At 41.2% G+C, this 142251-nt stretch overlaps 6 protein-coding genes across 12 annotated transcripts; 4 read left to right on the forward strand and 2 right to left on the reverse strand.

Annotated features, from left to right (window-relative positions):
• The first annotated feature begins 417 nt into the window (after positions 1-417).
• ACBD5 (acyl-CoA binding domain containing 5) lies at positions 418-30767 on the forward strand. 3 transcript variants are annotated; one of them, XM_068172197.1, is made up of 13 exons: positions 418-706; positions 1904-2024; positions 3468-3540; positions 7174-7285; positions 7413-7445; positions 17742-17879; positions 18608-18808; positions 19505-19611; positions 21608-21884; positions 23245-23444; positions 24997-25047; positions 25333-25442; positions 28793-30767. In XM_068172197.1, the coding sequence occupies exons 1-13, from the start codon at positions 631-633 to the stop codon at positions 28803-28805; spliced, it is 1512 nt and encodes a 503-aa protein (XP_068028298.1). In that variant the 5' UTR covers positions 418-630; the 3' UTR covers positions 28806-30767. The 3 variants fall into 3 exon arrangements, with proteins under 3 accessions (XP_068028298.1, XP_068028303.1, XP_068028312.1); XM_068172202.1 differs by lacking the exon at positions 7413-7445 and having other exon boundaries at positions 421-706; XM_068172211.1 differs by lacking the exon at positions 1904-2024 and having other exon boundaries at positions 655-706.
• A 984-nt stretch (positions 30768-31751) lies between these two features.
• Positions 31752-51738, reverse strand: MASTL (microtubule associated serine/threonine kinase like). Of its 2 annotated transcripts, none has more exons than XM_068172158.1 (12): positions 51719-51738; positions 48411-48548; positions 46732-46871; positions 45896-45984; positions 44521-44627; positions 44080-44215; positions 43324-43496; positions 40929-42164; positions 39993-40131; positions 36608-36721; positions 36415-36516; positions 31752-34963 (listed from the first exon to the last, which is right to left on the reverse strand). In XM_068172158.1, exons 2-12 carry the CDS (start codon positions 48543-48545, stop codon positions 34806-34808), a joined length of 2529 nt encoding a protein of 842 aa, XP_068028259.1. In that variant the 5' UTR covers positions 48546-48548; positions 51719-51738; the 3' UTR covers positions 31752-34805. The 2 variants fall into 2 exon arrangements, with proteins under 2 accessions (XP_068028259.1, XP_068028251.1); XM_068172150.1 differs by lacking the exon at positions 51719-51738 and adding an exon at positions 49234-49404.
• A 205-nt stretch (positions 51739-51943) lies between these two features.
• On the forward strand, positions 51944-70145 carry YME1L1 (YME1 like 1 ATPase). 2 transcript variants are annotated; one of them, XM_068172169.1, is made up of 19 exons: positions 51944-52155; positions 53718-53849; positions 54671-54836; positions 55485-55583; positions 57102-57211; positions 58235-58385; positions 58477-58584; positions 59392-59474; positions 60320-60410; positions 61188-61340; positions 62695-62827; positions 63298-63360; positions 63829-63941; positions 64288-64443; positions 65196-65347; positions 66218-66344; positions 66444-66517; positions 67161-67247; positions 68358-70145. In XM_068172169.1, the coding sequence occupies exons 1-19, from the start codon at positions 52126-52128 to the stop codon at positions 68499-68501; spliced, it is 2172 nt and encodes a 723-aa protein (XP_068028270.1). In that variant the 5' UTR covers positions 51944-52125; the 3' UTR covers positions 68502-70145. The 2 variants fall into 2 exon arrangements, with proteins under 2 accessions (XP_068028270.1, XP_068028278.1); XM_068172177.1 differs by lacking the exon at positions 58477-58584.
• A 3365-nt stretch (positions 70146-73510) lies between these two features.
• LOC137462124 (patched domain-containing protein 3) lies at positions 73511-79585 on the reverse strand. Its single transcript, XM_068172190.1, has 4 exons — positions 78655-79585; positions 78291-78412; positions 77173-77318; positions 73511-75205 (listed from the first exon to the last, which is right to left on the reverse strand). Exons 1-4 carry the CDS (start codon positions 79384-79386, stop codon positions 73617-73619), a joined length of 2589 nt encoding a protein of 862 aa, XP_068028291.1. The 5' UTR covers positions 79387-79585; the 3' UTR covers positions 73511-73616.
• A 14339-nt stretch (positions 79586-93924) lies between these two features.
• Positions 93925-112660, forward strand: LOC137462089 (phthioceranic/hydroxyphthioceranic acid synthase-like). Of its 3 annotated transcripts, none has more exons than XM_068172139.1 (8): positions 93925-94156; positions 100711-100815; positions 101875-101943; positions 102669-102822; positions 103757-103917; positions 106069-106272; positions 106375-106556; positions 106843-112660. In XM_068172139.1, the coding sequence occupies exons 3-8, from the start codon at positions 101883-101885 to the stop codon at positions 112396-112398; spliced, it is 6318 nt and encodes a 2105-aa protein (XP_068028240.1). In that variant the 5' UTR covers positions 93925-94156; positions 100711-100815; positions 101875-101882; the 3' UTR covers positions 112399-112660. The 3 variants fall into 3 exon arrangements, with proteins under 3 accessions (XP_068028240.1, XP_068028220.1, XP_068028230.1); XM_068172119.1 differs by lacking the exon at positions 93925-94156 and adding an exon at positions 97697-98081; XM_068172129.1 differs by lacking the exon at positions 93925-94156 and adding an exon at positions 97697-98039.
• Positions 112661-131282: 18622 nt separating this feature from the next.
• On the forward strand, positions 131283-141372 carry LOC137462144 (phthioceranic/hydroxyphthioceranic acid synthase-like). Its single transcript, XM_068172226.1, is given in 7 exon segments — positions 131283-131539; positions 132261-132414; positions 133348-133508; positions 134796-134938; positions 134941-135007; positions 135110-135291; positions 135578-141372. Coding segments are annotated over 7 exon segments (6381 nt in total). The 5' UTR covers positions 131283-131424; the 3' UTR covers positions 141137-141372.
• The last annotated feature ends 879 nt before the right edge of the window (positions 141373-142251 follow it).

The raw sequence follows: 142251 nt of genomic DNA on the forward strand, positions 1-142251 counted from the left end.
TTAATGTAAATAGGAGTCAGTAAAACTATTTCAAAAAATGTGTCTACGGTGGTAATTTAGGTGCATTGTGTGTGACTAGGTGCGGGTGTGAGGAGGGGAGGCAGCAGCACAGCAGGCTGCCAGGTGGTAGATGTCCTGAAGATAGCTGAGGTCCGTAAAACGGGTGGAATATGGCACGTTTTGAAATTTTCATTTTCCTGTATTGCAGCAATACAAGCAGAGGGGAGAGAGGGGAGGAAGAGGCAGGAGAGACAAAGAAACTACGTTTCCCGGCGTGCCCCCGCGGCCTCGGGGCGGTGCGGGAGGAGGGAAGGGCAGGGAGCCGCTGTGGGAGACGTAACATGGGCGCCTGAGGCCGGGGCGGAGGTCGGGCTGGGCTGAGCGCGGGGCCGGGCGGGGTTGCAGGCGAGGCCGGTCCGAGGTGCTGGGCGGGCTGTCCCGGCCCCGCCGGAGGAGGGGAGGGCGCGGGGACGGGGCCGAGGCCGGGAACGGGGCTGGGGCTGGGTACGGCCCGGCTCCTCCCGGCACCGCTCCCGTGCAGGTGGCTGCGGCGGGGGCGCTGAGCTGAGCCGAACCTGCCCCGCCGGACGCGGCCCGGCAGCCGAGCAGGAGGCGGTGAGGGCCGGGGCCATGGCCGAGACCGGCTCTCTGCACGCCACCAGGTTCGAGGCGGCCGTGAAGGTGATCCAGAGCCTGCCCAAAAATGGTGAGTGCGGCGGGGGGCTCCGGCGGCAGCGGCGCCGTCCGTGCCGGGCGGGCACCGGGAGCGGGCAGGGCCCGGCGGGGCGAGGCCGCGGCCGCGGCCGCGGGGGGGTCAGGGCAGCGGGGCCGCCCCGGCAGCGGCTGGAGAACCGCTGGAAAGCTCGGCTTTAGTGCTGCTCCCCGCCTCTCGGGGGCCTTCTGAGCCCTGCCAGGAGCTCCTCAGTCGAGCGCCTGGACCAGGGGATCTGTCAGCTCCCCGCGATTTCAGCCTCCCTGAAATCCTGAAGTTGCTTTAACAAAGCTGTTACCGTGACTTCCCCTCGGCTGAAAGAGTTAAGAAAATGGAAAAGAAACCCCAGAACTTACCTTTTAGATAAGAGTTATGATAATTTTTAAAACATTTGTTTATTACATACATCATCAAGTCTGGTAAAATCGGATGGTTTTGAGGTTCTGAGGTAAACGTCACTGTAAACTTCTAATGATTAGAATCCAGCCTCAAGCTACGTGATTTAATGGATTGGTTATGAATCTTCCCTGCTAGCTGTTAGAGTTTCATGTTTACATTTTTTACCTCTACAAAAGTGTGTTCCACAAAGGAAGAAGAGAAAACCAAATCGGGAGGTACTGTGAAACTGTTACTAAAAGTGTTGTCAAATACCTAAGGTTAACAAAAACATTGCAGAAGGACGTGTTTTGGGTTAGTTGTGTTTATTTAGGTTTTTTGGGGTTTTTTGGGTTTTTTGTTTTGTTTGTTTGTTTTGTGGTTTTTTGTTTTGTTTTGGGTTTTGGTTTTTTTTTTTTTGAGTTCTGGAGACTCGCAGTAGGTTACTGTTTGTTAACAGTAAAGTGACTTGCAAGATACTTCATTTAATGAGAGCTAAACCTGTCCCTTTAAAATGAGTGACAGGACATTGGCTTGATGTTACTTATTACCTTTTTTAATTCTAATTGTGGAGTTTGACCTTAGCAGTAGGAAAGGTTATAGTCCTTTAAACTCCATCTGAAACTTGCTGTTAGTACAGTAAATATTTTCATTGGTGCTGGTTCTCAGTAGATGAGGTGAAGATATTCTCTGTTGGCTTCTATTGTACTGCTGTAACAGGCTGCAGGCTGTTTTCTCACAGAACCATTAGGCTTGTAAAATACTCAGTAATATTCTTGATGACAATTTAATTGTATTTTAAAATGTTTTCACTAGGTTCATTCCAGCCAACGAATGAAATGATGCTCAAGTTCTATAGCTTTTATAAGCAAGCAACCCAAGGACCCTGTAACATTCCTCGACCTGGATTTTGGGATCCAATTGGTAGATACAAATGGTAACTTTTCATGAGTTGTTGTTTTGGGGATGTTTTTTTATGTTTGGAGTGGAAATGTTTAGAAGAGTAGCACTTGGAGAAAGAAACTCTCTAAAATCTTTTTTTTTTTTTAATAAAATGAACATTTATGACCTTTGATGCTTGAATTAGTTTTCTGTTATATTCTGACTTTCTAACTCGTAATTGATCACTTCTCAGAGTTGCAGGTGGAAATGTTCCCTTGGATTATGCAGGTGGGCAGGTTTTTCTTGGGCAGCCACCATCATGGTACCTCTGCTGTGTTTATCCCATGCTGTAAAATGAATTCTTAGGTGCTCTGAAGAATGAGTGATGTGGAGGAGTGTGTGGAGCTCTTCCTTGAGTTTTCGTGTGTGATGTGAGCCTGAAGTAAATAAGTGGTCACTGGCAACCACTAATACAGCTTTGAGCTCTTGGTGGGCAGGTTGGGTTTATGTCTTTCTGGTTTGTCTGCTCAGTGGCAGGTCTTCCTACTATCTATGTTTGCCTTGGCCTGGGAAGACTTCTGATTCACCAAATTCCTAAGCTGTCTTTGAAAAGCCAATGTGAATATCTTGATTATAATATTTTAATGATGATTTGTCCTGAAGAACAAATATTATTGCTGTCTTTGTGGTCATGGTGCTCTTGGGAATCTGTGAAATGATTCCTAGGACTTATTTTTTTCTTCCTTCCTTCCTCCTCGGCCTCTCCAAGCCAGAGGGCAGGGGATAGACTAGGGCTGGGAGCTTTCATCCACCTGGTTGGTTGTAGCTGGTATGTGAGCCACCAACCTTGGTGGTTTTCTATGAGTGGGACAAATACTCTGGAATGTCAAATAATGTGCAAGACTGAGGAACTGTTTTATTGCAGTCAGTGTTCTGACAGATACCTTGTGCAATACTGATAAATTTGGTTAGAGTTTTCTGTCTTGCAGAGTTGGAGAGGGGAAGACTTTATTTAGGTCATAAGTAGCTGCTGTGGTAACTATTTGCCTGCTAGACTGATGTGTTTTTCCCCAGATGCTAAACTCAAAAAGGACAGATTTTTCTTGTAGCTTATTCTACCTCAGTGACAGCTGTTTGTAAGTGCTGGCTGAAGAGTATGGTCTGTTTGTTTTATACAGCAGAGGATCTTAAACTCAACTTGGTCAAAAGGGTAATGTGTTTGTCTTTTATCTGGGCTTATTTACAACTTACTGGGTACATAATCCTAGGTAGTCAGTGAGGAACTCTTCAGTCCCCTGTCTGTTTAGTTTTTTGCTTCTTCTTCCACTGTGTGATTATCCTAGCAAATTATATATTTGTACATAAAAAATAATGTGAATCATTCTTGCATTTTACTTGTATCAGAGAAACTTTGGATATTACATAACTGACCTACTTAAGGCCAAGCTGAAAAAAATCTGAAGAAGATACTGAAGGTGTATGCAACTTTCTTTCCTAGGGATGCTTGGAGTGCCTTGGGAAACATGTCCAAAGAAGAAGCCATGATAGCCTATGTTGATGAAATGAAAAAGGTATGTTTAGTAATGAAGGGATTCTCTAGAAAAAATGTTCTAGAAATAGAGGAATGTGATGGGGGTCTTGCTCACTACTCCTGCCAAAGCCCCAAATGAGTTATCCCCTATTTGAACTGTTACATTTCAGTACTATGCTGTTTGGCCTGTAGGCAGAAGAAAATTACAAAGTTCCTTCAAAACACAGATTTTGTATTGTTTTCAGAGAAACTTGAGAGCTCTAGCTGATATGAAGCTTAAATGACAGAGCTAAAGAAAATTAAATACTGAAGTAATGGTAAAGAGGGCATTAAGGAAAAAACCTGTACAACACACTGCCTCAGTTCTTAGAGCTGAGAGAGGTAAGTGATCCTTTTCTGGAAAAGAGACTTAAACAACTTTCCAGAAGGACTTTAGGAGAAAAGGTCTTACTCTCATGACTGGAGACATTAATATAATCCAATAAGTAAACTTAATAATTTTCTGTTTTTCAGGAAGAACTCAGCAACCTAAATTTTCTGTACTTGTTACGAAAATATTCCATGAATATTATAGTTGCAGTGAAACTATTAGCATTGAGTAATGTGCTCTGTTTTCAAACAGATGTGTAACTTGTAAGCAGTCACAGTTACCATATTAAGTGGGAATTGTAGCATTAACTAAAGTAAACAGAGTTTAAAATTTCATGTCATTTCTTAACTAACCCTTTTCACTGCAGCCTTTTCACTGAAACTTTTAGAGATTACTTCTCCAGTTTAAATATTATTTGCTGTCAATCTGAATAAAAGTATAATTGTAATCTATTACTGTAATGAGGTTTGAGTTAAAGGGAAAAAGTTCTACTCCAAATAAACTTGCTTTTTTCTGAGACCACTATATTGACATCAATCTCTGAATTTGTTTAATGGGTGATACAACAAAAATTTTTACTAGGCAAGGAGCTGGAGTGTGTTTTACTGTTCTTTTTCCTATCTGGAGTTCTGGTAATTTAGTTCCTGTTGCTATTATTGTATCTGCTCTAAATTGGAAAATAAGCAGCTCCAGAAAACACAGAAGGCCAAATACTGTTTGTTTGATTAAAAATCCCACTAAATTTTAACAATTCCTTTGAATGTGTGCTACAAGGTTTTAGTGCTTCATTTCAAATCTTGAATTGAATATGTGTTGATATTTCAGTAGATTACCTTATGGGTTTTTTCAGTGCAGTAACTGGTTTGGTCAGGACACTAAAACCAAGTGAAACTGCAATGGTTGTTCTAAAAAAACTCTAGTAAGCCTCCTGTGAGGAAGTCTGCTTCCTTGACCCTAATGAACCACAAATATTCTGCTTCTGTGTAGATTATGTGTAAGGATTGGAGAGCAGATGACTTCCTGCCTTGCTCAGCTTTGAAACTGGGGAATCCGTTTACCCTGCTTTGGTGCTGTTTCAGCTCTCACATTTGGAATACTAATTCCAGCTTTTCCATCCCAGTTGATTCTACTTGCAATGTCAATGGAAGTGCATTTCAAATGGATCCGCTGGGTTGTTCTATCAGCACATGCTGCACTAATCCTCATGGACTTGCTGTGGGCAGGCTGCTGTTGCTGTGTGGGTATCCATGTCTGAGGGGGCAAAAACCCACTTGTATGCTGATATCCCAAGACTGTGTTTAAGGGTCTGTAAGACTGCCATATTCCCCCAGCCCTGGGGCATTCCCTGGCATTTGCACATTGTCTTTGGCCTACACATGCATCAGATGACCCTGTCACAAAATTCCAAATTTGTTTTAGGTTTTTTTTCACTCCTTAGTGTGGCAACCTTGAAAATCACAGTTGAGGAATGTGTCTGGGTGAGGTTTTGATATGCTGGTGAGAGATGACCAAATGTATTATTTTTAGTTAAAAGAAACAGAATGCACCTGAGCTCAGATTCAAGGTTAGTTTGTTTCAGGTAGTGTTTCTGAAATTTATTTTGCAATGTTGATTAAACTAATTTGTTTACATTTCAGATATATTGTTTTGTTATGTATTACTAATAAGTGATAGCATGAAGTGTTAACGCTATGTGGTGTTTCTAATTTAAAACATGACTATATACGAATTGTGTGACATCCAAGGAAAATAGTAAATCGGGATACATAACTTATTTTTCATTTTGAAATTTTGAGATAGCTTATTAAGCCTAGTGGCTATAATAAGCAAGCAGTTACTTTTGCTGGTGAAAGTATTTTCTCTTTTTGTGCTCACCTAAAAGCTGACAGTTAGAAAAATGTCTAAGAATTGCTATAAGTAGCACAGACTGTATTGAGGTCTATTTAGAATACATGAAGAACAGTAATGTGCAGACATCACAGAAATTCATGTATGAAACAGTTTACAAAGCTGATTATAGTAATAAATACATAACAAATACAAGTCTTATTCTAGAAAAGGCTTATTGTTTCTCTCAACGTTATTGAAGTGAAAAAATCGGCAATCACAAAGCTGTTCAATCTCTGTTTCATATCCAGCTCTTTGTATCTGAGTATTTCTCCTAACAAAGACAGAATGAATTACGTACACTGAACAGATCAGAGAAGTGGCAGTGAAAATGCAGGTTGATAGAATTGTTATCTCTTGGTATCCTTGACTGGTTTGCAAGTGCTGACTCGCTAGGTGTTAGCCAGCCTGGAGCTCCTGCTCTGTGCAATAACGCTGCATGCTCCTGCTGCATGCTGGCATGCTTGGTGCCTTTGAGCAGCATGTTCTGTGGCAGTGTGTAACTTCATCTGTTGCTTTCTTGGTGCCCTTGAGGAGGAGGAGGTGCACTGAAGCTGTTGGTTTGCTTCAGCCTGTGTTTTTACCTATAGCTATTGCCACATTCAAAGTATGGTAACTAAAACAGTAGAGGATGAAAGAGGAACAAAGCTATTGGCACAAAGCTTGTTTGAAAGGACATAAACTGGAATGGTTCAATAATATCATGTGCTTTAAAAATAGCATCCAACTATTGAATCTTTTCTGTTTAATTTATTTTAGACTTAAGATTTTGCATTCCTGTCATATGATCAAACATATTGTATTTGTAACTTAAAATTAACAAATGCTCCAAATGACTTCAAGACTTGGTTCTAGTTTGTTCTTCTTCTAAGTGTGTCTTTGTGCTGTCTCTGTTTTGCTATATTTTTTGTTTGGGCTTAGAAGGACCTAGTAGAGCACTTCTGATCTGCTCCTTACATTCTATTGAAGGTGGCAGGGTTTGACAGTACAAGGAGTCCTCTAAGATGAAAAAAGTATTTCCGTTTTATTTTCTCTGGAAATAATGATATTGACTAACAGCAGCCTGTTGAACTTTGAGATGGTTTAGTTCAAAACTGCAGAAATAATGGATTCCAAGGTCTGCTAATAAATACTGTATCAAGGCTTTGTTTTAGTGTTGGCAACTGCATTAGCTGTCTCATCTTGTCTTCACCTGAAAAAAATTAATATAATTATATAAGATTCTTATTCAATAACATAGTTTTATGTTGTTTCCCTGTAATTAAAAAAAATTTAAAAACATCAGAATAACAAGTTTAGTGACTTAGTGAAATGTTACTGAGTTTTGTAATAACCAGCAGTTTCTAAAATCAGTTGAAATGAATGAATTATTGAAATGCTGTTTCATAAAATGCTTCATGTCTTGAACTTGTGCAGATTCTTGAGAGTATGCCAATGACGGACAAAGTTGAAGAGTTACTACAAGTAATAGGCCCATTCTATGAAATAGTAGAAGATAAAAAGAACAGAGGATCTGACCTAACATCAGGTTCGGACAAATAACTTTCTTTGTACTACTAATAATCATTACTCAATGGTTTTGGGGCTTGTTTTCTGTAAATGATTTAAAAGCTAAATGTTGCATCTCTTTGTTCATTCTCTTTACTATATAGCAGTTCGAATGGAGAAAGTCTCTAAGTATTTGGAAGGTAGGAATAATAAATTATGTATAAATCCATCATTTCCATTGTTTTGGTGCTGTAGGAACTTCCTGCTAACACTTGTGACTTCTGGGCTTGCCACCTCATTAGGCTGGGTTTTTATTTATTTTACTTTTGAGGTGATTAGGTCCAGGAAGCTGCATGTTTAGTCCTTGTTGATGGGCTTTTTGAGCAGCTGAAGGAAGCGTGAAGAAAGGAGAATATTTAAAACAAAACAAAACTACTACAAAACTACTTTCCCAACCAAATCTAGCTTTTTAAATCATGGCTTCTAAAATTTTCTGAGGCTCAAGTTCATGAAGGGAATATTTAAACATTTTAAATTGATGACAGGTGGCAAACCTGGTGGTATCACAGCTGCATAAAAATCAGTGTGTTGATTTTTATTTAGCAATACCATTGTGAGAATGTTTTGATCATACCAGTTATTATGTTACGGGTAATGTGTTCATAAGACTGTTGTATAAGTCTTACGGTTGTTTAAATCTGGCTTAAAATGACATTTTAAAACCGAAATGCAGCAGAGCAAAACTTGAAACTGTTTTTAAAAACTAAATCCATTGCACAAATAAATTGGTTAATGTCTTTAAGAAGCATGAGTCAACTGGTTAAGTTGCCTTTTTTTGTGCCTTTTTTCCCCCTACCTTAAAGGAATGTGGTTCTATTATCAAGCCTCAGAGAAACAGAAATGATTTTCTATTGTTTTGGGGAAAAGTAGTGGTAGAAGTTTTTACATGGCCATTTGAAAGTGGGTGTGACTTTTTTCTCAACTGAAGTTGTGTATATTTCATGTGTGGGATGCAATAGGTTTGCCTGACAGCTGGATTGATGGGTGGGTAAGAGTATCAGTAGATTCAGGTCAGTGATCTGTGTAATAAGGATTTACTTGGACTTGGTGTCTGTGGCACAGTGCCAGAAGTCACTTCTTTAAAAAATTACTTCATAGATACACAGAGAATCGTGGAAGTTAAACTGTACGTGTTTCCATAACAAATCTAGCATACTTATTTTTGAAGAGGCAGTTTAAGTATAAGGCAGTGTAAGTTAACAGCAGATTTCAGCTTTACCTTGTTCTGTCATGGTTGCAATAATTCTGGTGATATGTCATCATTCATACCGCTTACAGGTGCAAGATCTGATTATGCCACAATAAATTAGGACAGATTTTCACAAAGCCCCTTGTATGTTACAACTTTACCATTGCATTTAAGGTTTTGAAGCCCTTTCTTTGGTTCTCTTACCACTTCCATGATTAAAAGTGAAGTTGGAAATAATTATTGTTGTTTACAGTACAGATATCAAAACATTCTGCAGAAGTACAGAAGCATGATTACCTTCAGTCTTTCAGATGCACACTAAAGAATAGAACCAAAGTCTGTCTGAGATGATGTAGACACTGGTGACAATACTGTTCAAAATTGACACATGGTTATGTTTTGATTGTGTGAGTTTATCCAGTCTTGTTTCTTTCCTCACCCCCAGACCCCTACAGTCTGTAAATTCTGTTGTGGAGGGTATGTTTTTCAGGGGCAGGCAATTGGTATGTTCTGAAAACCAGGATGCTTCTCTTGACTACCTTGTTTCATACTGTACTTCCATCTTCTGGTCCATTCTGTTTTGAGTTTGCCTTCCATTCTTCCATCAAACTTTAATCTGTATGGAGATCATTATCTAATTGTTTAGGAATTGTATGCCACTGCCCCAAAATCAACAGTTTCTTGAATTAGTGGAAGAGAACTGTCTGTAAACTCAGTGTACATCAGTTATGGCTTGTGTATTGTCTCTAGCAGATTGGCCCCAACAAAAAAAGTATAATTGCATTTCTGGTCTTTGTGGTTTCTTTGAAAATGTTAAATACAAACCATTGAAATGCTGCCTTTCTGAATCAATAAAGCCTGTGGGTCCTTAATAAAGAACACAAAAGTCTGACATGCCAGCATTGAAATAAATGACTTGTAAGATCTACTAGAAAACAAGGACAAACTTACTGGATCCATGGGTTACCCAGAATACCCAGACTTGAATGTGATGGTGAAGAAAGAAAAATAGAGCATTCACTCCAATAGGCTGAGCAAATCTAAGAGTTATTTTGAAAGCATATAAACTGGGTAGCGTTTGGAAAGGTCACCCTGCAGCTGTGTGAGAAGCTTGACTTCTCTGGAAAGCTGTGTCAGTAGTGTCTGACAGGTAGGAAGTGCTTCTTTACAGACAAAGTCATTGACAAATTATTTTTGCGTATGTGATATACCGGACATCAAAAAAGAAAGTGGGCTCTTAGCTGACATAGCACTGCAGAAGGGAAGCAGCATTATAGAAAGACTCTTGTTTGTAGCTGCTGGAAGACTAGAGGGACACATCAGATGGATAGGTGCTTTAGAAGAGTAGCATTTTAACTTTTTTGAACTTGTTAGTAAATGCACAAGAAATCTGATGTCTAAGTCGGTGTTAAATAGGCAAAGAAGCTTCAAAACACCATTGCTCAGTAAATGTGAATTTTTTTAGAATGAGCATTCAAGCTTTCTTGTTTTATAATAGCTGAAGAAGCCAAAGGTGGGCTAGCATCGGCACCTAGTGATCTGATATAGGGTGGAAAATACTGAGAGTTTCAGAACCAGTTAATTCTTCAGAATGTTTCCCTGACAATGTTTGTGGATTTTCTTTTTTCGGAATGAGAGTAAATCTAAAAGGGGGGCAAGGAAACCCTATCTGACAGACTCCCACATTAAGTTAACGAATCTGAACAACTAAGCAAAGTATCTGGAAATTGTTTACAGGTTGTTCAGTAGAATTTTTCTGTATAATCTTTCTGCTTTGTGAAATGGCATTTAATCTGTTCTAAAATCTTACCAAATAAAGATGACCCTTTGCCTGCATGCTGAGTAGTAGTGGTGTTAGTAACCTTTGTGAAAACCAAATGTTGCCTCCAGTAACAAGAAGTTAGGGACTGCAGAGGTAGTTTCAGCATTATACTCTTACGCCTTGACTTCCTAAGGACTGTTTCTCTCCCAAAAGCTTTTCTCCCAGCTGTGTTGCAGTTGCACCAGATGGAGGTCTGCTGAAGCAAGGTGCTGTGTAGTGCTGCATATGCTGGTTTGGGGCAGTGCTGATGGCAGCACAGGCTGTGAAGGAGGAACCCGTGCAGGGCATTGCTTGTGTGAATGGCAGAACTGGCCCAGCTCACAGGCAGACACAGCTGTTTAACAATTTGCTTGGTGTCTTCTTGCATTCGATATGGGAGCTAGGTTTAGAAGACAATACTCACTGAGGTCTGTGTGCTTTTAGAACAAGCAAATACATGTAAACATTTGTATTTCAAAGGCAGTAGTTAGTACAGGGGCAACTTGGAAAAAAGTGAGCCTGTTCCTAATTACTATTTTTCAGGTAGAAATACTTTTCCAACTCTTAAAATACAATATCTTTTCCAACTGAGTTTCTTTAGATGGAGTATGAGTAGTTTATCTGTTCAAATAGTTTTGTTTTCTCAAAGACCTTCTCAGGTTGTATTCAGTATCTTTGCTTTCTAGTGGGGCATTTGGTGGCTCTTTTCTGCTCATGTGTGAGCCTTTGATCTGAAAAACCCTCTGTTTCATAAGCTCACTTTTTCATGGCTCTTCGACTTCAAAGATACTTGCTTAACAGATTTCCTTCCCTTTCCTTCCACCTTTCTTCACTAGGATTTTTACAGAACTCAATGTTGGTGAATCTTCTTAGTCATTTATAAGAAGGGGGGAAAGAGCTAAAATCCGTGTTGCTCTGAACTGCAGTGCTTTCTTAGGTTCTGCTAGTGGCTGCACCACAAAGAGGAGTTGCATTGAGGCAGGAGGAGCTGCTGGGTGTGTGGACGAGTGAGGTTTTTAAAATCCCATCCTTCAAACTTTTGTCCCCTTCTATTTTCCAGTTATAAATTAACACGTATAATCAAGGTTACAAATCACGTTCAGAAAGGCTAGCATGAAACTTACTATACAAACATTTTTTGTTAAAAATCTCAGTAGTTCAGCTCTCAGAAGTGTCTAGAACATTCTCTCCAACATTTGCTGCAGGATGGGATTATTATAGAAGATTAAGGGCTGGGCCAGCAAGTGCGATGTGGAATCAGTGACTCAACAAGCCATGGCTTGTCCTATTGCAATCTATACCTGCTTCACACTTTACACACCAAATCTCAGCCTCCTTTGTGAACTCACTTCAAGCTGATGGCTTTATGTCAGTGCTGTCTAACAGTGCTGGAAACAGGGCAGAGCATCAGTGTAGCTCTAAGCCTGAGTATTCCAACAGCTCCCCTCTCATACAGAGTGATCAGAAAATATATTGCCACAGGGTGAGCAGCAAAGTATCCAAATGGGAAAATGTAAGATTAAAAATTATTTCTTTGTAAGAGGAGGGAGCTATGAGACGTTTTCTTCCATGGAAAGAAAAGCCTGTCTGTATTGTGATTCATGCCGGGTTGAGTCAACAGTTACAGTTTTGGTGCATAACTGGTTGTTGAACTTGGATTTTTTCCTTCCAGCCAGACAAGATTTCCCTACAAAAGGGAAAATAATTGCAAAAGCTCTTCAGGTTTCATAATTTAGGAGATGTACCTACTTGCTAGATAATTCTGCTGTCTTATATTTTAGCTGTCTTATTGTAGTTAAGATCTTGTGATGAAAGAACTGGAATCTGTATTTCTCAGAGTTCTGTTCTACAAAGACAAGCTACAAAGAAGCAGTGGATGGAGGTGTGGGAGGCTGGGGAAGGACAGATACAAGTAGTCATATCTTGATTGCTGACAGAAAAGTACCCAGTGGACACAGACTGGTGTTTCATGTTTAACTTTGTGTAGCAAAAATAATTAATTGTAGCCTTTAAGATGCATAGAAAAGTCATTTATTTTAGCTCTGAGGCTGTGTTTGATACGGGCTTTGTAAAAGGCAGTTCAGATGGTAGGCTTGGAGCAGACAGCAGGAGAATATGACTTTAATGTTATTTCATTTTTGTTTTTTTCTGGTACAGGGCAAAACAGTTTTTGATTGCTACAATTCAAGGCTACAATGTGCAACTCAGTTATGTGGCCTTGTGTTGTTTTCAAGCATAAATCAGTTTTCTTTATAGGGTTCTGAGTTCACTGTGCTCACATTTTATATTTTCTAGGACAAAACTCAAGAGTGTAATAATGTTCCTTCCTAGTTGTCACGCAAAGTGAAAGTTCCAAATGATGACTTTATCTCTTCTGCACAGAAAGGAGCTTAGCAAGTTTTGCTCCACCCAGAGGGAAGTAGTACCAGGCTTGGGGACATCCTAGATCCTGGAATGATGTTACTGTGCTTTCAAGTTACGTCTAAGAAGCCGCTGTTCTTCATGTTCATTCTCACACGTTGGCTGAGGTGCTGACAGCAAGCTGGCAAAGCCTGCATCCGTTGGTCTTGCTGCACACGCGCCGTGTAACCGAGCTCTGTGTGCTTGGTGGCCCTGGACACCTAGGGGCCTTTGTGGAGCTACCTGCCAGTGCTGGGAATGCCTGGGGAGCAGCTGCTGTTCTGCCTGGGCTTCTCTCTGCCAGGAAATCCCAGGCACGTTGTCTCTACTGCAGAAGGCTGAGGAGCATCAGGGAGGAGGGAAATGTATCCAAGTCAACCCCAAAACTTGGTATCCTTGTTTATATGGCACATGCTCTGAAAATCCTTGGGAAAAGGTACTGGCTAAATATGGATGGAGATGAGAAACTCTTTAGATATGGAAAAGTGTAAAGATCTGGGATGACTAGTCAGTAATCCTAAATACTGTACTTGCAAGTTAATATGAATGTCTGAGAAGTTGCTGTTTCCTGTGTTTGTTCTTATCCACAGACTATTGTTTTAATGTTTATTAATGGTAAATAAAGATGTGAGTATTGTTGATGAATTTTTTTAAGTTAAATACAGAAGCATCTCTTGGAGTGTAACAGCTTGAAAAGCACATAAGCAGAGAGAGGAATGCTGGCAAAACAAGGCTGTAGTCTTTTGGAGTATATTAAAAGAAAAATAAAAATGAGGAGAGGCTTTTTCTGTTACAGTAAAGTTTAGGAGGACTAAACCAGACTGGAAAAAAGGAAAACTATATGGAGGGAGATGTGGCTGCCCCAGTATGTGTGCTTAGGGTGTACATTTGTCAGAGAACTTGCACCTAATGCACTTAAATTTAAAAGAAATAAAACCATGGTAGTTAAAGTAAAGACTTTCAGATTTTTCAGTCTGTATTTCTGACAGACTCTTCTAAATAGAAATCTCTTTTTATTTGTGATAGCTGCTTGTTTGACTAGTGTAGAACAGATGTTACAGACCAGGATAGGCCCTCAGAAATTTTCTTTGCAAAGAAGCAAATATCTTTTTAATATAGTGATATAGATGTCTTTTTAATACAGTGTCCTGTATTTAAAAGAATGCAAGGAAATGAGGGAATAGAAACTCTTGTTCTAGTTGAAGAGCTTATTGCTCCCAGATGCTTGCATGTACCCCTCGTGTCTCATGCAGGCACCACTCCTTGCAGTATTTGGTACATCAGTTTCAAAATGAGGTGGGGATTTGTGTAACCAAGTGTATTGGAAATGGCAGAACATGGTTGCACAAACTTGGAATTGAAGTAGGGAGCCTACTTGGATCAGTAACAAGCATGAAACATCGAGGGGTGATGGCTAGAAAATAATTACTGTTACCTGATGATGAAAACAACTTTGTACAGCATATAGACTCCTTGAGACTTAACATAAACACAGGTGTGCAGGGAGATCCCTACACAAGGTGATACAAGTGTAGGTCATGGAAATAATCTTCTAGTGGTTAAGATTTTCCTGCTATTGAGCAGATAATAAAGTTATGGTATGTCATGAAAACATGTAATTTTTATTAAACAGTGAGGGTGTACACAGCTAGCTAAAAGTTTTATCATGTCTCTCATGTGCTGTTGCAGACTGGTTCCTGGTCACTGGTATTTTCAAAGCATGTGAGAGGCTGTGGAACTTGTGTGAGGATGATACTATGGTGTACTGGGCTAACCATCAGTACAGCTCCAGCAGTGCATGTTAATTTTGTATAAGAATTACACGGCTGTTCATAAAACAAAAATACAAGGCATTTGAGAAAAACCTGCTAGGCAACGTTCTCTGTCAAATGACCTTCAAGCTGGGGCAGATCTACAAAGGCATTTAAGCTCTGAACTCCCATCTGGGTAACAAATATGGCCTCAAAATATGTGAAGAATTAAAAATCACATACTTACTTTTGAGAAACTTAGACCCATTATGCAGGTCATTGAGGAGAATTGTAGTGATGCCTTTAAAGAAATATATTTAGAATGGCTTGTAGAAAATCCCTTAATAATAGAGCTGATACTAGAAAATAAACACCTGGTGAAAGCTTGTAGAGAAGCTGCATGTTTGCTCTTCACGTCCTTTCCATCTTGCTTTTTTTTTTTTTTTTTTTTTTTTGGTCAAATCTTTCTATTTCAAGTTGTTACTGTTACACAGCTCCTACTATGAGCATTAAAAACCCCAAACTCACACCCCAGGCCTTTGCAGAATAGAATTCCTTCTATGGCTAAAAAGCAGTACGGCTTTGATTTAAAAAATTGTCACAAATCTCGCAGTTTGATGTTGTATGTAGTGAGATGAAAATAATAAACCAAGAGGAATTCTACAGTATCTAAAGTAGGGCAACAGAAAAAGCTTCTAACATTTTGCATGCAGCTGAAGTGAGTAGATAAAATAAAGGGTGGAGGGGTGGCTGGGTGGGATTAGCACAAAACAAGTAAGGTTTTAAAAGCTTGCTTAACTTGTGTCATTTGCACTGAGAATGTAAGTTCCTCAGGGAACAGCCATTAACCTACTGGCAGGGGATGTAGAAGTCACTGCTAGCTGGTTCTGCTTAGTCTTTAAACCTGTCATCCCCAGGATTAAGCTGATGATTGACCATCATGTCTGGTTCCTTAGCAGATACTCAGAGCAACGAGAATGGCAGCCAACTGTGGCTTTACCCCGTAGTAAAACCAACTGGGGATGGACCTGATGAGGATAGCAGTGTAAGGGTTCTGAGGAAAAGCACAGAATTAGGCCTGGCATTTCAGGTGGCCAAACTCTATACAGAGTTGTGTTCTTAAAGTGTGCATCAAAGCAATGCCTCTTTGTGCTCTTTGGGAGCACTGTTGCTAAGAATGACTTAGTGAAAAAAATATGATCCTGACGGATTTCAGTTATTCAGGTGTCCTGTGATATGATACCATAAATCTGTAACTGTTGATACATTCTTTCAGTTCCTCCTCTTAATTTAAATACATGTTTAAGATCACTTAGAAGTTTCCCCAAATGAATAATCTTCTCACTGCAAGTAAGTGAAGAAAGAACATGCTTGAATGTTCAGAAACATTCCTTTCAAAAAGAAAGTAAGTAAATCTTAATAAAAGCCTTCTGGTGTACCTGGGGCTTTTTGCAGTATCTTTGGTAGGTAGGGTGAGGAGCTTCACAGTTTAAATTCCCCTTCACAGCTCAATGTTCCTCCTGGTCTTGTCTTTCCTGTTTACTCCCACGGCAGGGTAGGACAGGACACATGGATGATTGTGTCCCCACCCCCATGTTGTTAAAGGGAAAGGTGACGGGTGCCTTACGGTGCCAAGGGGGCTGTGTCTGTGCCTAATGCTCATGCTGGGAGGACATAACTGCTGCCTTATCCTTCTTATGCTGCTGCTTCTCAGAAAAACATCTTGAGAACTGGGATTCGCAATTCATGAAACACACTTGTGAGAAAAAAAATGGGACTATGTTGGGATTTCTCTTTTGTGAAGCAAATTTCCATGCAAATAAGTAGTGACCTTCTATGAGGAGAAAATGAGCAGGTGCTTATATTCTTGTGGTATACAAGACAGACAATTGCTTTTCCAATTCTCATTTTACAATAACGTAGGGGTTTTTTAATCTTCAGATAAAGAGATGGATTAAATCAGTCCAAAGCAGTGATGCAGGGTGCCCACAGAAACATTACCTTGCAATAAAACTAAGGTGAACTTAATATTTAACATATTCATTGTTACTATACAATTAGTTATTTTACCTTTTTTTTCTTTTTTTAAAGTGCTGTGGATAAGCTTGGAAACTAGAGAAATGTGGGAAGGCTCTTCATTGGAAGGTTAAAGTAGAAAAAAGCCTTAGCTTTAAATTACCATGCAGCAGAGAAAGTAGTGAAGCTGGTTTGGCAACTCCAGTGTAATTGGATATTATTTTGCAGTTTAATGTTAATCCTACGTATGAGAATAAATCTTTCAAGGTTCTGACAAGGGAATGTAGAAATTATGCAAATGAAATGCTGTGGTGACAATTAAAAGAGTCAGATTTCAGCCTTGGAGCCAACATGTAATCTGTGCAAGTGTCTCACAGAAACGTCCACTCTTTATACCTTTGTACCCTGTCCTAACATAGGAGGCTTAAATGAGCATCAGGATGTATTTGACCATAACTTTTTTTTACAGGAGATGGTAGAATTGTCTTTTATATACTTCATCTTTTTAATGAATCTTTACCTTTCAGTTTTTTGTATGGTTACAGTAAATTGTGATCCTTGGAGTGATCAAAGATGTGGAAAACAAGGATTTAGTAGTTACTTTGTCTATTTCAATATTTGTTTCTTTAAATATTTATGAAAAAAGTGCTTAGTGTCTATATCAATTTCATCAACTTTTTCACTGAAATCAGGGAATTTATTTTCATGTGTCATTTGTTAGGTAATGATCTGTATAAATGTGAGTCATCTTACCATATTTTGCATCTGCCTAAATTACAGCAGAAGATGTGTGGAATATTGTATTTACCTTATTCAGAATTCTGTTGTTCACATAACTGAATATAATGTTTCAAGATTTGCCTCTGAACTGTCAGTAGGTTTGAAGCATTTCAGCCCAAAAGGGAAATTCTGATAAAACAGTGATTTCTGGGTTTAAAAGAACATGGCCACATCAGTCCCAGCTGCAGCTGTAACTTAAATACAGTAATAGGCTTGGTCTGAGACTCCTCCTCTAAGTGGCTGCAGTCTCTTCCCTGGGGGCTGCCTCAGAGTCATTGAGAATATCTGCACCAGCAGTCAGGCACTCAGTGATAGGCCACAAAAGAGAAACATTAAACCAATTAATAAAAAGCTTACAGAAATAAGCTGCCATTATTTGGCACATCTTCTAATATGGACCTACTTTTGTAGAACTGTGACTGATAGTTTTGGGGGTGGTAGTGGTGGTGTATGTTGTTTCCTTTAAAATAAATCTTTTTTTCTTTGCTTTTTTTCTTAGACCTTAGTAATGTTATGAATTCCACTCCAAATATAAAAGCTGTAAATGGAAAAGCTGAAAGCAGCGATAGTGGAGCAGAATCAGAAGAAGAAGGGCTTCGTGAAGAGGAAGAAAAAGAAGTGCAGATAAATGGAAAGGGTAAGTTTTCTGGACCAGTGTGTGTCACAGAGTTGTTCTTAGCCACCTAAGTGGCAGAAAATACCGAAGTAGCATGAATGCTTTTTCAAGGGAATTAGATGGAAATACTTGTGAATGCATATGTGAAAGATGCCTGTGTTTCAACCTAGGCTGTAAGAATTAAAACTAGTACAAATTGGTGAGCTACGCCATATGATTATTGACTTGCCTAGCAAGTTCTGTCAAAAGGTTTTCTAAATATCTGTACCCTGCATTGTTTTGGGTTTTGTTGCCAGTGCTTCTTTGTAAGAGCTATGAATGACTACATGGCCTGTAAGAGTAGAATTGAAAATTACTGTTTTTTCTTCAGAGAAAATAAAACAGACCTTTAAGTAAGATTCATTTAGAGGGTCCATAAAGAACTGGATGCTGAAATAACAGCATCTAGTGAAGCCCAAATGAAATAGCATATTTAAAATTCTATACACATGTCCTCCAAGGACATTAGGCTTATTATTTAGTTTTGAAGAGACACCTACTTTATATTTACTTACTTATGTTTTAAGTATCTGCTCTTTATGCTTTTTACAAGAACAGAACAATCCATATAAATGGGGATATAGGAGCATTTTTTGTTCTGCAGATACATTACGCATACAGTCCATTAGTAAGCTAGCTGCTTGAAAAAATATGGTTGGAGCTATTAGGTATAGAGCTTTCTCTTTGCAAAGTTTTATTTTCTTTTACAGATTATAAGAATGTGAAACCTGAAACAGCAGCTGCTAAGGATTTGGAAGTTATTGTTAGTAATGGCTGTTACAAAGACAGATTTATCCCAGATATGCAGAATGGCATCCAGACCAAATCTGCCTTGAATGGCTTGAACCCAGAAGAAGAAACAAATAAAATTGAGCCAAGCCTAGAAATAGCTCAGAACGCTGCTCACCAAGGTATTGTCCTTTCAAGACCATGCTTTCATTTGCACATGTTTTTAATGAAAAATACTCTTTTCTTGAAAGCTTAATCCCAGGATTCAGAGACCAGCAATAGTGTCTTTCAGTTGCAGAAATCTGAAGACAGAATACTAAAACAAATTAATTAATTCCAGTTAAAAATAAGGCTTTCTTTTAGTATCTCTTACAGAAAGAGAGAGGAATTCAGAGACAAGAGAGGCCTAAACCCACAGAAATATAAGTGTTTTCTTGTAATATCATTATGCTACCTATGCAGATACTATTTGCCTTTGAAAGTGAATTTGTAGTTAAACAAAAATCACCTATATCTGGTTTATCATTCTGAAAAGCTAAACATTTTATAAATGCCAGTTCATTGAAACTGGGATCTGAATTTATATTTTTAATACTTTAGGGAAAACTGCTTTATACTGAGCTTAGGAAGGAAAGCATAATGAAAAAGGCAAAATTAAAATTATGAAGTATACTTTTCCTACTAGTAAAGATTTTCTAAATTCCTAAATTAATAAAACATCTTTATTCAGAATCGAAGTTTAGAATGACAGTTGTAGATAGAAGGGTCATGAATTGATGCTCACCTACACATTTTAACTCATTGCTCTAGTCTTTGCCAGGGTTGGCTCAACTGGCTCACATTTACAAACCATGTGTGCTATCCCTCTTTCCCTGCAGGTGCAAGTGAAGAGAATACTGAAGAGATCTCAGCAGCTCAGCACTTAACCAGTGATTCAGACAGTGAAGTTTATTGTGACTCTATGGAGCAGCTTGGACTAGAAGAGGTAGGGGTTTAGTATTCCTGGGTGTATTTTGAAGCTGGTATGCTGATTTTTTAATAGGTTCCTCTCAGTCAAGTGAATGTGGATATGCAGAGGTGAATGATGTGGCTCATGCATGCTGTTCTTCTGTTTGAACTAGAGGGGTTTGTTCCTTTCATTGCCAGCATTTTACAACTTGGTTACTGCTAAACTAAAAGCCTTGAAGCCCTCAAAGAAGTTATGTGTGGAGAAGGCTTCAAAAATAACAATACAAAGAAACAATTGTCAAAAAAGAAAAAACAGTATAAAGAAACTAAGGTCCGTGTCCACAAATTAATGTAGGGTCTCATAACATGTACGGACCAGAATTCAGCTATTTTTAACAAATGGGAAGTAACTTTGTTACAATTCACTTTTTGCTTGCCTTTTTTCTGGCCTGATGATTTCTGCATTTGTTTCTTAGAATAAATAAAGAATAAGTGTTAGCAAGTGGCCTGTAGGCCAGTGCCTGCAAGTGACCTAGGTCCAAAGAAGTGGGGGATTACAAGGATTTCTGTGTTCTCTTGTATTCTCTTCAGTCATAATGTACCCCTCTGACTTCCCTATAAAAGGTGAGCACCAACTGTGCTGCCATAGTTTTGACTGGATTTGTGCTCCTGCTGATTACTACTCATAACTGTAATCTTTGTTGGCTTTCTGGCCTAGATCTCCTTCAGAGGCACAGGTTAAGTGTGGGCTTTGTAGGTTGTACTCAGAAACCTCATTTCCCGATTCTAGAGAGAAATGTGTGAATGGTGCCTGAGATCAGAAAGGCCAGAAGCACTCAAATCATTCTCTTGTCTGGCTTTTTCCTGAGACTGTAGGGAATTCATTTTAACAAATCAAAATTCTACCCAGTAATGAAGCATGTTGGGAAATGTAATTTGATAGAAGTGCTGCAATGCAAACTGTCCTATCTAGCTGATTTCCCAACCTTGTGTATTGTTCAAGCTTGTTAGAGATTCTTTAATTGAAGTGGGTGGATAATTTGTCAGAGTTTCCCAACCTGCATGAGGAAAGTTCTAGTTTTGCACAAAATAACAAATGTTTAGGTATATGTAAAGAAATACACAGGTAGAACTACAGGTCAATCAGTTCAAACTAGAAGAGGTTCACTTAAAGAAATAAATACTGCTGTTTCTTGGAAAAGATGTAGCCAGCAGTCTGCCCTTCAGTTCTGATGATCCAGAACTGCTGTTTTACAAATTTGGGCAGCAGTTTCCATTTCACTGCCCCTCCTTTTGGTTATTTTGACTTCTCCATGAAGTTCTTTTTCGGCTGACTGAGGTCCCCAGTCTTCTTCAGCGTATCCTTGTGCAAGGGCCTGTCCCTGCCCTGTGCCAAGGGCTGCTTGAACCACCCACCAAGACAGCCCCAGTGCAGAACCTGAAGAGCACCTGTGTCATCCTTTTTTACTGTCTTCCTGCAGTACCACCAGTTTTGAGTGAGAAGTCGATAGAATACTCCACCTTTCCTTTGTTTGGTGTGAGGTGCAGGTGCAGCCAAGCTGTTTGGAGCAGACTGGTGATAAGCTGCATGCTGTCTTTGCTCTGAGTGCAAACACTGCCTGCCCAGGGCTGCTGACAGCATGGGCCTTCTGACATGGCTCCCAAATTCAAGGGGAGAGGCTGTTTCACTGTCTAGGAAGCAAAGCCAGTTTTACAGGGGAAAATGGAATGGTTTTAGATGTTAATGTCCTATTTTAGTAATTATTGAATATTAGTGTATGTTGGAAATGTCTAAAGAAATTCCTGTGGTATCAACTATTGTGAGATTTGCCTGAAATGTCTTCTCAATCTGGAAATAACATTTAGAAAATAATAAGTATATTCTACAGGAAAACAACTCTCCTCTTAAAAGAAGTCTTAATTCTGGGCAAAGTATTTTCTTAATGTGAAAGTAAAGATGATATTTTTTTCATTTTTAATGTTTAACTGTCATATTTTACAGAATTTACTTACTTGCTAATGTTAATTTGTAGCCCTTGGAGATGATCACATCAGCTAAAGGATCTTTAAAGCATTCATCGCATTTCTTGGATGTAGATCACAGTCCTCTGTTAGAAAATACGGATTTTCCAAGGCGCACTTGCATGACTTACGGGAATCTCCATCCTGGAAATACTGGAGAGGGAGTAGCTGAAGAACAAGGTGAAGTCAAATGTGGAGGAGAAGATGGCAAAGCCAGTAATGGGGGTCCTCACAAGGAGAAAAAAGGTGGAGAAAAAGCAGATTTCTACAGTGTCAGAAGAGGGAGAGGTACTGTGACCCTGCATTTGTGTTTCCCACTCTTTTCACTGCCATAAATTACTGCTGTCTGAGAAGCACCTGTCAGCACCGTCCATTGGGACAGTCATGTGTATAGTGCTCCTGCTCTTCACAATAAAAATAGATAACAAAATGCCTATTACAGTGGGTGACTTATACTCCAGCTGCTGCTTACGGCACTTGGGTTTTTGGAAATGTAATCCTCAAAACCAGTCTGTGTCTGAGAGGAGCTTCTTTAGAAGTTACATACTTATTGTGAAATACATATGCATTTATATCTCTGTGGTGGTTTATTTGAAACCATGGAAGGCCATGGAAAGATGCCAGTGTCATATTGTTTTGTATATAATTGGAATGTTAGCCACACCTTTGAGTGATTCTGATACTGTCCATTATGATTCTTAAAACTTAATGGTTCTTAATCACGTAATAGCCCAGATGTTCAGTTTATGTTGGACGTCTGTGCTTTTAAATTCCCTAACACTTCTAATAGCATCATCTACGAGCAACACCATAGTCCAGTGATATGATCTGTAAAGTCAAGGATAAAATCAGTTTTACCATATTCCAGTGGTATGATCTGTAAAGTCAAGGATAAAATCAGTTTTGCCATATTCCAGTGATATGATCTGTAAAGTCAAGGATAAAATCAGTTTTACCATATTCCAGTGGTATGATCTGTAAAGTCAAGGATAAAATTAGTTTTTCTTGTAAAACCAAAAAAAGGCAGAAAGTGTTTTATTTATATATAGCATCTTTTTTATGTAGCACCTATAAGTAATCAGATAGAAGAACTAAAAATATCCAAATAAAACATTTATGTTGAAAACTATTATGAAGAACATACTATAGTTAACTGTCCCTTCTCCTCTCTCTTGTTTTATTAAAGTTTGCAACTTACAGGCAGAAACAACAGGCTAGTTAATGGTAGTCATATCTAGTTTAAGGGAGTATTGTCAATTTCAAGTAATTATCTTTTCTCTTCACTGTATTCCAGTGATCTTTGTTTTCTAGCTGGAGACTTTGCCAAACTTAAAACACATACTAAGACAGATCTTACATTTTGCTAGGGCAGAATTTACTGCTGAACTTGACTGGTTTGTGCTAATAACTTTTTGTAAATGTTCTTGCAGTTCTAGGAATTTGAATGATACTGTCACACTAAGGCTGTAGGGAAACATCTCAGATGACATTTCAGTGACCTCGCAGTGCTGCTGAACTGTCTGAGTATAGCCTGTGACAAGGAGTACCACACTCCTGGGTGAAAACTGAGGAAGAAAACTGAACTGTTAAACATTTTCAGTAGAGCTGTAGCCCATTTTGTGTTTCTGTTTTTCCTCCCTCACAACAGGGCATAGACTTCAGCCTTTAGGAGATGGTTCCCAGGGTGGCCAGATGGGCAGTGGAGGGGATGGCGAGCGCTGGGGCTCCGACAGAGGCCCGCAGGGAAGCCTCAATGAGCAGATTGCAGTGGTGCTGATGCGGCTGCAGGAGGACATGCAGAATGTCCTGCAGAGGCTGCATATGCTGGAGGCTGTTGCAGCATCACAGGTACTATTCTTTGGAGTTTTTTCATCGCCTTTTATTAAATGTCCTTGGATAGTTTTGTGCTTTTTCAGGTTAAAATTTTTGACAATATTTTCTTAAACTGTAAAGACATTTCAGTCACATTCTGTACTTGAGTCCAACTTAAGATTTCCTATTGGTACCTACTCTTAGGAGCACAATTTGTAACTCTGATACTTGTAAGCAAAAACATGCATTTTTTACCTAGAAATTACCCTTCTGTTATTTCACTGATTTCTGATCAGACTGATCTTGACCATAGTTATTGATACACATTACATGGGTTATATGGAGACTCCACAGTTAATGTTATTAGTGCATGATCCCAGAGAATTCAAAGCATTTTCAAAGAAAGTGAGAAATTATCTTAATCTTTCAGATGGTAAATGTTCACAGGCAGAACTTCAGATTCCATTTTTGAGATAGCAAAAGACTTGATTGTTCATAGCTTTCTTTCCTCGTGAAGTAATCCAGCTTTATTGGAAACATACACATAATTTATATCTACATTTATTGTCATACATCATGTCCTCATCCAGCCAATAGAACTCTTAAGCAAGTGTAAATGTTATTGATACACTATGTCATTTTTCTTTCTGTTTCAGTAGAACATGTTGTGAATATAGGTGAAACAGTAACCTGAAAATGTTTGGTTTTGTTTGACTTGCTGATATATTTTGATCTGCATGAGAATGAGCAAGCTGTACAAGCAATATCCTATGGGATGCACATACTCCAAATCTAAGGCAGTCTTAGAAAAGGATTTTTTCTGCATCACAGATATTCAAGAATCTAATGTTTGGTTAAATACAGATTGATTTTCTATCTTTGCCTGAGCAATTTAAGTAGTAAAAGATTCTTCCTCAGCAGTTCATGCTGTGCGTGCTGTCCTTACCTAAGGAGAAACAGAAGCTTCTGTTTCATGTTTACCTAAATTAAGAAAGACCTAGAAAAGCAGCTACTTTGCTTTTGTGGAAGCACCACAATAGTGTATGGGAATAGTCTTGAAAAGATTCTGTTACTTCCATTTTCAGGATTGCCTGGAAGACATGGAATGGAGTATTCTCTTTCCTTTATGTTGTTAGACATGCCTGTAGCTGTAGCCCAGGGCAAACTGAAACAGTGTTTTTGACCTTAGTATATAGACTGGTGTTGAGACATGCAAGCAGGCAAATCATGCTGCGGCGATTTCTGCTCTGGGTTGGAACTGGGACTAGACCAGAGCTGAGAAAGTTGCAATGACAAGTTGAGCAGGGGAGCCTTCAAAAACTGTAATGAGGTCCAGTAAGTGACACTGATTCATTTTCTAAGACACAGAGAAGTGATAAAATTACTATAAAGAGTAGTGGAAACATGAGAGGTAAGTTAGCAGCTGTGTGGGGTCACATGGGGGTGGTTCTGTGCATTAAACTGTGATATATACAGATTGCAAAGACATCACAAGATGAAAAACCTCATATTCTTGTTTTGTGAAGAAGAAAAATTTTAATTCCAGTTTCCTTATTTTATACTTAAGAGCCTTTTTTTGTATTTAAAGGCAAAATCTGCAACACTACAGTCAAATTACCAGCACGCCTCCTCTGTCAAGGTAAAATACTGGTTTATGATGTGTAAAAAGTGTGAACTGTGAAAAAAGATTAATTTGAATATTTTATCTCTAGCTCTTGGTATATGCTTTTTGTACTGTCTCTTCCTTGACTAGGAGATAAAAAATAATCTGTCTGAGGAAATTACTTCATAGATTAATCTTTTCTTACGGTCTTACTATTATTTTCTTTGGTACTGTAGCATTTGAAGTGATGAGAAGTATACAGGTGGTATTCAATATGTGCACACAGATTGCTCACTGGAATTTTTTTCTGTTTTTCCTTAGAAACCATCATGGTGGCCCTTTGAAATTTCTCCTGGTATTCTAGCTTTTGCTATTGTATGGCCATTTATTGCCCAGTGGTTGGTACATGTGTATCACCAAAGAAAGCGAAGGTAAAGATGTGCATTCAATAGAACAAATACACTGTGTGTCACCTGTTTAAACCAATAGGTAATATTATCATGCTATTTAGACAGGACAGAAAATACTTTGCCTTGGAAGTTTGTCAGTATGAGAAAGTACTGGTTAATTTGACTTTATATGTAGTATGCTTTATATGTGGCAATTTATGTTAAATCTATGAAATATGATGCAGGATACATAATTTCGAGCATGCACAAGTGGATGAGGCTGGATAGCTTGGAAGCATCTCCATAACATTCTTTGATCCTCCCACTCCTCATATGTTCTTGAGCCATTTTCACTGCTTCTGGGCTTCCTAGTCCCCTTGTGCCATGAGATTTTTTTTTCCTATCATATCCTTTGTAAAGTGCTGTCACCTATATTTTATATCTAGTAGTACCTTACTATGATATTTTTGTAACATCTACCTTGACTTCCTTCAGCTGAAGGGCAGTTGTTCTCTTGCCTTTTCTCAGCTCTCGAAGCATCAGAAGGTCAAGTGAGTGTTCTCTACTTACTGTCTACTTCCTTCAGCCTCACACCTGGTTCTGTTAGCTTAGTATGCTCTTGACTTTTACATTTTTTTCCTCTGTCAGACTGCAGAGTTTGCATGTGTGTGGATCTTAGGAGAATTAGCTGAATTTGCTCTAGCTTTTTAATGTTTGCTAGTTTTCATGGTATAGTTTTCTCTCCTGTGGTGAATCACACAAACACAGAGTGGCTGAGGTTGAAGGAAGGCTCTGCAGGTCATCTGGTCCAACATCCTTGCTCAGCCAGGGACACTTAGAAGCTGGTTGCCCAGGACTGTGTACAGGCAGCTTTTGATGATCTCCAAGGAGGGAAACTCCACCACCTCCCTAGGCAACCTGTGCCAGCGTTTCCTCAGAAATGCTCCAGACCTTTAATCGTCTTCATGGCCCTTTGTTGGACTCTCTGCAGTTTGTCCGTGTCTCTCTTGTAACCAGAAGCAGACAGAGCACTCCTGGTGTGGCCTCTCCAGTGCTGAATAGAGAGGAAGGATCACCTTGCTCACCGTGTTGGAAGGGATAATGCAGGAAGGGATAATGTTGGAAAGGAAGCCTGTAACACCACTGGCCTTTTTTGCTGGCTCATGTTCAACGTGGTGTCCACCAGGATGCCTAGATCCTTTTCTGCCAAGCTGCCTCCCAGCAGGCACATACTGATGCCTGGAGTAGTTTCTCCAAACGGTGCCAGACTAAGTGCTTCCCCCTGTTGTATTTCATAAGGTTCCTGTCAGCCCTTTTTTCCAGCCAGCTGTAGTCCCTCTGGATGGCAGCACCACCCTCTGGCATATCAGCCACTCCCGGTTTTGTGTAATTTGCAGCTTTGCTGAGGGTGCACTCTGCCTGTCATCCAGGCCCTTGCTAAAGGTGTTAAACAGGATTGGCTCTAGAATCGACCCCTGGCATTCACCACTAATTACCGGCCTCCAAGTACACTCCTGTCATTGATCATTGCTCTTTGGGCCCAGCCCATGGCTTTGTAAACAATACAGCACCCACAAAGGCTGCAAATCTGCCAGGGAGCTCCCCTGGCTCAGAGCTGCCAGCAGCATCAGTGTTGCTGCACTGTCTGATGCAACCAGAGATTGCAGTACTAAGGCTTTCAGGCAGTTATGCACATTTTGCTAATTCTTTGCACTAGTAAATGGAAATTTCCTTGTCAGCAAGGACAAAGTTGCAGTGTTTTAAATCGAAACTATTTAAATATTTTACTTGAAGCTTCTATGAACTTCAGTGTTCTGCTAATTGCTCTTGCATGGCTGTGTTCTCTCCCTCTCTGTGAACAGTGTGCTGTTCTTGAAAATGTTTTTTGATCATCTCTTCTGACCTCTGTAGCACCCTCAATCCAGCCACAGATTCAGACAGAAATCAGTTTTTAGAAAAGCACCCTTTCCAGCAATCTTTCTAGTGTATTGTCCTAGTAATTCACTGCTTTGATGAATAAACACATGGTACATTGCTTTTAGTTTGGATTTGACCAGCTTCAGTTTGCATCCATTGGATTTTCCTGTATCTTTATGCAGTTAACAAAGAGCCTGTAATGTATTTTCTATGGTTACTTTTTTGCTATCACCAGGTCATCTCATAATCTCTTGCTTAAACCTAACAAATGGAGCTACTGGAATCTCATTTTAAAATTGTTTCCCAGTCTTGGAATGATTCTTGTGGTTCATTGCCAAATGCTTGTTTTTCAACATTCTGTTTTGAGTTTTGGACACCAGGATTTGTAGCAGTGGTAATATCAGTGTTGGTGTGAAACACCGAGATAGCATAGTCCCATGTTTTGTTTACTCCTTCATGTATTGATGACCTTCAATAACAGAAACAACTAAAGAATTTCCTGTGTTCTTGAGCTTTTCTCTCTGTTTCTGAAGTCTACTCACAGGCAGAATTTAAGGACTATGTGCTTCTGCAGCATGTTTCTATCTGGAGTGCTATCTCCTTTAACAATGCGTAGGAAGCTGATCAAGTACACTCAGTGAGAAAACGGAATTGCAAAATGAGTCCTTTTCTCCTGTCCTGTGGCCAGTTTCAGCTTGTGCTCTTAGGCAAGGTGTGTGAGTTCTTAGGCAATAGCTGTTCACAGTGCCTGCATTGACCCTGTCTGTGTACTTTTAGTTTTAAATTATGCATACTGTCCCTGCAGCAGAAACCATGAGTCTCTGCTACCATGCAGTCTCTCGTGCTGCAGCTGTGGAGCCTTGACTTCTAAGCTCTTCTGCAAGTGTAGCAAATTCCATGTAACTGGTGGAGGAACAGCCTTCTGTAACCAAGAGCTTTGTGTTTAGCTCTTGTCCCTGGGCTGAGGTAGCTCAGCTCCATCCCAGCACCTCTTAACCTGTCCCCAGTTCCTTTATGGGGAACTTAATGCTGAAAATCTGGGTACTCATACTGGAGCCTTCACCAAGAAGGCTTGAAAACCTGAATCCTAAGGGCCCTAAACACAGATAGAAATGTATTTTCATAATAGTAAAAGTTGTCTAGGTTCAGCTCATGATTTTAGAACCCTCTAATTTTAAGTTTTATGGAGTCATGGGGAAAGCAGCTCTTAAGTGTTGCTCTCCCTGAGCTAGCACACCACTGAACCAGGGTCAGGGATTTTTCTGTGGAATTCCATGTGCAGTTCCAAATTCTTAGTGAATTTTCTACTCCTTGGTGTAAGAGGGCAAATTTTCGGGTGTCTTGAAGCCCTGTTGTGTTTTATTGGAATGGAAACCTTTCACATGTAACCTTAATTGATTTGTTTGTTTAGACAAATGAAAAATCATCTCATATGTGAAGGTACATTAAACTAATTTATTTGTTTCCTCTTCTAGAAAACTGAACTGAGAACTCATGACTATGTTTAAGGACTTCTAGGAGAAGATGGCCCTGGAAATCAAAGGAAGTCTGAATTCTCATAGAATCTCAGAATTTGGGATGATCTTCCTTATGTTACAGTAATATTTTGTACTACCTTTGAGCTAAATGTTTAAGGACTAATATTATTGAAACTTGAATGAGTCAGAGCTCTGAGGTAACAAATTAATTTAATAATTCCATCCTCAGCACCATATGAACAATAATTATTTTGGAATGTGCTTGTGGATGGGCCTTCAGTAATTACTGGCCTTGCTGATGTCAGTTGATGAAGAGAATAACATCTCTGTAAAAGAATAAATGAAAAATACGTAAAACTGTCACTTTAACATTGAAATAATTTTACAGTCTCGCCCCTGCCTGTTCTTCCACAGCATTACATATTACCAGGTGAAAGCTCTAAAAAAGTATAAATTTAATACATTGTAAGCTGTTGGAAAAATATAATATAGCTCTGAGGAATTCAACTTGCTATTTTTGCTGCTAAACTAGTGTGGGGCAATTTCCATATAAATTGGTCAGAAATGAAGTTGAATCCTTCATTTATCCTGTAAAATTGTAAAGAAGATTTGGCAATCTGTATATATCCTGAAGGAGCCATTAATAACGGGGGACCGTCAAATACAAGTTTGGAAACAGCATGTGGTACAAAGGATCCTTGTAAAGAGGCTGCACCTTATCTTTTTAACTTTCATAACTGTATTCTTGTTGACAACAGATTATTTTAACTGAAATGCATAGTTTAGGCACAAGGTGCTTTAAAATGAGATGAAAACTAGCTCAGAAAGTCTAGCTTTAAGCTTTTAAAAAGCTCAGTGCACTGAAAGTTTTCTGTTGGCAGTTAAATTAAAGTAAGATTTAATGTATTGTGGATTTTCCCCAAGTCACATCATGATACATATCAATTCTGGTATGTCTTTCTTATCCTTCTACTTCCTCTCAGAAAAAAACCTTTTCAGCTAATTTTGGAGCTGATATTTTTCTTTCCCCCACAGAATATTTATTGAGCCATTTACAGATAGAGGTACAACCTTGTGAAGTTTGCTTGACAAAAGCATCCTTTGCACTTAATTTTAAAATAAATTAATATATAAGTTATCTAAATCTCTGGAAAATGCAAATGCACTAAAACTAGGTTTAACAGAAAACTTACAGTTTGCTATGAAGAGTTATATCACAACATAATCCATGGTTAAGCTCTGAATCTTCAAAAATTTCACCATTATTGATGTGCTTTAATTTTCCACCAGGACTACATCCTACAAATAATTTTTAAGGAAAGTTTTTTTGGTCCTTCCTGAAAATATTTTATAGTTTGGAAAACATTTTTCATATAAGCTACACTGTATAAAAATGTAATCGCAGAATTTAATGTTGGTTTTACCAGAGAAATTTTAATCTTGTTTTTCAGTTATGTGGAATTTTTTTTTAGTTACATTTTCCCTCTTCTGATTTTCTTATTGTAAAGCTGAATTTAAAAATAAAATAGCTGTAACCTCTTTGAAGACTGCTGTAACAAGCAGATGGTTTCATGTGCCAGACATGAGTTTTGGCATGAGACGTACTGAAAACTCAGGTTTGAACAAAACTTATCCTGGATGTTCTGCTGGGACCTGAAGCCTTTGTGCCTGAGCTTAAAATCCCTAAAGTGACTGATTTCTTATCATAAGGGATAGAAATCATACAGGGAGGACACTCAAGCTTAAAGGTCACATGAAACCCCAGCCTCCTGAAGTAGCATGTCTTCTGCCAGGACAAACCACCCTGGAGTGCCTCCCACAGCTCAGAACCATGTCACTTGTAGGGGTCGAGCTCTTAGAGATGGGACAGACATTCCCAAAGGTACTTAATTGTTAACCTCTCCCTGAAATAAATGTAGGCTTGTACTACCCTTGTTATTTATTCATATTTCAATAAATCAATCCCTTAATATTTTGTATTTTATCTTGAATTTAATATTTCCTAAATGCTGTACACCAGATGCTGTGTATACAGGAGCCTGCTGGCTGCATCATGACGAATCAGTCACAACCTGAAAGTTGTAATACAAAACAACATCACTTGATTAACAATCCACTTGTTACTTGTTGTAACTCAGAACTGAGCCTATCTCAACATACCATAATTTGAACAGGTTTCTAGTTGGCAGGTATTTCAGCTTAAAGGTAAGGAAAACTGGTTGTTTTGGTTTTTTATCATTTGCCCTGGTGCAAAGAGACACAGCTTTGATGTGGAGGCAGTAGCATAAGCAGATGGCTGGAGCTCAGACCTGGGACACATTGCTTCAGCCTGTGCTCTCTGCAGGAAGGCTGGGAGCCTCATCAGTTCTGCATAGCACTGGAAAGGGCCAGACCCAGCCCCAAACTGCACTTGAGAAGCAAACATCAGTCTGGTTTCCTGCAGCAAATCAGGCTTCACCTGAAAGGCAGAAGCTTGCTCTGAATCAAACCCGATTAGACACTCCATCCCCTCAGAGCTGCTCAGCTGAGAGCATGGAAGCAGAGCCAGGTCTAAGTGTGTGCCTGGTGCAGCTGTTCCATCCTCAGGGCTCTGCTGCTTCTGTTCTGGTGCTGTGGTAGCACAGCAGGTGCTGAGGAGATGGAGCCACCCTCCTTTCTTGGTTTGTGTGAGTTATGCAGAGGAGGAGACTCGCTCCCTGCAGGAGTTACCGCTCAGGACTTTGCTCTCCTGCCATCTCAGTACACAAACATAGCTGGTACTGAAGCTCCAAGGTAGGGCCTAGCAAGTTAGGAACTAACTGAAGGGCATACAGACCTGTACTGAAAGTAACAGGTATTTCCTTACTTAAAATCACTGCCTTTGCTGAGGTAGTGGGAAGCACTCAGGGTTTCTTAGTGTAAAAATGCATCTGGCAGACACACAAGTAACACAATAAAAGAAAAACAAGATGCAGAAGCAGCAGCACAGCTGCACTATTTTATTTTATATATTTACACAAAAGTAAAGTGAATTTTTGAAGCATGAATTTTTAAGTAAGTGCAAAGTGAACTTCTGGAGAATGAAGTAGAAAGGAAAAGAATGCATTTTATTGCCAGAGTAAGCATGTGGTAAACCCAGTCATGCTGAAACTGTTATCACTGAGCTCAACAACAAATGGCAGCACTTCAGCACCTTGGCCCCCAGACACTGCCCCATATGTAGGTGAGCCCAACAGCACATAAGGGCTGGGAATAACTGTCCAAAACTGCTGCTTCTGTGTGACCAGGTACAACACTGATCTCGCCAGTAGTTTTCAGATGGACTGTGCTAATGGCTGATAAACTGTCTCCCAAGATAACCTGGAAGCTACAGAGTTTATGTGTAGGTTACGTACATAAAGTTTAGGCCCTCAGGAAGCACCATGTAACAGCTGGAGGACTTGCAAAGTGGTATTCCACAGCTTCTAAGGATCAGAAACTTTTGCCAGCCTATACTATTATTTGTAGATCTTTACTCATAAGAAACACTAGATCTCTTCCAGCTACTACATTATACCTTTTAAACTTTTACCTGTAGTATTTCAAGTCAAGCAACAAGTGGGACAAAACCAGTGGGATTGAGTTGACAAGGAATTCCATGTTGAACAATAAAGCTAGGATTCACCTTTTTACAAAAGACAAAAGCCCCACCAACCAAAACAACCCACAAGAAACAAAACCATATCACAAATCTCAACTATCAACATCTGACATCCAACTCCATGTTTGCTATAACCAGGATAAATGCAAGATAATTAAGAGAACAGGATATTGCAATATTTTCAGGGCTAATTGTGTGAAATTTTAATTTTGGACAGCAGTGTAGTGATAATTTTATATTAAACATTCAGATTTGTCAATTGGCCAATTTACTGTTCTAGAGATTCTGTGTTTTTGTATTAATCAACTGGTTTTTTATTAATTCTATGCTTTTGCATTAATCAACTGGTAGATACTCCACAATTTTCTTTTAGGATAAGGTTTTTATAGAAGCTTACTTGGCCCTTGTAGATGATTAAGAACTATTTCAAGGGGTTAAAGAAGATTATACAAGTGCAACAAGTTTTTCCACCTTGATGGGAATGTGTTATACTGCCAAATGGGAACAGGTGTAGCCGTTTGTAAAGCACTGAAGACAAAGAGCTGTTGTGGTGTTCAGTTTCTTATCTCTTTGACATGTAATCATAGTTAATTCTTTTAAGATTTGCTTCCTTCAACTAGATTACTAGAAATGGAAGAATAAATTGCATAAAATACCAGTGATTTAGGTACCCTCCTACCCCAGTTTATATATTCTAACTGTACATAGGAAAACCACTAAAGAACTTCTCATCACTTTCAGACAATGTTGTCTATGAATACTGCTTCAGTAGTGCATTCATTTGTTTGCACCTTTTCCATCATGTAACAATTGCAGTGTGACTGAACAATTTAGAAGTTCTCTGAAACTGCAGTCCTTAGCAAAGGGAGTGAGATTCATTGTATGTTTTGCAGCTTGCCAAGATTCTGTTTAACAAAATTGAGTTATCACAACAAGAGCTGGGATTGGTCCTTCTGAGCTATTAAAAATCAGCTCTCTTTAGGTCTTCCTAGGAAGCTTCCTTTTTCTTCACCATTCCCATTCCTTTCCCAGCAACCTGAGGGGACAGCAGGAGGCCTGGCAGACTATTTGCTCAGAACTCCATCAATAAATCTTGTCTTCCAGATAGCAGGGTAATGAAGGGACAACTCACTACTGCTACAAAGAGAGTCTGTTCATGAAACCAAAAGGCACTTTGCAAAATGCTTGGCTTCTGGCACATGGCCCTTGGCTGGTAACACCATCTAGCACAAATGATCTTTATCTAACATGTATTAACCTGAAAAATTAAAATCTTCTTTAAGTTAGAGATACATATGCAAGAAAAATCCTGAAGACTATTTAAACAGAATTATCTACAAATAAACCTCTAAAACCTAGCAGACACAAGATTTGTATTGCATTTAAAGATAAATTTAAAGATAAATTTAATATACTTCCCCCTAATTAAGTTTATACAGAATATACACTTCTATCTTATATTCTAGTCAAAATCCAAGCTCTGGCTGTGAGTTTACAGAACAGTCTGTTAGCCTACAATATATTCTAGTATTTAATATTTGGCAGCTTCAGTTTGAATACTAGTTGTTAGAAATCAAAAAAATCACCTGTCACTTGTCATCTGACACAAGGGAGCCCAGACACACAGGGCATTTTCTATATAAAACCAGTAACTGCTAAAATGTACGTTCAGTCCAGCTTCCTACAGCCCAAGTGGTTACAACACAACAACTAAAGCAGAGCATTTGTTTACCAGACTTGCCCCAAGTATCCTCTCCATGCCCCATTTCTCTAGGACAGAGTAATAACCAGAGGAACTCTGCCAGTCTCATGTGCCACTTGTAGCCAAATTAACTTGGAACACCATTGCAGCTTCCCATCCCTTCTTGGGAATAGAACAAACAAGACATTTCAATGCTGCATTAAGATTTCAATTTTCCACCTTGAATAGAAATGACCACTTTTGCACAGTGGGTATATATTCACACTGCTCAGATAGGACTGCTCCCAAACCAGCTTGCCACCACACTGAACCACCAATAGGTAAGTTATTCATTAGATACAATTCCTTTATATCCTTTCCCTATTATGTTTAGCTAGGAAATAATGCCACACTTCCTAACTGGAATAAATTAATTACTATTAAAAGTCTCATTATTGCCAAGAGTTATTGGGTCCAAGAAACACAATCCTCTGGCCTCTTAGTAAGGTGCAGTGAGATAAAAAGTAGCACGAAGGCACTTGATACCAGTTTCATACAGTAGTTTCACTTTAGAATAAAGAAGGCTATAATAAAAATAGACTGGTAAGTTGAAACACACTAAATTCAGCAAGGAAACTTAGTCAAGACCAAACTAGGTTACAAGACAATCTGTAAGTGTGCAAAACCAAGAATGTTCACTTATCTTGATGCTATAAGCTAAATCCAGACACAGTCAGGTGCTGAGCATTGTTTCTAGCGTCAAAGTAAGAAGTGTCGGTCTCATCATCCGGCTGAGGTATAAATGGCATCGTTTGGTTCTGGAGATTATCCCAGTCCACCCCCTGAAAGAGGGGGTGATGCTTCAGTTCTGAAACAGAACACATAAGCATTATAAACTTCTTATGTCCAAGCCCCATAGTCACTTTGTTCCCTCATTTGTAACTGTCAGTAGATTTGCTCTATATTCCTTTTTTACAAGTTCATAAAAGTGCAAATTGCAATTGGGCTTTGATTATCCCCAACTTTAGTTGGATCAAACTGTTGGCAGGACAAGTAGCTGCCACCTCCATCCAGGAAACCTGTTCCACACAGTTCCACTGAGCCAAAAGTGGCCTCAAAGCTGCTCTTACCCAGAATGATTGAATTTAGAGAAGCACAGCACTGCAACAACATAACTGGGATTTCCCAGTACAAAAGGCTTCATGCTGTAGTGATAAAAGGGAGAGCAAAAATTTGGGAGAAGGGAGAGAAAATGACAATGATGGAAATTTAGATACAACAAGAAAACTTAATGGTTGTCCTGAAAACTACTCATCCAACTTCAATTCAGTGAACTACAAATTGGACAAAGAGGCCAAATACAGTTGTAAATCTTGACAAAGAATTAATTTCTAAGAAGCTCAGATAGGAAGAAACCATTATGTCATCTATTTTAAAATTCTGCCCTTGACAGGCAATTTAGATTTCACTCTAAAATCCAGAAATAAAGACAATAATTTGTGTTTAACTAAAACACCTTCAGATTGCTTTTTGGGAACTATCAAAGCCATGGGATTTTCTGTTGACATAATAATCTTCATTCATAATCTTGTGCCTTCTCTCTTTTAATTTGGCTTGATTTCAGCTTCTAGCATGTAGTCTCTTTATGTGTAAGGTCGTGTAAGCCTTTCCATACTAATTTCCTTCTATAGTGATTTCCTGAATAGTTCTCATAAGATTTCTTTCTCTATTTCCAAAATATCTCACTCTAAATTTCTTTCCATTATCAACATTTTTAAAAAAGCATAGTCACTGTTAACAATAGCAAATGTTTAAGCCCTTCTATGAGGAAAAAAAAAGTAGCCTTTGTGCAGTATATATTGTCCAACTTTATATTCTCCTATGCAGTCAGCTAAGACAGGCTGATTACTAAAAATGCTCTCTCTGAATTAACTGTTGTAGGAGGCTTCTCTCTCAAACTATCATCTTTTAATCAAGGTTCCCAATGTCATTTAGGTTAAAAATTCCAAATACCCATTAGATAAGAGAGAACTTTGGTACATCAGATGTCCAGTACTAAAAATGCATAGCAGAACAGCAGTAAAACAGAAGTTCAATTTAAAAAAATGAAAACCAACAAAACAATCCAGCCCCAGAATTACCTTGTTCAGAAAGCAAAACCCCCACAAGAAACACAGAAAATTCCACAACTTGTTAAGTGCTGTAGTACTATACATGGAACCTAGTGAGGCATTGAAGTTTATTAGCCTAAGTTTCAGGAGGAGGAGATCACTACTTAAAAATTTGCAATTAGCTGCAAAGAACAATTTTAATACTAACCCTTCAGTCCAGCTCTCTTAGTAGTGTCAATTGTTAGAAGATGATCTATTGCATTCTGGGCATTATCAGACAACTTTTCTTCACCCTCAGGCCAGGGAATATCTACAGACAAAGATAAGAGTTGAGTTGGTAACTCAAACTATAAAACAAATATTGGAAATACATACTTATCCTGATTACTGAAACAGATTACCTCTTTTCAAAATATTTTGGAAGACCTGTGTTGGTGTTTCATCATTAAAAGGTGGAATTCCAGTTAGAAACTCAAACAGACAAACTCCAAGGGCCCACCAGTCTACAGCAGAACCTGGTAAAATAAATCCACACAATTACACTTACAAAAATGATACTTGCAAAGACTTGAAGATTAGCAAAAGCTGAAGAGTGTTTAAATTCTACCAATTTCTTGAAAATGATGAAGAGAAAAGTTGTATTTAATATTCATGCAGATTATATTAAAAGGTTTTTTAAGCCACTCTGCTCCTTAATTCATTACAGGTAACACTGGGGTTTACTGATAAAACCAAGGGGGCTCTTAGTAACAATCCAATTATCAACTCCTATCACAGAGAATCCAGGAGCTAACTTCTCCAAGAGATTGTTTTGGGACAAAGAATATGCCTCATAACTAGAGCCTGGATGAGTGCTCCATGTTGCCATCTGTGCCCTTCTCTCAGTTCTTTAAAAAGTTTCTAAAACCTCAGACTATTGAACTTAATTTTTGTTTGTCTAAATTATGATGAACATCATGAAGACAGCTTGCAGAAACAAGCCAGCACACATGAAGCTGGCATTACCTTCCATTACACTGAAATGACTGGGGCAATGTGTAGTTACTAGCTACCTCTGCTTTGTTATTAGTTCTGGTTTTCCACATTCCAGGGTTTTGTCTTTTTGCCAATCTCTCCTGTTAATCTACATTGAAACCAGCAGGCAAAGCAATCCCAGACACCACTGCATGCACTCTAAGCTTCCTGCATCTTCATGCCATGCCCACTCCACCATATAAAGAATAGATACCACAACTGCCATCAAAAAAAAATAAAAAAAACTTTGAAAGATAATAAATCTAATTGCTCTTGGATATTTGGCATATAAAAAACCTTAGACACCTCCAAGCAAAATTAATGTTTTGAGCCATTTCACGAAGATTACTGTGAAGTTTAGAAATGCTGAAAACCAAAGTGTTTAACCAGTAATCTAGTACACTTTCAGCAGCTCCTAATAGCAGTAAGAGTGCCCACCAAGCTAAGCACATCAAAGCAGTCAGTTCACATCCACTGTTGTTAAAAGCACTTGGATGTTCAGTAAAATACTCTCAGCTCCAGCCAAAGTCTAATAAGATCACAACCTGAACAGTGTAATAACCAGGTTTCAGCAGCAATTTTTCCCACACAAAATCTAACTAAAATTAGATTAACTTCTATCATATCCCTGCTAAACAGGACCCAAGGACAGCATGAAGCTGTGCTGGGGAGGTTAAGGTGGCATATTAAGAAAAGTTTTTTCAGCCAGAGGGTGGCTGAGCCTGGAACAGGCTCTCCAGGGAAGTGGTCACAGCACCATGCCTGGCAAGGGTTCAAGAAGAGTTTGCACAGCGTTCTCAGGGACATGCTGTGACTCTTGGGGCTGAGTCAATGGTCCTTGTGGGTCCCTTCCAACTTGGGATATTCTAGGATTCTGTGATTTGAAGCCAGAAGCAGTAACACCAGGTCTTGAGCACCTGAACCTTCTTCACCTATAGGCAAAGTAAATCAGACTGTCTGCAATAAAGTGAAAGGCAGCAATGAGAAAAAGTGTCTCTGGCTTTACCTCGTGTTAAACAATTTAGGAATGCTGACTTTCCTTCTGAAGTACATGTTTACATGTGTGATTTCTGATAGCTGAGTCACACTGATATGATGTTTCCTTACTCTACAAGCACCACACATTTTTATGTGGAGGCATATTGGACACATCTTTCTATATAGAAACACTGTTCACCCAAACAGTGTTCTCAGAAACTGTGATCTGGTTATACTTTGACTGTTCAGTTATGCTGAACACTTCAATTCTGCACAGAATATAGAAAACTCACCAGAGATCAGAGTCCCTGCATATGAAAAGACAATGAAGTAAAAATATTACAATTATTGCCAAGAAAAACTGTAGCAAATACAAACATTGAATATCAAGTATGATTCTCCAAAGGCAAAGGAATGAAGATTTTTTCCCTTAAGGTAGTATTCCACAATAAGGAAAGATGGCAATGTTAAATCTAAGTTAGAAACAAAAATAAAATAGTTTTGTAACATGATTAATTTAGGATTAAAACTACATTTACAAGCAGCTCAACATGTGAAATATTTAGTGAGGGAAAATGTGAAGCTCCAAAAACCCTGGCTTCACTTAAGGTAATGGGAGATTTGTAATTTCCTGACACAAACCCCAGACTCTGCAAGTTTTCACTGAAGTCCTGAAAACCCAGTAACCACACAGAAATCACCCTGTGACCAAGTTTCACGTCATCTAAGTAGCACTGATTACATTTCCAAAATATTATCCAGTTTTAACATCTGCCAGATATCCACGAATCCTAAATGGAAGCACAAAACAACAACTGTATATGTTTAGCATTTTCAGTTTTTACCTTTAAATTGTTAAATCTCTTCATAGAGTTTTAGTTAATTTCTATTAGAATTTTATTGCTCCACAGGATTGTAATCACTACCTCTCAATTAAGGTCTCTCTCTCATGTAATCTTCCCAAGACTTGCAGCTCTACAAAATAGTAGTATAGTTTTGGGATGGAAATAAAATGCAATTGTACATCAACAACTGTATTACAGAGAGATACATTGCATTTATTTTTTGTTAATGCTTCTTGCAAGTTAGCAGAAAACTATTTCAGACTTTTTGTTAATCTCAGTGGAACTCAGAATTTGACACAAAGAAATTTATGCCCTTCAAAGTTGTGCTATTTTAGTATAGTATTTTGAAAACAAACAAACAAACCCAAAAAACCAACCTCCAAAAATTTGATGGCTATTACTGCACCCTTATACAGAAGATCCCATCAGATGTCTGGAGTGTTTCATCAGGTCACTCAACTCAATAACTGATTTTAAGGCAACTTCATAAAATTGTCTGGCTTCAAGTAACACTTAATTCAATAAACACAGAACAACATCAATAAACACAGAAGACATTCTAAAAATAATTGGAGGCTTAAGCCTCTCACTCAAGAATTTCACTAAATTCCCCCTTTCCCATCCCAGAGAATCTTTAAGGATATTCAGGATGACCAAGTTGTTACTCCTAAGCCACATACAAGTCTCAGGCTGCCAAAGCAGCTTCCAATGCTGACTGGCAGCAAGTAAGACTGTGATGGACAACCAAAACCTCTGGTTATGAGAAAGCAGTGAATGAATGGAAGGAGCAGCTGAAGCAAACACAGCCACCCATGATGGCAAAAGCTTAGCATTAACTATTTTTGAAGAATTCCAAATCTTATTGCTTGAAGTGTTTGCAGTTCTACAGACATTTAGGAATGTAAAGGTGCCACCTTTCAAGTACTGACAGATGGCTGGTTTGCCTTACCATGAGGCTGTGTCAAAAGCAGCTCAGGTGCCAGGTAGTCTGGGGTCCCCAGGATACGTTCACCTTCTATGGGGGCAGCTCCTCTTCGAACACTCTTTGGAGTCCTGTAGGGTGTGCCAGCATCCCCCACATAAGGGGTCTGAAAAGACGGAACAAGGACTTCAGATGTCAAACAAAACCAGCTCAGAAACTCCCATCTCCAGGTTTAGTCACAGATGTAATAATCGATACTTAAGTTCAAGCCAAGAACAAGTCACAAAACATTCCCTGAAAAGCATGTGTGAAATGTGCTTCTATTGCTTTATCTCAACAGTCTTGAAGAATAAAGATGCCTACTCTTTGAGGAACTTTTCCCTAAGTTCTTCCTCCAGTGTCACATCCAGCAGCTATTACTCTTTACATCAATCTTTTTAATAGGCTTGTAACTGGCACTTGACAGAATACATTACACCATAACTTTTACCAGGATAAAAAAAAGAAAGTAGCAGGTACAATGGCAGTTACCAGCAGCTGAACAGCATTCACACTTGGGAAGAGTGCAGGATAACAAAAAAGGAAAAAACAAATCAAGTACTTCCCAATATATTAGGAAACCTATAACTGCTCACAGAAAATATGACAGTGCACTAGGAACAGAATGAGACAAAATAGCACAGGCTTTTTTTAATCAGTTCACTGTAACAGCAACGATTTCTCAGAGATGGACAGTCAATGCATATTAACCAAAGGCAAACCAGTGAACATAAAGCTACTGCTAAATTCTTTCAGATGCTATAATTTTGGCCACACAAGTGCAGCAAGTGAAACACTTTCAACAGAGGTAATTTTGACAGACTACCTCAAACTACTTGAGTTTTCCCCAAATTTACCACTGAAATAATTTCAGGTCGCTAATGTCCAATGCATGTACAATGTTCTATCTGCCTTCTTACCTACCTGATAGACCTGATATGGTCTTCCTTTCTGTAATGGAGTGATAGCTGTTGGGTAAGAACCACTGCAAGCAGGTGAAAGATCCATTATATCTAAGGAAGCCATGCTGCATGGCTCAGATATATTGGATATATTGATTGGACTATTGTAACTCCGAAAAAAAACAGCATTTTTTTTTAAGAGACTCAGTGCTTCCATCATCTTTTCTGAAGGAGAAGATACTGTGTCAAGGTAAGCTTCTTCCATGTGTTTCAGGTCATTATCCTTTTTCTGATGTAATGGCTTGCAGTCCTGGCCTGTATGTGCCTCCTCTCCATACTGTGAGGCATCTCGGGACTCTGGTGATGTTATTAGCACACCTTCAGGTTTTGGTTCCTCAAAGGAGAGGTCTTTAACACTTCTGTCCAAATCTAAAAGCTGTTTTTCTAGATGGCTTTCTGTAACAAACACTTCAGGAAATAAGTCAGAATCTGCACTGAAGACATCTAAAGGTTTTTCATCATCAGTGCCTAAAAAACTTGAGTTCATGTACTCCTTTTCATCATCCTTTCCGCAATCTGCATCCAGATCACACATAAGATTTTTAGCTACAGTTGGAGTGAGCGATCTTTCTACTTTTTCCTGGTTACTAATACAACTCTTAACTTCTTCCTTGCTTTCACAGGTGCCACATTGGCATCCATCATTAGAAAGCATTAAGGACTGAATTTCTGTTGTCAAACCCGAACGTTTGTTTGCCGGAAATTCTGAGATCTGACAGCCACGTTTATATTCTGCATTGTTTTTTTTAACATAGTTCAGTTCCTGACAAGGACTAGTGTCAACTGATTCAAAGCTTCTTTTTACACCTGGCTTTTCAAAGATTACTTCCTCTTTGACAGGCTCATTCTGCCTTGAAAGTGACTGTTGTAGTCTGGAAGTCTCTGCTGTTTCATAAATCATGTCTCTTTTATTTACAAAGACTTTTTCTTTCCAAATCTTATTTTCAGAAATACACTTTCTTACTATGCCTTTCCCATCCAGAGTGCTCACGGGAGTGTCTGTTATATCCAAACGTTCACTTCTCAACTTCTGCCTACTGCCAGACTCATTGCTGCCAATGGGAGAAATGGCAGACTCGAGTTCTTTTTTCTTTAAAACTTCAATACCTTTGCTATTTGGCAACATAGCATTTGAAAGGAGAGCTGACCCACTGTTACTGGTTTTGCATGTTGTAGAATGAGGTTCATCTCCACTTTGCTGCAAAAAAGCACATTAACTTTTGAGTATCAAGAAAAATATGATTACAGCATTACAGAAACGTTTATTTTGAAGTACTTTATTACAACCTCCATAATGAAATGCAGATTTGCAAGCCTTACTCATTCTAACTACTACTAGTGAAAAACCAGACTTCAAAATAAAAAAAAAATCAAACCAAATTAAAGATAACTTGATAATTTGACTTCTTTTAAGTACATAAAATGAGCTTGCTAGAATAGAAAATGCTGTATTTTTAAATACCAAAGGATGAAAAAATAGAGTAAATGAAGCTGTATTTGTGATTTTATATTAAGAAGTTAAGCTACAGAAGTCTTTAGTTTCCATGAAAGTCCAAAGGAAAGAACCCCATTATAGTACCCTGTATTATATTACACTTCAGAGATGACAAAAGGAAAATCTGATATTACTAATATTTTCATAATACAATACCAAAACCAAGGCCTAAGAAACAGGTAGATACATAATAATAAATTGTTTTAAATGTAAGTTGTTCTGTATGCTCTAAATAGGAATCATGGCAAGGATCTACATAGCACAGCAGCATTTTCTTTTAGGTTTGTGTAGAATTTCATTAATACATTTAAATAGTATAATATATTTTTAGGATAAAATATTATCAGCTATAATTATGGGTGTTAGGTTAGTTGATACAAAACCCTTCAGTAATAAAAGCCTTAAACTTTTAACAGCTAGTAGAAATTTGAAGTGGATTCTATCTTTTTCCCAAGTTCTGTCTTTTAAAGAAATTCTTTCTCCCACAATGCTGAGGAAATAAAGCTACAGGGACAAGGTCAGCTTCCAAAAAGCCGCTGCTCCCAGCAGTGCCCACCTTGTGCAGGATAGGGCTAAACCAGTGATGGTCAGTGGAGCCTTCTCTTTCACTCCTTTGCTGCAGGCTCAATAGCATTTGCTTCTCCTGTTATATGGCAAAGGATTAATATTTGTTTGAAGGAAAAGGTTATATTGGCTTGATCCAAAATCCTACTCAACATAAATTACAACCCCTGCTCCTTCTACTGTAGGAAAGTTTCTCAACACTTGAAATAACTGAGGCAAGTAGAGTAAATAGAAGACATTTGCATACACAAGTACAAACTCATTTTAATTTAGAGTGGGAAGATGAAACAGTCCTGACCTCTACATCTTTCCTGCACCTGGGGCTGCTCCAGTTTTCTGATTCCACACTGGACAGGTGCGTGTGAGACTGACTACTGACACTGGAGGTACCAAACCTGTTTCTTGACTGAAGCAGAGTAGGAGTTAAACTCCTCGCTGGCATCACAGGTGTTAATTGAGAATTATCCAGATCTTAAGAGAAAAAAAAATTCAAATGTTGATACAAACAGGCAACATGTACTGACTGACTTCACACTATGTTAAGCTTTCACATCAAAGGAAAGCTATGTGTGACAACAATTTCTCTTGCCATCTTTCCTGTATAGTCAATTTATGCATTTTTTGAATTAGGAACTTGCCAAGAATGTAAAAGCAGTTCAAACATTAGCAGCATAGTTGCCTTCTTTCTTGTTTCAGGTTAGAAATGAGAAAGCAGCAAGATGAAACAATTTAAATGAAAACATACATTGCTATACTTAACAATTTCCACTGAAAGTATGTCATAGTATGACACTATTTCCATAAAATGTTAAAGGGTGATTTTGAATTCAGGGGTCATGATTTGACAAAACCCAATCAAACAAAACCACTTTAGAAGGTGACATAAGTAGTGTAGGTGAAAATATGTCATATGTAAAGTACTGGAGAAATGGTGGAGAGCAAGACACCAACAGAATCATACCTTTTATGAAATGGGTCAAACTACTCACATAAAATTAAAAGACCACAACCTTACAGCCAGAGGATTCCTCAGCACAAGGCCTGGTATACTTACAGGTTTTGAATAATTTAGTTGAAAGAGGGGTGTTTTCCTTTTGGGACACAGGTACAGGAGAAACCGCTCCATGCAGACTATCAGATGTTGGACTCGATTTGTGCCCTGGCACTTTCATTCCTACAGGAGGTGTATACTAACAAGCAGAAAGAAGCACAGTTAAAAGTTAATGGAGTCTGAACAAATTGTCAATCCAGAACTGAGAGTGTAACTTCACACATTGCTTATGATGTTTACATTGGAGCTTGGCCATGCCCATTAAAAAGTCAACAATTCAAAATATAGTCCAAGATAATCACATCAGAATTTCAAAGTACTCTAAACATATCATAAGTCATTCTACCAGCTGGCAGAAGAGATGCAAGAATAGCCTTAGCATGACTGAAGATAGTAAATAAAGTAGAAGGATGAAGTACTTCAAAGACAGTGAAAATTACTTACAAAGCCCAGAGAACTGATAAGAGACAACAATTGTCCTGGAGTACGTGAGTAATCCTGTTTTGGCTTTGGCATTGATGGGGTAGTAAGGATATCTATCATATTTATCTCTACAGAAGAAAAAACCCAAAATCAAATAGATCAGGTTTTCATTTTGATATTAAATAAAGGCAAAGTTGCAGACATTTACTTAAGTTTCATGAAGACGAAGAAAAAAATTTAGTCACATACTCAACAAATATACAAATGAAGCCACCAAGACCAATTGAAGACTTACCTGTACATTCTTACTTAACACAAGGTGTTTTCTCTTATGCATCCATGCATTTATACATACAGAAGTTGTAGAAGCCAAATTTATTTTCCAACTGACTATGCAAAAAGCACTACATGTTCTAATTTGAGATGAGCTTTGGTTTTTAGTCAGCAGTTCCAGCTTATGGCTTGTAGAATAGGATACTAAATTTGATTCCAAACCTGCCATCACTCCAAAAGACATCTCAAAATAGCTACACAAGAATTTTTCATAGGTGAAAATTCAACCTCAGATACCTTTTTTTTTTTGCTCACTAGCAGTAAGTAGCTTTAAAGCTTTCATATAATGTTCAACTAGGCACAACAATCTGTTGCATTAGAAGATCAGGTAAAGCAGAATATCATAAAAACATACAGAATACACAGGATTTTCCTTTATATTCTTAAAGCCATTAATCAAACTCCGTAGACAACTCTGAATTTCTGCATTCCTTTAACTATATAAAAAGGATGTTCCCTCCAGCAGCTGTCTCAAAAAACTTATGTGCAGCATAAGTTTGGATGATCTGGCTAAGGAGGTACAAACCAGTTCAGAAATTGGCTATTCACCTTAAGATCTGCAGCCCGTGCCAGGCAGTCATGACTATTCAGCTGTATTTTCTGCTTGAAAAGAGAACATTCACATGCCAAAGCACTGGGCTGATCTTCCCCTTATCCCTCAAACTAATGTCTGCAGTGTCCCAGTTATTTATTGGAAATTAATTTATACAGGACTGAGAGACATGAACTGAAGGCCAGTAGTAGTCAGAGAAACAGGAACAAGCCAGAATTATTCATTCACCCATTGAAATCCATATCCCTCCAAAGAAAGGGCTCTAGATCATATCTCATACACCCTTGTCCCAAAGAATAAATATTTTACCTTCTGAAATGCAATGCTAAGAGCAGACTGATTAGCATGTAGCTAATCAGTACGTACCTATTAGAAATCAGGTATTACTGCAACATTTGCACTTATTTCATTGAAAGGTGCCCTTTACAGGGATGTGAAGTCTTCAAGAATATGGAAATGTGATGTAGAAATACATTTTAATACAACCAAAAGGATAGAAACAACTCTTACCTCTGTTCAGAGTAACTCTGGAAAGCCCAAAGTCTGTCAATTTTATATGTCCCTGATTAGAAATGAGCATATTGTCTGGCTTCAAATCCCTGAAAATATGAATACAGCTGAAGTCAGCAAAAAGAGCACTGAGCAACACAAAGAAAGTTCACTGACCAGAAACACTCAATACAAAACATTGCTTAGAGCTGTTTAATAGTAACATCCTCCTAGCCAGCAGAAGATTCCAGTTTGAGGAACACATCAAATGAATCAAGTATATTTAGCATTAAATATGGCACAAACATCTCAGGCTTTGTAAAAAGCATGCATGCATGTCAAGAGTTGCATATTTTGTGCTTCAGCAGTCTTGACAAGTGTCCTTCACAAGTAGCACCATCGTAACATTCACTCATGTGCAGCTCCTACGGGTGTCAAGCACACCTCCATAGGAGTTTTCATGTGTGCTCTCTGTACCACTGCTGAATGTAAAAAGAACTCTCTCTATGGGGGAGCATCAGGGTAGCCAGTGTCCCTTCGTCCTACAGGCAGGTCCATGTGTGCAGTACCCAGAGGGCTCCAGAACCATCACAGCTTCTAATACAGCACTGGACTGGGAAAAAGCTGGGAGGGAAAAGCAGTGTGGGTTTGTGTGCTCAGCACACACAGACAGATTTTATTTTAGCCATTGTTTCATGGCATTGCTGCAGTGCACACGTGCAAAAAGAGCTTCCAGAAGCTCTAGCAAATGAAGTGCCTCTGGAAGTTGCCACAATGAAACTGTGATGGTTATGTGTTAGAGTGAAAAAAAAAAATCCAAACTAGCAAATACTTATTTGTAAGAAAAAAAAAATCACCTGTGGATTATTCCATGCCTATGAAGATAGTCAAGAGCCAATGCTGCTTCAGAAATATACTTAACAGCCATTTCTTCATCAAAATATCCATAAATATGGAGAAGAGATTTGACATCTCCACCAATTAGGTACTCCATCACCTGCCATTCAAGCATTTTAAATTTAAAACACATTTCAAAATTGCAAGTAAAATACAAAATAAGTTTCACCCCTAGAAAAATATTATTTCAAGGAGCAGAAGCAGATAGAAGTTTTGTTCAAACCTCGTTTCCCACACAATACCTTTCACTTGGATAAAATAATTAAAGTGTCATGTAACAGCAGACATTGAACATTTTCTTTCTGTAGACCATTTGGTTATTTTATTTGCCTAGATTACTTTTAGAAGCTAATTAAAAAGCTGACTACAGCTTTTGAGAGTTAACTACAGAAAATTTTCTATATTATGTTATATATTTCTATATCGAATATTATGTATTTTAACCTATATGTATATTCATATATTAATCTATATTTAGCTTAATATTGTATATTTCCATAGTATAGAAAATGAAGTGCAAAGCATTCCTGTGAAACTCCATGCCTGAAGCCAAAGACCACCTGTTCTATACAAATCATAGTATCTCAATACTTTATCTTGCAATCATTTATACACACTATTAAAATCACACCTGAGCTTTGTGAAATAAGTGCAAACTATCAAAAATGCAAACAGTGAGAGTTACTGTGCATTTAAGACACTTGAAAAAGAGTGCAAAAAAAATTCCCACACCCAATAGACCGTTATGCAGACACATTATGATGGCCCATGTCATATTTAAAATAAAATAGAAGTCAGCAGGGCTTCTGAAACTCACTCTTTGATGTCAAGAATGCATTTATGGGGTTTTGGTCAGGAAATCTCACCAGTACTTATATTCCAATACACAATATTCTTCCATGCACATATATATAAGCATATATATACACACATACCCAGACATGATTCTAGCATCTCCTTTACAAATCCTTCACCCTGAAGTCCTCTACTCCATCCAGCAGTTCAGAGTCTCCAGAAAAAGAAGCCTTTGTTTACACTCAAAATGCATTGTAGGAGTGCATAGCAACCTTGTCTCAGAATTTCATCAAGCTGTTCCCTGTGTGTGCTTACAACAATCCACACAAATTGTGCCAGACCCTTTGTAGACAGTCTGAATCCTTATGTGGAAGCAGTATATAAACCCGTGTACAAGTCCTGCTGTGCTCCACAGTGCTCCCGTGTGGACCAGCATCTAGTTCTGCCACTCACTTATCATCTTGTCATGTAGGCCAACAACTGTAACAAAACTTGAGCACTAGCAATAAGTAAAATAGATTTCCCTAAAGTGAGCCATGGAGCATCTTCCAGTCACTTGGCTTTTGCTTGAATAGGATGATTTCTTTTTTTCCCTAAGATCTCTACATATTCTAAGACAGAGCAGTTGTTGGAATTTCTAATTTTCTCCTGTAACAGTGGGGGACATGAGCAGAAAGAGCCCAAAGACACCAGAGGAAGAGAAATATTTTACTTGTTCAGCCATTCTGAGAAAGATGTAAAAGTGACTGAGGAACACCATTATAAAAATGCTTTGAGATATCACTACAGTTCATGCTCAATTTTCAAGACTACCATAAAATGCAACAGCCATTCTTTAACTCACTAAATAGACGTTGTTTGCTGACTGAAGTGAGTAGTATAAGTGCACAATGAAAGGACTTTTACTGAGAGCCAATGCATCCCGCTCTGCCTGCACCTGGTGAACCATGTTTTTGTTGATCATGTCTGCTTTTTTCATCACCTGAAAAACAAAACAGAGCACACAAATGATTTAACCTCAAAATGCTCATAATAAAACTGCATAGAGATATATAGCTCTGCAGAGCAACACCTATTTTGCACGACTGTTTTAATGTTTCCTATTCTTTGTGTACTATGTAGCTTGTTATAATCCTTTTAATCACAAAGTCAAGTTTGCACAAATAATTGGTAAGGGTCTTACTAACAACAAGCCTAGATTTTTGTCCAACAATACAGAAAACGTGACAGGTTTTGGCTGGGTTTTTTTAAACACTTACCCAGCAAGAACGTTTTTTTTATAATTTATTCTCGTCTTGTCTCTCAGAGGCGGTGCTTTAGCCTCCCAGCAGGCGCGGCAGCTGAGGGGGCTCAGGCAACTGTTTACAAGCGAGAAGCCAACAGCGCTCTGGCGCTTGGCAAGGCTTTGGCCGTTATTTCCCCTCATTTAAAGAACTTTTAAAAGCAGCTGTCGTCATCAGAGGTCCCCTGACCAAACCCTCCAGGACTTCAGGGAGGTGAGAGCAGGGCACGGCCGTGCGACAGCGCATCCCAGGGCACCGGGTGCGCCCGAGCAGCGGCCGCTCCCCGACGGCCCGGGGCCTCCCCGTCCCCTCGGAACGCCCCTCTGCCGCACAGGGCTGCTCGGCAGCGGAGGCGGCAGCGCCGCGACCCCGGCGACGCCTCACCTTCACGGCATAGAGCCGGCCCGCCTTGCGGCCCAGGTACACCTTCCCGAAGGCACCGCGGCTGATAGGCTTCACGATGGTGAACTCCTCGATGGAGGGGGGCCGGGGCACCTCGACGCACGTCGAGCCGGCGGCTGTGGCGGCGCTGGGGCTGGCAGCATCGCCCCGCTCCTCCCCGGGCCGCTCGGGTGCCATGGCGCGCCCGGCCCCGCGCCCGCCGCGATTCAAAGCGGCCCCCCCCCGCCCGCGCCGTCACCAGCGGCAACGGCAGCTCTCGCGAGAGCCTGCGGTGGCCGCGGGACGTGCCGGGCGTGGCGCGGCTGGCAGCGGGCGCCGCCCTCAGAACATGCCCGTGACACAGCACCGGCCCTGTGGGCTGGCTGCTCGCTCCTCGGGTGGGCAGCTGGGTTCTCCTACTTGGCTCTAGGTTGTAACTCGCTGTGAGCAGGCACTGTCGTCCCCTTTCCCATGGGGGGCTTGAAGGTGTCCTTTACAGGGACAGGAGTTGGACTGATGGGTCCCTTCCAACTCAAGGATATTCTCTTTTTCTATAATTTTCTCACACTTGCATACTTGACAGCTCCAAGACCTGTGTCCAAAATGGCGCAGCCAGGAGGGCTCGTCTGCCCGAGAACACGCGCTGTCCAGGTCTCACTACTGCCCTTCATCCCTCGCTGTCTCTTTGCATTTTCTGGGCTAGCGATGGCAAAGCGCTTCCTGGGCGGGTCTGTGCTGATCAGGAGTTAGATTAATGTGGTCGGTTGCTTCCCACCAATTCTTGATTACTTCATCTGCTATTTATCTTAGGCAGGGTTGTTCCACAACTTGTTTCTTTATTTTGGGTATCTCCATGGCTACATTCTGCCTCCCTCTCGTGACAGCAGGGTCAGGGATGGCATTTACAGTGTGCTCTGACCTAGCTGCCATCCGCCTGTTCCCAGAGCACAGGCCTTCTGCTCTGTTTACACTGCACAGCCCTCAGTGTTTACCAGTTTTACTGCTCTCAGCTGTGTTCTAGGTCACTTTTTTAACCTTTGCCTTACCGATTTTATTTTGGTTTCACATGTACGTGGCTGTTCACGTTTAGTTCATGCTGATCATAATTGTTCTGTTGCAGTCTGTGCATCAGCAAAGAGCTGTCGCTGGAGAGGTCGGTGCACAACAGCGGGTGTCCGCTCACACAGCAGAGTAGTTATGAGGCCCTTGTTTTGCTCCAAGACACATCACTTACAATCTGACCCTACTTAGAGAGACCTTGCTTGTGACTTGTGAAGGCGAGCTGCTATCCCTCAGATCCCGGCAATACATGCAATTTAATGAGCAAATGCAGAAAGCATGTTTTAAATTAGCTTTTTGTAATGGTATTAAATACAATTTATCCTTGTTTGTGTTTGTTATTTAACTCTGCAACGTTTAGGTGTGTCTCATGGGCTGCAATGCCAGTGGAAAAATCCAGCTGAGAGAAGGGGGGATTGCTTCTTGTGCTGGCACCCTGGACAGACATCAGGGTATGCCAGCAATGATAGTGCATCAGGAACGTGTATTCCACTACCTGAGCCTGAGCTCACTGGAGAGAGGGTAACACCTTCTCTCTCTTCCCTCGAGGCAGCATGAGCCATTGTATAGCTAAGCGGAAAGCTGCTTCATGGAGTGGATCTAGGTAAATGTTCATCACCTTTTAGATTTTTTTGCTGTTGTCAGCTGAGGTTTCTGCCAAATCAGCAAGCTGAGCTACATTACTTTGGTCATGAGAGTGCTAGTGGAAAACAGAAGAGATGTACACAAAGGCAGGGGGAGGCAGCAGTGGGGCTGTGCTCACCCAGAGCAGGGTAAATTGGTGTGGGGTAGCACTTTCAGTGAAGAGCAGTGGTCAGGCGAAAGAAAGAAAACGCTAATAAACCCCCACAAAAATCGGCTTTATGGAAGCCCAGATAAATGATATCTGTAGCCCTTCCCTTATCCGCTGATGCAGTTACTCCATCCTAGAAGGCCACTAGGTTGGTCAGAGAGGATTTTCCCTTGTTTAAACTGTCCTGGCTGTCTTGAATCACCTCCCTATCCTCCATTGCTTTAGAAACATCATACACTTGGCTAATGTTTTGTTTTAAGGAAAAGGAAAGAATCGTAAAACAAATGGGCTGTCTGGACAAGAGCCACCAGGATTGAAGTCCAGACTGAGCAGTAACTGGAGAAAGGTAATTCTGGCAGTGGGAGACCCAGACCACCTACTCGAAACAGACGCCAGACTCAAGTGGAAAGAACTGCACCTACACACTGATTAGCATGAGAGGCGAGATCTATAGCTAGCAAATACGGGGTTTGAAGTCTCATTAACAGAAGACTTATGTAATTCGTAACCAATGAATGTTGATGTCGTTGTTAAAATGTAGAGTGTCAAGTTTTATGATTCGTAAGCCAGCCTTTCGTGGGTCACCACTATGTCCCTGCTTTGTTCAAACTAGAATAAAAATTAGAAATACCTCGCCTGGGTGTGTGAATTGGCGCTGCGCGCCGGTTAACGACCAACACCCGGGGGCGATGACACCGAGCAGGGGCAGGACCCTCTGGCAGCTGCACCGCCGCTGGCTGCGAGCGGGTCCCCCCCGGGGCCCGGCCCGGGCACCCCCGGCCCCGGCCGCGCCCGCTCCCCTCTTCCGCCTCCGCCTCAAGGCGGCGGCTGCGCGGGGCAGCGGCGGCGGCGGCCCGGAAGCTCTTCGGGCTGCCGCTCCTTCCGGGGCGGCTCGGCCCGGTCGGCGCGGCCGCGGGGCGGACATTTCCCGGAGCGGAGCCGCGGGGCCTCCTCAGCCGCCGGCGGCCACAGCGGGCGGGCTCCTGCGGCTGGGCTGGGAGGCGGGAGAGGCGCCTGCGGCCGCCGCCGGCCCCGCCGGCAGGATGTTTTCCTTCTCCACCGTGCAGCCCCAGGTGAGGGGCTGGCGGGGCGCTCCGGCCCGGTGCCGTGCGCGGTTCACTCCGCCCCGGGCCCGCTCTCTGGTGGGGGCTCGCTCCGTGTCCGGGCGGAGGCGCTCGGAAGGCCCGGGGGTTGCGGGTAGCAGCGGGAGGAGCCGAGTTCAGCCTGCCACGTTCCCGGGGCTTGGGGCGTCAGCGGGGCCGCGGCAGGGAGAGGAGCGGGTGGGAGCTACCGCGGTGTGGGGTCCGCATCGAGGAAAAAGATACATAAATGGAGGAGCGAGGAAAGTACAGGAAAAGCTTGTAAAGAGTGAAAGCATTCTGAAACGAAGAAATATCCTTAGATGGCGCTTTTTAGTGTCTGTTTTTGTAGCAGAAGCAAGGGGTGGTGACGTGTGTTACTACAGCTAAACTGTGCTGTTAATTTTGACGGGTTGTTGTGAAAGCCAAGAGGAAATGACTTAGAAGAGTTAGTGGAGGGAAAACCGTCGGTAATTTGTTACACAGAACAGTCCGAACACAATCGGGAAGGCACCTTTAATTAGGCAATGAGTCTGATGGGACTGGTGAGTTTTATGGACTTTGATCTTAACCAGTGGTTTCGGTTTTATTTTTAAGTGTTGTTTTAGTATGTGATAGTCTGTTAACACAGTAGGATTTGATTGTTCTTTCCACATGTGGATAATGTGTTCAAAGCTTTCATTAGAGTAGTGAAATGGAAGAATTTGTGTGTTTCTAGGAAGGTGTCATTTCACCAGAGGGAAATGCAGACAGAAATTTTGGTTAGTGGTTGGGATGTTGGCTTTGACTTTTAGAGGCTTTATGGTTGTACCACAAACTCTGAGTCTAATTACAATTTTGGACAATTAATTATGAGTTTTCATGTCTCACAGCATTGTCTCTTTTGATCTTCTGTCTAGTCAACACAAAGATGGTAGTCCTTGCAGGAGATGTTCATAGACATACCCAATTGTGCTTCAATCAGGAATTGCAATCAGGGATCACTCCAGCAGCCAGGCTTGTGTCCCAGCTCCTTCCTAGTGACGTGTACTGAGTTTGAGGAGGTTGGAACTGCTGGGTTGCTTGTCCCATATGTTCACAAGAGATGTAGTCGTGTCAAGAGGACGAGCTCTGATACGTGGTGCACCTGGGCTTCTGTACTGACTCATGAGGTGGAGTTGGCTGAATGCTGATCTGCGGATTTGACTGTGTGCTTTGCATAGTTTCATTTTGATCCTTAAGCTGAAAGTGTGATCCCAAGGAAGAAAACATAAAGGCAACATTTGGGAATGGCTTACAATAATGCAAGAAAAAGTACAGATAATTCAAGTTATAAAAGTATTGCTTTAGAGATGGAAATACGAGTTTCTAATGTGTCATACATGCTTAAACTTTAACTTTTTTCTCTTTAAAAAGAGGTATCAGCTAACACTGTGGTGTTGAAGATCATGTGGTTTATAATTAAGTCCACAGTTAAAAGGCAGTGTTCAAGATATGCTATTATAAGTTAGAGTTTGGAACAGAAGTATATTTAAATAGTTTAAACAAGCTTAAGTCCTTATCTAATTTTTTTCCAGGCTACTGTTCCTCTGAGTCACCTTATCAATGCCTTTCATTCACCAAAAAGCTCCACAACTTCTGCCAGCAAAGCATCCATACAGCCTGTCCAGAGGGACGCCTCCCCAGAGCATGATCCTCAGAAGAGTGAGGTACAAAAAACTTTTTGAAAAAGTGATGGTTTAACTGATATCAAATCTGAATAATATGAGTTTAAGTGAATGTAATATTTGACTGGTCTATAAAGTAATGTAATATGATGAAACAAAACAGGGTGTTAACATGTAGAATGTATCCTTTTGGCAGAACTGCAGTCAGTCAGTGTTTTGCCAGTAAGGATTCTATAAAAATACAGTATTTCATTAAAAAAATGAGCCGGTACTTGTATCAGTAGTACTTTGCAAATGAGGAACGGGTTTGTTTTCATTTCCAGTTTATTGGTTCTTTCTGTAAAGTAACAATAAGTTTTCTGTTAATAAACCCTATATTACCATTTTATTCTGAATTCTAACAAAGTTTGTGTCATTATTGCTTGTGAGAAAGTGGGGACTGTAACTTAAGATATGTTGAAGGTTTTTGAAAGATTAAGTGGCATGGTTTCATGTTTGGTTTTATTTTTCTTTTAAAATATCTTTCATTATCATTGGGTTTTTCTTGCTTTTGACATTAAAAATTAAAACAGTGTCAAGTAGTATTAGATATTGTCACTTCTCTTTCAACTCATTTCTTACAAGTTTTGTAACTAAGCACTTTTTTGGGAGGAAAACCATGGAATCGCTCAGTAACTGCAGAACTGTGGAAATCAGCATGGGTTGTACTGCTCACGACTGTGTTGTGATTGCATTGTTGGGTTTTTGTGGGTTTTTTTGGTTTGGTTGATTTGTTTTTTTCAGTCTGTATTTGCTTCTACTGGGAATTTTTTTCCCTAGGGTAATCTTTATTACATTTTTTAACATTTATTTCTATTTTGCAGTCTGTATTTAAAAATTTAAGAGATCTGGGATTGTCTGATTTGAAAGCTAACCAGTTCAGAGAGTTGGTGAACAGGCTACTTCCTGGCTACTGTACAGAAAGCAAAGTCTCCTCGCAGTGGCACACGTCGTATGTCTCTGCTCAGTCCTTCTTTGAAAATAAGCATGGTATGTTTGAGTGAAGTGTTTATGAGAGTTGGTGAGAGTTAAATTATAAAGATGAATACAGTTATTCTTTAGTCTAATCTCTTGTGTTGTAGATAATTTTATCAGTTTTTTACTCGAAGGAATGTGACACAAAGATATTAATTAGAAAGGAATTCAAGGTAGCAAACTGTTAACACTCCATGTAGAGTATTTCATTGCTGAAATAAACAAGAGAAGTTCCTTGAAGGTGAAGATGTTTTGTTGGAATTAGTCTGAAATGAAGGAAGACCATTGCAGATGCTTAATCTATTAGAAAAAGAAGTATATAGCTGGCATTTGAGATACTGTCTATATAGTACTGCATTAGAAAGAAGGAGTGTAAGGAATAATATTGCAGTGCTGCTATTAGAGAAAAGATTTTAAATTGCATTGTGTTGTGAGATAGAAAAAAAAATATAGCTCAGTGATGCTGCCTGAAAGCAAATAAATACTTGGAAATGCTTCAAAGCTTTGCTAATGTTCTAGTAATTTGTTTAATTAAAGATGCCTGGAGTCCTATAGTAAAATAGAATTAATATTTTAAAAACTAAAAAAAACCAAACTGTGCAAGTAATGTTGAGTTGCTGTTTAAGGTAGGGTATATTTACACTTTGTTTTATCTTTTTGCAGGTTTTGTGGATGTTTTCAGTGCTTTACGCTCATCTTGTTTGTATGGACATCATCCCAACCCCCTCCAAAATTTCTGTTCAGATGTTCGGTGTTGGCCAGGTATGAAACATTAAACTACCCTGGTTTTAATCTCTACATAATTTGTCTATTCTGGAAAAGTGTTTTTGGATTTGTTGTAGAGGCATGAAATACCAGTGAGCTTCCAGGAGAAACTTAGGTTTATCATGAAGTTATTTTTTTACACCTGAGTAAAAGTTATTTTTTACACTTGAGTAGTGTATTTCCAGAATTTAGTAATCACCATGTTGTTCCAAGATGTCAGTATTTGTGGATCATAATCTCAAAAGACCACAGATGAACTATTTTTGAATCAATAAATATGCTGAATTGAGTACTCAACCAGTTGAATTTTCTGAAGGGTTTGGTGACAGGAGGGATTAGTGAAAACATAATGAATAGTTCAGGTATTGTTCTAAATTCAGTTCTTCTGATGCTACCTCTAGGTATATCTGTGTTTGTATCCTGTGGCAAAGAGAAATGCTGACAACATGGAGATAGCCCAGTAATGGGTCACAAGGAAGGGTGCAGATTTTTAAGGATTTTATGTAGGGGGGAACCTGAAGGTTCTGAGGTTTTAGTTCAACAGAATAGAATAAAAGGCAAGGAGTGATCTAACTGGATGCTATTGGAGCCTTATCAGTTACCCTTCTCACATACACCTCAGAGAAGAGACAACAATCCCAAGTAAAAGCAAATAAAATAAAACCTGTTTGAAAATGTTCACAATGTGAATGGCTAAGTTCTGAAACAGATCGTCTGGAGAAGTGTGGTTATCTTAATCCTTGGAGATTTTCAGAACTGAGCTGGACAAGGTCCAGCGCCACCTGATCGAATGGTAGACCTTTTTTGAGCAGGGCTTAAGGGTCAACTGCAGAAGTTCTTTTTATCTGGTGTTGTTTTAAAATAAGGAAAAGCTCAGTGAAACCAATCTAATTGACTGGTGTTGGAGTTTATTTTAAAGTATAGTAATAAAAGAAGAAAAATGTTCTTCATTTGTGGTAAAACGTCCATCACAAGGTTTCTGGTGTGGTAGGAGAGAACGTAGAGTGTCATAAGCTCACTATGATTAAATGGTCTCATTTCTTTTGTCACTTGCAAAGTTAACAGTACACTGAAGCCATTCCAGATCTCCTCAGGGCATCTTACCAGCAGAGCTCACAAAGCATTATTTCCATCCTTCTGGATTTGCTTCTGAATGTTTCATCTTTGTCAGCCTGCCTGGATTTAATTGTCTGAATATCTCCTCTTTCCTGAGTTGACCAATTAGCTATAATTTATGACATGAACCCAGATTATTTTAACGTGAAAATTTGTGTGAAACAGTTAGAAGTTTGCTTGCAAGGTCAGATGACAGAGTTCGTGATCACATAACTATCTATCCACCTACAGTACAGTGGATATGTTGGGAAGATTATATTCCGTATTCTTTCATATAATAGTTTCAGAAATTTCTTTAGACTTTTTTTTTGTGTTGTGGTAGTAATTACCACATGATGTGGTAATACATAAACATAATGTGATTATGTTTTAACTTCTATTTATTCTTACTACATAAAGTTTACATACAGACACGGAACTTTAAGACTCTGAGATCAAGAGCAAGACGTCTGCAGTCAACATCTGATCAATTCACGGAAACAAAAAGTTCACTTTCTTCAGTTTTGAAGGTAAATACAAGTAACATTAAGTTGTTTTGGGCTTACTCAAACCATCTCTTTCTCTTGAATAAACCTTCAGAATTTTCCAGGGGTGTTTTCTATCACTAGCATAAAAATATTTCTTAATTCTAACACTTGAGCTAATGGCATTGTATTGTTTTTTCTTATTAATGCATATATTTGTTTCATATATCACTAATAATGAGGTTATTTGAATTTTTAGGAGAGCAGTTTCAGCATATAATTATGGTTTTAACGCTAGAAATTAAATTATTTTCTGTTTCTAAAACAGACTATAAACTAAAAATAGCTTCAAGTCAAATGATTTATTTCTTTAAGAAGAAATACAGCAAGTTTAACATGACACAAGAAGGTGTGTTTTCAAGTTAGCAGATAATTATCCAAAGCAGTAAGGAAACCAAGTTAACTTGGGTACTCTTTGCTTCTAATTGCTGATTGTACAGAAGTCAGGCTAACTAAAGCTTTTCATTTTACACACAATTATGTGTGTAAATTATCTTTGAACTTTTCCCTTCTTCTAGGCATATGTGGTTTATTGCATCTGTGGACTAGGTGTACTGTGGATGAAGATAAAACCAGAGCTAACTCTTGCGGTGCTGCTCTGAAACTTGACATGGCATATGAGGTGTATTTGCTTAAGCTCCCTCAAAACAATACTTGCAAAGATATTTTGCAATTGGAAATAAAGCCAGAAGCTTAAGCTAATGAGTCCCACTGAATGAACAAAGCTGGCTGTGTACAGATCTGTCTTAGGCTGTGTTTTCAGTTTGGAACTGGGATCCAGGAGGGCTCCAAAACTGATTTGCTCAGCAAAGATGGGAATGCCTGTGCTCAAACCATGGGGATTCCACACTCGAGTTACTGGCCTGTAGCCTTTAACTAACCCAGTAGCACATGAATTATATGCTGTTGTAATTTTATTTTTTTCCTATCACCCATGTTAGCCAGGTGGTAAGTTAACTGTTTATGAAAACTTGGTGTATACTAACACTACTTTGGAAAACATGGCAGGGTTTTATCCTGAGAAAGCGACGAATTGACGTTGAAAACTTAGACACACTAATGAAAACAAAAAACATCCCGGAGGCACACCAGGATGCTTTTAAAACTGGTTTTGCAGAAGGCTTTTTGAAAGCACAGGTATTCCTGCAAAAAACACTTGGTAAGTTGTTTTAAGTCACATATCTTGTCTTTGCAATCAGAAAGTAGTTCATTTTAGCCCATGTTAAATATGTTTTTATTTTCTTTTACAGATTCCTTAAGAAGATCACGTTTGCTTTCTTTCTTTCTCTTCGTTCTTTGTTTTTATCTTGCTATATATTCATCATTTTTACCTGGGAAAGGTTCCTTTTCTGATGCTGGTTAGTTAACTTTTTTTTCCACACTGTTTCACTTGTGTTGTTTCTGCCAGCAGGTTTAGCATAAATGAAATATGTTTTGACATTATGATTGGTTTTTATTAGTACACTGAAAAGCTATCCTAAGAGTTATTTACTGCTTCTGGCTACAGCCTTGCAGATGACAGTATGGCAAAACATTTATGAAGACAAAAATGTTCTGTGTCGGTATAATTACTTTATTTGTTTTGGTGAAGCAGTTACTTGGAACCAGAGAAGTCAGACTGGTCATCAGTTATGTATTTGACTTTTCAATTTAGATGATGTGTTATCTAAATCAGTTGTAGGCAAGATGGTTTGAATTTTCAATCTGTAATCACAGCCTAGTTTATAGCAACTAGGAACTTGCGTTGCTGAATTTGCATCTTGAGAAACCTATTGGAAATAGTGGAACAATCAAAAGGCTGAGCTAACGTAACTGGAGACATTCACCTTGATGCTAAGTTATCACCTGGGTCTCAAGAAAGTCAGGATATGTATAGAAACATTGAGGGATAAGTTCTGGCTTTGTGTACATGTTTCTGGATGAAGAACTTTCTGTACTACATGTGACTAAAAAGCATATCACTGAATTAATTGCAGATATTTTAAAGACTTCTTGAAACGTAAATCTTATTCCTGCTGGACAGTTGTAAATGAACACATGCTCTGTCAAAAGGGCAGGTGTGAGGTCAGCGTCTTACTGGCATGTGTTCAGGTGCAGCACCCAGTCTTGCCATGAAATGACTTTGTGTGTAAATTTGTTGTTCGTCATCTGCTGTTTGCTCTTAGTACGCTTTCGAACATCAAGTATCTTTGATGCAGCAGTTGATCCAATCCAGTTGAAAAATGTCACCTTCGAACATGTTAAAGGGGTAAGATCAAAAGTAAAATGTGTGCAAGTTCTTGTTTTAAGTAATCATTGAGTCTGTTTAACTAATCATTATGAATGTCTTAGTGTGTTCAAGAAATTTCTTTGTATGAAGTGAAGCTTTATATGCATTGACCACCCCAAGGTGAAGGAAGGTTTTAACCACTCTTTTTCTACTTTGTGTTTGTGGCATTTGACACCTTATGAAAGGTGCACTCTACTTGTTGAATAACATTTTTAAAGACTATAATAGCAAATGGCAGGCCATAAATACCAATATTAATCTACCTTTTGCAGAAGTTAATTAGCATATGAAGATAATACTGCCATTTGATTGTTTCTCTCTGAGTGCCATCTCTTTCAGGCAGTGTTATTGGGACAGGAGACATGGAGATTCCCAGAAAGAAGTGGGCATGTCACTGCTGATGGGATACCTCTATTTTTTCTGTTCTATTGTTCTCTGACTATTAGTGGCAAAATGAAGACCTCCATCTTTCCTTCCCCTTGGACAAATAGAATTAATTTCATTTTAACTAATAAGACTAATATCTTGATGTAGAATTTTTGATTTTGCATTTATTTCTTTGGTCAAACCTGGTCTTGAACTGTTTGGTTGTTCCTTCACTGTTACTAAGTTTAATGTTTACTTAGTCCTGTAAACAGTTTTAGGATAGGTTGAATTAAATATTGGTATCCACACAAATTCTGTGGTACACGTTATCTTTTTCTGTTTATATTTTTGATCAATACACAGTTAGGGACTTAATCTCTAATACAAAACTTACCTACAAAAACGTGCAGGATTTTATAAATGTTTAGTTATATTCGTGGCATGTTTTTCATTTATAGGTTGAAGAAGCTAAGCAGGAATTGCAAGAAGTTGTGGAATTTCTGAAAAACCCACACAAATTTACTGTATTAGGAGGTAAACTTCCAAAAGGTAAGAATAATTGCTCAGCAGAAGTGAAAAACCTATGTAGCCATAGCTGTGAGGCATGTTCTGTACCGACTGACTACTTTACAGCCTAGTTTCTTACTATTTCTTCATGTATTATGCAAATTAAAATTTTGGGGTTAGACAAAATTTACTGTGCTTTCTTCAGTTATTGAACTAATAAGCAGTAGTATTTTGTCCTGTAAAGCAGGGGTTTATTAATTGAACTCTTAAAAGGCCTTTATTTCTTCCTTATGGCTTTTAGCACCTTTAGCTTCCTAACTGCTTTAGATAGTTCAGAAACAAATGTTTTCACGTAAAAGGATGATTAAGATCATAGTGGAAATCCACATAAATCTGAAATGTGTAGATCTGAGTAATCTGTTTCCTGTTAGTGCTCTACACTGTTTAAAGACAGTTACTTGGAAGGATTTAATAAAAAAAAAATTTCCACATATACAGCCAGGAAAATGTCAATTTGAAGCAAACACTATTAGGGATTCAGCTGCTAAACTCAACAGTAAATCTGCAGAATACTTCAGGCTTCTACTTTTTATGGTCTTACAAGTTTTTGTTGTTGTTTAAATATGGATCAAATTGCATCTAGATGTGTTGCAGGAAGCTCCTTCAGACTGGCAGTAATGAGCAGTACCTGAAATGGGATCTTAACAGCTTCTGGGAGCCAAGTGTACATTATTTCTTCTAATGCATGGAAGAAGCTACTCATATAAGCAGACTGTGTGGATGTGGTGGTATTGTTGGGCTGTTTTGTTTGTCTTCTAGGCATTTTGTTAGTTGGACCACCTGGTACTGGCAAGACGCTTCTTGCACGGGCTGTGGCCGGTGAAGCTGATGTTCCGTTTTATTACGCGTCCGGGTCAGAGTTTGATGAGATGTTTGTTGGTGTGGGAGCCAGTCGCATCCGAAGCCTGTTCAGTAAGTTAAATATTCCTGCGTTTGAAATCATTTCACATGCAAGATGAAGTGTTCAGTGTTGTTTACATGGCTTGATTAGGTACAATTCGGGTTACTGGAAAGTAGTAGTGTATGAGACTAATAAATAAAGCTTTAATTGTGTAGGTAAATGTCACAATTCCGTGAGCATCAGTTAACTGTAGAATCTTCCTAACCATCACATGAAATTATAGCTAAACTCTTATAACTGGTTTTACAATAGTCCCAGAGAGAAGTAGTAATATAATTAGAAATGTAATGTTCTATAAACTAAACTGAATATTTGAAATGTAACTTACTTAGTCATAAATTGTAGTAAATACATAAATTGTAGTAAATTTTAATTGCAAATGTAAGATTAAAAAATTGTGTTAACCTTCTCAATTACTGCCCTCATATTTAGATTTTTTTTTTACTCTGAATTAAAGCTTTATGACATCATAACATGGTAATAAGCTGAGATTTCCTTCCTCAGACCCATCAACAGGCTCAGAATAAAGGGCATGATAACAAAACTTTCAAAACTAATATTTAGATTAATAACTTTCACAGAAGAGACTGCCTGTTTTAAATATGAAAATATTATTTGGGAGGAGAAAATCCAGTTTCCCTCTTAAATGGAAGATCGATAGGATCAAATATATATAATGTATAAAGTAGTTTGCATTTGTAGAAAAAAATGTGACTTTACATGGATGGGGTGCAAAATATAATACACATAGTACCTTAAAAATGCATTTCCTTCTGTTGACTACAGAAGTGTAGATGCCTGACTGGTATATTAATATTAATGTTGCAGGTATGTCTGGGGGGGGGCGTGAGATGAATTGCATCCTGGTATGCCTGTACCAGTTGATGATCTTGACGTTTATTATGGTATTTTTATTTTGTGTTTTAATACCTGTAAACTTGAGTGTGAACCCTTAGCTGTAAAATAACAAGCAAGTTCTATTAAAACAAGTTAGTGTTGAGACCCATCACATTTCATATTGTTTTTATTTAATAGGGAAATATTCTCTACCCAAGCCTATAAAATAAACTCTTGTAAGAAATTAATACAAAATATTACAATTTAATTGTTTATTTTACTAGTGGTTTCTTGTAGCATGATAAGTATAAGCTGATGAAGAAATATATTTTTGAAATGGCAAGATGAAGAGAACCAAGATTGTTTCCTTTTTTTTTTTTTAGGCTAAAAGCAAGACAGTTTTTGTGATGTCTAACAAAACACTTTATAATGCAAGAATAACAGAAACAGTAGAATCCTGAACTACTTGATAGACTGTCTGTTCCTTTTTGTGGTTCAAGGTTCCTTCTGCTATTTTCCTTTTGTCAGGGGAAGCAAAAGCAAATGCACCTTGTGTTATTTTCATTGATGAATTGGACTCTGTTGGTGGGAAGAGAATTGAATCTCCAATGCACCCCTATTCAAGACAGACCATTAATCAACTCCTTGCTGAAATGGATGGGTAAATATATGAATTTTGAGTGCACGGAAGGTGCTTGACTGACTGGTATTTTGGATATGTGGGTGAACTTTTTCTTCTTGACAGCTTTGTAGTTTTTTGTAATGCTTTTAAGGGTGTATATATAATATGCTTTTAAGGCTATTTTCTTGTACTGCAAACAGTAGTATTAATGGACTTATTGTAACAAATATAGAAGCTTTTGCACAGTAGCTGCTGTTTATTTTAAATAATTTCTCAGTTTTCTTATATAGCCAGTTTTCTGGTTATATATCTAAAGAAAGAAGCTCAACACTGAGATTAGACCATGTTTTTAACCAGTTGCTGGGTTAAACATGGTCATTCTTGGGTCACATGTTGTAGTGTGAAAGCATGTTTTTTTACTGGCCAGTGAGGTCAGTAGCAGTGGTTATTGACAAAACTAAATTCTGTGTCCAGAAAAAACAATAATTCACACCTTGTTTTCCACACAGCTTTAAACCAAATGAAGGTGTTGTTATTATTGGTGCAACAAACTTCCCTGAAGCATTAGACAAGTGAGTATAATGCATAGCTTGTTTTACAGACCATGTAGTAAAAAAACCCTGCAACAAAAGCAAAGTTGCTTGTGATAATCTTCAAGTATTACAGTGTCATAGCTGGAGTTTTCCCTCTTAAAAAGGATGTGTATTGACTGGTTTTTGGCGTTTAATAGGTTGCAGAGTTAAATATAGAGAAATAAGTGATACGTTTCTAAACATTTGACATTTCTGGAAGTTTTTCAGCTAAATTGATAAGCTGCATTCCTTGTTCACAACGCAAATTTTTCAAATGCAAAAAAACCTTTGAAATTAGTTGTCAATAAATACCTTTCATCTGTCTTTTTACAAGCAGATAAGAAAACCATATTCTTTGCATATGTGTAGATATCTTTAGAAACACCAATGGATTTTGTTCCTTGATATACATTAGTAAGTTTACTGCAGCACTTTTGGGTCAATGTTCTAAATTGTCATTTCTCTTAGTGCTCTAATACGTCCTGGTCGCTTTGATATGCAAGTTACTGTTCCCAAGCCTGATGTAAGAGGTCGCACAGAAATTCTGAAGTGGTACCTTAATAAAATCAAGTATGACCCATGTAAGTAAATATTTTACTGTAGTATCTTTTTATATAGCAGTTTTTATGCTGGATCAGCCCCCTCATGTTAGTCCTTTGTTCCATCAGCAACTGTGGCTTCACTGCATCAATAAAGAACACAAAAATTGTCTCATATGTCGTGATTCTCTCTAGTCCCTAAGAGTTCATAGTGTCTTGAGAATTAGGCTTAATTTATTTTAAAACTGGTTTGTTTATTATTTTTTGTTTGTTTTGTTTAATACGTAATTTTTAATAGAATATGATTCTTGCTTAAAATTTCAGGAGCAATATGGACTCTAATAAACAAAATTATTTTGTTCTGTTTTTTTTTTTTCTTCCTCTACAGCTGTTGATCCGGAAATAATTGCGCGAGGCACAGTAGGATTTTCTGGAGCAGAGCTTGAAAATCTTGTAAATCAAGCTGCCTTAAAGGCAGCTGTTGATGGAAAAGATATGGTAACCATGAAAGAACTAGAATTCTCCAAGGATAAAATTCTAATGGGTAAGATGTTATATGAAAGACATTAATGTTTATTACAATACACAGAGCTTTTCTTCTGTGATAAGGACTTTTACAAGGGAATAGAGAAGTTTTTATGGTGTTGCTTTTCAGATTGTTGCACTGTGGGATTTTTTGTTGGTTTCTTGTTTTGTTTTTGTTTGGTTTGGCTTTTTTATAGTGGGGTTGGGGGGGATTTCTTTGTTTGGATTTTTTTTAACAAATAAAGTTTTCTATTAGTTATTTCTGAATAGAACCTTTTGAGACCAGAGAGTAGTATTTAAAATCTAGTGTGGAATACATTATTTAAAATTTCATACCATTTTTAAAAATGCTGCATGTCATACTTCAGCCTGGAGGGAGACACTGGCTTGATTTCTTATCCTTCACCTACCTATGACCAGAAGCCTGGAGCTTCTGTTTAACTTCTCATGTGGTAGCATAAATCTTAAACATTTTAGACATAACCACTATAAATCTGCTCTGTTTATGCTTGAGAGAAGAAATGGAGTTTTCTCAGATACTTAGACTGCATTTTAAATCTACTACTTTAAAAGCAGCTTGTCTGTAGAATGTGTTTGGGTCCATTTTTTAGACATTAAAATCTGACTCATAAACATTTTGCACTTAAGCGTTAGTTCCCTTTGGTCACACGCTGTTCCTTGGCTGCTTTGTGCTCTGTTTGAGTTTATGTAATGTGTGGATTGTGGTGGCCAGCTGTACAAAAAGGTTAATTTAATGTTCCTCTGTTTAAGGACCTGAGCGTAGAAGTGTAGAAATTGATGAGAAGAACAAAACCATCACAGCTTACCATGAATCTGGACATGCTATCATTGCCTATTACACCAAGGATGCGATGCCGATCAACAAGGCCACAATCATGACACGGGGAACAACACTGGGACATGTGAGTGTTTCTTCATCCACTTTATAGTATTTAAAAACTTTATTTAGTTTATTAATACTTCTTTATTTAGTTTTTATGTTGGTTTGGTGCTGTAGAGGAATTTGTAACGATGTTATGTACTGTGATTATGTTAATGAATATTGTAGTCTGTTGAAATAGTCATGAGCAGTCTCTTGGAAAACCCAAGGTCATCTTTTCTGTGTGATGAAAAGCTTTCTTTCTTAATTTTTTAATAAATGACTGTGCACTGGTATAACAGTTCACATGTACAAGGAAAGAGAAATATAACTAAGTTTGATTCTGCTGCAGTTGAAATAGCACCCAACAGCAAAATTTTGAAGAACATCTAAAGGACTGGTAGGTAGAAGCTCAACTATACTTTTAACACAGACATCCTTTATCAGGTTGTTCTTTGTCCAGTTTGGCTTTTTTAAGTTTCATTGGTTATCTGTCTTGTTTTTTGCATTGATATCCATACGTTTTTCTATTTTGCCTTTACCTAAAAAGCATTTGAACAGAAAAATATTTCTATTATGTCTCTTCCTGTTGAACTTTTTCAAGTTAATGTGTTCAGTTAATGGAAACCATTGGTCTGAGTCCTCTGGGCAAGTTAATTTGTTCTGTTTTTTCTGGCAGTAGGTGTAAGTTAGGTCTGCTCACACTGATGGGGTGCTCAGGGTCTGGTGAGGCTGTGTCAGTGGTTCAACTGAGCACCTCCAAGCAATCCTGATGAATGCATATCCTAGAGGCAGGCCAGAGCGTGCAAAGTGTTACAAAATCCTTATCTGCTTCAGATATAAACAAGAATATTTTTGAGATTACTTCAGTACTTCAGTTTTTGTTACCTGACCACAGATCTGTATCTTACAGGTATCTTTGCTCCCAGAAAATGACAGATGGAGTGAAACTAGATCCCAGTTGCTCGCACAGATGGATGTCTGTATGGGAGGAAGAGTAGCAGAAGAGCTCATATTTGGAAGTGATCACATCACAACAGGTCAGCTAATTGGTAGTTAAAAGAGTTTTTGATGAAGGGTGTGGACTGGCATATTTAGCGTTGTTTCAGTAATGTAACTTAGATCTGTTTGCTCTCTAGGTGCTTCCAGTGATTTTGACAATGCTACTAAAATTGCAAAACTGATGGTGACTCGATTTGGAATGAGTGAGAAGGTAGTATTATCAATCCTTTAATATTTATATGGAGCAAAACCAAGTTCTGTTCTCTAGCTAAAGCCTATTTGTCTGTCACTGATCTCTGAGATGAGGGTAAGTAGTTATCACAAAACGAGTAAGCCTTATGACCTGGTCTGCTATAGAGGGCTCAACTAGAAAACGTCTATATTTGACAGTTTACAAAATTACCTCGCAGGATTTTCACTTCAAAATTGCCTTGAAAGTTACTAATATCTTCAGGAAATAGTTATAATAAAGCCAGACATGTTGGGATTGAGGATAATTCTGAGTCTGGGAGGGCAAAGGGGGTAATAACAGTGAGTTTTCTAGACTTTCTTTAGAAGCTTCTTTAGTCATGTTGATTGTCCATCAAGTATTAGTAGTCTAGGCATTTTGTTCTGGTTTTAAGTAAGAAGGCACCTAATTAGGATCTGTACTGTGACCTATTGAAACAGAATTCTGCAGTAACTACATAGTTGATTAACAGGCTTCTTGTTTTGCTTCTGCCTAGAGCACTTCAGCAGGCATTTGACTCATGATTTTGTTTGCATGCAGAAGCAATAGGTGCTGAAACTGGTAGAGAGTTTTATGTGTGTGACTGCAACAGTAGGAAGATAAAGATTTTTTTGTTGTTCTTCAGCTTGGTGTTATGACCTACACTGATACAGGGAAAGTCAGCCCTGAAACCCAGTCTGCAATTGAACAGGAAGTGAGGACGCTTCTACGGGTAAGAGCCTCTCCCCCTCCACTCTCATACTTCTGAGATGAATTGAACACCTGCTTGATTAATTCATTTAAGTAATGTATAGTGATGAAAATACGCACGTGGATGGAAGTATTCCCAAGTATTTAATGTAGCTGCAACTTTGAGTCTCTGCATATCAAAACTTGTTGGTGATTGTCATGCACAAGTAGTGTAAATCAAGTTGGTGGTGTTGGGCTCTTTAATATATTCTTTAACACTTCTATTTGGTCAGGATTTGTATTTTACCTATTCAATTCACAGGAAAAGTATGGCTACAAATTGTTTTATAACAGATGTGGAGTTTTATGTTACTTTCACATTTCATAACTGCCAAGATAAGTAATTTTGTATAAAATCACAGGAATGGCTGTATCAGATCAGAGTGTTGCCTCCAGTATCCTGTTCCTCACAGTGATCAGTGTCAAATGTTTAGGGAAATTTGTAACATTTGATAATCACTGAACTTCCTGATCACTGTTCTGGTAATCTGACTTAGTTTGGTACAGGCAGGAGAATTACTTGTATCATAACACTTAAATGAGTTACACTTTTGCTGTAGTTGTTTTTGAACTGACTTGTGAGAACTACCAGGTTAGAACTAAAAGTTGAAGCTGGTAATGCTGGCAGTACACATCTACTTGCAGCAACTGATGACTTTCAGAAAGCTTTCAGCTTTCTAAAACTACATAGTGTTTTGGGTTTTATAAATATTTTAAAATGCTAGTCTTTGAGGAAAAATCTGTGGATGCTGTAGCTTTGCTCATAGTGCAAAAAAATTGTTAGAAAAATCAGGAAATTTTCAAATCTAGTAAGTCTTTTCTAAGTCACACGTAACAATACTAAGGTTTGTCTCAGGACTTTGCTTTTAGCCCTACTTGTGCAAAATGCACAGGTGGCATAATGTGTTTGGTTGCTTTTCATTAATTATGCCAGCTGTATTTATCAGGATCTGGGCTAGCTTTGAAATGTAAGGCACAACTTTAAATGTTTGTCTCAAGTTGTACTTACCCGGAAACAATTTTTAAAGTGGAATCTTGCTGTTGTTTTTGTTGTAAAGTCTTAAAATCTCCTTCTAACTGTTCTTCAAATTAGGACTCCTATGAGCGAGCGAAGAACATCCTGAAGACTCATGCAAAAGAACACAAGAATTTAGCAGAAGCTTTATTGAAATATGAGACTTTGGATGCCAAAGAAATCCAAATTGTTTTAGAGGGGAAAAAACTAGAAGTAAGATGATAACTTCTGGGATATGTAACTGATATTTGAAGAATGTACATCTAGCAATGCAGTAGTCTTACGCAGCATAGCCTTTTTTTCTCTTCCTGATGTGTGTATGGCATTAGTGTCACTTAAATATTAGTCTGTCTCTTGTGAGCTTCTGTTACTCATCTATTTGTTGTGTCTCATCAGAATAAGACACAAAATAAAGCAAGTTCCTCATCCTCTGCTCCTTATACTCTTCGCACAAGAAGTTATTCAGAAGGATAAATCTCAGGGTTGAATTCAGCATTTTGATTCAATCAAATGTGTTGAAGCTGAGCAGAAAAACATGCAGCTCCACTGGTGTGTGTTGGCACAGCTTCCTGGGCCATGCTGCTACATGTGTGTTTGACATGATACCTCACAATATGTGCTCTGGGATGTTATGGAGAGTGACAGACTGAGATGTAAAGCGATAGTACGTCATGTAGCTATTGCTCATACTCTGTTTGAGGTTAGAGACCACTATTAAAGACTTCTTATTTAGAAATGTAGCAAAACATCTCAGAGAATGAACAAGCTACATTGTGGGAGCACCTTGCTACACAAAAATGTTAGTGGTCATGTTTCAGTACTCTTGGGGTTAAAAATACACATATGTATGGCTGGGAGAGAAATTGTGAAAACAACAGGCTAAATGTGTCTAAGCCTCTTTGGACTTGGGTAGAACCATAGCAGGGATAAGAGAAATACCTGTGACCTCTGATGTGCTGCTGATAAGTTTCTTAAAATTTTTATTACTGCAGTAGACAGATGACAGTGCTTTGATGACCATGCTTGTACACTGCTGGAGATTCTACAGAACTAGTTTCTGTTAATACTATGTACGGCGTTTGATAATCCAACAGATAATCTCTTCGAAGAGGACAACATTGCTCACTGAAGAATAATTCAGAAAATGTTTGAAGCATGTGTTGTTTCAAATAACATTCCCAGTTCTGTTCTATGGTAGAAGTAGGCAGATAAAACCTTTTCTTTCAACCCTTACAGAAACCTTGGGAAATTCTAAGAGAATACAAAAAAGGTTTTGAAAACAAGACTAGTTTCCAATTAAGTGGGAAGTGATGGCTGGCAATTATATGCCAGTATTCCTCTCATCTCACGGAACTGGATTTTAGGAATAACACATCTTGATCATAATCCTTCTGCACAATCAGTTGTAGTGTTGTGGAATTACAAGCTTCTGTTGCAGAGAGGGCATGTATTAGCATATTAATGTTGAGGGTTACCATACTTGGACATTAAAATAGTTGGGCTGGTGCCAAGAAATGTGAATGGAAACTGGTAGCTGCACCTAAAACTAGAAGTAACATAGTATTTTAGAATTTTCTGAGTGTAATGCTTGATTATAATCTAGTTTTTTTGGGAAGAGCACATGCTTTTTTTTTTTCCCCTTTCTAAACAAGATCAACATTCTTTTTGCCTGTTTTTGTCAGCTTACTATAGTGGCATCCTGCTCAGCGTGGGAGAGCTTCCAAGTATTATAAAACAGTATAGGAAATGTCTAGGCTGACTAGTTACAGTTGTACTTGTATTTTGGAAATACGCCAACAGAAACAGAACTATACTGCATATTTGACATCTGTTTTTGGAGTAATAAAGGTTAATTTTAATTATGCACATTGGTTTTCTTCTTATTCACTGTAAATTGCTATAAAATGTAATACCAAGTTCCCTAGTATGTAAATTGAGGTGTATAAAACATTTAAAATTGTAAATAAATTTAAGAATTATGGCAAAATTGTACTCTTAAGTGAGATTTCTAGGGAATGTTCTTGCTAGAAATTCACACCTTTTTTCGATTGCTGCTTCAGTAGTGGGACTTGGAAGGGATTTTTTCCAGCTAAATAATGTGAATTTGCATTTAAGAGAAACAAAAAACCTTTTTCTTGTTTGAAGTTACTAAAATCTGCATTGAATGATCTTGTTTAGGGGGGTAAGTTCTTGAAGTCCAACTTTTCTTATTTAAAAACTTCTTGCTGTATGCATAGGATAGCATCGAAAAGGAAAAAAAGTGATGTATCATTGGGTCATGAAAGATTATTACAAGATCAGCCATAAAGTGTAAAGGGTATCTGCTTTCTGGCCAACTTAACAGCACAAGTATTACTGAAGAGTTGACTGTCATTCCTAGTTGGTTTTGTGCGTGTAACATGTGTAACATATTCCAAGAAACTTGTCTGTTGAGGCATTGGATTTGATTGCTGGTGCTCTTGGGAGCACCTAGGAGCTGGAATTTCTCCTTTCATATTATTGGGCAGAGAGAGAGCACTGGATTGGGTTTGTGTGGCAGGGTTTTTGTAGTGAGGAGGCTACATGGGTGGCATCTGGAAGAAGATGCCAGAAGCTTCCCTATGTCCAGTAGAGCACTGCCAGACAGCTCTAGGAGCACCTGCTCCTGTCCAAGGCTGAGCCCATCAGCCCCAGTGGTAAAGCCTCTGGGACAGCACTCTTAAAGAAGAGGAAGAAGCTCTGCCCAAGAGCAATTACAGCCAGAGAGAGAGAGGAATGAATACGCGAGAGAAACAGCTCTGCAGATACCAAAGGCAGTGAAGGAGAGGTAGGAGGGTTAGAGTGAGAGTCCTGCTCACCCTGAGGCGGGAGGAGCAGCAGATGCAACCTGTGATGGACTGACTGCAAGCCCAGTTCCTGTCCCACCCCCACCCTGCTCTTACTGCTGGAGGAGGAGGAGGTAGAGAAAAGAGGAAATGAAGATGAAAACTGGAAAGAAGAGGGGTAGGGGAAGAGGTGGTATTAAAATTTGGTTTGATTTCTCATTTGATTGGCAACTAAACTCATTTTACCAACTCAAAACTGTTTTGCCCATGATGGTAAGTGGTGAGTGATCTCTCCCTGCTTTCATTTCAACCCACAGGCCTTTTGCTGTGTTTTCTCTTCCCTGTCCAGCTAAGGAGGGGAGTGATAGAGTGACTTTGGTGGGCTCCTGCTGTCCAGCCAGGGTCAACCACAAAAAATCACAACCACAAAAGCAGCTTCCAGAAATCAGTCAGAGAGGTGTTCCTTTAAGTAGGAACAGCCTCCTGCTGTTGAAAACAGGGCAGAGCTAAGTGCTTAGATACACTGCTTTTAAAATACCTCTGCAGTGGTCACAAGCAAGGTGGCACATAAAAATAAGAAATTCAAACTTGGGCATAATTCTGATTTTTCTGTATTCCTGAGGCCGGCATGCCAGAATTCTACCAGCAAGCTTAACACAAAGAAAGTTGTGGCCTACTCCTTCTGGCTGCTTCTTACTCTGTGATGACCTAAGTCAGCTGAAGTGTCAGAAGAGTTTTTAAAATCTTAATCTTTTAAACTGGCCGTGAAGATAGAGCAATCACGCCATTCCTAACTTTCTGCTCTATTGATCTGCTTGGAAACTTTGGCTAGAAGTAAGGAGAACTATTTTTGCTTCTAAAACATGGCCAAACAACACAACGATAGGTAAGAGTACGTGCTTTAAATGGGCTGGTCTTTCTACTTCCCTCAGAAGTAGATTTCCCTTTCTCCAAACCCATCACTCACATGTGTTTATTAAGAGGCCTTCCATTGGCACTGGTCAACACGAGAGCGTCGTCTGCTCCTTCCACAGCATCATCAGTGCATAAATGGCTGCAACATTTGCCATTAGAGCCCTAGTATGGAAACATTTAATGGGAGAAGTGGGGACGGGGTTGCACACTCTAGCACATCTGTTTTTTCCCAAATCTAGGTTTGTGTTTAGTGCCCTGTCCTGGGAACTTAATGCTGCTAGCTGTAATTCTGAGATTCAGCATGGGGTTTTGACTTTGAGTTCAGGAGCAGATTTCTTCTAAGATTAATATGAGTTTTCAGTCTTTCACTACTATTTCAAAAACTGTTCTGGAGGAAACAGAAGGATCCTGCCCTGTCTACTGAGTGTCATGAAACGGGCCAGAAGTCACAGGAAACAGAGGCAGACCCTGTCCCACTTGCTCAGTCAGAAGAAACCCTCCACAGCAGCAGATTTCGACCGAATGGTTTAATAAGTTCTACACCAATTTTTCCAGAACTACATCAGTTACCATCATTCACTTTATTTCCAATGGGTTGTTCATGATATTGGCAACAAATTATAAATTGACTTTTACCTACTGTCTTATCCCTGCAAGTTAGAAGGCCACTTCTCCTATATTCTTAGCTCTTACTCAGTGAAAGCTCCTCTGCTCTATCAACAGATCACGGGATGAACAGAATGGAATTTATGGGCTTACGGTTTTAGGACTGATCTGTTTAAACCTGAGTTGCCTTTTCACTTTGTCTTGAATCAGGCTGTGATTCTCTCTAGAGCATCCTTGCCCTGTCATACCATAGCACAGCATCTCCCAGGGTGGTTACTCAGGAGGCCCATACAAGTTCAATAACCTACAGCACATCCCTTTGCAAACTGCAGCCAACAGAAGCTATACACAAACTTCTTAAGGGTAGCAGATGTTCAACCTTAGCTAGAAAACAGGACGCCAAGAAAAGGCTTTGAATAGAAAATGGGAATCAGCTTGGGGTGAGTCATACCCAAGGTTTTCTTGTGCTGCATTAGAATTAGAAACCTAAGCACATTTTGTCTCCTGAAGGCTTACGACTTATTGCAGTCTGAGACAGTTCAGACGTCTTGTAATTTTTCTGTAAAACATCAAGATTTGAGCCTCTTGGGCAAAAAAACTGTCTTCCAGCTCAGTGTTGGGATGAGTTACAGCACCAAGGCAAACAAGGTAGAAAATACAGTCCAATGGAAGTTACTCTTTCCCACTGTGAAGATGTCCTGACGAGCACTGAATGTAGTCCATTAAGCTGACACAGTGGTCAGTGTTTATAATAACTTTAATACGTTCAGTAAACACAAAAAATAAATATTTAACAACATTAACATGTTGACACAAAAATGAGAAATGCAAATGCCATCTCTAAGTTTTAATTTATTATTTACTTGCCTAGCTTTTCTGAAGCCTTTGCTTCCCTGTTGTATTTACTGTCTTTCATTTTCTTCATGTATTGTATTCCCAGACAGTCATTACAACTGAATCTACATATAATAAATATAAATTATAACACATTAAACTTAGTCACAAAAAACCTTTATAATTTCTCAAGCTCAAGTTTTTTAGATTTGGTATTGGGTGATCTGCCAAAGTTTCCAAAAAATGTTAAAAACACTGGAATAAAAACAAGACCATGAAGAGCCCCAAACAAAATAACAAGGAACATGATCTTGAAGAATGTCCTAAAGATGTAGGTGTTTGCTGCAGCCAGGACAACTACGCCCAATATCGTAGAAACTGCACCCTGTAGAACTGGGTAACCTAGCAGGGACAGAGCTTCAATTGACCTTTTATTGGCTGATGACTCTCCACTAGTAACAAAGGCATAGGAAATATGAGCAGAAAAATCTACTGAAAACCCAATGCAAATGACCAGGTTGATCATGGATATGGAATCGAGGTTGACGTTCCAGAACGTCATGAAACCAGCAACGCCTACTATAACAGAGGCTATAGCAAAAGTCACCCACAAGCAGCACAACGGGTTGGGAATGAGCAGAAGGGAGACAACGAGCATGGCCCCGGCAGCAATGACAACGTTCTGAACAGTGTTCTGCACTATTACCAGGTACTGGTCATAGTAGATGAAGGCTGGGTGATACACCTTCAGTGGAATGCTGCACTGCTTGGCTGCCTCTCTTAACTGATTGAGGAGATTCTTCTCATCCACGGCTGATGTCACATTCACTGTCTGGATGAAGAAACGTGAAGCCTCTATTTCATCCTGAGTCTTGTTTATGTCCCACTCAAAACTGGGAAGAATTCTGAACAGTCCAGTTAAATTATTTAAGAAGTCAGTCTTACTGTTTATATTTATCAAACCCCTCAAACCCCTTTTGGCAAGTTCTGTGTATACTCTCAGCCATGACTCTGAGTGGTTCTTATCTACATAGGAAATGTTCTCTAAATTCTGTGTGCAGCTCTCAATGCCAAGACGCACCGACTCATTCCAATAATCTACACTCTCAGCAATGAGAACCATGACCCTGGGTCCGTATGTGGAGAAGTATTTGTCATCATCATCATAGTATGGAATAACGTAGGAGGCATCATTTGCCAGATTTCGGAGATCGATGCCTTCCCTGACCTGAGTACACCCATAAATGCTGCCACCCAAATATGCTCCGTACAGCAACACCATGAGCACCTTGATCCATTTATTTGTAACAAAAGGGCCATAATACTTTTTAAAGAATGTGCTCATTGGATGCTCACCTTCTGGCTGAGATGGCTGCCTAGAACAGCTGCCGATGCAGCAAGCATTGTACAAGCAGGAGCTCTCAGCCTGATCTTTACCTACATCCACACGCATACAAGTCAGCCAGTGTCGGCTCCCTTGCTCCCTTTTGTGATTTAATACCAGAACTGCCCCAAAGAAAGTCATAGTATATACATAGCAGAAGACAAAAGCTGTGCCCGTATAGAGGCAAAAAGACCTCACGGACGGAAAAGCAGTCCAGGTGCCAATGAAGAAGGCCAAAACATCCGTCAGAGTGGTGATGGTCACAGAAAGTGCTGCCTCTGCGTAAGTCTCAGCCAGCAGAGATTTAACACCGGATTTCTCTTTTTTCCTTGAACTTTGTTCCCAGGAAGCAATCATGATGAACATGTCATCAACGCCAACCCCTGCAAGAGGAGAGACTGTTAACGCTGCACTGCCAATGGCAGCTTCCACCAACACCCAACAAAACTACAACATTAGGCACATTTCATTCTGCCTAAAATCTGAAAAAGGAAGTTGGGCTACGAACACTGCTCAAGTGCTGATGCAAGTTACAAGAGAATCTGGAAAACAGATCCTTTGTCTGTGGCTGAATGTATTGCCTTTTAGCACCTCCTGGTGATGTGCTGTTGATCCCTCAGCAACCCTGCTGAAGGACTGAGCACACCTACTGCATCTCTGACAAGTGTCTTGTAGCTGATGTCCACGTGTCCCCTGATGCAGATGACACAGATTTCAAAGCATTACATATTCTTATGCTCAACTATTCTTACTGGAAGCATCCCCCATTATTTCTGGAATCTCTTCCTCAGCACTGCAGCAACATCGACCAATAATTTCTTGTTCTGCCTTCAGAAGGCAGGAAGAGCAGTTGCTAGTGCATGGGAGAAGAGTGATTCCAGGTTCCCAGTGGCTTAATGTTTTTATGCTCTTTCCCTCCACTTCTCTCCAGTTTATTTTCCAGCACTTATTCATGATTTATTATTAATTTTGGTTTACATTTATACCAATGTGCTCATAAATATTACCTGACAGGTCCCTGGGAAAACCTGCCAGGAAGACTGGATCCTGGGTTTGGGTTTTTGCTAAGAGTGAGTGAGCTGAAGTTCAAAAATGAAGAGCCAATGGGCTTCTCTCACCTCTGCTAACTCTCAAGATTATTATCTCACACCTTTCAGTATTTTGCCATGTTGCCAGGGGCTCTTCTATTCACTGAAAATTAATCACACAAAAGGGAAAGCAAGGCTGCGCAAATAGCGGAGTGAGATTTAGCCAAGCACAGAAGAAGAGATGAAATCATTACCTGCTACCTGAACAGGCAATTGCCAGTAAACATGCAAAGATTAATTAAGCAGCACATCCAAAGGTATTACTGGATGGCAGCGAGCCAGGCTGCCTTGGAAAGCAAGCAGCCTTCAAAGCAAATCCTCTGATGTACAGAGAATTTGCTTTAATGCAAGGAAGACAAAAGTCTGTGTGTTATTTCTGAAGATCTGAAGAGACTGGAATAAGCCCTTTCCCAGGTATATAAAAGGAGCTTTTTGATAGTCAGAGCCACTGCAATTGATAGCAAACAAAAATCAATTTAAAAAATGCATTAGAATTATGCAGGAAACAAAGAAACAATGCCTGCCCAAAGGAGCATTTGCATTGAACATCTTAGGATGATGCACAGCCTCTGTCAACCTGGGAGCACCATGTGTTTTCCTCAGCATGAGACCAAGCCAAAGAAAACATCAGAAGAATGTATGACATAGGAGAGCAGTAAGGATTTTAAAAGCAGTAATTTGTTTGCAGCAACATTATGTAATTGGAAACGTTATCTAATTGCAGCAACACTATCAGTATTTGGAATGTTCAGCACTGGCTGTTAAGCAGTCTGCGTAGCAAGGATGCAATACCAACTTCCTTGGGATTTTGGGGGGAGCTGCTTGCACAAATGGTACATCACTTCAGTTGTGCAGCCGACTGAGACTGGTTCGTACACAGATGTTATACTGCAGAGGATTAATCATCCTGGCTACATTTCCAGGGACGCTAGGACAATGCCAGAAGTGCTAACCTTACCACTCTCTCATGTACAAACTTCCTGCTGTAGCAGTGGATCTAGATGAGGCCTTGTCTTCTGGGGAAAGCTGTGCTCGCACCAGAACCCATCTCCAGCCCCACTGCGGGCACACTGAGCTGAGCTGAGGGGCTTGCCTACCTGTAGGTGCTCTGAGGGGGCTGCACCTCTGGGTATCTCCTACACTCACTTCAGGAGAAAATGTTGTATTATCTAACATTCACATCATAAAAGACTGACACCGTTAGGTTGTTTTAACTTCACTCTGGTCTTTGTATCTGAATACAACTCACTTTTTCTACTTACCCAGAATCAGGAATGGTGCATTTGCTACAGTGACCACAAACGGCACTCCACAGAAGAGCATCAATCCAAAGCTGCTTAATACAGCTAAGCCAGAAGAGAGCACTCCACAGCTTGCGAGCCAGATATTATTTCTTATACAGCTCAGTCTGAAAATATTTCAAAGAATATCTTAGTTATGTGTCAAATATATTCACCAAGGTGTTTGGCATGAAAAGTACACAGATACCAGTGATAACCCTCTCTCAGAATAACTCCTGATGAAAGCTGCTAGGAGAGTTCCCAGGTGTCACCATTACACAAAATTAACTTCTCTAGGAGGTGTTATAGACATTTATACCACTGCCCAACTATAGTCAGAAGAGTAAGGATGCGTACTGATCTTTGCATCAATAACAACAGATGGCAAAATAAGGATATATAAGCTCTACTAGTGAGGCAAGACTTTGGGTGACCCAAAAAAGTTGTGAATTTCTAGAAGGTCTTTGATTTTACATGAGTTCTTGCTGTAGCATGTCAGTGGAAGCACCTTTCAGGCAGTATGTGCCACGTAGAGAAACTTTATCAGCAGGCAGGTTGGTGGCCAGCCTTTTGCCAAGACGCCCCATAGGGCTGGCTTAAGCATTCCACAAGATATGTGGTATATGTGGTATAATAGGTGTGATGCTTGATAAAAGCACTAAACCAGCCCACTCACCCTACATGTCTAATTTTTTTGGAAGTACAGGACACAGACACTGCTTTACAGCTATTGATTGTGCAAGTGTTCACTTTCCATCAGCACAAAGAAAGGGCAGGTTAAGTTCTCTGTGGACAGCAGGTAAGGCTCTGACTCTACTAGCAAGCAAAACAACTAAGGCTGTACCCAGACTTGCAGGAATCTATGAAGCTACTGCTCATCCACCTGAACACTTGTTCAAGTTTTCATCTGCCATCTAAGCAGCTGGGAGGTACACATACGTAGACAATAAAAGGCAAAGAAATACATTTTGCCTATAAAATGTCACAGAAATTCTGCAGCTTCAAGAATGCCTTCACTTGACAAGAGCAGAAACCAACTGAAGGAGGTAAAGAACAGCAGAGATCACTGCTCATTGAGCCATGGCTTAGAGACATTTTACCTTAGGCAAGAGATGACTGCAAAGCTAATTGTTAAGAAATACGTCACGGAGAAGAGCGGAATCACACTCTTGGCATTTCCTTCAAACTCCTGTTGTCTGGAGAGTGAGGTAAAGTAAGTCACCTGCCGTTAAAACAACAAGAAATGTTGAAGCACTTTTCCTCTTCTTGGTCTTTCTGCACAAGCACAAGCAAGGCCCAACACCAAGTTGGCAGAGAAGCATTGGCCTAGCCCTCGCACCGTGCCTGCCTTCTCCCTTTCCCTTTCCCTTTCCCTTTCCCTTTCCCTTTCCCTTTCCCTTTCGGGGCTGGCCGGACATTTCGGGCTCGGCGGCTCCGCACGGCCGTACCCGGGCCCTGCGTTACCTGAATGGAGCCGAGGCGCAACTCCGCCACTTTGGACACGATGTTCTGCAGGAAGCTCTCCAGCCACTGCCGGCTGTCCTGCGCCTCGGGGCCGTCCTCCCGCAGGTAATACACCAGCTTCAGGGCCCGCGCCCTGAGCACCCGCCCGCCGTCCGTCTCCACGCCGCCCAGCGCGGCCCCCAGGAAGACGCCGTCGGTGACGGGGAAGCGGAGGCTCCCCGGGCCGGGCGGTCCCGCATCGCCCCACCGCGACAGCAGCGGGTTGGGGCTGGCACAGCCGCCGGCGCTGCGGGCGCAGAGCCGCTCGTAGTCGGCGTCGTGCACGGTCGCGTTCAGCCGCAGCACCTCTGCCCACGCCGCCGGGTCCAGGACCGAGGTCCCGTTCGTCGCCACGGCGATGAGGGCGGCGTAGGCGCCCTCGGTGGGCAGCCGCGGGGCGGAGAAGCGCTCCGAGTCGTTGGTGGGGAAGTGCCGCCGCACGAAGTCGCGCTCGGCCTTGGCGGGCCCCCACGTCGGCGTGAACTGCCCCTCGATGTCGTTCGCCTGCCGCTGCGGTAGGAAGAGGAAGCCGGCGCCCAGCCCGCCCGACAGCAGCAGCGGCACCAGCACGAAGGGCCACGGGCAGGCGGCCACGCCGCTCGCCAGCCCTTCGAAGAGCCGGCGCAGCGGCCGCTCCACGCAGTTGGTGTTGCGGCAGGAGCAGCGCTCCGCGGGGTCCCGCGGCCCCGCCATGGGCGAGGGGGCACGGGCTGCCGGCCGCGGCTCCTCGCCGCGGGCGCGTCCCACGCCGGGGCCCGACGGAGCGGTCTGTGCCGGCGCCGGAGGAGAGGAGAGAGAGGAGAGGGAGAAGAAAGGCGTTCACAGCCGCCCTCTGCCCGGCAGAACCTCGGACCGCATTTTTCAGCGGGCGGAACCGCCCCCGCCGTGACTCAGCGGGGCTTCCGCCGCCTCTTTGGGACTGTCACTGGGGGCCGGGCGGGCAGACCAGGCTCCCCTCGCAGCGCGCCGCCTCGGGTTCGTGTCTCCCCTGCCTTCCGCCCTTGGCTCTGGGTCCGTAGGGTCCGGCCCGTTTGCAGCGCCCGCCATGCTGAGCCGCGGCCGGAGCCCGGCTTTGGCTCCGTGATGACCCTGCCGCTTCCCGGCACAGCCCCGCGCCTTCTTTCAGCCTCTAGACGTCATCGACTTTTTTAGTGTTTTCCCCGAAGCGGCCGCATTATTTTTCCATCTGAGAGCAAAAAACAGACAGTGGTGATATATATCTTCCAGTGTTTGCTCTCTCAGTGTACTGGTTTAGAAAACGGGAAAGTGACAGTGGAAGAAATAAAGACTTTGAAACAAGGGGTAGCTATTCCAATTGGCAAGTCACAAGAATATCAGTGGTGTGATATGCCAGAGCTTTATGCAGTAGCAGTGATAGAAAGGGTCTTTCCAAGTCCAAAAACTATCCTGCAGCCTTGTGACAGTGATTTGAGTGGTTTCAGGCTGAAAACATTAAGCTCAGATGTGACAGTGCTAGAGAGGTGTCCAGACAATATGTCACAGGCAGGCATATCTCCTTGCCTTTGAGAAAAGCAACTCTCTCCTCTCCTGCCAGTACTTGCAGAAAAGTTGTAGGTATTTCTTCTCCCCATCTAGGGAAGACAGGCTTGGCACCTGTGAGTATAAAAGAGCCAGCCAGGCTCTGAGCAAAGTTACGTATCTCCTGCTGCACTCAGCACCTAAAGCAGGTTGGTGCCTGGTGATTCCCTTTTCCATGCACAGGTGTTCCCTTTTCCATGAGACAGGTATGTCAGACAGAAGCTATTTCCTGTAGCTCCTAACTTGTTGAAACCTAGGAACTGACCTGGTGGCAGTAGCTACCCAGTCAGGGTACCCACTGGGCACCAGCCAGTGCCTTTAGGTAATCTCTGAGGCTTGGAAATCTGCCTTACAGCATGGAAAGATGGCTCCACCAACTCTCAATTCAGAGTGGTGTTCAAGCAGGTAGTGCATGCCCATCTTCTCCCAGAATCTGAATGCTCGTCCTTGTTCCCTGTCCTATTCATGCACTTTTTATTAAGTTCTAATAAGATAAAATATCCTCCTTGGGGCAGGGCCAGGAACTGGTCATAGGACTTTCAGCAAGGTTTCTGGTATTTTTTGGATGAAGGCACAATCTCTCTCTTTGTTGTTATGTTGCATTTGCTGGAAGTTTCAAAATGAGATTCCAGTGAATTACTTTTTGCCCTTCTTTCCTTCCTTTCCTTCCTTTCCTTCCTTTCCTTCCTTTCCTTCCTTTCCTTCCTTTCCTTCCTTTCCTTCCTTTCCTTCCTTTCCTTCCTTCCTTTCCTTCCTTCCTTCCTTCCTTCCTTCCTTCCTTCCTTCCTTCCTTCCTTCCTTCCTTCCTTCCTTCCTTCCTTCCTTCCTTCCTTCCTTCCTTCCTTCCTTCCTTCCTTCCTTCCTTCCTTCCTTCCTTCCTTCCTTCCTTCCTTCCTTCCTTCCTTCCTTCCTTCCTTCCTTCCTTCCTTCCTTCCTTCCTTCCTTCCTTCCTTCCTTCCTTCCTTCCTTCCTTCCTTCCTTCCTTCCTTCCTTCCTTCCTTCCTTCCTTCCTTCCTTCCTTCCTTCCTTCCTTCCTTCCTTCCTTCCTTCCTTCCTTCCTTCCTTCCTTCCTTCTTCCCCCCTTCCCCCCTTTTCCTCTTCCCCCCTTCCCCCTTCCTCCCTTCCCTCCTTCCCCCCTTCCTTCCCCCTCCCTCCCTCCCTCCCTCTCTTGTGCTTGTATAGTAGCTCAAGGACTAGCACTCTAATTTCCATGCCAAGTGTATAATAAAACTTTGTGATTTTTTTGCAAACCCTCTAACTTTTGCTGTTTCTTTCAACCACGAGCATTTACAAATCTTGGCTGCTCCCTTCACCTTAAGGGTGTGATATCCCTTTTTTGGCATCACTGACAGGATGAATTCCATGACCCATGAATTCCAGACAAGTAGTGATGGGAAGAATATAAGGTGTGCCCAACTCCCCCAGGCACAGTATGTGCAAATTCGAATTGCCCTGAGGCAGGGCTTAAATGGATGAATGTGGTGTTAAGTCAACAAAAGGTATGGAAGGGGAAAAGCAAAGCAGTTTTATCTGCTTTTTTTTTTTTTTCCCCAAAAGGAGAGGTATGCCGACAAACAGGCAGAGGGAGAAATTATTGGATCTCAGCAGGGTTTGGTGAAAGGACTGCAGTATCAGTTAAATGAGAGAGGAAATAGGCTTCGACAGTGAAAGGGAGACTAGGCTGCAGGCTGCTCGCTGCTGAGCGCCGTCAGGAAAAGGAAGAGAGGCTGCCGGCGGACGCGTTGCTTGGAGCGCTCCAAGAGGCTGCAGGTACAGGGGCTGCTCGCAGCTCAGCGAGCTGGGGGAGCTCAGGGTCGGGACAGGGACAGTGAGCTGCAGGCGGGGGCAATGCTTGCGGAGCGCGATCGGGAAAAACAAAAGAGGAGGAGATATAGAGAAGTGGATGTCAGCTTCTCACTCTGCAATTATAATTTATATTGAAAACATTCTGGGTTTTGATATTCCATGCCTTTAACCGCTGCTGTGCTAAATTTTGCAATGGTAAGGCAAATTCAGAGAGCATCCCACTTACGGAGGGCAACTCTAATCGCAGGAGCTATCCACCAAAAAAGGTGGAGGAAGAAGCAACAGTAGTGTGGCAAGCACTTAATGAATTAAAAGTTAAGATTCTACCTGAGGAATGTCAAGACCAAACTGTCCCAGACAGACCAAAGAGATCTTTACTATTCAACTCAGCTGCATTTAAAGAGACAGGACAGAGATGTCCTGAGTGGGAAAAAGGACTTTTGTCACTAGCCCGAGCTGTTCAACAGCTTGGACTAACCCCTCCAGGACTTGTTTTCTCTTCCCAGGGATGATACTGGGAATGTTGCCATGCATCTGCACTGAACATCAAGCTAACCATCAAAGGACTGCTTATCCTTCTTGCAGGAGCAATCATCGCCAGCATGAACTAAATTTGGTTCACACATAAACAAGCTCGACCCACAAGGTGGAGGCCCTCTGTGAGAAGCCAATTCAGTTTTGTTATGTCTCACCAATGGTTCTCAGGGGCACATGGGGAAGGGGAGCATGTGTGCCATGTCCAGGAGGCAGCTAGGAGAAGATGGAGCAAAACCTTGTCTCTGGGGAGACTTTGCCTGGCAAACATGTCATGTCTCACATGGGACAGGCAGTCAGCAGGGGAACACGGAAGATACTGTACCCCAGAGACACTCTCCAGTCAGATGGAAAAAGGTCTCTAGCAACGGACTGCAGTGGGACATTGGACTGGGCCAGTGGTCTCCTGTTACCAGGCAGTCTTTAGGAGGAGCCAGGGCCATAAAAATAACTGCATCACAAGCTTTGGGGGCTCTTTGGGAGCTGTTGTGTCTTTTGGCTTTTGATGCTCTTTGGGGGCTTTTTGAACTTGCTTTTGGAGTCCTGCCTTCTGGCTCTTCTGCCCTCGCTGGCTCTTGCTCTCCCTCGCGTCTGTCCTGCCTCCCTGTGTCCCTGACCGACGCTCTGCCTGCTTCGTCTCTGCGTCCCTGCCTGAGCCCCCTGCGTCCAACCCTGCCCGCCTCCGAGCCTGCCCACCACCGTGATCCTCGTCGCGATCCTGTCCAGGATTCTGGACATCCTGCCTGAGCGCCCCGCACCTCATGTCCGGTCGCCCTTCACCGCGGGGGCTGTCCCCAGGCAGGCAGCGTGCACAGCCCCCGCCTCCTGGATGTCGACGGCACTCCCCGACCTCCGGTGGTAATGCCCTTTTTTCCCCTGCCTCTATTCTATCTCTCTCTCTCTCTGTCTTCCTCTCCCTCTCCTTCCCTCTCTCTCCCTTTCCCTCTCTCTCCCTCTCTCATTTTTCTTTCTCCTGCTCTGTCTTCTCTAGCCCTCTCAGTAGGGTAACTCCTTTTTATTTTTCTCTTTCATTACCAACAAACGGTTCTTGGATACAATGTTTGCCTCGTTTGGCTTAATTTTGTTCCTGACCATCTATTTTTAAAAGAACTCCTCACAGTTTCCCACATTGGAACACAACACTCACTTTTTTATTTGTGCTAATCAGTATGGCAACTCTAGTATATTGCGCACCACATATGCTTCTCAGTTGTGGGTGCAATTTACTGTGGCAGAAATTATAAAGGAGATGAAAGCAATTTGCCCACTGAAATTCAAAAGGCAACTTGACATAATGCAAGTAGATTTAAAAGGGAATTCCACTCTTGGTGTTACCTAGTTAATTTCATTTATAACCCAACAAGCTGTAAAGGCACAGTTTTTGTTTTAACAATGCATAAAGCTGTATGGTATATACTCTATACCAAATCATTGAGTCAGAATTAAATCACAGCAGAGCTGCAGCCTACCCCCTGGAGAACAGAGTATGGGAGGGAATACTCTGAGGAAATGGATGTGCCTGTATGAGAACCTATTGTGACTTTGTACTTGTAGACAACCTTACGATAGACTCAAGTAATCACCATTATATTTGTGTTTGTAACTTTGTTGAAATTATGTGATTCTAGTATTCAGCACTTTTATCTATTGTTATGATTTAATTATGCACTTATCGTTATGATTCAATTATATATAAGATCTAGAGCCTACCCCTATTGGAATCAATCTCACCTTGAGGAGAAAGCTCCTATTGAAGCAAGCACAAGAGAAACGACAAAGGACTTTGATTACTGTTCGTCATCACGTGGAAAAAATCCACTGAGTGATGGTGCAAGTGAAGAAAGATGGGTCCTCCATTGTTGGGACATTTTATTTGGATGGTCAAACAAGCTGATAGATACTTGACATGCCTAAGAAGAGAGCTGACAGGGGTAGCACGTGCTCCACATTTAAGCAGGTTGTATTTGCCTCTTTTCAAGATCTGTGGGGACCCAGCCCTATAATCAATTAATTTCTAATATCCCTAGTGACCTTATCTCTAAGTGGTGTCAGAATATGCCTGACATTGTCCACTTGAAGTCCACATAAACCAGTCAAGAGCAGCTGTAAGAAAACCCTGAAAAGCAGAAGAACAAACAGACTGTTCACCATTCAGGTGGCTGAGTTGTGTCCCTGTTGCACAGCACTCAAGGTCAGGAGAGCAGGAGACCCAGGCTCAATCCCACTCTGAAACTGCAGTGCCAGAACCTTCTCTCTTCCACAGCAGGGTCCACTGTCTGTCTCTGGGGCATTTTTACCCTGCCAGAAGCAAGAAGCAAGAAGAATAATTCAGCCCAGGTGTCTTTCAGAAACAGCCCAGTCAGGCTCGCAAATGCAGACATGACTCTGGTTGTGGCCTAAGCGTCACAATGGCTCCAGGGCTGAGCCAGCTCCTAGCTGAAGAGACACCAGGTTAGGGGGAGCAAATGCAGTTTCTTGCATGTGTGACCTTCTGCACAGCCTTTGAAATTAAAAATCAACATGTGCCTGGTTGGTGAAACTCCCTGCTTCACAGCCTTTTTCTTGTTTGAAAACTCTTCTTCAGTTTGCCCCTTCAGCCTCCATTTCCCTCTGCTTGGAGCAGGGCTTGTCTCCTGCTCTGCCCGTGGCTGCCTGTTGTCTCTGCTCACAAACTCTGTGGTAATATGTATTTATTTTGAAAGGTAAAGGTGTCCCCAGTAATGCTAACAAGCATTTTCTGCTTGGTCTCTGTATTTTTGTATCTTTCAAACATTTACTGAGCCTAGAAGTGATTCCAACAGTTTTGTAGAATCATGGAATAACTGGTGTTGGAAGGATCCTTTGGCGCTCACGTCACGTGTGCCCTGCTCAGAGAAAGGCTGCTGCAGGTGCTAGGCCAGGTCACTCAGGGCTTTTCCCACATGAGCTTACAGTTACCTCCAAGGGTACATATTCCAGAGCCTCTGCACAACCTGCCTCAGTATTTGACTACTTCATCATGACTTTTCCCCTCATAAATGTCAAGGTTTTGGTAGAGGGCCTGCAGGGGTGGCCTCTGTGAGGAGAGACCAGGCCTGCCCTCAGCTGGTCACAGTCAATGCCAGCAGGATCCAACAAACCCAACCCAAGGCATGGCTGGGCCCATCCTCAGGGGAGTCGGTGGCACCTCTGGAAAAGTGTCTTAAAGTGACAGCGGGAAACACCAAGCAGAAGGAGAAAGAAGGCCAGGGTGGGAGGAAAAGGAGGAAAGAAATCTGCAAGGGAGCAGGAGGAGGGAAGAGAGAAGAGCATACCTGGGCAGGGGCTGTATCCAGGGTTTTGCCAGAGCAGGAGCTGAAAGGTGCAGCCGGGAGAAGCTGCTGCCAGTGAAGGAACCAGCCCCGTGTGCACTGGTCCCAGTCTGCTGCGCTGGCCACTGCCTCAGCAAAGGAGCTGAGCATGAGCAGGGGGTGAGGGCACTGAGGAGCAAAAGCTCGGACAGGGAAGGAAGAAGTATGAAGGAAAGCAGGATTTTTCCTCAGGGTTGTTTGGTTTTTTTCAGTCTCCCTTGATACCAGAATCTGTAATTAACAGATTGTTAATTGGCAAATAAATTAGATTAATGGAAATTCCCTGAAGGAGGAAACAGTTTTTGCCTGTGACAATATCTAACTGAAATTTCTCTGGTCCAATTTGTGACAGTTGGTCCTTGTTCTTTCCCAAGATACCTCTGAGAGCAGCCCGGCTGTGTCTCCCCTGTACCTTCTCATCTCATGTCTGAAGACAGCAAGAGGATGCTCCCTACCCATGGTCATCTCCAGACGAGATCTAGGTCCTGTGCCCTGGCACATTTGGGTACTCCAGGACCCAACCATCATGGTGCCTCTTCACTGGTCTCACTCCAGCGAGCTGATATGTCTCTTGTGCACTGCAGTGATGATGAAGTCTTGCGCTGAATGGAGGAAGATAATTATTTTCTTTAAAGTGCTGGCTACGCTCTTGTTAATGCAGCCCTCAATGTGGTTGGCTGTCGCCACCACAAGGTCGTGATGTTGACTCATGTTCATGCATTGTTAACTCATGCTTAGTTGTCTGGGTGGTGAACATAGTCTTAAAATAAACCTGTGATGTGTAAATTCTTATGAAATAAGGAGGAAGGGATGTCAAAAAACTTTCTCAGCTCCATGGGTATTTATTTCCAAGCATACATTAATGAAAATCCCTATCTACTCTGTGTTTCATAGGTAGAAAATATCTTTGTGATTTCTGTCCTTTCAATAAATCCCTTTAGCCTAAAGTAATTTCCTTATACTACAAAGATCTTTTGCAATCATGTTATTTGAAATAAAATGCCATGAGATAGCATTTTATGTAAGTTTTCCCAATTTCTTGAAAATCTCGTTAGGAATTCTAGCTTGTATATTCTATTTTTGGAATGTTTAGTTTACACAGGAGAAATGACAATTTTTCCATGCTTTATTTCAAGTTATGTTAATACTGTTCTTCAGCTACTTTTAATTTCTTAGCTGTCTTCTTTAATGAAAAAATAGGAAATCAAAATATCATAATTAATTGTAAAGCAAAATAAATTTCCCCGAATCATTCCAGTTGGAAAGCTGTCTAGAGATCTAGTCTACCCTGCCCTTCTGAAGGGTCAACTAGAGCAGGTTGCTCAGGACATTGTCCAGTCCAGTTTTGAACATCTGCAGTGGTAGATCCTCAACTTCTCTGGGTAACCTGTTCCAGTACCTGGGAATCCTCACTGTAAAAAGTTCTTGGTTTGATTCTTACTATAGAGGTAATCTAGAAAAGTTGTAAAATCAGCTGTGAACACCAGTGCAGCTCTCCAGAAGCTAAGGACTGAATTTGTCTTGCTTGTCTATTTTCACAAAGTCTTTGAGCTCAATCGCAGACTGTGGTGAAGTACGACACAACCAAGTCTCAGAAAGCACGGTGTATTTTAATTTCAAAATGCAGAGCTGTGTTCTTACATCAGGAATGGACGTTTGTAGTTCCAAGTTCTCAGTCAGAGCATAGATGGCTTATTTCTGACCCTCTCTTTGGAATGCCAGGAGAGAGGGGGATTTCCAAATGCATCCAGTCTGCCCTTGGAAAGTGCTTTGCAAATTGTGTGAGACACATGGACACTGGGGTAAAACTAAGTGACATCAAGAAGTCTTCTATCCCATTTCTTCCACCATGATGCAGCATAATTATGGCAGGGCCATTTCTAAAGGAAGTTTGATCGACTTGATCTTTACAGTGCCCTCCACAGAACCTGACAGAGAAATTACATCCTATGCTATGCTATCCTGTTCTTTCCATGCATGTGGGAAATGCAGTGCCTCAAAGCCCTGTGTCCAAAGGGAACAGTTTAATTGTCACACTGGGGGCTGCCAGTGGGAGATGTGTGTCCTCTGTGCCTTCACCAGCCAGAGTGCAAGAAAGGATCACATTTTCTTTGGCCTTCAGGAAAATGCCCACAAAGGAATGATGGGAGTGGCTGGGTGATGGTGACAGCAGAATGGGAAGTGAATTCCTGGTTTCCTCTAGGGTGGCTTGTCTGTCTAGAATATAAGATTCCAAAGAAACTCCAGAAGTTATTCTAGCACCAGGACCCAGAACTAACAGATGTTTATTCATGTTGAGGAGCCACTTTTCCTTTGCTTTGGGAGCACACAGTGACACTGAAATTGCCACATTCTGGGTGCTGGCAGGATGAGTGGCTCCTCTGCTGCATGATGAAATTGTAGAAGCTGGCGAACCCAATGGGAAGAATGATGATGTCTAACTCTAGTTCAGAAGGCTGAATGATTTCTTTATTATGCTATAATACATTAATATACTGTATAAAAGAGGATACTAAAAACTACATGCTACTTTCTCTATCATATCTAACTAACACAGAACTTGTGACTTTCTCGTGAGAGTCCAGACACAGGTGGATCTGACAGGTGGATCTGGGCCATCAGGCCCAAACAATCCACCATGATCCAACCACGTGATCACTCTAGGTAAACAATTCTCCAAACACATTCCGCAAGAGAAAAACAAGGAGCAGAAATAGAAATTGTTTTCTCTTTCATTTCTCTCTGTGCACCTCTATGAAAAATCCTGAGAGAGAGAGAAATGTGTTTGCCACAATGAAATTGCATTCATTTGATTTTTCATTTTTGTTTTTGGGAAGAGTGAAGGTGCCCAAGTGTTTTAACTGTCTGGGTGATACTGTGGATAGAAACTGTCTGTTTCAATTGGACATTGTCATGATGAACAGAATTTCAGTTTATCAGTGTAGGATACCAAAAAGGCAAGGTATGCTGCCAGATTTTATTAATTTAGTTCTGGGGAATATTTCTTTCCAAGCTGACTTAAAGAAAAATTCCCGTCTCCACAGTGATTTTTTAATCACGAGGTTTCCCAAGAAGACTGCATAAAACCCTGGAAGGCAATGATATGATGTAACGTGAACATAATTCTACCAAAGAACCTAATCAACTTTTGTACTTGTATATCCTTATAAAGGGTCCATAACATTTCACTTTCCTTAATGTACATGAATTGTTTCCCAACTGTCTTCCATGAAAACTGCAAATTTTTGCCTCTTTGATCAGTTTTTTTTTACTCAGGTGTGTTATCTTTGTAGTCTGCTTTTTTTTTTTTTTTTTTTTTTTTTTGCATATATATTTATAGGTTTCATCATAAAATGGTCAGTCATTCCAGAACTGTAAGTTTACGTGATTATGGAGAAAAACAGAGTAAAACTACAGTGTCTCTCTTTTACTCCTGCTTTGATCAGGCAATGTCTGCTTGAAATTTTTTGGTGGTAGCTTTTATTTTAAACATTACCATATTATTTTGTCTATTTATATATCAGAGAATACTGATACTGAATATGAACTGAACTCTGATTTATTAGAGTGCAGAAACACAACAAAGATATTGCAGGGGCTAATGTGAGCATTTATTCTCTTATCCGTGGAGGGGATGACCTTTCAAATCCCTTCCAATTTCATTTACATTTGGAAGGAAATGTTATGCTTCCTTGACAACAAATTTTTTTGCCAAACACACAACTAATGTAACCATTGCCCTTCTACTCCACAGTGTTTCTGTGCCAACAGGCTATTAGAGAAGGTTTCTCCTTGTCAGGTTAATCCAGTCTCTCCTGTCATCTATTTATTTATAATGGGTGTGCATGTCAGGGTAATATCTTCTGTTGCTGGTGCAAACATGGAAGTCTGCTTGTCTGGTTCTAACTGTGCCTGTATTTTTTTATCAACATGTGGTTTTAAACTTCATTTTGTAAGCTAGAATATTTGCAGAGATGTCAGTACCTGCTTTACATACAATATAGAAGAACCCTCTAGAGAATTTCAGCTTCTTGAATTCCTGTCAGCTTGGGAGTGTTTTTCTTAGAATTCTGACATGTCATATGGAGACTTCATATCCTTAGAAAAAAACCTTTTTGATCCCTGAGTATGGACAGCCACATTAAATATTACTTTTCATAAATGAACCAGAGTGCATCCTGATCCCACCTTGATGTTCCTCTGGTACCTTTATCTTTCTTCATCCCTTTCTTTTTCTTCACTGGTCAGCTTCTGGAATATGGTCCAGAGAAATCACTCCTGTTCAGTTAGCAATGCTCTCAGATTACTAATTGTAAAACATAAATGTAACTCTGGCTGCCCCTTTCCCTTTACTTTTCTTGGATAGGAATTATCCTCTAACTGAAAGAGTATTTTTGCTTCCTTTCCCAGCCATTCCTTATGTTCATTGCACCCACTTGGAGTGGGAGTGCAGTGACCACTTGCACTGGTCCAACAGCCAGTTCTCTTCAGTGCTCCATTGCCTTAATGACCAGATGTCGTGGTTTAACCCCAGCCAGCAGCCAAGCACCACGCAGGTGCTTGCTCCCTCTGAACTTCAGCTCAGGTTCAGACCAATGTTCCAGCCTGTCTAGTGCAGCAGCACACAACCAGCAGGAGCACCCTGGCCACCTGCCAGCCTAAGCTGGCAATCACTATGGATGTTATCAAGATGTTCCCAGGCACAATTCAATAAGGTGAGAAGTAGCAGAGCACTACAGTAAGCAACAAAAGCAAAAAACAGTCACTAACTAGCACTAGGCTCTAACATGCAGTCAGGAAGGTGAGCCCCATGGCAAGCATAGGTGCTCACTCATAACCAGCTAAACAGCACTGACAGATATAAATTCAGTCTAGCACATCCCAATCAGATCTGTCATTATCTCAAACCCTTCAAGCACCATGTTGGGCACCAAACAAGGACGATTGCGGTTTAACCCCACTCAGTAGCCAAGCCCAGGCAGACGCTCATTCACTCCCTCCCTCACCTGCAGGATTAGGAAAGAGAATTAGAAGGATAAAAAGTAGAAAACTCATGGGCTAAAGACAGTTTAATAAGGAAAGCAAAATCTGTGCAAACAAGCAGAGCAAACGAGGGAATTAATTCACTGCTTCCCATTGGCAGGTAGGTGTGTTCAGCCATCTCCAGGAGAGCAGGGCTCCATCATGTGCAATGTGCAATTACTTGGGAAGACAAAGGCATCACTCCAAATGTGTTATGTCTCTCCCACCCCTTCCTTGATTTTCTCCCTAGCTTGATATACTGAGCATATAGTCATATGGTATGGAAAATCCCTTTGGTCAGTTTGGGTCATCTGTCCCAGCTGTGTCTACTCCCAACCTCCCATGCACCCCCAGTTTCCTTGCCAGAGTGGTGGTACAAAAAGCAGAAAAGGCCTTGGCTCTGTGTAAGCCCTGTTCAGCAATAACAAAAACATCTCTGTATTACCAACTCTGCTCAGCACAGTTCCAAACACAACCCCATGCCAGCCACTGTGAAGATGGTGAACCATCCCAGTCCAAGTCAGCACACCAGATCGCCATAAACTGTTAAAGGCTCTTACTTAGACATTCAACTCCATGTAAGTAGATCCTTACACAGCCACCATCTAGAGTGTTCTAGTTCTACGTAAAGAAGCTTCAATTTATGTGTGCCAGATTAATATGCAGATCTGCAGTTCACATGCCTGTCTGCCATTTCCATTAGGTCTATTTAGAAGAATAATGTCTTCTTAAGAACTTCTCTGTCAGTAAAGCAAAAGATCAGCTCTTCAGTTTCTTCTGGCTCATTCTAAAGCTGCAGGGTTCCCAGAACAAATTTTTAGGAAGAGCCAGATTTCGACAACCAGAGACTAGTGCCAAATGGTTCAATATCCAATTTGAGATTAGTGATCAGTGGTGTCATCAGGCTTCAAAATTGGGATCAGTAGTATTTAATACCTTTATCAATGGCATAGACAGTGGGGTTGAGTGCACCCTCAGCAAATTTGTGGATTACACCAAGCTCAGTGGTGTGGTTGAGAGCCCTGAAGGACAGGATGCCATCCAGAGGGAGCTGGACAAGATCAAGAAATAGTCCATGGGAATCTCATGAGGGTCAACAAGGCCAAGTACAAGGTTCTCTACCTGAGTTGGTACAATCTCTGATACCAATACAGGCTGGGGGATGAAGGGAATGAGAGCAGCCCTGCTGAGACAACTTGGGGATACACTGGTGGATGAGCAGCTGGACTTAGCCAGCAATGCACTCACAGCCCAGAAAGACAACTGCATCCTGGGCTGCATCAAAAGATGTGTGGCCAGTAGATCGAGGAAGGTGATTCTGCCCCTCTGCTTTCCTCTTGTGGGACACCATTGTGACACTGTGGCCCCTACCCTGCCTTTTTCTGATTAATAGCCACCAGTGGTAGTTGTGATGACTGTATTTTACTTACAGATATCAACCCAATAGCTAAGGGCCCTAAATCTTGCTTGACAACTAAAGGCAGTTAGTTCTGCCAACAACTCAGGGCTAGTTGAGCATGCAACAATCCAAAATACATATGGTGTGTAAGTATGACTGCAAGTCAATCGTCTTATTCCATGAATAGTGGACAGCCTGGGCCCATTGAGCTGTCCTGCATGGGAGTGAATTGCATGCCAGAATCTCCCCCTGAGCAGGAATATCTCTCAGACCTACTCCTTATGGCTGAGAGCCCTCTTACTGCAACAGATTCTTGGTAAGTGATTAATAGCATGCTAAACTTCAAAATCATAGCTGGGTGATATAAAGGATTGATTGTGCACAGATTATCCTTGAGGCATAAACCACTGACCTAGTCTGGGACTAACTCTGCATCCCTCAGAAAGCAATTAAGAAAGCAGTGGGTTTTTTCTGAACCTCCTGAGTCAACAGGAAGGTGTCCCTGACAGTTTTGTCTGACTCTGACCTTTATGCAGTAAAAATCAAGTGTACCTAGAATTAAATCTTGTTAAACCACTGTCACATTTACTAACAGACTTTGTTAAATTGCTTGTTTATATCAATAAACATATTGCTACTTCTGTCTTAGAGGTGAAGTGGATCACTTAATCTGTGATACTGTCCTGGAGTACTGCATTCATCTTTGGAGTCCTCAGCACAGGAGAGACATGGACCTATTGGAGGGGGTACAGAGGAAGGCCACAAGAAAGATCAAAGCAATGAAACAGCTCTGAGAGAGCTGGGGTTGTTCAGCCTGGAGAAGAAAAGGGTCCAGGAAATCCTTTCAATACTTAAAGGAGGCTTATAAGCAAGCTGGGGCAGATTTTTTTAATAGGGTCTGAAGTAATAGGACAAGGTCTCATTGTTTTAAAATAAAAGAGGTTAGATTCAGAGTAGATATAAAGAAGAAATATTTTACAATGAGAGTGGTGAAACACAGGAACAGGTTTCCCAGAAGGGTGTTAGGTGCTCCATCCCTGGAAACATTCAAGATCAGGTTGGACAGGACTCTCAGCAACCTGGTCTAGTTGAAGAGATCTCATTGCAGTGGGTTTTGACTAGATGACCTTTCAAGGTTCCCAACTATTATATTTCAAATTACTTTGAGATCTCTTGCTTAATGGGAATGGCTTGAGTCAAAAAAAAAAAAAATCAATAAACAAAAGACCAAGAAACCAACCCATTCTTCTTTATTGGGAGGACTGTTAGTTGGTGTGGAACAGAACCTCTTGCAGAGATGCAGACCGAACGAGCACTTATTTTGGCACAGCAGAACACTGCTGTTCCTCTCTCAAAGACTCCTTGAATATCAGTACTTACCTGTGTTCCTTCCTTTGTTTTGTGATAGCTCTCACAGAGTTCTTGTCATACAAGAGGACAAGAGAACACAATCCTGGTAGGGAGTGCCCTGCTCAGGAATAAGCAGGGTAATTATCTTCTACAGGATAATTGGGTCAAGTGTGCATCATATTCTTTCTGCTTTCCTTTGGAGCATAATACTTGTCTCTGATTGGGATCTTCCTTTTGGTTCATTGCTTTTGTTTTTGTTTTGTTTTTTTTTTTTTTTTTGGTCATTTGAGAAAATATGTGGTAGATGAAGATTAGTTCATGAGTCTTTTTAGGCTGATTTCCTATGACATAGGTTGTTGCCAACCTTGTTGTCAAGAAATGTCATCTCACTTGACACTTTGAAGCTTTTCTACAGTCTTCAGAAGAAATCAACTGTGGATTTATGAGGAATACTGTAGCCAGAAAGGATAAACTCATTTGGCGGGTAAGACTTCAAGGCTTTGATGGTGGACACTCACCTAGCCAATAGGCTTACAGACTTCACAGTGAATCCAGAAGCCAAAGGTAGGTGGCTGTAATCCTGTAATTCCCCAGTGGGATGAGGAAATGGGAGACTCAGGAGGCAGAACAACAAGAAATGCAGAGATTAAGGAGTGGGAAGAAGTTCTACTATCAGTAAAAAAGGAAATTACCACTCTGGGTGACACTGATCATCCCATGTTTTACGGCTGCAGATGGGTAATTTTGTGTACCTGGAGTTAAAGATAAGTGAATAGCAACCAGGTAAAGAGGTGTCAACTTCTTCAATAGCCTCTTATTGCCTGCAGCCACTGTCCAGGAAGGGTTGAGGTGAGTTGAGCCTTTAGCTGAGTGGCTGCACGAGGATGTTAAAGAGAGGAAGAGGACAAGCACAATAGATCTTGGCTCTGCACCCTAGCAGATAGGGTGCTCATTTGGGAGGTGAAAATGACTCATTCTGCTTCTGAATCAAGATGAAGGCTTTTATCTGAAACAGCTACTGCCTCCACTAGCAAAATAATTCAATGTAGATCGTTCAAAGTCTTCCTGGTGATTCTCTGGTGATTAGGTGTGTAGATGACAGAGAACCTCATTATGGTGAGCAATTTATTAGCTCTAGCTAAAGGCTGAAAATGTGTCACCATTTTCAGTGCCCACAAAGCTAAATGAAATTAATGTCATCAGTGCTATGTTTTGAAATAATCTACATGTGTTGGTTGTGCTCTGGGCCTGTTAGACCAGATTGAATTCACAGGAGTGCCTAGTGTGTCTCTGGAATGTCATAGGCTTGCTAGAACAGGATGCTTACTTCTTTAGTGCACAGAACTATTGGGTGTGAACAGGATGGCAACAACAGGAGTTCAGAGTTCTTCTAAGCTGAAGATAGAGATATCTTATCAGTTCACATTCTGGTCTTCTGGGTGAGCAAGTTTGGGGTTCTTTTTTGTTGGTTGGTTTTATTTTTAAGTAAATTTGTCTGTTAAGTCTCAAACACTCACTGAAATCCTGAGGTAGCTCTTGAAATCTTTAGTTGGAAATAGTCCATATTGCCTTCCTGTTGAAAGTGGTAGATGAACATGTTTTGTAAGATGTTTTTAATCAGAGAACAAAAATAATATTTGTTGGAGTGCATGCTGGCATCTACACCACAGTTTCACTTATTTAGTAATTTTTTTTCTACTTCCATTAATAATGTGGTTTGGAGCCTTATTTCAACTTTTCAGTTTTCACAGAACTCTGTTGACAAGTTTTAAGTTCCTGCTTGAACAGGGGAGTTGAATCAGATGATCTCTGTAGGTCCCTTCCAACACAAACCATTCCGTGATTCTCTGAAAACTTGCGTTTCCCACAACTTTTGTTGCTGATTAGTCATGCCTGCAGGGAAGCAAGCACACAGGTGGAGGGAAGAGTCACCAATAGTCTTTCTCCTGGGCTGTTGTTCACCTGTTGTCCCCTGTGTTGGTGACTGTGCTGTAAAGAATTATTAATAAATACTGGAACTGTACTCTGAACTACAAATGTCTGAGGTGGATCTAAGTTTACTTTGCTAGGAGCCTACAACACATATTACATTTTAGGAATACTTTTGTTAGTGAGAATCTGTTTCTTAGTCTGCTCACCTCTCCGTTCCAGAGGTATCTCTACAGTGCAGTGCTTATCTGCATGACCAGGTGTATGTTGACTGCTTTTTTTCACTGTGAGTATGAATGTGTTAAATTTGTATACCTGAGATCCTGCAAGGGTTTTTAAATTCCTTTGTCTTTAGCACAGAATATTTAATTTATTTGACTTTACTTATCTCTCTGTTGGCTAACATTAGCCATTTGCACTTCATGACCTGGTATGTGCTGGGACGTGTGCATGTCTTGTGTGTCAATGTATGTGAAGTTTATTAAAATAGTTAAATATATTATTGCTGCCTATAAGAATGACAAAGCAATCTGTACATTTGGCCAGCTAGAGGCTCCCTTCAGTAATACCTATGTATATTTAAACAGAGTTCTATGGTTGTTTTACCACTTACATAAGACCCTTGTGAATTGCCAGAAGATGCAATTTCTGTGAAAACATGTTTGCTGTCTGTAATCCTGTAACAGCCTGCCAATCTGCAAAGGCTTATACATGCTTTCAAGTCCAGGGCTGCTAACAGGTTTATAGGGCCCAGGAAGAAAACCAGCTTTTCTTAAAGGAACAGTTTTGAGTTGATTGAGCTGTTATTTGGGGCCTCGGGCTGCAATTTATCAGCTGTCAAACAGAGAGCTTCTACCTTGCTTATAATTGTTTTGGCTGCAGGCTAGATTAAAATGTACACCATTTATTTTTGCATTAAAATTCTTAATTTTTCAATAATTTAATACTGGAGAAAACTAGAAATAATCTGCTCTTTAATATTACGGGAAATCAGTGAGGCATGCAGGGGTGGCAATGGTAAGGTGCATGGCTGAGCTTAGATCAAAGGGTACAGGATGTTTCTGCTGTCAGGGACACTCAAGGCAGGGCCTTGCCAGGAGCAACTGTGGGAGACTGAAATGGCCCGGGGGAGCAATGTGACCAGGATGGGCACATGGGGATCGAGAGGGCAAACAGGGCTTGAGAGGGTGCAGCCATTAGCACAGAAGGGCACGTGAGAAGGGCTGTGAACCCTGCCTGTGGGCCCACAGCCCAGGGAAGTGCTCTAAGTCTCTGCCATAATGGTGGGCACATGCCTCAGATATAAACCCAGTGATTCTACAGAGAAAGCCTCTGAGATTATTGAGGCTTCCTTGCAGATGGGACTGGTAGTGATGGAGATTTCAGTAGAAGCAGTAGACTGCAATGAGTGACCACACTCTTTTGGAGAAAAGGTAAATGTCTGTGAAAGATGTGCACAGGGTGTTGCATCAGCTGGCTGAGTTGCAGGAAACAGTTAAAAGGCTGTGCAGTATTAGAGAGGCTGAGATGGAGATAGATACGTGGTTTCAGAACCATACACCTGTAGCGGGCAACACAGAGAATGTGACATCTTTGGCCCTCGTGACCCACAAAAGCCTGACTCTGCTTCATTCCCCACCCTCCAGCATTGCAATCAAAACCAGATATGAAGCTTTAACTGCTGTAGACATCCATGAACAAGGTCTGCGAGGAGAAACTATACCAGCAGCAGGCAGTGGATGCCACAGAAGGAAATGACAAATGCTTGTAGTGGGTGACGCACTGTTAAGGGGTATTGAAGCACCCATCTGTGGGCATGAGAAGAGGATATACTTTGATGACAGTGGCCTGTTCAAGAGGGATGGAATCCACCTCTCTGGAAGCAGAAGGGTGATCTTCAGTAGCAGGACAACTTAGTAAGCTTGGCTTTAAACAGGAGGACTCTGGGGGTGGGGTCCAAAGTGGCAACACTTACACCATTGCAACTAACAGTGGAATAAGGCCAACAGAGTCGTGACAAATTTTCCTTATTTGCCTGGCCAGATAGAACCAGAAGGAAGACCCCTGACATAGCAAGTGTGTGTTGATCAATGCACACTGTCTGAGGAACAACAGGAGGAACTGGAATTTTGTGCATCTGTCAGAAAGTTATGATATCATGGGAATAACTGAACCATGGTGGGACAGCTCACATGACTGAAGAATTACGATGGATGGCAATAGACTGTTTCGTAAAGACAGGCAGGGATAAAGAGGAAAATTAGTCATGCTGTATGATAAGGAAAACCAGAATATGTAGAGGTCAACTACAGCAATTCAGATTCTACTTGGACAGAAGATGAACATTTTTCATAACAGGAACAACAAGTCATTGGAATAATCTCACCATGGAAGTGGAATTTCCCAATTTTGACACTTTTAAGATTCAGCTGGAGAGGGTGCTGGCCATCTGGTGCTTTTTCTAAAAAAGACTGCAGCAGGTGATCCTTGAGGTCTCTTCCAACCTGGTATTCTATGATACTATGAAAATAGTTTGTATTTACTATAAAGGCTACACGTGGTTCAAGGCTAGTTCTACCCTTTTTTTTTTGTTTGGTTGGTTTTTGTTTGTTTTTGTTTTTGTTTTTGTTTTTGTTTTTGGTGATGTACCTATTTTTGACCAGTTATGTTCCATCTTTAAAAAAAATTAACATCTTAATAACATCTTAAACATCTAAATGTAAGCCCTGATACCAGATGCAGTTACTCAACAGTGAAATTTTCAGGGGAACTTTTTGAGATAGCTGAATGCAATGTCATGTACCAGGAATAGAGAAAGTGGGGATTCGACAGGATGTGGTATTTCCTTCTGAGAAGCTACAATTCTGAAAAGGAAACTGGGAGTCCTGTTAGTTAATAATCTTATTTCACATCTCAGATTAAGTATATAGAAAAATAAGTTGATGTCATCCCTCCATACACAAAAAGGAATATTGAATAGGTATAGGGAAATTATTGTTCTACTGCATTTGCCATTGAAAATGGTTTTATATAACTTTAACTCTCTAAATTGATCTGATTTTCCCACTGCAGGTTTTTCTCTGTTGTCTTTGGAGAAGAAAGCTAGATGGTTACCATAGACTATGTGCATAACATTTGCATAGCTCAGGTTAAATGGGGGGAACCCTATCCATATCCCAGCAATGTTCAGAGTTTACACAAGGCATGCAGATTCCAGATTCCACCTCTAGAAAGTTAAGAGAAATCCTCTTGTGCTCCATCCTTTCTTTATCATTCAAATTTTAGGAAAAATTTGCAAACATCTTCATACTATGATGTCATGTCTTCTCTTCTACTTGTTGATCATCAGGAAAGTAGTTGCTTTTGTCCATGCTCAAACTATTAGCAATGGCACCACACTATCCACAGCTGGTCTGAATGAGGGCTTGGATATTGTTTCAGGCTTTCAGCAAATGCATGCAGACATTTTTGCATCATTTACTGTCATATAAAAAGCTTGTTTTTGCAATCATACAACTTGATGACAAACCAGCATGTAATTCAGTTATAAATAGACTGCCTACGTTAGTAACAGACTCAATCCATTATTGCTACATTTGCTTCCATTCTTAGTTCCTACTTCTGTTTCTGTCATTGCTCAAAACGATTGGGCAGGCACTTAATATATTCCAACTATGATGAGACTAATGCAAGTCATCAGCACTCAGGCAACACACTGCTAAACTATAAACAAAAATGTTCAGAACTAATTATGTGAACAGCTCTTTCTTAGTCCTGCACTAGTGTTCACATTGTTCATATTGTGTTTGGATTACTGGGGTTCAGATTGGTTTAACTTGCATTGAAATTAATGACCACAGGTGTGCAGGATTCATTTCAATTTTCTACCAATACCTAACTAATACATCAAAATATGGCTTAGCAGTCATGGCTTTCAGGTGCTGATTGTGAAACTGTAACAGAGGTTCCACAGTGCATTCCTAGTTCATTTGGCAAATCCACATTCTGTTTTGCCAGGGAATGTTAGTGGTACCAGCACTAACAAGAGTGCTCTTTAGAGATGTGTAAACTATGGAGATTCTCAAGTCTCTTTCAGACTAGCCATCTTGTTAATAAGCCTCATAATGATATCGAGGAAGTATGTTAATTAAGTTAAAAATCATTAAATAACTCCCAACAGCCTCAGAACTGAGAAAGGTGAGTGACTGAGATATACAGCTATGAAATAGAGAGACGAATTTAAAACTTTTCAGAGCTGGTTATGAAGCTTCTTGGTGGCAAAATATGACAGAATAAACTGTTTATTCTGTCTATAAGCAGAATAAACTCTTTATTCACAGCACAATGCTTTTTTGCTTTCTTTGTGGAAAGATTTGAGTCCCGCCATGAACGAAAACTTAAATCATAAGTGAATGCAATCCTGTGTTTCCATTACAAAGTCAGAAGAGGAGAAAAATGAGTTTAGGTGGTTGAGATGAATTCAGATGAGGGACAGTGAAAAAGGGATCTAGCAGTGACTACTGGACTTGATCACTTCAGGGCTTATTTCTGGATATTCCAGTGTTGTTTGGCTTTTAAACAGATGGCAGTTTTTAGAAAGAAAGTTCAATACTGCCTTTAATATTGTGGTAGGCTTAGAAATATTTTGGGATATTTTGTTTTTTGACAAGGCTTTTGTGCTTTTGCATTTAAATGGTCGTGCTCAGCAAAAGAAAGTAGCTGTGGAATCAAACATGAGACTCAGGTTTTAAGTTTCTAGAGAGTTTATTTTTCATTTTCATAAAATATGCCACAAACAAATAGATAGGGCTTTAACACTAGTTCATATTTATTGATATTAAGAGTAAACCAAAATGAGTTATTACTTTAAAGACAGTCTTTTAAATCATAGTCTTAGGATCATAAAGATTTTATGAGCTATTTCATAACAAGATATCTCAAATTAACTGTTTTGCTAACTGTAAAAAGTTAGATAAGACAGAGGTTTTACTACAGTTTTGGTGTCAAAATTTATGACATCAAGAATTTACTACTTCAGGGAATTAGTTTTGAACTTTAGTCGGGTTTACTGACTAATCACATGACTCATTTTCATTTTTCCTTTAAAAGGCGTTCACATTTTAGCATGCCTATTTAAAAAAGAAACCACACAGAATCCTATATAAACGACTTCCACAGACAGCCTATTGCTCTACCCCACTGGGATGATATAAGGTAAGAGTTACATAGCTCCAGAGATGCCAAAGATATGTTTTATGTTATGATTGGAAGGTCCTGAATTTTCTATTATGTGCTATTTAAATGACAACTTAGGAAAAATACTTTAAAGTACTTTAGTGATAAAATATTTTGTTGGGCTTTGCAGCTTTAGTTTAGTTTTTAGTTTAGCTGTTACCTTAAAACAAGAATTCATAGAAAGAATTGTTGGGTCAATTTTGAATTTACATTATTAGTAAAATAGAATTTACTCCTAGAAAGCCAGATTCTGGTATACTTATTTTTGCTAGGTGGCCTTTTAACTTTTTCTGCCTTAACTAATGGAACCTAGAAGTAAAATTTTCAAAGTAGGAATCAGAGCAGTTATTCCTAATTTAACCTTTCAAAGCAAACCTCTGAGTGATGTGTGGGGCTGTGAAACAGCCTCATCTCTGCTTCACTACTGTCAGTCAGTGACTGAGAAAGGCTCTTTGGGACCTGCTGTGCTATCCCTGGGATGGGAAACTCTCCCCACCACCAAGAGTCCCCCACAAAACCTTTCTAGAGGAATCTTCTCCTCTTTGTGGGTTGAAGGAAGTCCAGGAGGAGTGCAGAGCTTAGAGATGGGCACCCTAGTGAGTTCTAATTAGTTCAATTGAACTGATTCTCATCTGACAAGTTCCTTTCTCGGAATCAAGGAAAAAAAATCCTCAGTCAATTCTATCCTGGGGTATTTAATTTGACCCCAAAGAGAATTCTTGTCTTTGCGATCAAAATATTAACATTTGTTAGCAGAGGGTAAACAGTAAAAAGGAAGTGTCTGTGCATGAGAAAGTCTGGGGAATTAAGTGGGGAATTCCCTCTGAAAGTAGAGACAAGAGGAAAAATATAGTACAGAGCTCTGGTCACTTGTGAGCAGCGTCATTTGTCATCACAACCAACCGTAGATCATTCCAGATTAACTAAGTTTTGAACAAGTTTGTGTGTTTGTGGGAAGTTCACCTTTTAACCTAATATTTATTCAATGGTAAATGCATAGTTGTTGGACTGGACTGACAGTGCTCCTGTCTTGTGCAGCCCAGGAGATGGAGATCGAGAGTGCAGAAGAAGTTGCTATTGTTGGAATAGGATGCAACTTTCCTGGAGGTAACTTTGGGGTAAAAGCAAAGCAGGCTGTGAGTGATCATTGAAAAGCAGAGTCTCTAATTAATGTTGAAATGGAGAAAACCAACAGTTGTTGGTTTGTCCCTTAGCTGAATCTGTTGCTTTGCTGCTTGTGGGATCTTTTTGAAAGGTGGTGCTGTGGTGGAAAGAAATTTGTTTGAATTTGCCTGCAGACAAACAAACAGACAAAAGAAGCTGCAGTGCTGGCTGTGGGTAGGGCATTGAGCTGCACATGAAACTCATACAAATGAGCTGGATGGGTCTGGGATGATTTGAACTTTCTGTGTGTTCACTGGCTGGGTGATTGTGCATTGTTACAGGACTCTACATGCATAGGAACAGGACAGATGAAGGGCTGGACTTTCTTATCAGCCATGGCTGTAAAATAAACGGGTTGGGTTTTCCTAAAAGAAAGCTTCTTGCTTTATTACAGTAGGTGGAGTAGATACAGTGAGATGGTAGGGAAATGGGGAGGGAAGGTGGTTAAGGATTTTTGGGGTTCCTTTGCTTTTAGACAAGCAGTGAGGGGATCAGTCATGCTTTTTCATTTTCCTCTCACCAAAGAATGATCACTTCTTTCTGTGGCAAGTCTGCTTGAGCAGCCTAGATTTACATGTGGGAGGTCCTTGTTGCTGATTGTGCATTTCTGAGTCTGTGTGAGGACGGGGAGCACATCATTTATCTGTTTTTAAAACTTTGTACAACAGGAGATGGAATTGACAATTTCTGGAAAGTCCTGGAGGAAGGCAAAAACTGCACTGTAGAAATCCCCCCCGAGAGATTTAATGCCAAGGAGTGGTATGATGCAGATGGCAACAAGCCAGGAAAAATATGTACAACACGAGCTGCTCTTCTCGATGAGTGAGTCTGTTACCCTGCTGCACCACTGACTTTTGTAGTACTTAGACTGTGGGTACAGCTGCTCAGGGGCTGGGATAGGGTGAAGAATAGCAAATTACAGTAAGGTCAACATTTGAATTCCACATTCCCCTAAAATCCTCAGGCTGTAGAGCTTCATTCAAAGGAGAAGTTGACATGCCCAGAAGAAATCTTATTGTCTCCTGAAATTTATACTTGGCAGGGTTGAATCATAGGACCCAGAATTACTTTAGTGCTTAGTCCCATCTTAGATATTGAATCCTGCTCTGAGATCAAGAAACGATAGAAGGCCATATAAATCTGATCTTGGGATACAAGATTAAAGTTGGACTTGGCCTTTTGTAAGCATGGGCCTATTTTGAAGACAAACATATACTTGCACACACACAGAGCATTTTGAATGTATTGTTAGAGAAGCTCTGGTATTTTTTTGAAAACACCTGAGCTGATCCTCTGCTTTTTGGTTTTAAATTTAGAGCATTGGTCTGTATTGGCTTAAAGAGTAATGTAGAAATCAAGTTTTTGTGGGGGATTCTTTGCAATGAGGAGAGATTGTCATTTTGTTTATAGCTTGTTGAAGCTATGACCACATTACAGCAGTCTCTTTCTGCACATTTCATAGTCTGAGGAATCCAGTTGGTAGTAGTGCAATAACCATGGGAATAAAAGTGGTTTGGAGTGGGCTCTTTACTCTGAAATGCAGAATCATTGATAAAATGACATATTTTCTGGTGGGACATAAAACATCTTTGGCTTATAAACATTTTCTTCTGATTTTCATAAATGGGAACTGTGGCCTAAACACCAGTTACCGCTCGGCTTTTCACGAAGTTGCAAAAAAATGTTTACTGTGAGTCTAGGAGTAAATGCATCTTATATACATATGTCATATTTTATTATTGTCTGTGTATTTCAGATTTAATTCATTTGACAACCACCTGTTTGGAATTAATAATATGGAAGCAGAACGCATGGATCCGCAACAGAAATTACTGATAGAGTGCACATACAAAGCCCTGGAGGATGCAGGAGTTCCTGTGGAATCTCTCAGTGGCACCAAAACAGGTGTTTTCATTGGTAAGATGAAAAGTTCATGGCAAAGAAAGTGTGTCTGAACCTCACAAAGATTGGAGCAGTCCTTTACAACCTTTCAATATGTTATGTAGCACTGGATCTAGGCTGGATCTAGACTGGAGACTTAAGGCTACTGTGCTATGGCACTAGTGGTTGCTTTTGGTAAGAATTACCAGGCTACTCTAGAAGTTCAAGGTACAATTCCTGTATCTCTTTTTGGTGCTCTTCTTCCTGCGTTCAGGCACTGAAGGGAACAGGGAACTGCAGCTGCAACCCAACCCGTCTTAGGAAAGACACTCCCAAGCCAGGCTGTGATGTTCCACCCTTAAGGGGAAGGGAACACCCAAGATGCATAATTTCTCAGGTCTGCAGGAAACGTTTTCTTAGTAAATTACACGCTTGGCAAGGAAATTGGAATGTTGACCTGCTACATCAGCACATGGCAGTGGGTTGTGGCTAAAGGTGTAGGGTGGAAGAAAAGAGGGAAAGGAAGAGATAAATTAAAGAAGGGGAGAGAGAAAGAGAGAAAGATAGAGAAAGTGATCACCAGTCCTTGTTCCAGTGTTGGTCTGGCCAATGGGATGTCTAGGGTCCTGGAGCACCCCCCCAGGCTTGTTTGGGTTACCTTTTTATAAATAGGTTTCCCTGCCCTGAAGACAGGTTGCTCTCTTTCTATGCAAATTATCATGTCCAGTCCCTTCTTTCAGACCTTTTTGAAAATGCATCAGAGACTTTAGGGTTCTTGGGTGGTCCTCATCCCCTCCGTCCCCAGATTGAACTTGGGTCAATATTTCATTCTTGTTTCTGTGCTGGTGCTGTCATTTGTTGATTGATGGGGTCAGAGTGGTCTGAAAGTGGCCCAGCGGAAAAGGACCTGGTGGTGCTGGTGGTCAGTAGCTGAACATGAGCCAGTCTGTGTCCAGGTGGCCAAGAAGGCCAGTGGCCTGTATCAGCAATAGTGTCACCACAGGAGCAGGGCAGTGATTCTTCCAACTGCATATGGCACTGGTGAGGCCACAAAGTCAAGTCCCATGTCCACTTCTGGGCCCCTCAATTGAGGAAGGACATTGAGGTGCTGGAGTAAGTCCAGAGAAAGGCAGCAGAGCTGGGGAAGGGTCTGGAGCACAAGTCCTGTGGGGAACAGCTGAGGGTGCTGGGAGTGTATAGCCTGAGAAGAGGAGGCTCAGGGGTGATTTTATTGCTCTCTACAACTGCCTGAAAGGAGGGTGTAGTGACGTGGGGATCAACATCTTTCACAGGCAACTGGAGACAGGAAGAAGGGACATGGCCTCAGGCTGTGCCAGGGGAGTTTCTGGTTGAACATGAGGGAGAAATTCTTCACAGAAAGGGGTGATTGGATATGAGAATCAGTTGCCCAGAGAGCTGATGGAGTTACCATCCCTGGAGGTGTTTGAGAAAAGACTGGATGTGGCAGTTCATGCCATTGTGTCATGAACAATGTGGTATTTGGGCACAGGGTGCACTCAATGTTCTCAGCGGTCTTTCCCAACCTAACTGATTCTGTGATTTTGTGATTGTGTCTCTGTGGAACATTTCAAGTGTAGTGTTCCCAGAAAGAGGACACAACTGCTCTCACAGGCCCTGCTCTTCTTTACTATTTCTTACTGGTTGCAAGTGTGAAAAAAAAGATAAATTCAGAATATTGGATGTAGCTTGTGCTGTGACCTTTAACTTGGGACATCTGAGGAACTGAAGCTAATGTCTTGTACATTTATGTCTGAACTACCTTCCTTGTAACTTGTTGATAAATATTCTCATAGCTAAACTAAAACAACCTGAGTCTCAAAACTGTATCTCAGACTCAAAGTGAGATACAGAGGTTTAACCAGACTACAGAGATCTTAGCTGCATCATACAGTGAGCTAAGCCATCAGGAAAGGCAGGTGGGAATTTCCTGTCATTTCTTGGGCAGGTAGGAGTTTCCAGTGTTAGGTATGTGTGTATAAGTTGGGTCCAGGAGAAATTGCTGTGCCTTCTGCCTTTGACTTGTGTTGGAGCAAAGCTTCATGACAGGAGCCCTGATGCCATATGGTTTCATCTTAACACTGAAAACCAAACCACGCCATCAGGTTTTGAGCTGTACATGCCTATTGTTGGCTTGGCTTAACTTGTAATGTATCGGATGTTTTCCAGGTCTCATGAATCGAGACTATGAAATCATAACCAGCAGAGCTGTGAGTGAAATAAATCACTATGATGGTACTGGAACAGCAATGAGCATTGCAGCCAACAGGATCTCTTTCACATTTAATCTGACTGGGCCATCTCTGACTGTCGACACTGCGTGTTCGTCTTTTCTTTTTGCTCTGCACTACGCCTTGCGAGCCATTAAATCAGGTAATGAGACAATGAGGTGCTGGACAATGAAATCAGGATGGCTACTGTTTCTGTCTATCACCAGGGCCATCTCAACATGAATATGTTTCTGTTTGACTCCAGGAGACTGTGAGGCGGCAATCTGTGGTGGGGTGAACTCCATCATTGATCCCCGCACCTTTGTATCTCTCAGTAAAGCCAGAATGATCTCTCCGGAGGGCATAAGCAAACCCTTCTCCAAAAAAGCAGATGGCTATGGAAGGGGAGAAGGCTGCGGTGTTGTTTTCCTCAAACCACTGAGAAAGGTAAGATTGCTTGTGAAGCAACCTGAAATGAGACTGGTTGCTTGCCTGAAATTTTTATCTTCAGCTCTAATAATGACTATTCCAGAGACGTTTTTCCAATCCAAGTGTAAGAATAACGAAGCATTTTTTTAGAATTTATTCACTTTCCGTAGCATAGGGAAAGGATCTTGCATTTAAAAGTTAGCATCATGTTCTGGTTGTTCTTGGCTGTGTTGTGTCTTTTTGTTGTCTTCTTTACAAAGAAAGCATGAGTTTATTAGAGACAATTTAACTTTTCATGGTACAGGCAAAGGAAGACTACAGCAAAATCTGGGGTGTGATAAACATCAGTGCAGTCAATCAGAACGGCAGGTCCACGACTCCAATCACGAGACCATCTCAAATAGAGCAAGAGAAGTTACTGCGCAGCATTTATGAAAGTCATGTTGATCCCTCAGTTGTGCAGTACATTGAAGCCCATGGCACAGGAACTGCTGCTGGAGATCCTACTGAAGCTGAGAGCCTGGGCAGTGTCATTAGCAAAAACAGGTCTTCCCGAGTTTCCGTTCTGAAAATCGGTTCAGTGAAAGGAAATATTGGACACACTGAATCAGCTGCTGGAGCAGCCGGATTAATCAAAGTGCTCCTGATGATGCATCATGGAAAGATTGTTCCATCCTTGCATTACTCAAAGGAGATGAGCAGCATTGATGCAGAGAAATTAAACCTTGCTGTTGCCACAGCTGTAGAGCCCTGGGAAGAATCCAGTGAGTATGGAAGAGTAGCTGGCATCAACTGCTTTGGCTTTGGAGGAACCAATGCTCATGTTGTAGTCAGGCAGGTGAAGCAGCCAGAGCCTCTTCCTGCCTTTAAGAAGCCCCTGGAATTAGTTCTGCTGTCAGCGGCATCCCCCAAGTCCCTTCAGATGACAATGGTCGACACAGCTGAGCAGCTGAGCACAAGGAACTCTGTAACTCTCCCAAGCCTAGCCTATACATCTGCCTGCAGAAGAAGCCATGCCAGCTACAGGTACCGAAAAGCGTTTGTCACAAACTCCCTCCAACACTTGCAGCAAGAGCTTAAGTTGGCAGCGAGCATGGAACCTGCCATGTCCAAAGTGGACCCACAGCTGGTGTTTGTGTTCTGTGGCAACGGCGTAACGCTGAAGGAGTTCAGTGAGGCACTGCTGAGCTCAGAGCCGGTGTTCAGAGACAAGTGTAAGGAAATAGAAGACCTTTTTCAGCAGCACGCTGCCATCAGCCTCCTGCCAGCAAGAAATCATAGCCCAAAGGACTTGTTGAATCCAGAGCTTTCTCAGCCCTTGCTGTTTGCCCTGCAGGTTGCTGTAGCTTCCCTCCTGAAGCACTGGGGTATTAAGCCCGTTGCTGTTGTTGGCCACTCGGTGGGGGAAGTTGCTGCTGCACATATTGCTGGGTGCCTTTCCCTGGCAGATGCGGTCAAAGTGATCTATCACCGGAGCAGGCTGCAGGCAAAGACTGCCAGCGGCAGAATGCTGGTGGTTGGAAACATCCCTGTTGAAGAGATTGCTGCACGCCTGCATCCCTACTCAGGAAAGGTGTGCATTGCTGCTTTCAACAGCCCCATTTCCTGCACCTTGTCTGGGAGTGTAGAGGCTGTGGAAGCTGTCCAGAAAGAGTTAGCTGAAGCTTTCAGACAGAGAAAGATCTTTCTTCATGTTTTAAATGTTCCAGCTGCATACCACAGCCCCAGCATGGATATGATACTCGAGGAGCTGGAGGAGCAGATAGAGCCTTTAGAAAGGCAGAAGGGGGAAATGGAAGTGATTTCAACACTGACTGGGGTGGCTGCATCTGAAAATGACTTTGCTCAGGGCAAATTCTGGGCACAGCATACTCGCAAGCCTGTTGCTTTCACACAAGCCATCCAAACTGCAGCCAGAGGCAGGGAAAACGTGGTGTTTGTGGAAATAAGTCCTCACCGAGCACTGCAGCGAAGCATAAAAGAAACGCTAGGGAAAGGCACAAAGGTGTTGTCCTCTTTGCAAACAGATGCAGAATATCAGACTCTCTTCACCCTGGTAGGAAATCTGTTTGAACTGGGATTTAATCCCAACTGGCAGCACTTTTATAATGGGTATCAAAGTGTTCCTGTGGCCATTCCACGATATCAGTTTGATCGCCAAAAACTCATGGGCTGCCTGGATATCCATCAACAAGCTAACCAAAGAGGTGCCAGTTCCAGTCATCCTTTGATTTACGGCATAAACGGTGACAACGTGGAGTTTGGCTGCCTGGTGTCCCAGGACACGACACCATACTTGTATGAGCACAAGAACAATGGGGTGGCCTTAGTCCCTGGTGCTTTCTATGTGGAGCTTGGTCTGGCCTCTGTGATGAGCAGGTCAGAACCTAAAGTGCTTCTGAGCACTTGCCAGCTGAGTATCAGTTTTTCTGCACCATGTGTTCTTACACAGAATTCCCAAGTGCTGAGTATCAAGCTGAGTCCGCAAAAAGCCATTACAACCTTTGAGGTTCTTTCTTCCTCCAACGCAGTTTATGCTGCTGGCCAAGTGGCAAAGGGGCTTGAAGGTGTGGTGGAAGAAAGCAGCATCTCCTTCCAAGCCATCTATCGAAGATGCAGGTCAGTGATTAGCAGAGAGGAGGTTTATGAAGCACTGTCTCAGGTTGGCTTTCAGTATGGCTCCATATTCAGGCAGCTCAGTGATGTGCATTATTGCCAGGAGCTAAAGGAAGCTATAACAAGCATAAAGGTGAATGAGGAGATTGCTAGAGACATGTACAGCTACTGTATCCACCCAGTGCTGCTCGACTGTTTTCTGCAGATGACTGCTGTCCTGACCTCAAGGACACTGCAGTCCAGAGCAGGCTTTCCTTCAGGGATAGGCAGCCTGGTGGTGCTCCGCCCGCTGGAGGAGGAAATGATGATATACATGAGAATGAGCAAATCCACTGGGAACTGCCTTGAGGTCTGTGGATGCTTCGTGGACAAACACGGCTCTGTTTTGGCTGAGCTCAAGCGCGTTGCCATCACTTTCATGAAGGAATCGTCTTCCAGAGACAATGAGTTTCTGTTTGAAAACAAATGGAAAGAAGTCTCTCTTTCACAGACAATTGGACATCTGGGGTTTAAGCCCAGAGTCCTTGTGTTTGCAGACAAATTTGGGATAGCTGAGCAGCTCAAAAAATACTTGCATCCGGCTTCGAGATATGTTATGTATGAAGGCTGGGAATGCCTCGTGGAAGGTGATACACAGAATAAAATGAGAGCAGAGGTTCAGGATTATGATGAAATTCTCTTCCTGTGGGGAATCCAAAAGTTAAATGAAGATTCCCCAAGGAAAGCAGTAGATCAGTTGGCAAAGTGCTGCGAAGCCTATCGCCAGGTAGTGGTGGCACTAAGAGAGAAGACATCCCGCTGTTCCATCAGAGTGATCACGTACAGAACAACGGAGAGATATGTGGACCACGTTAACTGTGGGTTTGCATTGTATGGCATGACCAGAACTTGTACTGTTGAAGTTCCAGAAATCACATTTCAGTTGATTGACCTCAGCTCCTCCACTTCCCTGGACATCTCAGTGTTAGCAGATGTTCTTGTCAAGTACAAAGGTGGGGACTATCCAGAAGTCTGCATCAGCCAGGGAAGACTTTATGTGTCGGAAATCAGACGCACACCTTTTGTAGATGCAGATTACATCCAACCTGTAAGGTCTCTCCAGAAATCACAGTCATTCACTTTGTACACTTCTGATCCATACACAGCAAAAGACTTGTCTGGGGAATTATCCACCGGTGCTGCTACTCAGCTTGACAAACAGAGTGTTGAAATTCAAGTGGATAAAATTTGTCTGCACTCAGAAGATTATTTTCCCATTAGTGTTTCTAGCTGCAACTTTGGTAATACATTGTATTGGAACTCACAGGCAGGAGACAAACACAGGCTTCTAGCTCTTGATTTCAGTGGCACAGTCATTGCAACAGGCAGTGATGTGAAAAAAGTGAAAGTGGGAGATCATGTGGTTTCATGTTATCCCACTGCTGCATCATCCAGAGTTCAGATTCCAGGAACAGTTTGTTTCAATGCAAGGAAATTCCCATTCCTCCAGAATGTCCCTTGTGTGTCATACTTCATCATTGCATGGGAAATCTTCACTCAGAGGTTACCCAAAGGGAAAAATGACAGAACATTGGGTATTGTTACTACAGAGCCATCCTCAGTTTTGTGCTACATTCTTTCTGCAGCAGCAGAAGAGATGGGTTGGAGAACAGTCCTTGCAAAGCCCACTCCTAATGTGTTCCAGTATATCAACCTGTGCAGTGCCCTGGTTATTCTTCCTCCAGTCAACAGACTGTCTCAGGAGGATCTGGCCCACATGTGCTTTCTTAAAGATGTGGTGATCGTGTGTGGCAGTCAACAGTCTGAATGTATCCAGAACGTCAGTGAAATTGATCATGAAAACATCAGCTTTCATATCCTTGCCGTTGCCAGCCTTTTCCGGAAAGCACCTCTAAAGGAAGTGCAGAAGACCGTGCATGCCTGGATCAGTTCCATGGATATGAAACGGTTTAGACATCTCTCAGGTTCTGTTTTTCAGCATACTGAGAACTTTGAAGGGCTAAATTCTGTGATGTCCTATTTCACCTGCACTTCTGTCCCCCTTGTTGTTCTGAGAAGGCAGAAGGACATGGGTGTGCTTTCAGATATCCCGCTGTATGAGCCCCAGAAGCAGCTGTTCAAGCAGAACGCTGTTTATGTAGTAGCTGGGGGGCTCACTGGACTTGGCTTTGAAACGGTGAAATTCATAGCTGAGAACGGAGGAGGGTGTATTGCAATTCTCTCCAGGAGAATTCCCAGCAGTGAGAAGCAAGAGGAGTTAAGGGCTTTGCAGCAGCAGTACAAAGGGAGCAAAGTAGTGTCTGTGCAGTGTGATGTGGCTTTGACCAGTGACGTTGAGAAAGCTTTCCAGTCCATTGCCAACACCTTTGTGGGGAGTCCAATCAAAGGGGTGTTCCAAAGTGCTGTTGCTTTACACGACGGCCACCTTGAAGTGCTGAAGCTGGCTGACTTTCACAAAGTGCTGAGCCCAAAAGTAGCAGGGACCCTAAATCTTCACTGGGCTACCAGAGACCAGGAGCTCGACTACTTTGTGTGCTACTCCTCTGTTACTTCCTTTCTGGGCAATGCCACTCAGGCAAACTATGCAGCTGCAAACTCCTTCCTGGATGTCTTCTGCCTCTACAGGAGGAACTGTGGGCTTTCAGGCCAGGCCATTAACTGGGGTGCTTTGAACCTCGGCATTCTGCTCAACCAAAACTACATTCAGAGCATTCTGGGATCCAAGGGCATAGACATTCTGCAAGTGCATGAAATTCATGACTACCTCAGGAAGACCTTACTTATAAACAACCCACAGCAAGCTGTGGTCAAATTGAACTTTCAAGCTTTGCATCATCATGTTTTTACTCAGATTACTTCTCTCAAAAGTCGCTTCATATCACTTATGTCAGAAGATTTCAAGATCAAGATTGAAACATCTGAGAAAACTGAAGTCCCAGAGACTGCCTTTCTCAAATCTGAGGACTACATCACCTCACTGGTGAGTGACCTCACAGGAGTGAACGCAGATGAACTAACCATGAACACACCACTTTCATCTTTGGGCATAGACTCTATGTTAGCTATGACAATTCAGAACCGTGTCTTTCAGGAGCGAAAGGTGGACATACCCCTTGTGAAACTGCTTGATCCTCACACAACTCTGTCAAGTTTAGTGGTAGTGTTAGAAGAAAGGAGCGATGCAAATGGAACAGTTGAAAAGAATGCTGTGGTTGAAAGTGCAGAAAATGGGTGCTGGCTATAGGAATCTTCCCAGTCAGGAATTGTGTAACTTTGACAATACTCAGTCCCTTTGTAGCATGTCAGAATGTATAATTGCAGAACATCTGGTGATGCTGAATGTACTCGTCTGCGCTGACTCAGAAAAACCCACACCAGGTTCTTCTGCCATTATTCTGCTAGCTGTGTTAATTTCAGTCAATTGTTTGAGTTTTTACTTTCAATGTCTTTTACCTTTTACCTTAATTTTCAATAGTTTTAACTGGAAATAAGTTGGTAATTTCCTACACATTGCCCATTGCAGTTTTAAAATTGTATTCAATTTTTGATGAAAATTGTATGTTTTCACCTCTAAACAGTAATTATGTACACATAAGACTGCATAAGCTTATCAGCATTTTTGTCATATTCTATTGTTAATATATCTTTTTTTTAATATTACCAAATATTTATAAATTATTGAAAGTCTGATGTCAATTTCAAAAACCTAGTGTTTTGCTTATGTTTTCAAAAATATTAACAATTTACCAATTGTTACCAATTGTAAAGCATACAGAAAAGCAAATTTTTTTTATGAATTAAATTTTTATGAAAGCCAAAATAAACAAGACTAGTAAAATATTTTAAAAAATCTTGAAGTGTATTTTTATCCTATTGTATTTTTTTGTCCCTTATCTGCTCTCCTACTTCAAATTTTTGTTACCCTAATACCTGGCCTGCTTTTGTTCCAGTGTGCGAAAACAGACTTTTCCAAAGACACTGAAGAAAACTTTGTTTATAGTTTTTTAATATGGGAATAGGGTATTGTATTATTTCTCCCTTTTCTCCCTAATTCTGGTGAGTTGTCCCTTGCAGATGTGGTTCTATTTTCCAGGGTGTAGAGTATCCATTGTCTATGAGGTCCCCCTGAAAGAATCTGATCTCCAGGCTGAAAAGTTCCCTTAGTCTCTCTTAGCTCTGATGTGCCAGCCCCAAAGATTTTGGTGGTTTTATGCCAAAAGTGCTCAGGCCCATCTATATCTTTCTCATAGTGGAGAGCCCAGAGCTGGACCTGGGTTCAGGATGGGGTGTAATGAGTCAAGTGTGGTGTACTGGTGGTGCACATTACACCAGTGTGATGCAGAGTTCCCTGCCCAGCTGGCTGTTGGCTTTCATTGCTGTCAGCGTGCACAGTGAACTCCTGTTCAGTCCACTGCCCATCAGGACCCCCCAGTCCTTTTCATCCAGGCTGCTCTGCAGCCAGTGAGTCCCTGCACTGTAATGCTGTGGTGCTTCTCCCGCCTCATGAGTGGAACAGGTGCAGGGGGGCTAAGCCATCCCAGGAGAAAGGCCTTGCATTCACTATGGTTGGAAATAATGAAGATTCTGTAAAGCTGTTTGTCCTTGTGAATAGTGGCTTTCCCTTTCAATGTGCCAGATGCTCTCACCTGACTTGATGTTGGCTAGGCTGTTAATAAAGAGCCTGCAGGGTGCTGCTATTGACTCACTCCCAGATGGACTTGGCACAGCTGATATCACCCTTTAGGCCTGGCAGTCCAGTGAACACTCCACCCAGCTTATAGTTGTCTTCAATCTATCTAGCATCAGTTTGGCTACAAGGATGCATTGGGACACTGCTGAAAGTCTTTATGGAATCAAGGTGCATAAAATCTCTCTCTCCTTGTCGGGATCTGTGATATTTAGATGCTCCCGAGATTGTAGAAAGTCTCTGTCTTTCAGCCCCGCTGCCAAAGAAGGAGTTGTAATTCATCTGTGCTGGTTTTCAAGGTTGTTTATGTCTTCTTATCTAAAATATTTTCTCTCTGACCTGCAGCAGGTCTGTCTTGCAGGACAGTGTGTGGGGCTCTGCCCCTCAGTGGGATGTCACAAACATTATATACTAAAAACTACGTGTGGTATATTTACAAAAATGTGCCAATACCTATCACCCATGTTGAACAGTGTGTTCCCAGCCTAAACCAATAGAAAAATGCCAACACCACAGTGAAACGCGGAGAGCATGAAGAAGAAGATAAAGGACAAGGCACACCCAGTTTCCTCCATCTTGCCCCCTTTGAACCCCTTACCTAGAATCCTAAAATTCTACTTTTGCACCCGTGCCACACTAATTACTACTTAAACACTCAGAGCTTGTAATTCATCTTGAAAGATTGAAACATCTTTTCCATGGACAGAGATCAGAGACAGTGTCTCTCGGGGCTCTGTACAGGGGGGTTCCTGACCCCCTGCCAGGGTCCCAGACCTTCCAGGGCAGCCAGAGGGATGCCCTGGATTTCCACATCTCCTCAATGTTTTCATTCTTCAAGGTGATCAGGCTAGTCAGCCACCATATCTCTGTGGAAAATCCATGATGGTTGTTCCTAACCACTTCATTCATGTCCCTTACTACCTGAGTCATTCTGAGCTTATGGTTCTGTATGGGCAGAGATCCCTGTGACCTTGCCCAAACATTTTGGAGGGAAATATGGTAATGAAATTGGAAGCAGTTAACTCTATACATATATATACACATATACAGAAAAGCACAGGGAGGATTTCAAATCCAGAGTGGTTCTGGTATGGCATAACCTGAACAACAGCCAGGCAAATTATGAAGCATAGAAACAGATTTTTTTGTACTCATTTTCTGTGCTGTTCCCTGTGCAAAAACATAAGAACCTTGTAGCACTGATGTCAAGGTCAAAGCAGTAATCCAACAGGGCTGCTTTGCACAGCAGGAGTAGATAAAGATATGCTAGACAGATGTTAGGTGTATGACAATCTCTCATAGATATCCACATTGCACAGTTGTGACTGAATCTATTGATTTCAGCCTTTATACAGACAGGTCTGATTCTGAAAGACTAAAGCACCAACTTTGGCTGGCTGCAGTTCTTTGGTTTTCTCTCACCAAAGCCATCACTGCTCTCTCAGCACTGTGAAATCCCTCTCTTATCTCTTCTATGTGTTTTGCTTTTGACTGCTTCTGTGAGTCTGCCATAAATGTCCCAAAAGTCAAAATATTTGAACAAAAACAAGACCATTGCCAGCCTCCAGAAATACAGTGAGAAACCTAAGCTCAAAAACTGCTCTGGCAAAGCAATTTTCAGCTGCAGCCAGGGCGATTAGAATTAGCAGTTTGTAAGAAAGGGTAAGGCAGCAATAGCAGAGTACTGACTACTCTTTAATTTGTGCCGGATAAATACATAGAACATATGACCAGAAAAATAGCCCAGAAAATCCACACAGATGACAAAATAGCTCAGAGATTTGTTTGATGTCCTGAAGACAGCAACAAGCTGGACGAGAAGGCAAAGATATCTACAAGCAACAGAATGGACTGCAAAAACAGAAACAACCTGCAGTACTGTAAGAGCAGTGAGAAAGTCCTGAGTCCTCTTCTGTGCTACTAAACATTATAAATGGAACAGATAAACAGCCCTTTGCAGTTGGCAATGTATTCCTACTACAGCCCAGGGTACCATCGGCCTTCTTGGACCCCAGGACACACTGCTGGCTCATGGACAACTTGTTGTCCTCCAGAACCCTCAGGTCCTTCTCCACAGAGCTGCTTTCCAGCAGGTTGACCCCCAACCTGTCCTGGTGCAGGGGGTTATTCCTCCCCTGGTGCAGGACCCTGCACTTGCCCTTGTTGAATTTCAGACAGTTCTTCTCTGTCCATCTCTCCGACCTGTCGAGGTCCCTCTGAAGGGCTGCACAGCCCTCTGGGGTATCAGGCACTCCTGCCAGCTTTGTGAACTGGCTGGAACAGAAGAAGTCTCTGCCCCTTCATTCAAGCCATTCATGAATAAGATAAACAATACTGGGCCTGGTATTGAACCCTGGGGGACCCCACTAGTGACAGGCCTCTAGCTACACCCTGTGACAGTGATTATCACCTCTGGGATCTGGCATTCAGCCAGTTTAGTTTAAATCGATTTAAAAGGGTTTTTTTTCTTCATCAGCTCTCAAACATGATTGCAGAGACCTGTACTGCCACTTCCTCCTGAAAAAATGATGTTCTTCTCAAAACCTGAATTGTACTCAGATAAATTACTTGTGGAAAAAAAATCTGTATCTGTGTTTAACAAAAGGCTTTTAGTGACAATGTTCTTTGGTGTTTGCAATTAATCTCAGATAGTTAACTACATAGGGGTATTTTTAATGATTCTGAGCCCTCAGTCTCCAAACTCTCAATACTGTTATTAGAGGAAGGATCCCATTAACAGGATGCGTATTCAGTAATCAGATAAATGTGACTCTGCGACAATACTTGAAAAACTATTAATTTTTCCAGGCAGAGCCTGAAGTGATATAACATTTGGACAAACTGCTAAAACACCTGGCTCCCCTTCTCTGAGTACAACCATAAATCCAATTAGCCAGATATGTTCTAAACAGAAGCAACATAAATACAGAATTAATGGCACAGAGACTTAATGTTTCTTTGGAAAATGTGCTTGTGGATGGACTTTTTGCTTAGGCACTTCATCAAAACATCCCCTATTGCATAACAGGACCTTGCAGGCTGAACTAATAAATGCATTATCCTGCAAGTAAACCAATGTCTGTTTCTGGTTTTGCCTGGATCATAAAACACCTGATAACATCCCTGTTGGCCTGGAGGTGTGTTCTGCACCTGGATCAAGGGCCACAACCAGCCTGTGGCAGGCCTACGACACGGCAGTGGCCAAAGCTCTGCCAGGGCCCAAGACCAGGGCTGGCTGTATCCATGGCCTCCCCACTGTGCCTCTGGGAGCCTCTTCCCTGTGGTCCCAGTTGATCTGCCTTGGCCCCAGGCCCAGGCAGCCAAACCCCAGGATTTCATGAAGCCAACATGTGTTTTATCCTTCAGATAACACTCCAGAGAAGTAGGCATTCAGTTGATAGTGGGAATGATACTGATAATGGCTTCTGTCAGTCATACCTTACAAGTGATACACATTGATTTTCACTGTAAAGCAAAAATGCTCTATCCTAAATGGACCCATGTAAATGTTTTACTTAATGTAGTCAACAGATTAAGACATGTTTTACTCAACAGGCTGTTCCTATGGTGCTGGTGGAATGTAATCCTGACTCTGCTACTCAGTGTTTGCACCTGTGATCTCAGAGCTAGTTATAATAAATGGTGACATTAATAACAAAACAAGACATACATTTTGCAAGATCCTTGGAAAGCTATAGCAAAATTACTCAGATACATGAGGCTGTTTGGATGATGAAGGGACTGGAGCACTTCACATATAAGGAAAACTGAGGCAGCTGGGATTGTTCAGGAGAGAAGGCGGCTCAGGGAGATCTTATTAGTGTATAAAAATTAATGAGGGGAAGGTGCAAAGGTGGCAGAGCCAGGCTCCATTGGTGCCCAGTGACAAAACCAGAGGAACAGGCACAGACTGAAACATGATAAGTTCCCTCTGAACACCAGAAAACACTTTTTTATTGCGAGGATGACCAAGCACAGGCACAGATTTCCTGGAGAGGCTATGGATTCTCCATCCTTGAAGGTATTCAAAAGCCTTTTAGACATGGTCCTGGCAACAGGTTCTGTGTTTTCTCGCTTGAGCAGGAATTTAGTCCAAATGGCTTCTGGCGATCTCTCCCAAGCTGCTGTAATTCTGTGAAATCCATTGGCAGATGGATTTGATCATCTTCATCAGTTCAAATCTTGGGTAATGTGTGACACTACCACATTAAACAGAACCTTGTGGAAAAAAACCCCAATCAATTCAGAAGCCTGTGTCTCATCTCCCTCTTTCCCTTTTACATCCCTTTTGATCACCCTTCATGCTCTCAGGGAAGACCAACACCCCACTGTTGAAAGAAGTGCCCAGAGAGACAAATTTAATTATATTTATGTATTAGTAAGACAATTCCACAAATTCCAGAGTATTTTTAAAAATATTTTTGTTAAAAATCAGACCTTCATATTCCATTTGACATCTAACTATAGGACATAATTTTTATACTTTTAAGAAAGCATTTTCTATTGCAAACTTAAAAGCAAATCTCATGCATCAGTAAAACACAGAATACACTTTCCATGCATGCTGTCATTACCTGTGACTTTATATGCTACCTGGAATTCATTCGGAGATGACAGTTGTGATATTCACATGCCTTCTGAACAGAGAGAGACTTAGCTTTCTCAGGATTTCTCCTGAGAGAAGCTGTGAGAGAAGAAGAGAAAAGAGAATCAAAACAATTCTTATCTCATTCACTGCTCCTGTTTGTGCCCATGTGGAATGTGGTATGGAGATTGTTTACCCAAGGTGATTGCTTGATTGGATTCTGCTGATGGTGTTTGGATTCATTGACCAATTGGATCCACGTGTGTGTCAGGACTCTCGGGCAGAGAGAGTCACAGGTTTTCTAGTCCGTTAGTTAGTGATAGTTCTTGTTAGTATAATATAGTACAATAAAATAATTAATTAGCCCTCTTGTTGTGGTGTGATTCCATGGTTTCCCCAGAACCCTGGTTTTCTCCCCTGAAGGTGTCCTCCCAGGTGTGTCAATCACTCCTCCTTTCCCCACCCTGACCCCTGCCAGCACTGTCTGTCACTCCTGGCATTCTAGAAGTGCATTGAGTGATTGGGCAGATCCAAAAGATGCCCTCCACCCCCCAGGGGGCATTGGGCCATGCAGCTGTCCTTTGTCCCCTGAGACCTCCTCTCCCGTACCTGGTTGGTGGGCTTCCTATCCCTTCCCCCTTCCCCTCACGCAGGTAAAAGAGAGGGGAACCACGCAGTCCAAGTAGTTCTGATGGAGCATTGACTGGATTCAGAGGCCTGCAGGGAAGTTCTGCTTGGAGCTGTTGCTACATTCAGGGGCCTGAGGGCCAGAATAAAAGCTCTGGATTAAACCCTCCATCAGAACCAACCCCTTTCCTTCACCATCGCCTTAAAGTATTCTTCAACAGTGGTAAACCTGAGGAGCGGGACCTTGGTGAGAGGAGGCTCCATCCTGCCGCCACCTGAGCTCCGGCTTGCCTGGACTTGTCCTCATGTGCCCAGCTGCAACATCCAGCTAGCCAAAAGGGTCTCTGGGGTGAAACACCACAGTTGCTGCTATTTGGTTCAGCAGCAGGGGCCAGACAAGCCAGGGCACGTCCTGTTCTCTATATTGGAGCCTCCAATACCTTCTGAAATCAATAGAGTTCAGACATCATTCTTCCTGCCGGTTAGACACCGCCTTTTACAATAGACAGTCTAATCTACCACTTCATGCAAAGACCCTCTTCAGTTAGACCTTCAGGTCAGACCAAATCATTCTTGATTAGTCGATGGTGAGAACAGTACTTTGAGAATAGCTGACACACCTCACAGAGCAGACAGGCTGCTTGTTTCAGCTGCAGTGTTAGTTTCGACTACTTGGACAACAGCACATGACCCTGCAAAAAAGAAGTTGACCCATTCTCCTATTATTTTCATGGATGGATTTAGCAGAGTGACATCTTCAATGCAAAGTTAGTCACAGACACTCCATGCACACATACACAAAGAAAAAAGAAATCTTTTCCAAGACAAAACCATTCAATAGATTTGAATGAGGCCTAATGACTCCTCTCTCTAAAATATCTGCTTTCCCATTCGTAACAGGAGGAGCAGGAGGAATCACACTGTGTGGCGTGGCTCACACAGTGCTCTCTTGGAGACAGCCAAACTGATTTTGTTCAATATTCACAGAAATTCAACCTGCATAAGCATGGATGGAAAATCTGTAGCCTTGTGGCCTATGTTTGGCAGAAGTCTGTGCAACTGGACGGGGGGCTGAGTATGGAAAATGTCAGACAAAATTCATTATAATGTTACTCCAGTCTAGATGCATCAGCCCCCAGCAGATGAGTGGCCTTGTCCAAGCTTGTGACATGGATGAGAGCTGATGGAACTGCTTGAGCCATAGTACTGGCTCAGAAAGACACACATCTTTCATATAAGAGCAAAGGAAGATTTTGTTCAATTGATGGGTTTCTTTTCAATACTCAGAACAGGAAGAACAGGCTTCTGTATAGAAATGCAATTTCTTGTCATGACACCATTTATTGCAAAACTATTAAGAAATTCAGAGAATGCAATGTTTCATATTGACATAATGTACCTTTACTTCCATAGGTGAACTGAAGAGAAAAAAGCTGGTTATTCTGCTTTTTAAGTAATAAAGCCACTAGGTGATGGAACTGATAATTTCTGGGAACAAACAAAACTAATATCATGGAAATACTATTAGAAAAATTTAATATCAAAACATTGTGTACACAGCAGAAAATGTGCATGGTGTGAGCTGTCTTCTTGTTGAGTAGATATGTTACTGCAATCTGAAACTTCAGATTTTTAGCATGGAGACTCTAACATTGTTCTCCATGAAGTAAATAACTTTGTTTTTCATAAGCTGTGGAAGCCTTCCCCAGTGAGCACCCTTAGGCTTCCAGGAATCTAACCCTTGTTTTATCTTGTAAATCTTCTTGTCTTTACATCCTGAAAGTGCCACAGGAAACAGTGGTGATGACTGGATTTTGCATGTTTCCTCATCTGCTTTTACTGTAATTTCTGGATTAACAGTTCCTCACCTTTCAGCTGTTATTTGATAAACCCCTTTGTTACAAGGCCAGATGGACACAGAGCAATGTTACCTGTCATTTCACCTCCTATGGTGGCTGCTGTGGCTAGATGTGGCTTATGGCGACAAGGTGGAATCCAATTTGTGGCCAGGATGGCACTGAGCAAACTCAGCAGAATGTATCTGCTTCTTCAGAAACTGCTTAAATCCACATGTAACTTACTTGCTGATGCTGCAATATTCTTCCAAATCAAGAAACCACCCTCTAAGCAGCTCCACAGTTGCTGTGTTTGCATTGCTTTCTGGGAGATCCGTTTGAGAAGAGTTTTCAGGACAGGACTTATGTGTATGTGAAATATTCTTTTTCTAAAAATTCTTGTTCCAAATAATTTCAATGAACAAGGACTCAAATTGCCTTAAATGTTATTTGGACAAAAGTCTGTTTAAAGTTTGCTCCCTGAAGTTGCATTACAGCAAATATAAGCCCTTCATTAAACTGGTTAGACCTGTTGAAGTAACAAGATTTTTACTTACAGCTTATAGTGTGAGTCTAAACTCAGGTTAAAAAAGGTTTAAAAGCACAAGAGATGGTCTGTGATTAGCAAGAAGGTACCTTTTTGCAGCAGCACAATGGTAAATAAAATAGCCCAGGTCTTCAAACACCAGGTTATGTTTTTCAGAAGGGAATTTCTGAGGTAATGATGAGCTCCTCATAGCTGGTGTTTAGCCCAGAAATAAATGTGCAGCGATTCCCAGGGTTCTCTGGTGGGAGGAAGATACTGTAGAAGTCATATATTCTTCTCAGTTAGCAGAAAGACATTTGAAATTTGTGACATGGGGACAGAAGATACAGATTCAAGTATTTTGGGGGTCTTAAAGGCAGTAGTTTCAGGGTGAGAGAGTGCTGCTTGTTACAACTTGAGACATGTATCCCCTCAGGTACAGAGAAGGAACTAAAATATGTGGAAACACTAGAGTTATTGAACACTAGATTTAACATGGTATGAACAGCTTTGATAATTCTTGTTGACATTTATGAATGGATATATTGGCTGCATTTCATAGATTATATGCTATAAATACTAGTGTTCTAGATCAGTACAGACAGTCCATACTCTGGCTGCAAACCCAGCTCAGTTTCAAACAAGACTCCATTTAGTCTATTTACCAAGTTGATCACTGATCAGTTGAACAGTCTTCAAAAGTTCTTACTCTGAAGCCTGACTTGGTTAAAAATCAACTGTGGTTAATTAAATTTTCTTCAAAGGATGTTTACATCACATCAGTGAAGAGATTGTTCAATATCTGTGGTCCTTAAATGCATACACAACAGAGTTACGAAGAAGTGAAACTTCTGATTTCAGCATCTTTATGCAAGCAAGAAGAAGCTGGTGAGTTTGGGAAAATATGGGACTGAGGGGGAATGGGTTTATGGGAAAAAAAAGCCTCAAAAAGCTTATGAAAATAAAGACTGCTCTTCCCAGTAGAGGAAGCCTGGAATTATTTCTCTTTTCTCAAAAAAAACCCCAAACAAACAAACAAACAAACAAAACCCCCCCCCCCAAAAAAAAAAAACCCAAAACAAACAAAAAAAAACCCACAAAAAACCAACAAAAAAACCAAAAAAAAACCCAAAAAAAAAAAAAAACACCTGACTAGCTGAAACCAAGAAATCAATTGCTGTCTCTGGACTTGCCAAGTTACCTGCCCATAGAAATATCAGGTTTACTGGTGCTTTTCAGAAACATTTGATTTTAACGCTGCCATGGTTTAACTCCAGCTGGCCACAAACTACCAGGCAGCCACTCGTTAAATCCCTCCCCTTCCCTCCCCTGGTGGGATAAGGATAAGAGGCAGAAAAAATTAAAACTCGTGGGTAGAGATAAGAAGAGTTTAATGATTGAAATATAGTAATAATAATAAAAAATATAATAATAATATCATAGTAATAGTAATGTAATTGTAATAGTAATAGTAAGGGGGAGAGAGAGAAAGGAATAAAACACAAGAAAAACAAATCACACAATGTAATTCCTCACTACCCACTGAGCTATCCCAGCCCCAAGCAGCAATTGGCTGCTCCAGGCCAATCCCCCCAGTTTATATATGGAGCATGATGTTCTAGGGTATGGAACAACCCTTTGATTCTTTCAGATTAGCTCTTCTGGCCATGCTCCCTCCCAGCTTCTTGTGCACCTGCTCACTGGCAGAGCATGGAAAATTGAAAGTCTTTGATTTAGAGTAAGAACTAGAAGTAACAAGAAACCATCCATTTATTATCAACTTTGTCCTCATACTACCTCCATAAGAAGAAAATTAACCATCTCAGCTGAAACCAGAACAAGCATGCAAAAGAAGAAATGTTTGTCCTTATCTTTTAGATGTCCCAGTTGTGCTCCACAGCTTGAATACCCTACTAGAAACTAAGGAAAAATGGTATTGAATTTAAACCAACAGAAGTGGATTCTGGGGGTTTGCTGCCTGGGATTGCTGCTTCTTCAGAGGAGGCCACTGAGCAATGCACAAATAACTTGATGCTGCCTTGTTTTTTGGCAAGTAGTAGCACAGAAATAGGATAAAACCTCAAGTGTTTGTAGAAACATGTCCTCAGAGAGGTTGATATGTAGACACTTGGCACACTAACACTGGATATCACAAACCTGTTTGACCTGGGATGTGCAACAGACTGGCAGCCCCTCTGTGCATCATTTTTGCATCTCTTTACCTGAATCATTTCTCTGAGTGTCCCAGTGCCCGTTCCACAGTACCCATTATGATCACAAGAAATCGATGGGCTGTCTGTATATTTCTGCTGCTGAGAAGTTCTGAACCTGGAACTGTCAAAGGCTCTTTCATTGCTAGGTCTGAACTACTCAGAGGACACAGGGGCAAAAAATACAAAAGCTGAGTAAACCTGGCATTTTTTCTGAACTTAAACTCCATTACTACATTTGTCAAATAAAGAGAAAGATCAGGTGCAGAAAATCTGTCATGGTTTAATCCCAGATGGTAACTAAGCCACACATTGCCACTCACTCTCTAGGGGATGAGGGAGTGAATTGGAAAAGTAAAAGTCAGAAAACTTGTGGGTGGAGATAAAGACAGTTTAGCAGGTAAAGGCAAAAGCTGCATGCACAAGCAAAGCAAAATAAGGAATGAATTCACTGCTTCCCATTGCAGGCAGGTTTTCAGCCATCTCCAGAAGAGCAGGGCTTTATCACATGTGTAACAGTGACTTGGGAAGACAAATACCATCACCTTTTCCTTCCTTCCTTCTTCTTCCTCCAGCTTTGTATATTGAGCATGACACCATATGATCTGAGATATCCTATGGGCTGGCTATACTTGGCTGTCCTGGTTGTGTCCCCTCCCAACTCCTTGTGCACCCCCAGCCTCCTTCCTGGTGGGGTGAGGAGCAGAAAAGGCCTTGACACTGTGTAAGCACTGCTCAGCCATAGCTAAAACATCCCTCACTTATCAACAGTTTCCAGCACAAATCCGAAACACAGCCCCATACCAGCTATTGTGAAGAAATTAAATCTATCTCAGACAAAACACCAAAAGCTCCGAGCACTAAAATTGAACTAATGAAATTGCTTTTATGGGACAGAGAAGAAGCATGAAAATTTTGACTACTGCCACTAATTGTAGCATAACCTACATATGTCTCTTGAAAATTTTATTTCCTCCTGCAGCTTTTACAGTGTTCATATAACATGTAGTAAAGCTGAAAGCAGTGGGAGTTTCACTTCTCTTTGTCAGTGAGCTCTGAGTTTGTATTTGGGGCATTTCTGTGAAAGGGTGGGGACAAGGAAGTGGGTTTTGCTTTTATCAAGCTTCTCCATTCTTTTGGAGCTCCCAGTCCCAGAGCCATTTCTCAGCGATGCTGCCTCCTGCCTGTGAGCACTTCCCAAGGCTGACACCCTGTGCTCTGCAGCTGGGCAGGGTCAAGTGCAGCAGGAAGCCCTCTGCCCATCGTGCCCCATGTCCAGGGCTGGGTGCAGTGCCTTGTTTTCACTGACCACAGGGGATCCCTGCACTACTGCTGGGATTGGTTCAACAGCCAGCTCTCTTCAGTGTTTGGTATGAATGAGTGTTTAAGATTGCTTAAGAAATCATTGGCACGGGTATCAGTGAAAACCAGATTTAACATTATGTAAGGACAACAGCACAACAAAGTTTGTTGCCAAGGTTCACTCTACTACTTACAGAACAGTTAAGACACAGTGAGGGAAAAAAAAGGAACAAAATACAGTCAATCAGAAGAGAAATGACCTGAGAACTATCTATGTATGTTTGAATGTGTGTGTTTAGTCGCTGTGACAAAGGACAGAAAGGAATACAACCTAAAAGCTTAGCAGCACTCAAATGTAACAGTACTTAAATCTAACTTATATCTTAAATGTAACTTATAACCTAACCTTAAAAATTTAGCAAAGGAATAACACTTACCAGCATTTAACTTAGTTTATAACTTTAACTTACTTGCAGGCCTAACTTACTTAGATAGCTAAGGTATTTAAATATCTAAGAGAGCAGCATTTCTCCCAGATTTGCTATAGCATGTGTGTAAGTGTGTATGCACACAGACATAAAGGTCAGTGCAAGGTACCTGTGAAAAATCTCTCTTGCAGGTAGTGAAACACTCACTTTGGATTGCTTTTGCAACTCCGCAATGTGTGAAATACAAACTTGCGTTTCATGTCAGGTAAATAAAGGCAACCTGTGTAATTGTAATTGTGAAATGTGTGAAACACGGCCATGGGACAGTTATGAAGATGAGTTCTAATAAACTACCAAGGAAAGCATGGAAGAAGGCTTTTAAACCAATCTTTTGTTTGCAAATAACAATGTATAAGTCTTAAGCTGTTTTGCAATCAGAACTTTGAATTATAACTTTAGAATGTTGCTTACTACTAAATATTTTAAACTGTAGCTTTAGAATGTGTAAAGGATTTAAACAGAAAGGGAAGTGGCCCATCCCAAGCTCCTGCAGAAGGAAGATGGACATCAAGGTTGCTGATTAATGATTTTGAAAGGGGAAGATGGACATCACTACCATAGATTAATGATCCTAGAAAATAGAAGTGGGACCTCACCATCTGGACACACATCCTAGGATGTACACAATAGAGTGTAGAAATTGGAAAGGAACCAGACATCACCATCATAGATTTACGATCCTAAAGTATAGAATTGTGACATTAAAAGGTAGAAATGGAAACTGCCAAAAGCTATTGTAGAAGCTGGGAAAAGCTGATGAATATGCATGAATATGATCCATAAATACCAGCAAGCCCAACAATCTGTGTGCAGTTGGAGGAGAAAACCCTCACCACTGTACCCAGCACTGTCTTTGCTCATATGTTACCATATTAATTAATAAATTGAATTCCTGGTTGATATATTGGCTGAGTCAAGCGTCTCATTTCTAACAAATGCATGAAGGGTTGAGCCTTGAGGAGTGGGGGTTTTAGCCCAGGATTCGTTGTTGTTCAGTGATCCCCCAAGTACAGTAAACCACAGTTTGCAGGCTCTGAGAGGTCCCACTCAGATGGAGGTCACTGGTCACAGCACACTGCAGCTCAAAGGACTCATTTTGGACCCCTGTTCATAAGGCTGCAAGAGAGGGGCATTGTTCACAAGTGTTCCAACCTGACCACAATACAGGTCAGCACACTTTCTTTGAAAGTGTGAGAACAGGGATATTATGTTATGGAGGCAAGGAAAATAGTTTCCAAGGGTTTTAGTGAAAAAAAGCCTGGAGCTAATTAGACAGTAGCAGTTCCTAGGAGCAGACAGTGTTTCTGATAAGCTCAAGAGGAGCTGAGCCCAGGTGCTGTTCATCAAGGCTGAGGCCTAATGGGCATTTCTCAGATGGCAGTGCAGCCTGAAAAAGAGAGGGGAATGCACCACCACAGTGCTCCATTGCCTTTGTTGACCAGACCTCCATTAACTGTTAAAGACACTTAGACACTCATCTCTCATGTAAGTAGATCCTTGCACAGCCACCATCTAGAGTAGGTGGGCTGTTCTAGGTAAAGAGGCTTCAATTTATGTGTGCAGATTTATTTGAATCTTCAGCAGACTCCCCCCTTACAGTTCACTTGCCTGTCTGCCACTTCCATAAAGTCTGTTTAGAAGAAAAATGTCTTTTAAAGGATATTCTACCAGTAAAACAAAAATTTGTCTGTTCAGATTCTTCTGGGTCATTCAAAGGTTACAGGATGATAAAAGCAAGATTTTAGGGAGAGGTAAATGGCCTCTATTTCAACTATTGCCTCTATTTCAACTATTTCAAATCCCTTTTCTGTCTCATGCATTACTGTGAATGGGCTGAGTTTAAAACAAACCCAGTAAACTGAAAAGCAACAAACAAACTCATTCTACCTGAATAGGGAGGACTGTTAGTTGGCGTGGAACAGAACCTCAACAGGCAGGCAGGCAGGCCAGCTCTGTGGAGAATGTGTTTACAGCAGTATATTGCCAATCCTACCCCAAAGTCTCCCTGACCATCTGTAATTACCTGCCTTTCTCACTTTTGTGATTGCACTCAGAGAGAGTTCTTGTCACACAAGAGAACATAATCCTGGTGGGGAGTGCCCTGCTGAGGGGTAAGTGAGGTAATTCTCCCTTAGGGACACAGTGGGTCAAGTCTGTCTTGTGCTCTTCATGCTTTCATCTGGAGCAACATGACATCTGTCTGTGAATGGAATCTTCTCTCTGATTTTGGAGGCTCTAAGGGGTGTTTTTGATTTTCCTTTGTTTTCTTGTTGCTGTTTTTTAGATCATGCAGAAAAGTATACAGGTGACAAAGATTAGATTATGATCCTGTGCAGGTTAACTTTTTATGAAATAGGTTGCAAAGAAGTACCATTTCACTTGACTCTGAACGGTTTCTACAGCTTTCATCATCAATCATGAATGGTTTGAATATTGATAAATATTTCAATATAGTAAGGAAACATAAGTCAATATGTTTTCAGGAGCTGTTTAATTTATGTCTCTTCCTTCTAAAGCCTGTGTAATTAAGGTTATAGGCAGTTATAAGTTAGTATATTTTCCACTTTAACTATATAAACACTAAAGGTTATGGTTGTTTGTATTTTACCTTCAAAGAGAAACTGTTTTTACATGGGGCACACCCAGATCATCAAGGCATCATAATGTGGTTTCTTAGTGGTTTTGGAACACAACGGAGGCAGTGCTTGTCTTCAGTCCAGCCTCTGTCACACCCATAACTGTGCCTTGCTCCAGCAGCAGCCCCCCGCAGACTGGGAGGGAAAAGAGCCAATGAACTTCTGTCACTGTGGGAAGCCATAGGCTCTTTTCTTTTATGCAGTGTACTATATAGAAAAATACTGGTATCAGATGAGGACTGAGCCATAAGAAGATTCATGTTTACAAGCAGTGCCAAAAGTCAGACTTGCAAAGCTGCTGTATCTCTTGCCTGAGACCCCTTGGCCACCCCCCACAGGGTGACTGCCAAGCTGCACATACAAACAGGGAGGCACCAAGATCTTCCCCTTGACTGTTTGTCTCAAAGCTGTACGCAGCCTTTTACTTACCCCTCTTGCTTCTGTCCAGAAGTCCTAGTGCTCTGGGTCAGATCTCTGTGCTCTGCTGGTGCATGTCACTGTCAGGCTGTAGTAGACTTGTGACCATCTGGGGTTGGTCATTGCTGAGCAATGCTTGCAGAGGGACAAGTCTTTGTGTTTCTCACTTTCCTCTTCAGGGTCATTTGGGGGTGGGCAAGAGGCAGGGAGGGGACACAGCTGGGACACGTTGCTGGACCTTGTACTAACAAACCACGAGGGATGGGTTGAAGATGTGAAGTTTGGGGGCAGCCTTGGCTGTAGTAACCATGAGATGGTGGAACTGAGGATCCTACATGGAGGAAGCAAAGCATTAGGAAGAACTAGATCCCTAAACTAATGGAGAGCTAACTGTGGCCTCTTGAAAGACCTGCTTAGAGGAATCCCATGGCTTGGGGCTTTAGAAGAGAAGGGCTTCTACGAGCGCAGCAGCATTAAAGGGAGACTGGGGAGAACGTTGGGGCGCTGCTGAATCAGAAGGATGTTCTGGTCACGGAAGACACAGAGAAGGCAGAATGACTGGAAGCCTTCTTTTCCTCAGATCTTACTGCTGAGAATGGCCCTCGGGAGTCCCAGAACTGGGAGGTGAGAGAAGGCTGGAGAAAGTAAGGCTTTCCCTTGGTCTTGGAGACAGTGAAGAGATTGACTAGGCAGACTTAAGACCCATAAATCCATGGGGCCTGATGGGATGAAGCCAGGTGTGCTGAGGGAGCTGGCAGATATTGTTGCTAAGCCGCTCTCCAGGGAAATCATTAACCATGTATGAATGCAACTCTGTGTTTCCATTACAAAGTCAGAAGAGGAGAAAGATGAGTTTAGGTGGTTGGGATGAACTCAGATGAGCGAGAGTGAAAAAGGGATCTAGCAGTGACTACCGGACTTGATCCCTTTAGAGGTTATTTCCAGATATTCCAGTGTTATTTGGGTTTTAAGAAGACGGCGCTTTTTAGACAGAAAGTTCAATATTGCCTTTAATGTTGTGGTAGGCTCAGAAATATTTGGGGACTTTTTTGTATTTTGACAAGTCTTTTTTTCTTCTACATTTAAATGGTTGTGCTCAGTAAAAGAAAGCAGCTGTGGAATCAAAGATGAGACTCAGGTTTTAAGCTTATCGAGAGTTTGTTCTTCATTTTCACAAATGATCCCTCCAACAAATAGATAGGGCTTTAACACTAGTTCATATTTATTGATATTAAGAGCAAACCAAATTGAATTGTTACTTTAAAGACAGTCTTTAAAACATATTCCTAAGATCATAAAATTTTACTGGGCTATTTCATGATGATCTGAGGGCTGCAGCACCTCTCCTATGAAGACAGGCTTAGACAGCTGGGGTTATTCAGCCTAGAGAAAGAAGGCCCTAGGAAGATCATATAGCAGCCTGCCAGTACTTATAGACCCCTATAAGAAAGATGGAGAGGGGCTTTTTAGAAGGTCCTGTGGTGATGGGACAAGGAGGAATGGCTTTAAACTGAAAGAGAATAGGTGTAGATTAGGTATGAGGAAGGGGGGTTGGAGCCAGAGGATGTTTAAAGTCCCTTTCAATGGAAACCATTCTATGATTCAGTGACTCCTAACAACATAATTTCAAGTTATTGTTTTGCTAACTGTAAGATGCTGGATAAGATAGAGACACTACTCTTGTCCCGGAGTGAACCTTGTGACTTCAACAAATTTACTAATTCGGGAGAGTAGTTTTGAAGTATAGCCAGGGTCAGTGACTAATCATATTTACTTTTTTTCTTTAAAATGTGTTAGAATTTTCACCATAATTTAGCATGTGTTTTTGAATAAGAAACTACACAGAATCCTATAAAAATGACTTCCACAGATTCAGGCTATTATTCCACATCATTGGGATGATATAAGTAAGGTTAGAGTTACATAGATCACAGGATAGCTCTAGAGATGCCAAAGATATGTTTTATGTTGTGATTGGAAGGCCCTTAGTTTTCTATTATGTGCTATTTAAATGATAACTTAGGCAAAATGCTTGAAAGTACTGTTTTGATAAAAGTATTTTGTTGGGATTTCCAGCTTTAGTTTAGCTGTTACCTTAAAAGAAGAAATCATAGAATCATAGACAAGTATGACAGAATGTAAAGGAAAAAATTGTTGTGTCAATTTTGAATTTACATTATTAGTAAAATAGAATTTACTCCTAGAAAGCCAGATTCTGGTATACTTATTTTTGCTAGGTGGCCTTTTAACTTTTTCTGCCTTAACTAATGGAACCTAGAAGTAAAATTTTCAAAGTAGGAATCAGAGCAGTTATTCCTAATTTAACCTTTCAAAGCAAACCTCTGAGTGATGTGTGGGGCTGTGAAACAGCCTCATCTCTGCTTCACTACTGTCAGTCAGTGACTGAGAAAGGCTCTTTGGGACCTGCCGTGCTATCCCTGGGATGGGAAACTCTCCCCACCACCAAGAGTCCCCCACAAAACCTTTCTAGAGGAATCTTCTCCTCTTTGTGGGTTGAAGGAAGTCCAGGAGGAGTGCAGAGCTTAGAGATGGGCACCCTAGTGAGTTCTAATTAGTTCCATTGAACTGATTCTCATCTGACAAGTTCCTTTCTCAGAATCAAGGAAAAAAAATCCTCAGTCAATTCTATCCTGGGGTATTTAATTTGACCCCAAAGAGAATTCTTGTCTTTGCGATCAAAATATTAACATTTGTTAGCAGAGGGTAAACAGTAAAAAGGAAGTGTCTGTGCATGAGAAAGTCTGGGGAATTAAGTGGGGAATTCCCTCTGAAAGTAGAGACAAGAGGAAAAATATAGTACAGAGCTCTGGTCACTTGTGAGCAGCGTCATTTGTCATCACAACCAACCGTAGATCATTCCAGATTAACTAAGTTTTGAACAAGTTTGTGTGTTTGTGGGAAGTTCACCTTTTAACCTAATATTTATTCAATGGTAAATGCATAGTTGTTGGACTGGACTGACAGTGCTCCTGTCTTGTGCAGCCCAGGAGATGGAGATCGAGAGTGCAGAAGAAGTTGCTATTGTTGGAATAGGATGCAACTTTCCTGGAGGTAACTTTGGGGTAAAAGCAAAGCAGGCTGTGAGTGATCATTGAAAAGCAGAGTCTCTAATTAATGTTGAAATGGAGAAAACCAACAGTTGTTGGTTTGTCCCTTAGCTGAATCTGTTGCTTTGCTGCTTGTGGAATCTTTTTGAAAGGTGGTGCTGTGGTGGAAAGAAATTTGTTTGAATTTGCCTGCAGACAAACAGACAAAAGAAGCTGCAGTGCTGGCTGTGGGCAGGGCATTGAGCTGCACATGAAACTCATACAAATGAGCTGGATGGGTCTGGGATGATTTGAACTTTCTGTGTGTTCACTGGCTGGGTGATTGTGCATTGTTACAGGACTCTACATGCATAGGAACAGGACAGATGAAGGGCTGGACTTTCTTATCAGCCATGGCTGTAAAATAAACGGGTTGGGTTTTCCTAAAAGAAAGCTTCTTGCTTTATTACAGTAGGTGGAGTAGATACAGTGAGATGGTAGGGAAATGGGGAGGGAAGGTGGTTAAGGATTTTTGGGGTTCCTTTGCTTTTAGACAAGCAGTGAGGGGATCAGTCATGCTTTTTCATTTTCCTCTCACCAAAGAATGATCACTTCTTTCTGTGGCAAGTCTGCTTGAGCAGCCTAGATTTACATGTGGGAGGTCCTTGTTGCTGATTGTGCATTTCTGAGTCTGTGTGGGGACGGGGAGCACATCATTTATCTGTTTTTAAAACTTTGTACAACAGGAGATGGAATTGACAATTTCTGGAAAGTCCTGGAGGAAGGCAAAAACTGCACTGTAGAAATCCCACCCGAGAGATTTAATGCCAAGGAGTGGTATGATGCAGATGGCAACAAGCCAGGAAAAATATGTACAACACGAGCTGCTCTTCTCGATGAGTGAGTCTGTTACCCTGCTGCACCACTGACTTTTGTAGTACTTAGACTGTGGGTACAGCTGCTCAGGGGTTGGGATAGGGTGAAGAATAGCAAATTACAGTAAGGTCAACATTTGAATTCTACATTCCCCCAAAATCCTCAGGCTGTAGAGCTTCATTCAAAGGAGAAGTTGACATGCCCAGAAGAAATCTTATTGTCTCCTGAAATTTATACTTGGCAGGGTTGAATCATAGGACCCAGAATTACTTTAGTGCTTAGTCCCATCTTAGATATTGAATCCTGCTCTGAGATCAAGAAACAATAGAAGGCCATATAAATCTGATCTTGGGATACAAGATTAAAGTTGGACTTGGCCTTTTGTAAGCATGGGCCTATTTTGAAGACAAACATATACTTGCACACACACAGAGCATTTTGAATGTATTGTTAGAGAAGCTCTGGTATTTCTTGAAAACACCTGAGCTGATCCTCTGCTTTTTGGTTTTAAATTTAGAGCATTGGTCTGTATTGGCTTAAAGAGTAATGTAGAAATCAAGTTTTTGTGGGGGATTCTTTGCAATGAGGAGAGATTGTCATTTTGTTTATAGCTTGTTGAAGCTATGACCACATTACAGCAGTCTCTTTCTGCACATTTCATAGTCTGAGGAATCCAGTTGGTAGTAGTGCAATAACCATGGGAATAAAAGTGGTTTGGAGTGGGCTCTTTACTCTGAAATGCAGAATCATTGATAAAATGACATATTTTCTGGTGGGACATAAAACATCTTTGGCTTATAAACATTTTCTTCTGATTTTCATAAATGGGAACTGTGGCCTAAACACCAGTTACCGCTCGGCTTTTCACGAAGTTGCAAAAAAATGTTTACTGTGAGTCTAGGAGTAAATGCATCTTATATACAAATGTCATATTTTATTATTGTCTGTGTATTTCAGATTTAATTCATTTGACAACCACCTGTTTGGGATTAATAATATGGAAGCAGAACGCATGGATCCGCAACAGAAATTACTGATAGAGTGCACATACAAAGCCCTGGAGGATGCAGGAGTTCCTGTGGAATCTCTCAGTGGCACCAAAACAGGTGTTTTCATTGGTAAGATGAAAAGTTCATGGCAAAGAAAGTGTGTCTGAACCTCACAAAGATTGGAGCAGTCCTTTACAACCTTTCAATATGTTATGTAGCACTGGATCTAGGCTGGATCTAGACTGGAGACCTAAGGCTACTGTGCTATGGCACTAGTGGTTGCTTTTGGTAAGAATTACCAGGCTACTCTAGAAGTTCATGGTACAATTCCTGTATCTCTTTTTGGTGCTCTTCTTCCTGCGTTCAGGCACTGAAGGGAACAGGGAACTGCAGCTGCAACCCAATCCGTCTTAGGAAAGACACTCCCAAGCCAGGCTGTGATGTTCCACCCTTAAGGGGAAGGGAACACCCAAGATGCATAATTTCTCAGGTCTGCAGGAAACGTTTTCTTAGTAAATTACACGCTTGGCAAGGAAATTGGAATGTTGACCTTTCAACAGCATCAGATGCTGTTGAAAGATATTTAAAAGACAAGACTAGAGTAATGGCACATTATTGCTGGTGCAATCTGTGTCTCTGTAAAAAGGAGTTTTCTAGGGGTGTTTAGCTGATGTACCTGTAGGGGAAATGCTTTAGATTACCTTTTAGTCTGAGAGATGCTCTCCTTCCACTGAGGGCAATATTCCTTGCTCTCTGAAAAGAACTACTGCACTTTCTAGACGTGCTCATGGACTTGGGGATCCACCATATTTCAAGCGTAGTGTTCCCAGAAAGAGGACACAACTGCTCTCACAGGCCCTGCTCTTCTTTACTATTTCTTACTGGTTGCAAGTGTGAAAAAAAAAAAAAAGATAAATCCAGAATATTGGATGTAGCTTGTGCTGTGACCTTTAACTTGGTACATCTGAGGAACTGAAGCTAATGTCTTGTACATTTATGTCTGAACTACCTTCCTTGTAACTTGATGATAAATATTCTCATAGCTAAACTAAAACAACCTGAGTCTCAAAACTGTATCTCAGACTCAAAGTGAGATACAGAGGTTTAACCAGACTACAGAGATCTTAGCTGCATCATACAGTGAGCTAAGCCATCAGGAAAGGCAGGTGGGAATTTCCTGTCATTTCTTGGGCAGGTAGGAGTTTCCAGTGTTAGGTATGTGTGTATAAGTTGGGTCCAGGAGAAATTGCTGTGCCTTCTGCCTTTGACTTGTGTTGGAGCAAAGCTTCATGACAGGATCCCTGATGCCATATGGTTTCATCTTAACACTGAAAACCAAACCATGCCATCAGGTTTTGAGCTGTACATGCCTATTGTTGGCTTGGCTTAACTTGTAATGTATCGGATGTTTTCCAGGTCTCATGAATCGAGACTATGAAATCATAACCAGCAGAGCTGTGAGTGAAATAAATCACTATGATGGTACTGAAACAGCAATGAGCATTGCAGCCAACAGGATCTCTTTCACATTTAATCTGACTGGGCCATCTCTGACTGTCGACACTGTGACACTGCGTGTTCGTCTTTTCTTTTTGCTCTGCACTACGCCTTGCGAGCCATTAAATCAGGTAATGAGACAATGAGGTGCTGGACAATGAAATCAGGATGGCTACTGTTTCTGTCTATCACCAGGGCCATCTCAACATGAATATGTTTCTGTTTGACTCCAGGAGACTGTGAGGCGGCAATCTGTGGTGGGGTGAACTCCATCATTGATCCCCGCACCTTTGTATCTCTCAGTAAAGCCAGAACGATCTCTCCGGAGGGCATAAGCAAACCCTTCTCCAAAAAAGCAGATGGCTATGGAAGGGGAGAAGGCTGTGGTGTTGTTTTCCTCAAACCACTGAGAAAGGTAAGATTGCTTGTGAAGCAACCTGAAATGAGACTGGTTGCTTGCCTGAAATTTTTATCTTCAGCTCTAATAATGACTATTCCAGAGAAGTTTTTCCAATCCAAGTGTAAGAATAACGAAGCATTTTTTTAGAATTTATTCACTTTCCGTAGCATAGGGAAAGGATCTTGCATTTAAAAGTTAGCATCATGTTCTGGTTGTTCTTGGCTGTGTTGTGTCTTTTTGTTGTCTTCTTTACAAAGAAAGCATGAGTTTATTAGAGACAATTTAACTTTTCATGGTACAGGCAAAGGAAGACTACAGCAAAATCTGGGGTGTGATAAACATCAGTGCAGTCAATCAGAACGGCAGGTCCACGACTCCAATCACGAGACCATCTCAAATAGAGCAAGAGAAGTTACTGCGCAGCATTTATGAAAGTCATGTTGATCCCTCAGTTGTGCAGTACATTGAAGCCCATGGCACAGGAACTGCTGCTGGAGATCCTACTGAAGCTGAGAGCCTGGGCAGTGTCATTAGCAAAAACAGGTCTTCCCGAGTTTCCGTTCTGAAAATCGGTTCAGTGAAAGGAAATATTGGACACACTGAATCAGCTGCTGGAGCAGCCGGATTAATCAAAGTGCTCCTGATGATGCATCATGGAAAGATTGTTCCATCCTTGCATTACTCAAAGGAGATGAGCAGCATTGATGCAGAGAAATTAAACCTTGCTGTTGCCACAGCTGTAGAGCCCTGGGAAGAATCCAGTGAGTATGGAAGAGTAGCTGGCATCAACTGCTTTGGCTTTGGAGGAACCAATGCTCATGTTGTAGTCAGGCAGGTGAAGCAGCCAGAGCCTCTTCCTGCCTTTAAGAAGCCCCTGGAATTAGTTCTGCTGTCAGCGTCATCCCCTAAGTCCCTTCAGATGACAATGGTCGACACAGCTGAGCAGCTGAGCACAAGGAACTCTGTAACTCTCCCAAGCCTAGCCTATACATCTGCCTGCAGAAGAAGCCATGCCAGCTACAGGTACCGAAAAGCGTTTGTCACAAACTCCCTCCAACACTTGCAGCAAGAGCTTAAGTTGGCAGCGAGCATGGAACCTGCCATGTCCAAAGTGGACCCACAGCTGGTGTTTGTGTTCTGTGGCAACGGCGTAATGCTGAAGGAGTTCAGTGAGGCACTGCTGAGCTCAGAGCCGGTGTTCAGAGACAAGTGTAAGGAAATAGAAGACCTTTTTCAGCAGCACGCTGCCATCAGCCTCCTGCCAGCAAGAAATCATAGCCCAAAGGACTTGTTGAATCCAGAGCTTTCTCAGCCCTTGCTGTTTGCCCTGCAGGTTGCTGTAGCTTCCCTCCTGAAGCACTGGGGTATTAAGCCCGTTGCTGTTGTTGGCCACTCGGTGGGGGAAGTTGCTGCTGCACATATTGCTGGGTGCCTTTCCCTGGCAGATGCGGTCAAAGTGATCTATCACCGGAGCAGGCTGCAGGCAAAGACTGCCAGCGGCAGAATGCTGGTGGTTGGAAACATCCCTGTTGAAGAGATTGCTGCACGCCTGCATCCCTACTCAGGAAAGGTGTGCATTGCTGCTTTCAACAGCCCCATTTCCTGCACCTTGTCTGGGAGTGTAGAGGCTGTGGAAGCTGTCCAGAAAGAGTTAGCTGAAGCTTTCAGACAGAGAAAGATCTTTCTTCATGTTTTAAATGTTCCAGCTGCATACCACAGCCCTAGCATGGATATGATACTCGAGGAGCTGGAGGAGCAGATAGAGCCTTTAGAAAGGCAGAAGGGGGAAATGGAAGTGATTTCAACACTGACTGGGGTGGCTGCATCTGAAAATGACTTTGCTCAGGGCAAATTCTGGGCACAGCATACTCGCAAGCCTGTTGCTTTCACACAAGCCATCCAAACTGCAGCCAGAGGCAGGGAAAACGTGGTGTTTGTGGAAATAAGTCCTCACCGAGCACTGCAGCGAAGCATAAAAGAAACGCTAGGGAAAGGCACAAAGGTGTTGTCCTCTTTGCAAACAGATGCAGAATATCAGACTCTCTTCACCCTGGTAGGAAATCTGTTTGAACTGGGATTTAATCCCAACTGGCAGCACTTTTATAATGGGTATCAAAGTGTTCCTGTGGCCATTCCACGATATCAGTTTGATCGCCAAAAACTCATGGGCTGCCTGGATATCCATCAACAAGCTAACCAAAGAGGTGCCAGTTCCAGTCATCCTTTGATTTACGGCATAAACGGTGACAACGTGGAGTTTGGCTGCCTGGTGTCCCAGGACACGACACCATACTTGTATGAGCACAAGAACAATGGGGTGGCCTTAGTCCCTGGTGCTTTCTATGTGGAGCTTGGTCTGGCCTCTGTGATGAGCAGGTCAGAACCTAAAGTGCTTCTGAGCACTTGCCAGCTGAGTATCAGTTTTTCTGCACCATGTGTTCTTACACAGAATTCCCAAGTGCTGAGTATCAAGCTGAGTCCACAAAAAGCCATGACAACCTTTGAGGTTCTTTCTTCCTCCAACGCAGTTTATGCTGCTGGCTAAGTGGCAAAGGGGCTTGAAGGTGTGGTGGAAGAAAGCAGCATCTCCTTCCAAGCCATCTATCGAAGATGCAGGTCAGTGATTAGCAGAGAGGAGGTTTATGAAGCACTGTCTCAGGTTGGCTTTCAGTATGGCTCCATATTCAGGCAGCTCAGTGATGTGTATTATTGCCAGGAGCTAAAGGAAGCTATAACAAGCATAAAGGTGAATGAGGAGATTGCTAGAGACATGTACAGCTACTGTATCCACCCAGTGCTGCTCGACTGTTTTCTGCAGATGACTGCTGTCCTGACCTCAAGGACACTGCAGTCCAGAGCAGGCTTTCCTTCAGGGATAGGCAGCCTGGTGGTGCTCCGCCCGCTGGAGGAGGAAATGATGATATACATGAGAATGAGCAAATCCACTGGGAACTGCCTTGAGGTCTGTGGATGCTTCGTGGACAAACACGGCTCTGTTTTGGCTGAGCTCAAGCGTGTTGCCATCACTTTCATGAAGGAATCGTCTTCCAGAGACAATGAGTTTCTGTTTGAAAACAAATGGAAAGAAGTCTCTCTTTCACAGACAATTGGACATCTGGGGTTTAAGCCCAGAGTCCTTGTGTTTGCAGACAAATTTGGGATAGCTGAGCAGCTCAAAAAATACTTGCATCCTGCTTCGAGATATGTTATGTATGAAGGCTGGGAATGCCTCGTGGAAGGTGATACACAGAATAAAATGAGAGCAGAGGTTCAGGATTATGATGAAATTCTCTTCCTGTGGGGAATCCAAAAGTTAAATGAAGATTCCCCAAGGAAAGCAGTAGATCAGTTGGCAAAGTGCTGCGAAGCCTATCGCCAGGTAGTGGTGGCACTAAGAGAGAAGACATCCCGCTGTTCCATCAGAGTGATCACGTACAGAACAACGGAGAGATATGTGGACCACGTTAACTGTGGGTTTGCATTGTATGGCATGACCAGAACTTGTACTGTTGAAGTTCCAGAAATCACATTTCAGTTGATTGACCTCAGCTCCTCCACTTCCCTGGACATCTCAGTGTTAGCAGATGTTCTTGTCAAGTACAAAGGTGGGGACTATCCAGAAGTCTGCATCAGCCAGGGAAGACTTTATGTGTCGGAAATCAGACGCACACCTTTTGTAGATGCAGATTACATCCAACCTGTAAGGTCTCTCCAGAAATCACAGTCATTCACTTTGTACACTTCTGATCCATACACAGCAAAAGACTTGTCTGGGGAATTATCCACCGGTGCTGCTACTCAGCTTGACAAACAGAGTGTTGAAATTCAAGTGGATAAAATTTGTCTGCACTCAGAAGATTATTTTCCCATTAGTGTTTCTAGCTGCAACTTTGGTAATACATTGTATTGGAACTCACAGGCAGGAGACAAACACAGGCTTCTAGCTCTTGATTTCAGTGGCACAGTCATTGCAACAGGCAGTGATGTGAAAAAAGTGAAAGTGGGAGATCATGTGGTTTCATGTTATCCCACTGCTGCATCATCCAGAGTTCAGATTCCAGGAACAGTTTGTTTCAATGCAAGGAAATTCCCATTCCTCCAGAAAGTCCCTTGTGTGTCATACTTCATCATTGCATGGGAAATCTTCACTCAGAGGTTACCCAAAGGGAAAAATGACAGAACATTGGGTATTGTTACTACAGAGCCATCCTCAGTTTTGTGCTACATTCTTTCTGCAGCAGCAGAAGAGATGGGTTGGAGAGCAGTCCTTGCAAAGCCCACTCCTAATGTGTTCCAGTATATCAACCTGTGCAGTGCCCTGGTTATTCTTCCTCCAGTCAACAGACTGTCTCAGGAGGATCTGGCCCACATGTGCTTTCTTAAAGATGTGGTGATCGTGTGTGGCAGTCAACAGTCTGAATGTATCCAGAACGTCAGTGAAATTGATCATGAAAACATCAGCTTTCATATCCTTGCCGTTGCCAGCCTTTTCCGGAAAGCACCTCTAAAGGAAGTGCAGAAGACCGTGCATGCCTGGATCAGTTCCATGGATATGAAACGATTTAGACATCTCTCAGGTTCTGTTTTTCAGCATACTGAGAACTTTGAAGGGCTAAATTCTGTGATGTCCTATTTCACCTGCACTTCTGTCCCCCTTGTTGTTCTGAGAAGGCAGAAGGACATGGGTGTGCTTTCAGATATCCCGCTGTATGAGCCCCAGAAGCAGCTGTTCAAGCAGAACGCTGTTTATGTAGTAGCTGGGGGGCTCACTGGACTTGGCTTTGAAACGGTGAAATTCATAGCTGAGAACGGAGGAGGGTGTATTGCAATTCTCTCCAGGAGAATTCCCAGCAGTGAGAAGCAAGAGGAGTTAAGGGCTTTGCAGCAGCAGTACAAAGGGAGCAAAGTAGTGTCTGTGCAGTGTGATGTGGCTTTGACCAGTGACGTTGAGAAAGCTTTCCAGTCCATTGCCAACACCTTTGTGGGGAGTCCAATCAAAGGGGTGTTCCAAAGTGCTGTTGCTTTACACGATGGCCACCTTGAAGTGCTGAAGCTGGCTGACTTTCACAAAGTGCTGAGCCCAAAAGTAGCAGGGACCCTAAATCTTCACTGGGCTACCAGAGACCAGGAGCTTGACTACTTTGTGTGCTACTCCTCTGTTACTTCCTTTCTGGGCAATGCCACTCAGGCAAACTATGCAGCTGCAAACTCCTTCCTGGATGTCTTCTGCCTCTACAGGAGGAACTGTGGGCTTTCAGGCCAGGCCATTAACTGGGGTGCTTTGAACCTCAGCATTCTGCTCAACCAAAACTACATTCAGAGCATTCTGGGATCCAAGGGCATAGACATTCTGCAAGTGCATGAAATTCATGACTACCTCAGGAAGACCTTACTTATAAACAACCCACAGCAAGCTGTGGTCAAATTGAACTTTCAAGCTTTGCATCATCATGTTTTTACTCAGATTACTTCTCTCAAAAGTCGCTTCATATCACTTATGTCAGAAGATTTCAAGATCAAGATTGAAACATCTGAGAAAACTGAAGTCCCAGAGACTGCCTTTCTCAAATCTGAGGACTACATCACCTCACTGGTGAGTGACCTCACAGGAGTGAACACAGATGAACTAACCATGAACACACCACTTTCATCTTTGGGCATAGACTCTATGTTAGCTATGACAATTCAGAACCGTGTCTTTCAGGAGCGAAAGGTGGACATACCCCTTGTGAAACTGCTTGATCCTCACACAACTCTGTCAAGTTTAGTGGTAGTGTTAGAAGAAAGGAGCGATGCAAATGGAACAGTTGAAAAGAAGAATGCTGTGGTTGAAAGTGCAGAAAATGGGTGCTGGCTATAGGAATCTTCCCAGTCAGGAATTGTGTAACTTTGACAATACTCAGTCCCTTTGTAGCATGTCAGAATGTATAATTGCAGAACATCTGGTGATGCTGAATGTACTCGTCTGCGCTGACTCAGAAAAACCCACACCAGGTTCTTCTGCCATTATTCTGCTAGCTGTGTTAATTTCAGTCAATTGTTTGAGGTTTTACTGTTTGCACCTCTACATTATGAATATACATGTAAAGCAGCATAGGATTATTTTGGCATTATTGTATTATTCATGTATTTTTCTTTTTTTAAAATATTATCATAATAAATCTATTATCAAGTAATTTGATTATGCAATGTGTATAAATACCAGCATCTTTTTGAAAGTCCTTTAGGTGTTGTGAATTTCAAGATTTCTTCTCAAAAATGAAACTTGTTTTTTTTTCCTTATGTTTTCAAAAATAATAAAAATGTACCAGGTGCAAAACATACAGTAAATCAACTGGATTTTAAAATTAATTAAACATTTTATGAAGATTGAAATAAACAGATATAGAAGAGAGTTTAAAATGTAAAAGCTAAAGTGTAAGTTCTTCTTTTTTTATTGTTTTTGTCCTTCTTTCACTCCCCTAGTTTAAATTTTCCTAATCCAAACATGTGTTCTTATTTTCTTCCTGTGAGACCTACCTCACTCTTTTGAAAGGCGTGCCCACAGATGGAAAAATGTAATGATATTTATGCAATAGGGATCCAATTCTAGAACTTCCAGTATACTTTAAATATGTTATGATTACAAACCAGAGCATTGTATTCAGCTTTAAATCTTTCTGTAGTAAATAATTTTTGTACATGTAAGAAGGCATCTTCTATTGTGAACTTCACAGCAAATGCTTGGTATTGAAGTCAAATGCAGAATATAGTTTGCTATACTGCATACTCTCATTACCTGTGAATTTATATTCTACCTGAAATTCATGAAGAGATGACAGCCTTATCTACAGCTTTGAACAGGGATCCTGTTCTGGCTTGAAAGCAAAGCCAGTGAGAGACTCCAAGTCAAAAATACAATTTATTAGGAAATGGGAAAAAACCCAAAATATATGCAGTAATACAAAAGAAAAAAACAAACACGGACAGAGTCAG

The sequence above is a fragment of the Anomalospiza imberbis genome, chromosome 1 (genome assembly GCF_031753505.1).
Source record: "Anomalospiza imberbis isolate Cuckoo-Finch-1a 21T00152 chromosome 1, ASM3175350v1, whole genome shotgun sequence".
NCBI lineage: Eukaryota > Metazoa > Chordata > Aves > Passeriformes > Viduidae > Anomalospiza > Anomalospiza imberbis.

Bases quoted from the DNA above. Each gene is read 5' to 3' on its own strand.
- ACBD5 (XM_068172197.1), top strand. From the start codon at position 631: ATGGCCGAGACCGGCTCTCTGCACGCCACCAGGTTCGAGGCGGCCGTG. The intron at 3,541-7,173 runs GTATGTTTAGTA...GAACTTGTGCAG, and splicing joins ATGTTGATGAAATGAAAAAG to ATTCTTGAGAGTATGCCAAT. The intron at 7,286-7,412 runs GTTCGGACAAAT...ACTATATAGCAG, and splicing joins AGGATCTGACCTAACATCAG to TTCGAATGGAGAAAGTCTCT.
- MASTL (XM_068172158.1), bottom strand. From the start codon at position 48,545: ATGAAAAAAGCAGACATGATCAACAAAAACATGGTTCACCAGGTGCAG. The intron at 42,165-43,323 runs GTCAGGACTGTT...GCTTTTTTGCAG, and splicing joins GGTGCAGGAAAGATGTAGAG to CAAAGTGGAGATGAACCTCA. The intron at 36,517-36,607 runs GTAATCTGTTTC...CTTTGTCTGTAG, and splicing joins CCAAAATATTTTGAAAAGAG to ATATTCCCTGGCCTGAGGGT.
- YME1L1 (XM_068172169.1), top strand. From the start codon at position 52,126: ATGTTTTCCTTCTCCACCGTGCAGCCCCAG. The intron at 53,850-54,670 runs GTACAAAAAACT...TCTATTTTGCAG, and splicing joins ATGATCCTCAGAAGAGTGAG to TCTGTATTTAAAAATTTAAG. The intron at 58,386-58,476 runs GTAAGTTGTTTT...TTTCTTTTACAG, and splicing joins ATTCCTGCAAAAAACACTTG to ATTCCTTAAGAAGATCACGT.
- LOC137462124 (XM_068172190.1), bottom strand. From the start codon at position 79,386: ATGGCGGGGCCGCGGGACCCCGCGGAGCGCTGCTCCTGCCGCAACACC. The intron at 78,413-78,654 runs GTAACGCAGGGC...TTTTAACGGCAG, and splicing joins TGCGCCTCGGCTCCATTCAG to GTGACTTACTTTACCTCACT. The intron at 75,206-77,172 runs GTAAGTAGAAAA...CTCCTCTTGCAG, and splicing joins TGCACCATTCCTGATTCTGG to GGGTTGGCGTTGATGACATG.
- LOC137462089 (XM_068172139.1), top strand. From the start codon at position 101,883: ATGGAGATCGAGAGTGCAGAAGAAGTTGCTATTGTTGGAATAGGATGC. The intron at 102,823-103,756 runs GTGAGTCTGTTA...TGTGTATTTCAG, and splicing joins CGAGCTGCTCTTCTCGATGA to ATTTAATTCATTTGACAACC. The intron at 103,918-106,068 runs GTAAGATGAAAA...GATGTTTTCCAG, and splicing joins CAAAACAGGTGTTTTCATTG to GTCTCATGAATCGAGACTAT.